This window comes from Phacochoerus africanus, chromosome 9, assembly GCF_016906955.1.
Source record: "Phacochoerus africanus isolate WHEZ1 chromosome 9, ROS_Pafr_v1, whole genome shotgun sequence".
In the NCBI taxonomy this organism is placed as follows: Eukaryota; Metazoa; Chordata; class Mammalia; order Artiodactyla; family Suidae; genus Phacochoerus; species Phacochoerus africanus.
Window position 1 is genome coordinate 100,578,779 of NC_062552.1, and position 114,051 is coordinate 100,692,829.

General features: G+C 41.2%; 2 protein-coding genes across 3 annotated transcripts; one reads left to right on the top strand and one right to left on the bottom strand.

Annotated features, from left to right (window-relative positions):
* Nucleotides 1-218: 218 nt before the first annotated feature.
* Nucleotides 219-66,495, top strand: YLPM1 (YLP motif containing 1). The gene is given in 22 exon segments (XM_047794539.1): nt 219-1,253; nt 11,269-11,505; nt 14,617-14,796; nt 17,047-18,041; nt 30,861-32,975; nt 35,573-35,693; nt 41,603-41,911; nt 41,913-42,027; nt 42,137-42,229; nt 42,462-42,657; nt 43,136-43,254; nt 44,151-44,305; nt 47,633-47,695; nt 47,981-48,100; nt 48,318-48,494; nt 48,576-48,659; nt 48,942-49,025; nt 50,512-50,592; nt 53,739-53,790; nt 59,160-59,290; nt 65,608-65,790; nt 66,105-66,495. Coding segments are annotated over 21 exon segments (6,450 nt in total). The 5' UTR covers nt 219-377; the 3' UTR covers nt 65,755-65,790; nt 66,105-66,495.
* Nucleotides 66,496-89,444: 22,949 nt separating this feature from the next.
* On the bottom strand, nt 89,445-98,953 carry PROX2 (prospero homeobox 2). 2 transcript variants are annotated; one of them, XM_047797116.1, is made up of 5 exons: nt 97,661-98,953; nt 96,055-96,063; nt 93,172-93,270; nt 91,144-91,338; nt 89,445-89,662 (listed from the first exon to the last, which is right to left on the bottom strand). In XM_047797116.1, exons 1-5 carry the CDS (start codon nt 98,951-98,953, stop codon nt 89,477-89,479), a joined length of 1,782 nt encoding a protein of 593 aa, XP_047653072.1. In that variant the 3' UTR covers nt 89,445-89,476. The 2 variants fall into 2 exon arrangements, with proteins under 2 accessions (XP_047653072.1, XP_047653073.1); XM_047797117.1 differs by lacking the exons at nt 93,172-93,270; nt 96,055-96,063 and having other exon boundaries at nt 91,144-91,340; nt 98,224-98,953.
* Nucleotides 98,954-114,051: the final 15,098 nt, after the last annotated feature.

Here is a 114,051-nt window from a genome sequence, read left to right on the forward strand (position 1 = left end):
AGCGATAGGATCTCTACCACCCTTCTCAGTTATGAGACTCTATGGTTCCCCGCTTCTATAAGAACAGTCCACTTGCACCTACATTATCTCAACCGGAAGGAAGATGGCAACCGAGAGTCACCAGGCAAAGGGCCGCTCTATCTCGCCTTTGTTCTCCTCTCTGTGGTTACTGCGCAGGCGTAGTCGTCCCAGCACCTCCCCGCCTTCCCGGTCGCGGGCCCAGCTCGGTAGCGCCGGCGCACTGGCGCGCTCCGTTTACACGCTCCGGGGCCTGTAGGCGCCGCGAGTTCCGGCTGTCGCCGTCGCTGCCGCAGCTCCTGGAGGTCGGTTGCGACGAGTAACGGCGCCGGGACGAGCCCAGCGCCTTCTTCTCCGATATGTACCCGAATTGGGGCCGGTATGGCGGGAGCAGCCACTATCCGCCGCCGCCGCCGGTCCCGCCGCCGCCGCCGGTGGCGCTTCCTGAGGCCTCGCCGGGGCCCGGGTACTCGAGCTCGACGACTCCCGCGGCCCCTTCCTCCTCGGGCTTCATGAGCTTCCGCGAGCAGCACCTGGCGCAGCTCCAGCAGCTGCAGCAGATGCACCAGAAGCAAATGCAGTGCGTGCTCCAGCCCCATCACCTTCCTCCGCCCCCCCTGCCGCCCCCGCCGGTGATGCCGGGGGGCGGCTACGGGGACTGGCAGCCACCGCCGCCGCCGATGCCCCCGCCACCTGGGCCGGCTCTCAGCTATCAGAAGCAGCAGCAGTACAAACACCAGATGCTCCACCATCAACGAGACGGGCCTCCTGGTTTGGTTCCCATGGAGCTGGATTCCCCCCCTGAATCTCCCCCAGTACCGCCGGGGTCCTATATGCCCCCCTCTCAATCTTACATGCCCCCACCTCAGCCGCCACCCTCGTACTATCCCCCAGCCTCGTCTCAGCCCTATTTGCCTCCTGCTCAGCCGTCCCCTTCTCAGTCCCCAACTTCCCAATCCTACCTGGCGCCCACCCCATCCTATTCTTCCTCTTCCTCCTCCTCGCAGTCCTATTTGAGCCATTCCCAGTCCTACATGCCCCCTTCTCAGGCATCTCCTTCCCGCCCCTCCCAAGGCCATTCTAAATCCCAGCTACTAGCTCCACCACCACCGTCCGCCCCTTCTGGGAATAAGACAACTGTTCAGCAAGAGCCTTTGGAGAGTGGGGCCAAGAACAAGAGTGCTGAACAGCAGCAAACTGCTCCTGAGCCAGATCCCTCTACGATGACTCCACAGGTAAGAAAGCTGCCCAAGCTGCTGTCTCTCACCTAGACGGCCCTAAGTGAGCGGGCCTGGGGGCTTTAGCTCCGTGCTTAGCCTGATTCCAACACATAATACTAGCTACTTTACACTCCAGAGGATTCCATAAAAGTCAGAGGCTGACATCTCAGCTTTTTAATGAGCTAAATGTGGATTATTAAAAGAACTGTTTTTGAAGATATTTCTAGACACCAGAGCAAAGGGATGGCTCAAGAGTTACTTCTCAGAATATATTCCTTGGTTTCCTTTGACCAGCCTTCTAGATTTTGTTGCTGTTGCAAAGGGCTTTTTTTTTCTTTTTTTAAATTGTAACTTAAACTAAAATTCTATTTGAGAGGCAACCTCAGTAAGAAGTTTCTCAAAGGACTGACACTTGAAATGCATATAAATCTTAGGATCAGTTAGCTTCTTTAAAAAATATTTAAGGGTCACTGATAGCTGTCAGCTTCCTGAATTAACAGGTCTCAGCAAATGAAGGATGGAAAATTTGTTCTAATCAGGAACACACCTAGGGAAGTCTACATATTTGATGTTTTGGGGAGTCTATTGGTTGTTTAAGTAGTTTACCTATACTTCTTTTTTTCTCATATCACCTAAACGTAGTTTTAAGACGGCCAGTTTGCTACATTGCATTGTTGTCACCATGTACTCCAGAGTAACAGCCTTGGGATTTGGCCAAGTTTTTTTAAAAAAAAACTTCTTGATACATCTTCATTCATGAGCTATTCTTCTCAACTTCTGTTTGAAGTGATGCTTTCCTGTCAAAGATTGGTAAGGGAGCGGTAATGTATTCCTCCCTTAAGAAAGAAGATAGAATTAAAGTGTAAGAAATCATGTTATGATTTCTTAAAATGGACACTTACTAATTTACCGAGGTTCTCTAATGAAAAAAGAGAATCTTTTAATCAGCAAGTTCAGATTTACATATAAAAGATTTCCAAAAGATAGGGATGCAGCATTTCAATTTTACAGTGGCTTGGCATTAGAAATTAGGAAAAGAAACAGGTTGTAAATAAGCAAGCTGTGCTTGGCATTTCATCAGGAGAGAACACTTGAGATGCTAGGGTAAAACAGTAGAATAAGATTCTGTTAGCTTACACCACAATAGCACCATTCCACCATGTTCTTTCCCCAGACTCCTCTCATAATAGAGACAGAATTTCTCCCCCCTTTACCACTCCACTCTGAAATTTCCAGTGCTTTTACTGTCAAACACTCAGAGTTAGTGCAGGCCAAAATATGACATTTATATCCTTATCTCTGGTAGTCTTTTTCTGGCCTTTTAGACAAATGAATTATTTTTTGGTTGTGGGAGGAATCAGACCAGTCCTTCATCTAAATACTTACCATGAACACTGCATTTGTTTTTCTGCCTTTGTGCCCTTGTCTATAGTCAACTTCTTTTAGTACCTTGACTATTCAGTGCCTCATATTCTTTGATGAGAGCTGGAAAGAAAGTGGTGGAAGATGAGGTTTGAGAGGTGTGAATAGGCCAGATCAAGAAAGGCCTTGTTAAACTTCTTTAGGTTTTCTTGTTTATGTCTAGAATTCATCCCAACCTCCTCAGCCTTCTTTTGCCTTACAGCTGTATTGCTTTTAAGGCACATCTCAAATATCAGGGTCTCTATGAAGCCAGGCCTGAACTTAACCATGTGGTTTGTCACCTGCAGGCAGAAACTGTCTCACTTACCTTTTTATCCCTTGTAGCACCTAGGACAGTGCTTTACAAATTGTAGGCTCTCCACAAAGATTTGTTGAATAAGATGCAGGAGTTAACATGCTCTAAACTTGGTATACTTTGGTTTAAACATTTTCTTTATTCTAGTAACATTTTCTTCATGCTAGTGCCAATCTCTGACAACCCTTCTGCATATTTAATATTCTTTGATTCATTTTTTTATTTTTGGAATATGTCACTAAAACTCTTATGGAGAAAGATCTTAAACATGCACAAAAGTAGAGAAAATGGTTTGATTCCCCTCCATATACCCATTGCTCATATTCAACAGCTGTCAAGATTTTTGCCATGTTTACTTCACCTAGGCCTTTATTTATTTGCTGAAAATTTTTTTTTCTCTTTTTGACCACACCTGTGGCATATGGAAGTTCCTGGGTGAGGGGTCAAATTGGAGCTGCAGCTGCCAGCCTACACCACAGCCACAGTAACGCCAGATCAGAGCTGTATCTGCAACCTACGCTACAACTCATGGCAGTGCCAGATCCTTAATCCACTGAGCGAGGCCAGGGATCAAACCCACATCTTCACAGAGACTATGTCGGATTCCTTACCCGATGAGCCACAATGGGAATTCCATACCTACAGAATTAATGAGAGTTTCTTTCTGTCATCTAATACCTGATCCATTCAAATCTCCCCTATTATTGCATCATAATAAAAATAACCCCTTGGTATTATCCATGTTAAATTTCCCAGTGGACTTAATAATGTTTTGTTGGTTTGCTCAAATCAGGATCCAATGTAGACATTTTGGGGCAGAATACTTTTGTTGTGGGACTGTCCTCTGCACTGTAGGATGTTTAGCAGCATCTCTGGCATCTACCTCCCAGATGCCAGTAGCAGCCTCCAGTTATGATAACCAAAGATGTTTCTAGACATTGCCAACTAGTTGCTGGCAGACAGAATCACTCTCATTTGCGAATCTCAGATTTAGGCGAGTCTCTCCTATTCTCTTTTTCTACACCTGGCCATTGAGCTTGATGAAGAACCTGTGTTAGTTGTCCTATAGAATGTCCCAAGTTCTGGATTTGTCTGCTCTTTCATGGTGTCATTTGTCTTGTTCCTCTCTCTCCCACGTTTTTTGTAAACTTGATGTTAAGTCTGAAACTTTCCTAGATTTAAGTTTGCCCTTCTTTTGGACTAAAAATCCAAGTCATGCTGTGTACTTCCCTTGCATCCCATCAGGAGGCACTCAGTGCCTGCTTGTCCCATGGTCAGTTGTGCCAGTAGTGATCAGAGGGTGACAGTCTGGTTCCTCCACTGTAAAGCTTCCAATCAATTTTGTATCTAAAGTTTCATCTAGTGGCTCATTCATTGATGGTCTTTGCCTGTAAATTATTTTATCATTAGAGGTTATAATGTGATTATTTCTGCCATTTCTTCTATTTACTATATGGAATTCTGTAAAGAAAGACTTTCACTTCTGATAGGACTGTTTGATTGGAAATACAGTTAGTATAGAAAAGACAGGATAAATGCTTGCTAGTCTTCCATTATATTTCTAGTTTTCAGAGTAAAATGATTGTGATTTAATAAAATATGTCTTTTTTGAAGAATTAACTTTGTGTTTAAAGATCTGGCTAGGTAAAATACATACTGGTCTTTTTTGTGACTTGTGATTCATTCTTTTATTCTCAAAACTTATTTAAGTAGAGCTGTTGACTTTCAGTTTTTAGTCATTATTTAATATTCAAATATTTATTGAAGGAGTTCCTGTCATGGCTCAGCAGGTTAAGAACCCAACTAGTATCCATGAGGATGCAGGTTCGATCCCTGACCTCGATCAGTGGGCTAAAGATTCGGCATTGCTGCAAGCTGCAACGTAGGTCACAGATGCAGCTCGGATCCAGCGTTGCTGTGGCTGTGGTGTAGGCTGGCAGCTGCAGTTCTGATTCGACCCCTAGCCTGGGAACTTCCATATGCCACAGGTGTGGCCATAAAAAATTTATTGAGTAACACCTGTGTGTCAAGAACTGTGCTTAGTACTGGAGATGAAATGGTGAACAAAATAGACAAGGTACCTGCCCTCATTGACTTGGTCCAATGGGGGAAAAGGATATTTAATAAGTATTTAAGAGAAGTACAGGGTGCTATGGGATTATAAAATAGAAAATATCACTAGACTGTTCCTTAAGGAATAGGAAAAGGTGAGTTTTTTTAAACTCACCATTGTATTCACAGTGCCTTGCTCAGAGTCTAATACGTAGTAGGTGAAAAACGTATTTTCACAGGATTGAATGAAGCTGGGAGCTCTAAGCTAGTTGAAGAGACCTCCCTTTGCAAGTAAAATTTAAATGAAACCTGAAGAATGGGTAGAAATGAACCAGATAGAGGTCAAAGAATTAAGTAAGGCTTACTGAAAGCTCAGGGCGAAAATGGCAGGTACACACCAGGCTAGGGAGGCCTTAGAGGACTTTATTCCTAAGGACAGTAGGAAGCCATTTAAGGATTTTTATATAGGCAAATGTGACAGATTGGCTTTCTTGAATGTTCACTCTGCTTTGCAGTGTGGAGAGAGGAATCTAAAGGAGTAAGAGTGATTTAGAAAGAATAGGTGATGGTGTGATCCAGGCAAGAGTTAATAGAGGCTTGGGCTTGAATGGTGACGGAGAATCATGGAGAGAAGTGGAAAGGCTGGAGAAATATTTAGGTACTGGAATCCAGTTGGAGATGGAGTCGTAGTGGAGAGGGAGGCATCAAGGATGATTCCTGGCTTTCTGGGATAGGCTGCTGAGTAGATGGTGGTGTCATATACTAATAAAATAGGAAAACTTTCAGGAGGAGGAACAGGTCTGGGGAGATGAGGGGAAAATGATGAGTTAAATTTTAGACCTACTGAGTTTAAGATCCTGAGACATATGATTTCTAATGGAGATGTCTGGTTGGAAGTTAGATATAGGTCTGGAGTCTAGAAGTGAGATCTGGGAGACATGATGGACTTTTGAGTCATCAGCCTAAAAATGGTATTCGAAGGCACAGGGGAGGTATTTGAAGTCTCCCAAGGAGTATGTGTAGAGTAAGAATAGCGTTTAAAGGACATTGAGCCTCGTCCTGCAGAATCACAGTATCTAATGGAACCAATGGGAAGTAAGGACAAATAGGTAAATGGAAGATCAGGACAGTGTGGTGCCACAGACTTGAAGGGAAGGCTCTTTCTAGCAGGAGGGAGTGGTCACCTGTGTCACTGCTGAGAGGTCAAGCAAGATGAAGACTGAGTTATGTGTTGCATTTACTGACATGTAGATTATTGTTGACCTTGGCAGGAGCAGTTTCATAGTGACTGAAGCCATATTGCATTGATTTGAGGAGTGATGGAAGGTGAGGAAATGGGGATGGTGAGTATAGACAACTCTTTCAAGAAGTTTAACTGAAGGAGAGAGAGAGAATGTGGGCAGGAGCTGGAGGAAGATGCAAAGTGAAGGAGTTTTTTAAAGATGGGACTAAGATTATCTAGTTACCTTAATTCCTGGAATAGAATGTGAACATCAAAAATACTGAAAACAAATATGTCTTAAATAAATTTTGAAAATGGAAATCCATTTCATTATTTTACCAAGTCCCCCCACCCCCACCCCATTCTGCTTGCTTTAGGATATAAGACATTGAACATTTAGTGTTACAGGCATTTATCGTAAGCAACTTGGATAGGAAAATTAATCTTTAAAACATCACACATATATACACATGTATTCGTTCATTCATTTGTTCTCTCTCTCTCCCTCACCCTCTCCCTCCTTCTTTATATTTCCCTACTTGGAGAATCATTTAGTACCTAGTTCATTACTGTACTTGTAGAAAGTAGTCAGCTAGTACTTGCTGAATTAATTAGCTTCTTTTTTGGTAGTGATACTCGTGACAGATAATTCCATTCAATGTCTTTTGGAATGTGACATATACTATGATTTTTCCTCAGCCCATGAACTAACATCCCATATGAGATGGAGTTGTCTGATATAATGGGACATTCAGAACTGCCTACTAGTTCAGCTTTATTACCAAGTCCAGGCAGGTTTTATTCCTTTCTAAAATAGAGATAAATCAACCTTCTCTGGGATCACTGAGACATTTCAGAATGATTTCATCATTATTCATTTGTAGAGCTTTTAAAAATGTGCCAAAACCTTGTCCTAGGACTAAATTAGATCTGGTTTCCTCACATTGGGTTCATGTTAAGTAGAAATTGACCCGCAGTGCATACTGTCAGTAAATCAACAAGTACTTGAGCTCCTAACAAGGTTCTTAACCTTAGACTAAGTCCAAGACAAAGATTGAAAGCATGAGAATAAGGTGGGTACAAATTGAGAAAGAATCTAGACCTGGGAGTTCCCTTGTGGCACAGTGGATTAAGGATCTGGCATTGTCACTTGGGATCACTGCTGTGGTGTAGGTTTAATCCCCGGCCAGGGAACTTCCACATGCCGTGGGTGTCACCCCACCCCAAATACAAAGAATCTAGAGCCAAATAATCTTCCTATTTGTAGCCACTGGCTTCATAGTTTATGAAAGATGGTTTGTGTTTTTGTATCTTTTGGTGATGCTTTCAAAGCAACTTAAAAAAAGGAAACCTTTAACTTCTGCTTGGGTTTATTTTTTAAAGTTGAAAGAGAAGACTGTTGCCTTTTTTCAGTATTTTCATACAATGATGGAAGAAAGCTGAAAATGTTTTACTACTACATTTTTTTTTTCCTTTTAGTACTACTTTATTGTTGACTGTCATGGTCCATGTGCTGTTTTTTTTTTCATGTTGACTAGTAAAAATTATTATATCCCAGGAGCTGATGATTATGCATGTGATAATTTAAAAAACCCAGTCATGACCCAGACTTCAAGATGGAGTTAGTGAGGTGTGGAATTTATTCTTCCCAATGGATTGCAGCATGTTTCAGGTCATAGAAATTAGTAGCCAAAAGGGGACTCTTTAGCTGATCAACAACCATTTATTAACATTCTACTGTGTGCTTTAGCACTATGCTTAAGCACCAGATAGGATACAAGAACAGCGTGAGAGCTAGCTCTCCCAAGAAAATTACATTCTGTGAGTGAAAAAACAGGTAACAAAAAGGTATGTTTAATGAGAAAAGAGTATATGTTTCATATATTTGTGTTTGGAAAATTGAAGAGGATATGTAATAAAATAGTAACAATATAGGAAATCCTGGTTATCCAAAGATGATGAATCTCAGTTGAATGCATGTAAAATGAATCTATTTAACACAAGGACCAAAAGTTTACCGTAAAAAGTAAAAAATTTGATTTGGGACACGATCTTTTTTTTTTTTGTCTTTTTAGGGCCGCACCTGCGGCATATGGAAATTCCCAGGCTAAGGGTCAAATCTAAGCTGTAGCTGCTGGCCCTATGCCACAGCCACAACAACATGAGATCTGAGCCGCATCCGACCTACACCACAGCTCACAGCAACGTTGGATCCTTAACCCACCGAGCAAGGCCAGGGATCGAACCTATGTCCTCATGGATGCTAGTCAGATTCGTTTCCACTGTGCCACAATGGGAACTCCTCGTCTTTTATTTCATTTCACATTGAAAAACTATTTTAGGGATTAATAAATTTTTTCACGGGCTGTTTTTTTTCAACCTTTGATATTCATGTCATTCTCTTTCTTTTTGGTTGTTAACTGGTGGTACTTCTGCTAGGTCCTCAGCTATCAGTAATGAGTTCAAAGTTCACCAACATCACCTTTTTTTTTTTTTTTGTCTTTCTGCCATTTCTTGGGCCGCTCCCGTGGCATATGGAGGTTCCCAGGCTAGGGGTCGAATTGGAGCTATAGCCACAGGCCTACGCCAGAGCCACAGCAGTGCAGGATCCGAGCCACGTCTGCAACCTACACCACAGCTCACAGCAACGCTGGATCGTTAACCCACTGAGCAGGGCCATGGATCAAACCCGCAACCTCATGGTTCCTAGTCGGATTCGTTAACCACTGCGCCACGACGGGAACTCCCAACATCACTTTTATAAAAACCTGCATCTTGGAGTTCCCATTGTGGCTCAGCAGGTTACAAACCCTGTTAGTATCCATGAGGATGCAGGTTCGATCCCTGGCACCGCTCAGAGGGTTAAGGATCCGGTGTTGCTATGAGCTGTGATGTAAGTTACAGATGCGGCTCCGAGCTGGCATTGCTGTGGCAGTGACGTAGGCTGGTGGCTACAGCTCTGATTAGACTTTCGATATGCTGTGGGTGCAGCCCTTAAAAATAAAAATTTAAATAAAATCCTCCATCTTTATAATCGTAGTAGAAATATATGCTATTGTTAATTATAGACATATATAGGGCAATTCATTAGTGAATATTTTAGTGTTATGACAACATTTTTTCCTTGTGCAACCTTGTAACCATGGGGAATTGTATAATGAACACTGAGATAGCGAAGGTCCTGTAGTTATTTTTGAGTGGTGAGATTTTCTAAAAATTGATTTTAATTAGTTATCACCTGTTTGTACAGTCGAGTCTCTTTATTTCAGGTATTTATACTCCATAAAGTTTTCAGAAACACTGACTTAGAGAATACTGAACCATTGCTCCTGGGGGAAGTATAGGGTTAGGTTCCTGTGGGCCTTTGGCCACATTTTCATCAACTAACCAATACATGACTTTGTTTTATAAGTTTCTGGTGAAAGAACCTTGTTTAAGGTATACTGTTGATCATTAATGTTGTACTCACCTCCAACAGCACTGTGACACGTGCCTGAGGAAAGCTTATCCAACAAAAGTATTTTTTCCTTAAGGCACATCACAGCCTTCCTGCACTTAGGAACACTAGACAGCACTTTAGCAGTATGCTTATGGGCCGTTTTAAACAGCAAAGGCTTCAACAGAATGCACGGAAATGTGAAAAATGTGGCCCTGAATAGACTTCGAAAAGAACATCTATTTACAGTATAAGAGCTAAACAGAAAGGCAGAGTATGGCCATGGTTAGGCCAAGAAGATGCAAGTCAAGTAACTTAGATTTTTTGCCGCTCTATACATGTCCACAAATGGCTGCCAAAGCTCCCCGAGTATCAACTTTGGAATTAGAAATAAATTTTAGCCAGTAGGGCAGATTCACAAATATAAAATCCATGAATAATGAGAACAGGCTGTGTCATCTAGTCTTTTTCCACATTAAACGCATTATTGTAATTTTTAAAAAGCAGAAGCACAAATTTCCAGAAGGTCAAATTATAGTATAATTTGGAAGACAAAGTACAACTTTTAAAATAAATAGAACAGGAATTCCCATCATGGCTCAGTGGAAATGAATCTGACTAGTATCCATGAGGATGCAAGTTTGTTTGATCCCTGGCCTTGCTCAGGGGGTTAAGCATCTGGCGTTGCCATGAGCTGTGGTGTAGGTTGCAGACGCAGCTTGGATTCCCCACTGCTGCGTCTGTGGCGTAGGCTGGCGGCTGCAGCTCCCATTAGACGCCTAGCCTGGGAACCTCTATATGAACCTCTATAGTCTATGAATATATGTATACGTTCTAAGAATATACATATGTATGAAAATATACATATGTATAAAAATATACATATGTATATTCTCACATATGCATATATACCTGGTATAGCAAGATTAATGATACAACAGGTATTTAAAAGAGGGAAGAACACTGCAGAAGAGAAGACAGAGAAATGAGGACTGTTTGGTTGTATTCACTGTATATATTATATCAATAAGACCCCTGTGGATAAATCTGACCAGCTAAAGGCAAGTTGAAAACGAGTAGCTGTGAACAGTGAAAGGATTTATTACTCTGCTCATTTATCAGAAAGACTGCACTTACCTCCAAAAGTGTGTTTTTAATGAGAGAAATATGTTGAATAAATATAACATACGGTTTAGGAGTTGCCGCTGTGGAGCAGTGGGATTGGCAGCGTCACTGCGGCTGCAGGACAAAGGTTCAGTGCCCGGCCTGGCACAGTGGGTTAAAGGATCTGGCGTTGCCATAGCCGCTGTGGTAGACCCCTGGCTGGGGAACTCCATATACCAAAAAAAAAAAAAAGTATGTGTGTGTGTATATATATATATATATATATGTATATGTATGTATGTATGTATGTATGGTTTAACTTAAATGTATAAATTTGGGGGAGGAATTGAATAATCTTGTGTATTTATTTGCTTTTCTCAGTCCAGCTTTGCCTTTTCCTACATACAGATACATGAACATAGATACAAATATAGATGACAACAAGTTGCAGATACATAGGGTTGTCAATTAAAATTCTTAAAAATGGTTTCTGTTGCAGGAACAACAGCAATATTGGTATCGACAGCACCTGCTTAGTTTGCAGCAGAGGACAAAAGTGCATTTACCTGGGCACAAAAAGGGTCCTGTTGTATCAAAGGATGCACCTGAGCCAGTAAAAGAAGAAGGTACTGTACCTGCCACCAGTCAAGTACCAGAACCCCCTCCGTCCGAGGAACCCCCACTACCACCCCCTAATGAGGATGTACCACCTCCTCTCCCACCTGAAGAACCCCAGGTAACCATAAAATTAATTACTTTGTATTTATGAAATTGTTCAGCTTTTTTTCTGGTTCATATATCTTTGTTAAAAATGAATATTTATTTTCATGTGTTTATATTAAAGTACATGTAAAATTTCATTTGTGAAATATTCAGATGTATGCCATATCAGGTTTAGAAAAGGCATTTTTCTGTAAACAAAACAAAAAGATAACCTACGGAATGGGAGAAAATATTTGCAAATGATGCCACTGACAAGAGGTTAATCTCCAAAATATACAAACAGCTCATACAGCTCAGTGTCAAAATAAAACCAGCTCAGTCAAGAAATGTGCAGAAGATCTAAAAAGACAGTTCTCCAAAGATGACATAAAGATGGCCAAAAGGCACATGAAAAGATGCTCAACATCACTAATAGAGAGATGCAAATCAAAACTACAGTGAAGTATCACCTCACACTGGTCAGAATGGCCATCATCAGAAAGACTACAAATAATAAATGCTGGAGAGGGGGCAGAGAAAGGAACCCTCCTACACTGTTGGTGGAAATGTAAATTGGCACAACCACAATGGAAAATAGTGTGGAGGTTCCTTAAAAAACTAAAAATGGCACTACCATATGATCCAGCAAATCCCAATCCTGAGCATATATCTGGAGAAAAATACAATTTGAAAAGATACATGCATCCCACTATCCATAGCAGCATTATAGCCAAGACATGGAAGCAACCTAAGTGTCTACTGACAGATGAATGGATAAAAATGTGGTACATACACAATGGAATATTACTCAGCCATAAAAAGAATGAAATAATGCTATTTGCAGCAACATGGATAGACCTAGAGATTATTATACTAAGTGAAGTAAACGAGACAGACAAAGACAAATATCATATGATATTGCTAATATGTGGAATCTAAAAAAAAGGATACGCATGAGCTTATTTATGAAACAAATAGACTCACATACATAGAAAGCAAATTTCTGATTACCAAAGGGGAGGAGAAGAGGGTGATATATTAGGAGATTGGGATTAAAATATACACACCCTATTATATATAAAATAGATAACTCACAAGGACCTACTGTATAGGACAGGGAATTATACTCAGTATCTTGTAATAACCTATAATTAAAGAGAATGTTAGAATATATATTAATATATATGTATAACTGAATCACTTTACTGTATACCTATAATTAACACAACATTGTGAATCAACTGTACTTCAATAAAAATTTTTTTAAAAAGAAAAGGCATTTTTTCGTGGTTTAAGTGAGAGTGAAGAATTAAACACTCTGCTTTTTTCGTCTTTTCTCCTTTTCTGGGGCCACTTCCTGCGGCATATGGAGGTTCCCAGGCTAGGGGTCTAACCAGAGCTGTAGCCGCCGGCCTACAGCATAGCCACAGCAATGTGGGATCCGAGCCACATCTGCAACCTATACCACAGCTCATGGCAGTGCCGGATCCTTAACCCACTGAGCAAGGCCAGGAATCTAACCCGCAACTTCATGGTTCCTAGTTGGATTCGTTAACCACTGCGCCACGACAACGGGAACTACAAGATACTTCTGAATTAAGTGTCTCTAAACACTGAACAGATGCCATGTGGCTGTTTTCATATTGGCAGTATAGGGCAGTAATTAAGACATGCAGCTTTATTTATTTATTTTTGCTTTTTAGGGCCGCACCCACAGCATGTGGAGGTTCCCAGCTTAGGGATTGAATCGGGAGCTGTAGCTGCCAGCCTACACCACAGCCACAGCAACGTCAGATCCAAACTGCATCTGTGACCTACACCACACACAGCTTACGGCAACGGCAGATCTTTAACCACTGAGGGATGCCAGGGATCAAACAAACCCGCAACCTCATGGGTCCTAGTCGGATTCATTTCCACTGAGCCACGATGGGAACTCCCAGATTCAGCTATTATTGTCAAACTGCCTGGACTGTAATCCAGGCACTGCCACTTGCTGGTGGTGACGCTGAAGAAGTTAGTTAACCATTCTGTGCTTCACTTTCCTTATCTGTAAAATGGGTATATCCAAATAGTAGCTTTCTTATAGAACTGTTGAAGCACTAAATATAATAATCCTTGTTGCTTTGCATACTGACTGGCACATGGAAAGTTCTCACCTTGGTCCAAAGGTCATTGTCCTCCCTTATGTGGAAACATTAATGAAACATAATGATTATACTGTTATCACCTGCAAAAGGTGGCTAAGGTGAAAAAGATTTCTCATGGAGTGAAAAGGACAGTAACTATGGATTATTTTTCTAATGGAGAAATGGTTATCCTGTTTAGGAACAGAGATTGTTATTTTAGCAAAGACTGTGGAATTTGGAGTTCCCGTCATGGCGCAGTGGTTAACGAATCCAACTAGGAACCATGAGGTCGCTGGTTCAGTCCCTGCCCTTGCTTAGTGGGTTAAGGATCCGGCGTTGCCGTGAGCTGTGGTGTAGGTCACAGACGCAGCTTGGATCCCATGTTGCTGTGGCTCTGGCGTAGGTGGGTGGCTACAGCTCCGATTCGACCCCTAGCCTGGGAATCTCCATATGCCGCGGGAGCAGCCCAAGAAATAGCAAAAAGACCAACAACAACAAAAAAAAAGTGGAATTTATAAATTCCTTTGTGTTAGGATCCATGATCACAGTGTAGATAGAACTGCATATTTTACCTAAAGATAGAGTAGCTTGGAGTTCCCATTGTGACTCAGTGGTTAACGAACCCCACTAGCATCCATGAGGACATAGGTTCAATCCCTTGCCTCATTGAGTGGGTTAAGGATCCGGCGTTGTTGTGAGCTGTGGTGAAGGTCACAGATGCGGCTTGGATCTGGCGTTGCTATGGCTGTGGTGTAGGTGGGCAGCTACAGCTCTGATTCAACCCCTAGCCTAGAAACCTCCGTATGCCTGCTAAAAGTGTGGCCCTAAAAAGAAGAAAAATTTAAAGAACAGATTTTCTCAGCCAGAGTTGTAGGCATCCTGGCCTTTATAACACAATACTATACAATAAAATATAAATTGTATAAGATATTCACATTTCTTTTAATCTGGTTGCTCTTTATGACTTGCAAAAAAAAAAATCCCCCAAAATAAAATGTATCCTCTCTTATCTTTAGTCTGAGGACCCAGAAGAAGATGCCAGGTTAAAACAGTTGCAGGCTGCAGCAGCGCACTGGCAGCAGCACCAACAACATCGAGTTGGCTTCCAGTATCAGGGAATAATGCAGAAGCACACTCAGTTACAGCAGATCCTACAGCAGTACCAACAGATTATACAGCATCCACCCCATATACAGGTGAGTGCTTTCCTCAGTTGACACGTGGGAGATTGACCCAGGACATTTAAAGGGTTTGTTTCTCATGAAACAGATTTAAATGTGAAGAAGGACAACTATCACGTTTTCCTGGAGTGCCCAAGTAGTTATATGTCACATGACCTGGGAGCTTGGGAAGTGTGGTATTATGAAAATGCTCTTGGGGAGGGGCAGGTATAGCAGAGACTTCATCATGTCAACCTCAGCAGATGTTAAGTACTGTTGAGGGATGTAAGAACCAGGGTTTCTTACAGAAACCATAGAAAACTTATGGTTACCAAAGAGGAAAGCGGGGGGGGGGGAGTAAATTAGGAATTTGGGATTAACAGATACACACTATTATATATAAAATAGATAAACCATAAGGACTTACTATATAGCACAGGAAACTATAGTCAATATCTTATGATAACCTATAATGAAAAAAAATTATATATATATAATTTTATATATATATATAAAACTGGGTAACCGTGCTGTACACCAGAAATGACACAATATTGTAAATCAGTTATACTTCAGTTTAAAAAAAGGAGTTCCTGCTGTGGCACAATGGGATTGGCAGCATCTTGGGAGCCCTGGGACATGGATTCAATCCCCAACCCAGCATGGGTTAAGGATCTGGTATTGCTGCAGCTGTGGCTTGGACCTGGTCGCTGCACCAGGAGCTCCATATGCCATGGGGCGGCCGAAAAAACAGACATTTCCATTGTGGCTCAGCAGGTTACAAACCCCCAAAATCAGTATCCATGAAGATGTGAGTTCGATCCCTGACCTTGCTCAGTGGGTTAAGGATCTGGTGTTGTGAGCTGTGGCTTAGGCTAGCAGCTTCAGCTCTGATTCCACCCCTAGCCTGGGAACATCCATATGCCACAGGTGCAGCCCTGAAAAACAAAAACAAACAGAAAAACAAAAAACCTGGAAAACAACAAAAATAAACCCAAACAGAAAAACAAAAACCTGAGTTTCTTATGTAGCTTCAAGTTAACCTGTATCTTGCCTAAAAAGCACTATAGTAACAGACAAAAATCTACCACCACAAAAAAAACCTAAGCAAATACACCACAAAAGATCAACTGACATAGATACCTGTTTGTCTTGTATCTTTGAGGTATAAATGTATGTTTATATATTTATAACATCATTTTCTTTTTCTTTTTTTTTATGTCTTTTTAGGGCGGCACCTGTGGCATATGGAGGTTCCCAGGCTAGGGGTCCAGTTGGAACTGTAGCCACTGGCGTGTGCCACAGCAACAGGGGATCTGAGCCACATCTGTGACCTACACCACAGCTCACTCTGACGCTGGAACCTTAATCCACTGAGCAAGGCCAGGGATCAAACCCGAATCCTCATGGATGCTAGTTGGGTTTGTTAACCACTGAGCCATGACAGTAACTCCAAAATATTTTTTGTTTGTTTTTTGTTTTTTTAGGGCCGCACCTGCCGCATATGGAGGTTCCCAGGCTAGGGGTCAAATTGGAGCCACAGCTGCCAGCCACAGCCACAAGCCATGTGGGATCTGAGCCATGTCTGCCACCTGCACCACAGTTCACAGCAATGCTGGATCCTTAACCCACTGAGCGAGGCCAGGGATCAAACCCACAGCCTCATGGATCCTAGTTGAATTCATTAACCTCTGAGCTCTAACCTCCCACCCCCCCCCCCCCTTTTCTTTTGTCTTTTTAGGGCCGCACCCGAGGCATATGGAGGTTCCTAGGCTGGGGGTCAAATTGGAGCTGTGGCTGCTGGCCTGTGCCACAGCCACAGCAGTGAAGGATACAAGCCGCGTCTGCAACCTACCCCACAGCTCATGGCAGTGCCGGATCCTTAACCCACTGAGCAAAGCCAGGGATCGAACCTGTGTGCTCATGGATGCTAGTCGGATTCATTTCCACTGAGCCACAATGGGAACTCCTAAAACATCATTTTCAATAGTAGTTAAAATGATCCATAGTAATATTAAAAATTTGAAAAATACTTACTGCTGAGATAGGTATTTGCTTTAGTGTCTGGTTCATTTTTCCCCCCAATGCTGTGATAACTTATATAAGTAAGTCAAAGGAAGAAATGTGAATGATCATCATTGAAAGGGTTTAACAAGCTTATCCTTAGCCTCCCAAAATCTTGTGTTCTAATTTCCTGAGGCTTCAGATTCCCTTGATTCATTAATATTTTAACTTATGATTGATTCTATGACTGTCTTGACATAATTTTTATGTCTTTATTTGTAGACCATGTCCGTAGATATGCAGATGCGACATTATGAGATGCAGCAGCAGCAATTTCAACATCTCTACCAAGAATGGGAGCGAGAGTTTCAGCTGTGGGAGGAGCAGCTTCATTCCTATCCTCATAAAGACCAGCTTCAGGAGTATGAGAAGCAGTGGAAGACATGGCAGGGCCATATGAAAGCCACTCAGACCTATCTCCAGGAAAAAGTCAATTCATTTCAGAACATGAAGAACCAGTATATGGGGAACATGTCAATGCCACCACCTTTTGTCCCATATTCTCAGATGCCTCCACCTCTGCCAACAATGCCCCCTCCTGTATTGCCTCCGTCGTTGCCACCCCCAGTGATGCCCCCTGCCCTGCCTGCTTCGGTGCCACCACCTGGCATGCCTCCACCTGTGATGCCCCCTTCTCTACCAACCTCTGTGCCCCCACCTGTGATGCCTCCATCTCTCTCTTCAACAGGGCCACCTCCAGTTCTACCCCCTCCCTCCCTCTCTTCTGCAGGACCACCACCTGTTCTTCCCCCACCGTCTCTCTCTTCAACAGCACCTCCCCCTGTCCTGCCCCTCCCACCGTTATCTTCAGCTACACCTCCTCCAGGAATACCTCCCCCTGGAGTTCCACAAGGGATACCTCCTCAGTTAACAACAGCCCCAGTTCCACCAGCATCCAGTTCTCAGAACTCTCAAGTTCCAGAGAAACCTAGACCAGCACTGCTTCCCACTCCTGTGTCTTTTGGTTCAGGGCCACCCTCAGCTTACCATCCTCCATTGCAATCAGCCATTGGCCCATCTGAACAAGTGAATTCTAAAGCTCTGAGCAAATCTACTCTGCCATACAGTTCATTCTCATCTGAGCAAGGACTTGGGGAGTCATCAGCTGCTCCATCTCAGCCTATCACTGCAATCAAGGACATGCCAGGAAGGTCAGGTGGTGGACTGCTTCCAGATCCTCCTAGAAGCAGCTACTTGGAAGGTCCAAGAGGGCCAAGGTAGGTTTGCCTTTTTTTTTTTTTTGAGGGAGGGTCGTTTTGGCTTTTTTATTGTTATAGGCTGAGTAGACCTTTATATTCTCTTTGTACTTTCATATACATTCCTGGTTTATAATGAATACTGTTAGTATTATTTATTAGACATGACATAATGAAATCTAGAAATGGTATACTGTCCCCTTTTCATTGATGTCATTGCTTTTATCCTGTATGTGAGAGATTGTAGTCCAGGATGAATATAGTGATTTAGAGTAATGCTTGTCAATTTCTTAGTGACTTTTCAGCTTCAAAGGCAGTATTTATTAAGTTCATTGATCTTTTTTTGCTTTTTGTTTTTTTGACAACTGAATTGGCAATTTCTTTTTGTGAGATGATGTACAGTTGTTGGAGACTAAAATGAATAAGCATCTAGTGAAATAAGGCAATGGAATTTAGTGTAAGGGACTTCAATCCATTTGATCAGCAAATGTTTATTAAGTTTCTGCTCTGTGCTTCCAGTAGTGAATATTACATGACAGACAAAATCCCTGCCCCCATGAAACTTGCATCCTTTATATTTCCTCAATTTCGGAGATATTTTTCTTTTGTCTGAACCACATTTTTATGTAGAAAGCACAAAAAACTTTTACTAGTAGCTTCTAAATTTTTTCTTGTACCTTTTAAAATGTTCAATTTATTTTAACAAGTTTGTAAAAATATTTTTTTCCCAAGTTGACCTAAATGATAATTTTCTTACAGAAAAAGTCTTTTTTTTTTTTTTTTCCTTTTCATGGCTGATTGTGTGGCATATGGAAGTTCCCAGGCTAGGGGTCGAATCAGAGCTGCAGCTGCCAGCCTCTGCCACAGCCACAGCAGTGCAGGATCCAAGCTGTATCTGCAACCTACACAACAGCTCACAGCAACTCCAGATCCTCGACCCACTGAGCAAGGCCAGGGATTGAACCCACATCCTCATGGATACTAGTTGGGTTCTTAACCTGCTGAGCCACAGTGGGAACTCCTAGAAAAACACTTTCAATCAGATATTTTTTCCTACTGGAAATTGTATTGGAAATACATATTCCTTATACAAAATTTACAGTGCAGGAAAGAATTTAAAAAGTAAAAAAAAAAAATGTAAAAGTCACCTAACTCCACTATCTGGAGGTAATAATATTTAAATCATATGTCATAAAAATTGAATCATACTAAATATATTTTAACTTGGTTTTTCCCCGTAACAGTATTGGTTAGTTTTCCATCTCAGTGTCAGTGGATCTACACCATCATTTTAAATTTAAGCCTAATTTCAACATTTGAAAACAAAATATACCTTTTATTTGTTCTCTAAGTTTATATTCAGAAAACAAAACTCCATCCAAAATCAACGGTATTTAGAGGTAATTAACATTGAATTCCTCTGGGTGCAGAGGCTTTACCTACCATTATCCCATGGAGTATTCTCAACAACCTCTGAACTTGGCAGATTCATACCCTACATTAACCTTGTACAGACTGGGGCTGAGAGGATTGGGTAACTTGATTGGGATCATGGAGGTGGGAGAGTAAAGCCTGAGACCCGCATGGTGGGAGCTGAGTATAGAGGGTCCCCAGAGCGAGAGCACTAGTTAAGCACTGTGTTTAATGCTGTGATTCAGTGACTTTCATCCTGTCAGTGATTACAAGTGTATTTGTAGTCTTGATTTTCTTGATGTGTGTATCATCTTGATTTGAATTCCTACTTCTCTCCTGGATTGTGCATTGCCTTTTATCTAGATCTGGTAACTGGTTTGCTCTATGAGAAGTACGTTCTTAACACCTCATGGAACATAGATTTCCTGCTCCTTTTTTTTCTGTCTTTTGCCTACCAAATCTTGACTTCGTAAATTTAGGACCTATTTTAAGTTTTTTCTTGCCTCAAGGTAGTTAATAATTTCAGCACTAGGAGGACCTTAGCAGTTACGTAGTGCAGCATTCCCTCTACAGCACCTCAGCAGTTACGTAGTGCAGCATTCCCTCTACAGCACCTCACTTTAGTGTTGCGTTTAGTTTGTCATCCTAGATCTTGCACAGACTACCTTATTTATTCCTCTCAGTGATCTCATGAGGTAAATAGATAAAGGGAGCTGAGATTTGGAGGGATTATAAATGCATTGTCCCAGATGGCATAGCTAGTAAATGGTTGAGATGAGGTTAGAATCCAAAGCCATCCGGCCACTCTGAAGTCAGCTGTGCTTTCCTGTCCCAAGCAGTCAATGCACTCCGCTCGAACATTGGCACTGCGGCAGGAACACTGCTCTGTAATGTGTTGACGTTGTCCAGAAAGCTTACTTCTTACATAAACCTAAATGTGTTGCCTTAACTTCTACCTGTTGATTCTGAATCTGCCTCTGTGGTGCAACACATAATGAACTACCCTAACCCTCTTCTACAGTATGTTCCTACCATTTTTAAAGACCACCCTCTGTCTCCCATCACCCACCTTATCCAGCTTCGCTCTGCCGTTGTATAAACTGAAATTCTTCTTTTCTTTCCACACATTTGTCCTAGCCTTCTCCTGCTATAGCGTTTACTGTCCTTTGAAGGGCCTTTGGTTTGTCAGTCTCCTTCAGAATGAACACTTACTTCACGTGCAGAGGACTGTAGACCTATTACTGACTTCGTTAATTAAAAAATATACTTACATAGCAGAACAAATTGCTTCTTCTTGGTCAGCACTCTCACAGTGTTGACTCGTGTTGAGCTTAACATCAGTTTGGCTTCCCAGGTCTTTTTCACCTATTAAGCCAGTTCTCGCTCATCCTGAACTTGTACGGTTATTTTTTGTTATTGTTGTTTTGTTTTTTTCCCTAAGACTTTATCTTTACATTTCACCTAGTTAGTTTTGGACCAACATTCTGGTCTCCTGAAATCCTGTTGAATGGAGATTACATTTTTTTTTTTTTTTTGAAATATGAAATATCCCCTTCCAAGTTTTTCGACCTGCAAATTTGATGACTTTTTTTGTTCTTGAATTGGATCCTGCTCACGTTTTCTACCTTGTTTTATTAACTTTTCCTTGATCTAGCTATGTCATTGCCACTTCTAATACCCTTCTGCTTCTTTTGTTCACTTAGCCCATATAAAGTATAGTTTGTGACTATTGTCCAGGTATAGTCCTCTCATTAACTAATGAAACAAAAAAAGAAAAAAAGTAGTGGGAAGCTGGTTATTGAGTGAAAGAGACTGAGTTAAGAATGATTCACACTATCAAGGGAACTTGTGAATTTCCTTTATTAGTTGAATTCAGAGTTTGCTATAAACATATAATTTATATGGTAAGCTAATCTGGTTTTATGTGTGTTTGGTTTTTAAAACAAATCTGGGTAGAAAAACAAAAACTGAGGGCACTGTTAACTGATTTACCAATAACACATTGTTAAGTACTGTAAATTACTTTGAGTTTTTTGCAAAAATCCAGACTCAGGCTGCTTCTTAATAACTGAAGGTTTACAAAAAGTCAAGTGACGTAACTGCATCATATATAAATAGCATACTACATTGTTGAGCATGTGGGGCAGCTTTTTGGATCTGTTTGTGTGTATGTGTATCATTGGATTCATCAAGTCTTATGGAAGACTACCTCTGCTCCAATGAACTGTCCAGTTAGTGGATGTTGGTTTCCAACAACCTTTTATTTTCAATAATAAAAGTTATTTATTGAAAGGTAACATACAGAGATGTGCACAATCATAAGTGTACAGCTTAGTGAATTATCACAAAGTAGATACACCCATGTTAACAATACTCAAACCAAGAAATAGAAATTAATAGTGTCTAAGAAGTCCCCCTCATGTCCCTTGCCATTTTCCCTCATCCCAAAGATAACTAATATACCGGCTTTTTACGTGATAGATACATTTTGCCTGTTTTTGAACTTTATATTGACTCGTGTTGTATGTACTCTTTTGAGTCTGGCATCTTTCCTTTGACATTATATTATTGTGAGATTCATCCTTATTGTGTGTAGTTGTAGTTTGTTCATTCTCATTCCTGTACAGTATTTTATTGCATGAATATACTAGTCTGTTTATCCATTCTAATATTGACGGATATTTAAAATTTTTGCTTATTATGAAAAACACTACTTTGTGTCTTTTGTGCTGTATGTCCCTTTAGATGTGCATATGTATGCGTGTTTGTATTTAATTTTATTTAGCTATATACCATAGATTGGAATTCTTTTGTCCTAAGAGTATGTACATTTTCTTTTTCTTTTTTCTTTGTCTTTCTTTTTTTTTTGTCTTTTTTTGACCAGCAAGTGGAAGTTCCCAAGCTAAGGGTCAAATCAATGCTGCAGCTGCTGGCCTACACCACAGCCACAGCAACACGGGATCCAAGCCACGCCCAAGACCTACGCCGCAGCTCGTGGCAAAGCTGGATACTTAACCGACTGAAAGAGGCCGGGGATTGAACCCACATCCTCATGGACACTAGTTGAGTTCTTAACTCGCTGATCTACAACAGTAGATCTGTATTTTCTACTTTGTCAAACAGTTTTCCAAAGTGGTTGTGTCAGTTTACACTTTTCACCAGCAGCGTTTCTGTGTTTCAGTTTTTTGTTTTTTTGTTTTTTTGTATCCTTATCAATACTTGGTATTATTAAATAGCTTTTTTTTCTTTTTTTTTGGATACCCCATAGCATATGGAACCCTGGGGCCCAAGGATAAGGGGTACTTGATAAGTAATGATGGGTAATAGTGAATTCTAGGATAAGAATATCACAAAATGTTTTCAAGATGTAGAAAAAAGGTCACTTAAGATCCCAAAATGTGTCTTAAGTTATAAAATAATTCAGTGGCCCTATATGATAATTTCAAGATAATGTAATCTTTGTCCTATTCTTCAAAAAGTAAATTTTCTTTTTCTTAGGAAGGCTTAGAAGAAAAGTTGTGGAATAATAAATCCTTACAAATAGAACTCTTTTAAAAAAACTCAGGAGTTCCCGTTGTGGCGCAGTGGTTAACGAATCCGACTAGAAACCATGAGGTTTCAGGTTCGATCCCTGCACTTGCTCAGTGGGTTAAGGATCTGGCGTTGCTGTGAGCTGTGGTGTAGGTCACAGATGTGGCTCGGATCCCGTGTTGCTGTGGCTCTGGCATAGGCTGGCAGCTACAGCTCCGATTGGACCCCTAGCCTGGGAACCTCCGTATGCCGCGGGAGCGGCCAAAGAAATGGCAAAAAGACAAATAAATAAATTTAAAAAAAAAATTATAGGATCTAGTTAACCCAAATGAACCTCAGGGGTTAAGAGTACCTTTGATTAATAGAAGTCCTTAGGAGTTCCCGTCATGGCACAGTGGTTAACGAATCTGACTAGGAACCATGAGGTTGCGGGTTCGGTCCCTGCCCTTGCTCAGTGGGTTAAGGATCCAGCGTTGCCGTGAGCTGTGGTGTAGGTCGCAGACGCGGCTCGGATCCCGCGTTGCTGTGGCTCTGGCGTAGGCTGGTGGCTACAGCTCCGATTTGACCCCTAGTCTGGGGACCTCCATATGCCGCAGGAGCAGCCCAAGAGATAGCAAAAGACAAAAAAAAATAAATAAAATAGAAGTCCTTAATTTTAATTTAGTAGTCTAATTTATTACTAATTTATGGTTAGCACTTTTTCATGTCCTGTTTAGGAAATCTTTGCTTACTTCAAGGCCATAAATACATTATTGTATTTTATTTTCTTTAATTGTATAGTTTTTATTTTTATCACCAATCCTGAGTTCTCTTGTGGCTCAGTGGGTTGGGGGTTTGGCATTGTCACTGATGTGGCTCAGGTTCAGTCCCCAGCCTGGAAACTTCCACATGCTGCAGACGCAGCCAAAAATGGATAGGTAGGTGGGTAGAAAGATAACCAATCGATATAGAATTGATTTTTTTGTTAATGTATGATATGAGGTAGGGTAAGTTTCATGGTTTTCCATATGGCTATCAAGTTGACCCCAGTACCACTGATTGAAAAAGTCATCCCTTTCTTACTACTTTATAATGTCTCCATCATAAGTCAGGTGACTATATGTGTGGATTTATCTGTGGACTCTATTTCTTTGAGTTATCTATCTTTGCACCAGTGTCATATGGTTTTAATTGCTGTAGCTTCATAATAAATCTTGATATCTCTTAGTGTAGGTTTTCCAAATGGATGTTTCTCAATCGGAGGTTGGCAGACTTCTTCTGAAAGTGCCAGTGAACATTTTTAGGCTTTGCAGGCCATATTTGGTCTCTATCAAGTATTTTTCTTTCTTCCTTTTCTTTTTCTTTTTCTAAACCTATAATGGTATTAAAAAAAAAAAACAGTCCTACCTGGATTTGGCCATGGAGCGTAGTTTGCTGACCTCTGATGTTGATTGTGTTGACTACTATTGGTCCTTTCTGTTTCCCATTATCATGTTTAGAAGCAGCTTGTCAGTTTTCAAAAACTCCCTGGAATTTTGCGAACATTGACCATGTTGAGGAACTGACATTGTTACAATGTCAAGGCTTCTGATCAGTTATACCTACTTTTGACTGGTTTTAGGATTGGAATTATGACCTCCTCCATTCTGAAGCTGTCTTACTAGGAATGGCAAGGAATGAGCACCATAGTTTTCTTGATGCTTCCATTTGTCATGGCTGTTCTTGTTTATAGTGATTATTTCTCTCTGAAATTTTGATTTTAGGATCTTGGTTACGCATATTAGAAAATAGGCATTATTTCACATGAAAACTAAAAGAACGGGCATTTGATTCCAGAATTTAACATCTTGTAATTACTGTAGTCTACTGATCTGTGTTTTTATAAATATTGTAATAATCAAACATTACCTTGTTTAAGGGTATTTATATTTCTGTATACTTTTTAAGTTTTTCTACCCAATTTGGAATTTTATATCAAATTAAAAATTTTTATTCCTAGTGCTAATGGTTTCATACTTAGTTTTAGATGTTTTTATTTTTTAGAGGTTTATGAAGTACTTAACTGTACAAGCAAAACGTTTTAAAATTTTGGAGTTCCCACTATGGTGCAGTGGCTTAAGGATCTGGCATTGTCACTGCAGTGGCTTGGATTGCTGTTGTGGTGCAGGTTTGATCCCCGGCCTGGGAATTTCCACATGCCATGGGTGCAGCCAAAAAAATTCAGAATATTTAAATATGAAATATTTGTCTGTTTTTCCTTTTATCTAACCAATGTACAACGCATGCATTTTGTGTGATTATATTTAGTGAATTTATATTATGTTTGTACTTTATTTCAAATACTTTTTTATATGTTAAAAAGGTCATAGTATTGGAGTTCCCTTTGTGGCTCAGTGACTAATGAACCCGACTAGGATCCTTGAAGATGTGGGTTCAGTCCCTGGCCTTGCTCAGTGGGTTGATGATCCAGCATTGCCATGATCTGTGGTGTAGGTCTTAGATGTGGCTCAGAGCCTGCATTGCTGTGGCTGTGGCTCTAATTTGACCCCTGACCTGGGAACTTTCATATGCCGCCGGTGCAGCCCTAAAAAGCAAAAAAAAGAAAAAAAATCATACTATTGTGTTGATGTAAAGATGGCTTATTTTTGTACATATATCTAATATGAGTATCTCTTTTTTATTGAAGAATAGTTGATTTACAATGTTGTGTTAATTTCTGCTGTAAGCAGAGTAATTCAGTCATATGTATAGATACACTCCTTTTTTTAAATATTTGGTATCTCAATATTTATGCCAAGGACCTGAAAGCTCTTTACTTTTATAAACCAAAAAGGTTTTGATAGGAGTTCCTGGTAGCTCAGTGGATTAAAGATCCAGTGTTATCACTGCTCTGGCTTTGGTCACTGCTGTGATGGGGGTTGGATCCCTGGCCCCGGAACTTAGGCATGCCACAATGCAATCCAAAAAAAAAGAAAAGAAAGAAAGAAAAGAAAGTTTTGATAGTCTCATATTTTGTAACATCTTTGAACTTTGAAAAATTTGAAGTTCGGTATTGATAACTAATTGCCATTTATATATAGTATTGAAAGTAAATGTAGTATTGAAAGTATGTTTCAGTTGGTGTAACATTTTTGACCCCCCCCCAAATAAAAATAAAATGATGAGCCTTGGCTGCTGATCAGCAATTTGAAATCTGAAAGTAAAGTACCCAACCCTTTAATGGACACTGTATATTGTATATGCAGGCATGAGACTTGCAGAATTGCGTTCATTCCCTTTTACTCCTTTTCTGCCATGTTCACTTCTCTCTTATCTGTACACCTTTCAGTGCCTCCTGCTGCTTTTATCCTTTCCTCGGGCCTTTGCACTTGCTTTTCTCTTTCTCTAGAATCCCTTTTCTGGCATTTTTTGTTTGTTTGTTTATCAATTCCTATTTTTCCTGCCCTGGGGATGGCAATTCCGTATTATGTGTTGAGAGCCTCTATAGAGTTGGACTTTGGAGATAACTCATTGAGCAAGACCAACATATCCCATATTTATCAAATTCTATTCTAATTGTTAATTTACATGTCTCATTCTTCTCCTTGAAGTTAGGTATCCATTTATTTCCAGCACAGTTCCTGACAGTAGGTGTTGTGTAACTGTTGCTTATGCCAGAATGTCTATGGGTAACGTTCTTAAGGAATCACAGTGGAAGCAGTTCATTCATATTCAGAATTTGATTATAATACTACCTAACATGTTGAAAATTGTTCTTACTGACTTGGGTATTATGTATAGTCTTCTCTTATCACTTGTATAAACTAGTAATTGCTAATTGAATATAAAACAGATGATTGTACACAACTTCAGTGACCTAGGATATTACTCCAGGCACTTTGAATTAATAAATGTAACTTCAAGAAAAGGATCCAAATCATTACAAACGTTAAAATGGCATCCTTTTTTGCTTTATAAATATGTGGTCTCTGTCCTTAGCAATGTGACATATCTTTGACAAGCTTTGGGTCAGCTCCTTTCCCCTTTGTCCAACAATAGCTGTCAAGCCATCACTATTTTGCATAGACCATCTATGCTAGTGCTGCTTTCTCTGTCTCAGCACACTTTTTTTTTTTTTTTGCTTTTTAGGGCCACAAGTATGGCATATCGAAGTTCCCAGGCTAGGGGTCAAATTGGAGCTACAGCTGCCGAACTATGCCACAGCCACGCGGGATCCAGGCTGTGTCTGCACGCTACATCACAGCTCGTGGCAGCGCCATATCCTTAGCCCACTGTGTGGGGCCAGGGATCACCTAGATGGTACCCTCTTTCTTTTGGTAATACTTTCATGTCACTAAATAATATGCTGCTACATTCTTGACTTAGACATTATAGGTATTACATACTTACTTCCTATTCTAATAGATAAAGGTTTAGTTCTTATACTGCTCTCTAAACTCATCTGGCCAATATATCATTATTTTTAGATAAATCGGTGGACAATGTTGTTCATAGTGGTTGGCAATATATACTATGATTACATTTTCTTTAGTGTAATAACTTTTTAAAAGAATTTCCAAGTGTCTTTCTTCTTGCAACATCTTTAAAATAGTCCTCCAACCCAGTCCCAAAAGCAATATCTCTTTTTCTCTTGAGATCTTTCTCCTGAATTCATGCATTCTCTTGCTTTTGCCTGGGCTGGTTGGCTGTTCTCAAGATCTGTCATTTGGCTGGACTCCAGCATTTCCTTTGACTATGCTTCTGGATTGGATTCACTATTTATTGAATCTTAATGGCTTCCCGTGTGTGGTTTAGTGCCTCCTTTTCCTGGAGTGCATGCTTAAGTAACTAAGAAATTATGGGTTGGAGGTAAATTTTCTGATGAGTCTTTGGATGTCTAAAAATATTTTTATTCTAACTTCACATTTGATTAATAATTGGGATATAGGAATTCCCTTGTGGTGCAGTGGGTTAAGGATACAACGTTGTCCAGCAGCATGGGTCACTCCTGTGGTGCAGGTGTGATCCCAGGCCTGAGAACTTCTATAGGCCATGGGCATGGCCAAAAAATAATAATTTGGATATAGAATTTGAAGTTGAATATATAATTTTATTTAAACTAAAAAACGAAACAAAAAGTTTACCCATCCCCTCCCCCCACACCCCTGTATCTATGACCTTGGTTTTTTTTTAATTAATTAAAAATTTTTTTAGATTTTACGTATAAGATCCATATTTTATGTCTTTTTAAATTTCAGTTAGCATAATGCCCTGGAGGTCCATTTGTATTTTCACAAATGTTAAGATTTCATTCTTTTTTTATGTCTGAATAATATTCCGTTGAATACGTACACCACACTTTCTTTGTCCATTCATCTATCAGTGGATACATAAGTTGTTTCCATATCTTGGCTGTTGTAAATAATGCTGCAGTAAACATGGGGGATGCAAATATCTTTTTGAGTTCGTTTTTTTCCTGATAAATACCCAGAAATGGAATTGCTAAGTCATAGGATAGTACCAATTTACATTCCTAGCAACAATGCAAAGGGTTCCCTTTTCTCTGTACCCTCACCAATACTTATTTCATGTCTTTTTGACAATAGCCTTTCCATCAAGTGTGAAGTAATATCTCCTTGTGGTTTTGACTTGCTTTTCCCTGATGATTAGGGATGTAAAGCATCTTTCTTTGTACCTTTTGGCTCTCTGTACATTCTTCCTTGGAAAAGCGGCTATTCAGGTCTTCTGCTCATTTTATTTATTTACTTTTTTGTCTTTTTGCCTTTTCTAGGGCAGCACCTGTGGCATATGGAGGGTCCCAGGCTAGGGGTCTAATCTGAGCTGTGGGTCGCCGGCCTACGCCAGAGCCACAGCAACGCAGGATCCGAGCTGCATCTGCAACCTACACCATAGCTCACAGCAACGCCAGATCCTTAATCCACTGAGCAAGGTCAGAGATTGAACCTGAAACCTCGTGGTTCCTAGTCGAATTCGTTAACCACTGCGCCACGACGGGAACTCCTCTGCTCATTTTAAAATCAGATTGTTTCCCTTTTTTGCTATTGAGCTGTATGAGTTTTTAATGTAGTTTGTAATTAACCCCTGATCATTCACATGATTTGCAAATGTTTTTCTCCCATTCAGTAGGCTGCCTTTTCTTTTCTTTTTCTTTTTTTTTTCCTCAGTCTTTTTAGGGCCACACCCACAGCATATCAAGGCTAGGGGTCATATCAGAGCTATACCCACCAGCCTACACCACAGCCACAGCAACATCAGATCTGAGCTACATCTGTGACCTACACCACGGGGCAATGCTGGATCCTTAACCCTCTGAGCGAAGCCAGGGATCGAACCTGCGTCCTCATGGATACCAGTCAGATTCATGTCCATTGAACCATGATGGGAACTCCTGCCTTTTCATTTTATTGACTGTTTACTTCACTGTGCAGAAGCTTTTTAGTTTGGTGTAGTCCCATTGCTTTTTTTTTTTTGTCTCTTGTCTTTTTAGGGCCGCTCCTGTGGCACATGGAGGTTCCCAGGCTAGGGGTCTAATTGCAGCTATGGCTGCCAGCCTATGCCAGAGCCACAGCAACGCCAGATCCGAGCCACATCTGCAACCTACACCACAGCTCACGGCAATGCTGGATCCTTAACCCACTGAGCAAGGCCAGGGATTGAACTCTCAACCTCATGGTTCCTAGTGGGATTCGTTTCTGCTGCTCCACCACGAGAACTCCAGTCCCATTTTCTTTTGATGTCAGATTCAAAAAAATCATTGCCAAGGAGTACCTTGATGGCTCAGGGGTTTAAGGCATTGCCACTGCTGTGGCACGGGTTCAATCCCTGGCCCTTGGAACTTCTGCGTGCCCTGGGCACAGTTGTTGTCCCGCCGCCCCAGCAAAAAAAAAAAAAATCATTGCCAAGACCTCTGTTAAGGTACCCGGGTACCTGCTGCACCTTTGTTTCTTCCTGGAGTCTCATGGTTTCAGGTCTTACACTCAAGTCTTTTATCTATTTTGAGTTAATTTTTACATATGCTATAAGCTGGGATCCTGTTACATTCTTTTTCATGTGGTGGTCCAATTTTCCCAACACCATTTATTAAAGATTCTGTCCTTTCCCCATTGTATATTCTTGGCTCTTTGGTTATGAATTAGTTGGTCATATAAGCATGGGTTTATTTCTGGGCTCTCTCTTCTGTTCCATTGATCTATGTGTCTGTTTTTGTGCCAGTACCATACTGTTTAGTACTGTTTATATACTGTTTACTGAAGTTGAACATAGATTCTTTCTCCTTGATTGTAAACCCTCTGAGTCTGAGGACAAAGAAGACATTTTATTCATATATACCCTGGATGTAGCATAGTACCTGACAAATAGAGGATGTGCACTAAATATTTACCATATGAGCAAGTGGGCCCATTGCAAAAAAACATCTCTGTCCAGATTTTAAAATGTCAGGACATGCTGTTAAGTTGTAGCTGGCTGCTGTTTTTTTTTTTTTAAGCTTTTGTCAGTTAAGATGATAATGCTAATTTCAGCAATATATATAGTCATCCTATTATCTTGTAATTGTTTTATATTTAATTTTTAGTTATAATTTAATTCTAAAAGTACTTTCAGAATTAGCTATGGGACTTTTTTTTTTTTTTCCTGTTTGAAATGAGTGGACTTTCCTGTCTACTAAGGCACAATATTTATAATTGCTTTTTAACAATTCAGTATATCAATGACTTGCTGCAGATTTGTCCTAAGACCTTCTGAGCGCTGCCATTTTAGCATACTGGTTCTAAGATATAGGTATCTCAGGATTTGTTTAATGACTGAAGAGTCATTTTTGTAAAGAGATTCTAAGGCAAGAGTGCCTTAAATATTCTTACATGGAGAATTTTTTTTCTGCTTTATTGTCTTGAGTAATATCTTTTGTTTTACTTGTAGATTTGATGGTCCTCGAAGATTTGAGGATTTAGGGTCAAGGTGTGAAGGACCGAGACCCAAAGGGCCTCGTTTTGAAGGAAATCGCCCCGATGGGCCAAGACCCAGATATGAAGGTCACTCAACAGAGGGCACTAAAAGCAAATGGGGAATGATTCCCCGGGGGCCGGCATCTCAGTTCTATATTACCCCCAATACATCCCTCAGTCCTCGACAGAGTGGACCACAGTGGAAAGGCCCCAAACCAGCTTTTGGACAGCAACATCAGCAGCAACCTAAGTCACAAGCAGAACCAGGAAACAAAGAACCATTAGCAGACACCAGTAGTAACCAGCAGAAGAATTTTAAAATGCAATCAGCTGCATTTTCCATTGCTGCAGATGTAAAGGATGCCAAGGCGGCTCAGTCAAATGAGAATCTAAGCGACTCTCAACAAGAGCCACCTAAAAGCGAAGTCTCGGAAGGGCCCATAGAGCCTTCTGATTGGGACCAGAATTCTCAAAGTATGGAAACTCAAATGGACAAAGCCCAAGGTGTTACTCAGCCTGTACCCCTTGCAAATAAACCTGTACCTTCTCAATCTGCTTTTCCCTCAAAAACAGGGGGGATGGAGGGAGGAGCAGCAGTAGCAACGTCATCATCACTAAATGCAGATAATGATTTTAAACCTTTGGGTATTGGTCTGTCCCATTTAGAAAACAACCAAGATAAAGGGCTGCCTCGGCCAGATAACAGAGATAATAGGTTAGAAGGCAGTCGAGGCAGCAGCTCATCTTACAGAGGTCCTGGGCAAAGCAGAATGGAAGACACACGGGATAAAGGACTAGTAAACAGAGGTCGAGGTCAGGCAATCAGCCGTGGCCCAGGGTTGGTCAAGCAAGAAGACTTTCGTGATAAAATGATGGGTAGAAGAGAAGACAGTCGAGAGAAGATGAGCAGAGGAGAAGGCAGCCGGGAAAGAGGGTTGGTGAGGCCAGGAAGCAGTCGGGAGAAAGTGCCAGGTGGTCTGCAAAGCAACCAGGACAGGGGTAGAGCTGGCAGCCGAGAAAGGGGACCACCTCGGAGGGCTGGCAGTCAGGAGAGAGGACCCCCTCGAAGGCCTGGGAGTAGGGAAAGAGTGCCCCCCCGAAGAGCTGGAAGCAGAGAGAGGGGATCACCTCGAGGGCCTGGCAGTCGGGAACGGGGAATGGGAAGACCAGATTTTGGTCGTGACAGAGGTCCATTTAGACCAGAACCAGGAGATGGTGGGGAGAAAATCTATCCATATCACCGAGATGAGCCTCCTAGGGCTCCATGGAACCATGGAGAAGAGAGAGGGCATGAAGAGTTCCCATTAGATGGTAGAAATGCTCCAATGGAACGAGAAAGACTTGATGATTGGGATAGAGAAAGATACTGGAGAGAATGTGAACGTGATTATCAAGACGATACACTAGATCCGTATAACAGAGAGGACAGGTTCTCAGCACCACCATCTCGATCTCATGATGAAGATAGACGAGGCCCTTGGTGGGATGATTGGGAGAGAGAGCAGGATATGGACGAGGACTACAACAGGGAAATGGACAGGGACTTGGACAGGGATGTGGATCGGATTGGAAGACCCATGGATATGTATGATAGAAACTTGGATAATGAGTGGGACAGAGATTATGGGAGACCACTGGATGAACAAGAATCACAGTTTCGTGAACGAGATATTCCATCTCTTCCACCTTTACCACCCCTCCCACCTCTTCCACCTTTGGATAGATATCGGGATGATAGATGGAGAGAAGAAAGAAATCGAGACCATGGGTATGATCGAGATTTCCGTGATAGGGGTGAGTTGAGGATCCGAGAGTATCCAGAAAGAGGAGATACGTGGCGGGAAAAGCGAGATTATATTCCTGACAGAATGGACTGGGAAAGAGAACGGTTGTCAGACAGATGGTACCCATCTGATGTGGATAGACATTCCCCCATGGCGGAACATGTGCCCTCCTCACATCATTCTTCTGAAATGATGGGGTCGGATGCAAACTTAGACTCTGACCAAGGCCTTGGAGGGGTAATGGTTCTCAGTCAGAGGCAGCATGAAATCATTTTGAAAGCTGCACAAGAACTGAAAATGCTTCGGTAAGTTGACATTTCTTTTAGTCAAAACCACATTCCGACTGCTCTTTTAAAAATGCTGTGATATATTTGAATGGAATCAGTTTACTTCAGGTTCTTACCACATAATTTTAATTTCTGGTCACTGAGTGCTGTTTTAGGGTAGGAAGGGTATTTAGGAACTGTGTTGTAATTATAATTGTAAATGTGTGTTCTAAAATCTGGAAATTTGCTAGCCATGCTTGGCTTTTATAGATGTATTGCTGATGTGCTGTGCCTGTGCATGTTTCAAATTCAGACTTCAACTCTCTTGTGCTCTGGATTTCACAAATCTCATATGTAAAATCCCTTTTTTTTTTTCCAGGAGGCAGTTTGTTCTTTGGTGTTAGATCTGGTAGACTTCATATTCACTAATCTTTGGTGTAACTTTGGGAAGTGCTGGAAGGATTTATGTTTTTCTCTGTTGAAACTAAGAATGGTTTACCTGGAAGCAGCCTCAGATTTGTCTAACCATTGATTCTTTCTTTTGGGAATGTTTTATCTTTCATTATTACTTGAAGCAGATATCTCTACTTGAGGATGATTCTTGTTTCTACATAATCAAGTATTTGTGCAATGAATAGAATTCGAATTTCTTTATTTATGATCACTTAACTATGTATAGATATCTACGTGATGCTCCCCATTAGTAGCAATAATAATAAAAGCTAAAATTTACTGCATGTTGACTATGTACCAGGAACTGTATGTACTAAGTGCTTTGTATGTATTAATTTATATAACCTTTATACCAACTATATCCTGAGATGAGAATTTAGGAGTCAATGACTGATTGCAAGCTTTTTGAGTAATTTCTTAGGAATTAACATGATCTGTAAAAATAAATTAATGGTTGGTTTTTTATATATTCCAATATATTGTGTTTCTTTCATTTTTCAATTCTGGTCTACATTTGTGAATCATGCCAATTGAAATTATAACTAAAGCTTTATGACTGGAAAGTATGATGAGGAAAAATACCTGCAAGTAAAAATGAAAGACTAGGTGCCTCAGGGAGCAAAAGAGGTTTCTGTGGTCTATAGAAGATATGCTCTAAGAGTTTTGACTTTACCAGATTATTCATGAAGAAGACATAGAAAGTATGCCATGGAATATTAGTTATGACACTGTTCACTTTAACTATGGACACCTGTAATTTAACACCTACTGTACGCTGGGACTGTGCTGATAATTTAGCATGTATTATCTCAATCCTCCCATCTCAAATCCTTATTGCAAAGGCCTACAAACAGAAGTAGTATTGTCTCCACTTCACAAATGACTAAGGCTCAGAGAGTACCACTTGGCTACCAAGTGGTAACCTAGAATTTGAGCCCAGTCTGTCCAACTCTGAAGTCTGCTTTGTTATGGAGACCCCCAGGCTGATTGGTGTTACTAAACTGCGAAGGTTTCTTTCCTTTCCTTTTTGAAATTTCCTTTTCATCCATTATTGCTTTGTATAGAAATGCTGGACAAAAGGTGCTTTATCACCCTTTTTGAAAGCTCTTTCTAGGGCATATAAACATAGTTAAAATAAGTGAAGTTATGAATAAGAGTGGTCATAGTTGAATACAAGTCAGCTGTGTTGTGTTGGGGTAGTCATAATATGATTTACATATGGCAGAAAATAATCTTTTTATATATTTGACCCTTACTTTGTGTCCATTTGGGTCACTACACTTTACACAGTGGTAGGGAGAAAGTTATAAGAGGTCTGAAGAGATTGTAGTAGATATTATATGTGTTTAAAATGGGCTTTGTTAAAGAAAAGTAAAAGGACTTTCATAAGTGGTTTAAAGAAAAATTTGAAGATTACATAATTACTCTTTAGGAATATGAAGTGGTGGTTTTTAAAGGTATAGACTGATGATTGTTTTCTCAAACTACAGCAGGGGCCATAAACTAAAATAAAATATTCATAGGAGCCAGACAAGTAACTAAAATGAGTGAAAGTGGGCTAGTATAACTCTACTGAGTGTGATGAGAATTGAGGCAAACTGCTCCATCTATAGTGGGAAGCTAGTACTCCACTGAGCTGATTGTCAACATGTGTGAATGTAGGCCCAGTATTTCCACATCTTTTTAAAGTTTGAATTTATACATCTTTTTAAAATTTGAATTTATTTTGCTTTGTAAATATGGCAACTAGCTCAGATTTTAAAATCTGATGTGAAAGCCAAATTCTGAAAAAGCTTTTTATATATGCATATATATATTTATATTTGGCCCATGGACCACCATTTTGCAACCTCTTTAGTACTGAACAACAACAAAAAATACCAAGAGACATTTTGGTTGGATGAATGAAAAACATGACAAATAGTTAAGATACTCAAATAGACTCAAGAGGCAGGTTCTAGAATTGGTCCTTGAAGATCTTCAATAATTTATCCTTATGTGTAAGTCTTGATCAGTTGGCTCATAAAGGCAAGAGAGTATTACCCCGGAGGTACTCTATGGGCATTGTAGAGGATTTAAAACAAGGTTTTTTGTTTCCTTCTTTGTTTTTCGATATTGATTGTACTTATTTAGGAATGGAGAACACATGCCTTATGTATAATGGCAATTTTATTTGTTTACAGGGAACAGAAAGAACAGCTTCAAAAGATGAAAGACTATGGGTCTGAGCCACAGATGCCTGACCATCTACCACCCCAGGATTCAAGACTGCATAATACATCTTCAAGACCTGGACTGTATCCGGTACGGGAAAATGTGTGCTCAGAAAATGAAACGGTTCCTACTTGGTATTTTATAATGTCATTCACTTTTTTTGTATTACCATAAGCATAAGTTTCCACTATAAAAAAAAGTAAGTTTTAGAAAAGTAAAAAACTAATGGTAATGGACCTTTGAAAATCTTATGAGTATAGCTGAAAGTGTGACAGACATGCTTTCCTCCCCAAGAGTTTAATAAGTACACCAAGCACATCTGAACTATATATGTGGCTTTTTGTTCACAATATTGTAGAATTTTCCTGGTAATCCTTTTTCTTCAAATGGTCCTATTACATTTAACAGTAGTACAAGGGCTCCCTGTGAGCCCTGCTCATGTGAGCTTCAGAGTCTCCCCAACCTCTTAGCTAGGAAAGGAGTCGAACATCGTACCCCCCCTCAGGCAGTAAAGTTATGTTAAAGACTTGTGTGATTAAGTTCTCCCCTTGTTTTGCTTTTGTGTTGTTGTTGTTTTTATCTTTAAGCCAGTTACTCAGCGGGCTTTACAAATGTTATCATGCAAATAACTATATAACACAGTGAGAGAGGAACAAACGCTGTTGAATCATTTCAAATTAACTCTTTCCATTTTTCAACATTCCCTTCCATCCTAATCTAACATAAAACACTCATATGTAATTGTTGACGTCAGCAAGCACCTTGATATTAACTCCCCAAATCATCTCCTGACCTATGTATGCATCCATCTGCCTACAGGGTATCTCTCTGATGTGTCTCCTGTCAAACTCAACATATTAAAACTCATTATCATCCTCCATTAAACTTATTCTTTGTCCTCTTATCACCTGGTCACCCCACCTTGAAACCTGTAGTCAACATTAACTCTCCTTTGTCGTGCCCTACTAGAATTCAGTCGTTATGTTGACTAATTTTACTGCCTTTTAAATTTTGCTCAGCTATTCTGTCCTCCACTTCCCCACAACCTCAGTTCTAGCCTTTGGCAATTCTTACCTAGGTTATTTCAGAAACATCCTAATTCATCTCTTTCCATCTCATTCCCCTCTCATCCATTCTTCATTCTGCTTTCAGAGTGATCTTTTAAAAACATTTTTTGAATGAAATTTTGGAGTATAGTTTACAAATATTTTAAGCCAACAGTTGGGTTCACAGTTGGGTTTGTTTTTTTTTTTTTCCCTTCAGGGCCGCACCTGAGGCATATGGAAGTTCCCAGGCTAGGGGTCCAGTCAGAGCTACAGCTGCTGGCTATAGCCACAGCAACATGGGATCTGAACCACATCTGTGATCTACAGTGCAGCTCAAGGCAAAGCCAGATCCTTAACCCACTGAGCAGGGCCAAGGATCAAAACTGCATCCTCATAGATATTAGTGGGGTTTGTTACCACTGAGCCGAAATGGGAACTCCCATGGTTTGGGTTTTGAAAAATGTATACCAAAAGGTAAAAAAAAAAAATCTTCCATGACCCTAAAAAGTTCTCTCATGCCACTTTGTAGTCAGGACTACCCTTACACTCTACTTTAGGCAGCACCCATGTGACCGTTGGCCAAAATGGACATTTTATTTATTTATTTATTTTAAATTTTGTGCTTTTTAGGGCCGCATCCCTGGCATATGGAAGTTCCCAGGCTAGGAGTGGAATCGGAGCTACAGCTGTCGGTCTGCCCAGCAGCCTGCAGCAACGCCAGATCCGAGTCGTGTCTGCAACCTACACCATAACTCATGGCAACACCCCATCCTTAACCCACTGGATGAGGCCAGGGATGGAACCCGCATCCTCATGAATCCTAGTCAGGTTAGTTAACTGCTGAGCCACGATGGGAACTCCAAAATGAACATTTTAAAACAGAAACCTCATCATGTTGTGCAAATCGTGTTCACTATTCCCCTCTTGCTTTCAGGATAAAATATATTTGCATGGCCTTTTATATTCTTCCTGCGCTGACCCGAGCTGTGCTCACCATTACTTGCTACTCGCTCTCTTTCTTTCCCTCCACATGGAGCTTCTCACTTCTGGGAGTATGACTGGCTCTTAACTTCTCCGTGCCTTTGAATGTGCATATTGTTCTCTAAATCTAGAGTTTCTTGGAGTTCCTGTTGTGGCGCAGTGGTTAATGAATCTGACTAGGAACCATGAGGTTGCAGGTTCGATCCCTGGCCTTGCTCAATGGGTTAATGATCCGGCGTTGCCGTGAGCTGTGGTGTAGGTCGCAGACGCGGCTTGGATCACATGTTGCTGTGACTCTGGCAAAGGCTGGCGGCTATAGCTCCAATTAGATCCCTAGCCTGGGAACCTCCATATGCCACGGGAGCGGCCCTAGAAAAGGCAGAAAGCCAATAAATAAATAAATAAACCTAGAGTTTCTTTTTTTCCCCCCTCTCTTCCTTTGCCCTACTCTAGCTAGTTAATTCTCCTTCATATTCTAGAACTCAGCCCTGTATCTTCCCTTACACCTGTGTAAGATGATTCCCTCGCATGTATGCTCATCCTGTATGGGCCTCTCTCAGAGCCTTGATCTGTTTTCTTGTCTGTCTTAACCTTCTGTCTTATCTTGCCTATCTTTCATAAGGACAGGAACTAGGTCTTCTATCTTTGTATCTCTTAGCAGATAGTAGAAGCTCTAGATTATAGATTCACATTTCTGCTTTATTCACTTAATAAATCATAAGCATTGTAACATGTTGCTACATGCTTTGTATTTTTGACGCATAATAATTACAACTATCCCATTTCTGTTAGACCTAATCTTTTATTGTTTTTATTAATACAACTTTAGTGAATGTCTTTGTAGCAAATTCTTCTTTTAGATAACTTCTTAAAAGTACTTTTAAATTCCCAAAGTGGGGCACTTCAGGTAAAGTTCAAGGACATTTTTAACACTTCCTATAATTTGGCTGTTCTATAGCCTTGCAAGCATTAGTTATTTAATATTTTTGGTAGACTTAATAGTTTTAAAAAAATGTTTTAATATACATTTTTTATAATTAGTGAACATAAATATTTCCCATATGTGTTGATTATACTTCTTATAAAGATCCTATTTTGGAAAAAAAAAAAATCTATTTTAGGGAGTTCCCTTGTGGCACAATGGGTTAAGGACCTGGTGTTGTCACTGAAGCAGCTCAGTTCACTGCTGTGGTACTGGTTCAATCCCTGGCCCATGTGCTGTGGGCATGGCCCCCCCAAAAAATCCTATTTTTGTAATCTATTTGACCCTTGAGGTTTTTCTTTTTACCTTAGTATAACATAGCTATTAATCCTTCCTCATATAAATACTGTAGAGGTGTTTGTTTTATTTTTCACAAATGTATATGTTGCTTTCACTATGTAGTATGAAGAAAACAATTTTTATTTATAGATGTAGTCCAAAGGGTTCTTAAGATGTTTAAAACATGTTTGGGGAGTTCCTGTTGTGGCTCAGCAGTAGCGAACATGACTAGCATCCATGAGGACTCAAGTTTGATCCCTGGCCTCGCTCAGTGGGTCTAGGAGGCATTGCCATGAGCTGGGGTGTAGATCGCAGATGAGGCTCAGATCGTACATTGCTGCGGCTGTGGTGCAGGCTGGCAGCTGCAGCTCTGATTTGCGACCCCTATCCTGGGAACTTCCATGTGCTGCAGGTGCAGCCCTAAAAAGACAAAAATAAATTAAAAATAAAACATGTCTGATAACTCTGCCCCAGACACAATAGCTTTGTTGTATATAGGCATTTTCTTATCAAAGTTTAAAGTGCCATAACCTAAAATTTACCTTTAGGTAATAGTCATTTGTCTTTAACTCCAGTCCGTAGTGGCCTCTTATTAAATAATGTTCCTTACATATTAGCCAGAATGTAATTTTGTCACTCCAAAAGTTCGTTTTTGAAGTACAGCCTATGTATGAGTAAATATATATATATATATTTACTCATACATAGTATATATATATATATATGTATATATATATGTATGAGTAAATAAATATATATATATATATATAGTCGACTCTCTAAGGTCTAAATAGCTCTCAGTTTGTCAGTAGAACAAACAAACCAGAAATACAGAAACTACAAGTGTTTGAATACAAGTGTTCAAATCAAAGATTAAAATAATCTATGGTTGCAAAGATTAAAATAAGTTAAGTTTCAGTATTTAGTGGTTAGGACCTGTTTGCCAAGGGATTCTGCCATCTTCTTAATATATATTAATATACATTTTGTTGACATTTGGTGCTTCTTGGAGAGATTACTCCACATCTCATTTGGTTTCTTTGTTTTGTTGTTTCCCAGTGCTGATGTTATGTGTTGATACCAGCCTTGGTACCAACTACTGTTGTCAACCAAATAACGAATAAATTGAGGGGACTACCTAGAGTTTGTTTTTCTCACTGGGCATTCACTATTTTTGTGGAGAAGATAGGTCGCCAGAGTGGGAAGATAGTTTATCACAGAGGTTCTTAACCAAGTAGTGAACATCAGAATTATGCATGAAGGTTTTGTTTTGCTCGCTTTAAACTAATGCCAGGACCTCACTCACATAAATTCAGTAGGTTTGAGGCGAACCTGGGATATTTGTATCAAATTGGCCAGTAGCCTGATTTTTCTAGGAGAGGAAAAAGTGGGTGGTTCATTGCAGGGGAGGGAGGGGGTGATAGTGTTGAGGGTAGGTTTTTTTTTTTTCTTTTCTTAACCTAATTGAGATATAATTTACATACCATCTAGTTTGCCCATTTTAAGTGCGTAATTCAGGGATTTTTAGTAAATTACGGAAGTTGTACAACCATCGCCATATTCCAGTGTAGAACATTTTCATCACCCCAGTAAGATCCCTTGTGTCAAACTGCAGTTAATCCTCATTCCTATCCCAACTCACAGGCAACAACTAAACCGCTTTCTCTCTTTCCGAGCATTTCATTTAAGTGGGATCATACAAAATCTGGTCTTCTGTGTCTGGCTACTTGCTTTTCGCATATTGCTTTCAGGGTTTATCCATGGTTGTAGCATGAATCAGTAATTTGTTATTGCCCAGTAACAATGTGTTGTGTGGCTATACCATGTTTTATTTATCCTTTTACCAGTTGATGGACATTTGGATTATTGAATCTTGGTGCTGTGAATATTTGTGTGCAAGTCTTTGGGTAGACACTTTTTTCTTAGATAGATATCTAGGAATGGAACTGCTGAGTTATATGGTAAATTTTTAGAAATTCTTAGACCATTTTACTTAAATTCTTAGACCATTTTACATTCTTACTAGCAGTCTAAGTCTTTGTGTTTCTCTCCATCCTTACCAGCATTTGTTACTGTTTGTTTTATCAATTATAGCCATTCTGCGAGGTATGAAATGGTATCTCATTGTGGTTTTAATTTGCATTGCCCAAATGACTAATGATGTTGAGCATCTTTTCATGGGCTTATTGGCCATTTGTATATCTTCTTTGGAAGAGTATATTCAAATCTTTTGTTCATTTTTTGGATTATTTGTCTTATAAGAGATTTTTATATTTTTAATATAGGTCCATCATTAGAATATGTGATTTGCACATATTTTTCTCCCTAATTGTGTATTGTAAAGTAGAGAAGTTTTTTTGTTTTTTGTTTTTGTTTTTTTTTCTTCTTCTTCTTAGGGCTTGCGCTTGCAGCATATGGAAGTTCCCAGGCTAGGGCTAGAATCAGAGCTACAGCTGCTGGCCTACACCACAGCCACAACAACGCCGGGTCCCCAACCCACTTAGCAAGACCAGTATCTTCATGGACACTAGTCGATTTGTTTCCACTGAGCCACGATGGGAACTTCTTAAAGTACGAAAAGTTTTGAATTTTGAATGAGTCTAATTTATCAAATTTTTCTTCTATGGATTGAGAACCAGATTTTAATTTCTACTGATACGTGGAAACATGACGGTATATGTATTCATTAAGCCATTTACTCTGTTCTTCAGCCTCCAGGGTCCTATAGACCACCCCCTCCTATGGGTAAACCACCAGGTTCAATTGTAAGACCTTCCGTTCCACCAGCAAGAGCATCTGTTCCTGTGACCAGGCCACCTATCCCAATACCACCACCCCCACCCCCTCCTCCTCCTCCTCCACCTCCCCCTCCAGTGATAAAACCACAAACTTCAGCTGTGGAACAAGAACGCTGGGATGAAGATTCTTTCTATGGCCTCTGGGATACAAATGATGAACAAGGATTGAATTCAGAATTCAAATCAGAAACTGCAGCAATTCCATCTGCTCCGGTGTTACCACCCCCCACCTGTTCACCCTTCCATCCCTCCTCCTCCTGGCCCAATGCCTATGGGTATGCCACCAATGTCCAAACCACCACCAGTGCAGCAGACTGTTGATTATGGCCATGGCCGAGGTGAGTCAAGGCGGCAGATTTCTATTTGGGATTCTAAAGGAACTGTTAGCTTAAGCTTTGGCTTCCTTAAGCGTTACTGTTAACAGTGTTTTATCCCTGATTTTATCAGACATATCCACTAATAAAGTTGAACAGATACCCTATGGAGAAAGAATAACTCTGCGTCCAGAGCCACTACCTGAAAGATCAACTTTTGAAACAGGTTAGAGTCCCAAAGAGATCAGTATTTCTAAACCTTTTAGGGCCTAATTGTCATATGACTTTTCCTTTTGGTAGTATTATCTTTGCCTCCCTTTAGTATAGCTGCAAGATTCATAAATTGGATTTAGGGCAGCAGTTTATACTAGTTCTAAATTTAGATTTGTACTTTTCTGCTTTCATTTCAGAAAAAAAAAAGCTATATAGTTCTTATTTTATACTAATCGTTTTTATAGAGCATGCGGGCCAACGTGATCGATATGATAGAGACAGAGATCGTGAGCCTTATTTTGATCGTCAAAGTAATGTCATGACAGATCATCGGGATTTCAAAAGGGATCGGGAGACACATAGAGATCGAGACCGGGATCGTGGTGTTATTGACTATGACCGGGATCGATTTGACAGAGAACGCCGACCGCGAGATGATAGGTATGCTATGAAAAATACCTTTGCTGGGTGTGCAAATTACCATGTACTACAGCTCAGCAAAAGTCAGTGTATCTGCAGGGAATGTAGTAAATGATAGATTCTTTTTATACGTGTGTGTATAATTTGGAGAGGGAAGAGTAGTTCTATACTAATTTTCAGGAAACTAGAAAACTTGAGTTTTGTGAGCTTGAAATCCAGAGAATTAAGTGGGAGATGGAGATAGCCAGAAAGGAAAGGAAAGAGTATTGTCAACAAAAAGTTGTAGTCATTGCTTAATTAGTGGACAATTTATTTTTGCAGTTGTGTGAGCTTTTTGGATTTGTATATGAAAGGCAGATCTAAACGGGAAAGAAAAATAAAAATGTAAATATTGACTATGTATAGTAACTACATGTAGAGAAAACTGGACAGGTTTTGCATTATAAGAGATATCCGTGTATTTTTTATTTACCAAAGCACTTCCTGTTAAACCTTCTAGGACTCAGTCGTATCGAGACAAAAAAGAACATTCCTCATCCAGAAGAGGGGGATTTGATAGGCCATCCTATGATCGGAAGTCTGACCGACCAGCCTATGAAGGACCGTCCATGTTTGGAGGTAGATTGGTGCCTTGTTAACTATAAGGATGCTGAAAACTGTGAACAACAGGAGATACTTTCCATTTTGCCTGTGGATTTAAACTTTCAGAGTAAAATGCACTTAAAGATTTCTCAGAGTTGGCAACATTATCACCAAAAATAGCCATGTAATTGATGAAATAAAACATAAACTGCTTTTTTAAATATTATTAAAGACCTTTTGGAAGATAGAAACAAAATCACTTATAAACCTACTACATAGCTACCATACCACAATTATTATAATTTTGTATATTTCCTGTCATTCTCTCTTCACATACATATTAGTGAAGTTATAACCAAAGTATAGTTTCTTTATCATCCCTGTTCCCTATTGATATTGTACTACTACTTTTCTCCATATGGAAACCTATTATATTAATGACTATGATAGTCCATCAAGTGGATAAGATAAAAGACTTTTTTTTGTTGAGGTCGCTTTTAGTTTTTTCATTGCTATAAATTACACTTAAACTATAAATTTATACCTGTCTATATGAACAAGCTTTCCTAAGCTGGTGACTCATTCTCAAAACTGTAAAGCAGAAGTTACATACAGGTGGACTCTGAATCATACTTGGGACTATTTAAGAGGATATATCATTATTCTATATTCTATTGTTTAACTTTTTTTCTTAACTTTTAATACAAATGAGGATGAATTCAATACTTCTCAGAATATTGTTTTTGTGTGAAATCATACCTAAATCTTTTCATTTTCTTGATTTCAGTAGATTTATGTTATCTTAAACTATCTTTAATTAAGGATAAAAGTAGCCCTCAAATCATCATAAATTATATTAGGAGGAGTGGAATGGGTTAAAATTTTAAATTGTTACTACATAAATAGTAATTGTTCAACTGCTGGAATCCCAGGAGAACGAAGAACTTACCCAGAGGAGCGAATGCCCCTGCCAGCTCCTTCACTAAGCCACCAGCCACCTCCAGCTCCACGGGTTGAGAAGAAACCTGAATCTAAGAATGTAGATGATATTTTGAAACCACCTGGCCGAGAGAGCAGACCTGAGAGAGTGAGTCCTATGTAGTTGACTAGTTTACTTGCAAATCAGAAGCTGATAAGGAGTCATTTTAATATCCTAAACAGAATTTCTATACTTTTCTGTGACGTAATATTAATATCAGATTCAAGGCATTTTACCATCTCCAAGTCATCATAAAATCTCACATACTGCCTTCCCTATAGAATCTAATAAATTAGAGCTTACTTGCTTGACAAAAAAAAGAATGTTGAAAACTTCAGAAAATAATTCATTAGCAACTCGATTAATTAAACTTTGAAAAGGGGAAAAGAGGATTTGGTTTTATGGTATGTGAAAGTGAAAGAGTCAGAACTAGGGGATCTGATAAGTTTAGACTTATTTTTCCTAGTGATCTCCAAATGTATATTTTAAATTTAGCTTATATTGCAAATAACTAGATTCCATTTAAATGAACTAGTACTGGAGATTTCTATCAGATGTTTTGACTGTATGTATATAATGTCACTGTTAGATTAGTAGCTCCTCTAGCTTTCTGTGATGGCTCATGTATCTTTTTCTGTCCTTTTACTTTCTTTTCTTTTTTTTTTGTCTTTTTGCCTTTTCTTGGGCCACTCCTGTGGCATATGGAGGTTCCCAGGCTAGGGATCTAATCAGAGCTGTAGCCACTAGCCTGTGCCATAGCCACAGCAATACCAGATCCAAGCTGTGTCTGAGACCTAAACCACAGCTCATGGCAACACCGGATCCTTAACCCACTGAACAAGGCCAGGGATCGAACCTGCAACCTCATGGTTCCTAGTTGGATTCGTTAACCACTGAGCCACGACGGGAACTCCTGTCCTTTTACTTTCAATCTATTTGCGTCTTTAAATCAAAAGTATGTTTTCTGGAGTTCCTTGATGGCTCAGCGGGCATTGTCACTGCTGTGGCTCAGGTTGCCGCTGTGGTGTGGGTTTGGTCCTTGGCGGGGGAACTTCTCTATGCCATGGGCACAGCCAAAAAAAGATTTTTTAAAATAATAATAAAGTATGTCTCCTATAGACAGCATATGGTAGGATCATATTTTTAATACAGTCTGATAATTTCTACTTTTGAATTGGATTGTTTCATCCATTCTCATCTTATCATTGATATAGATGGCTTAAGTCCATTCTTGAATTGTTCAGTTGTATAGAAATACAGTTTTGATCTTATAAGTATTGATCTTATATCCTTCAGCACTGCCAAACTCATTTTTGGTTCTAATAGATTATTAGTGGATTCCTTAGGATTTTTTCTATATATAAGAACATGTAACCTGCTGATCAAGATGACTTTACTTCTTTCTTTCCAATCTGGATGCCTTTTTTCTTTTTCTTGCCTGGTTTCTCTGGCTAGCCCTTACAGTGTCAAATAGATGTGGTGAGAGTGGACATTCTTATTTTATTCCTCATCTTAGAAAGAAAATTGTCAGTTTTTCACCTTTAAGTATTATGTGAACTTTCCTTAGTTGTCCTTTATCAGGTTGAGAAGGTTCCCTTCTATTCCTAGTTTGTTGAATATTTTTATCATGAAAGGATGTTGAATTTTGTTAAATGCTTTTCCTGCATTTAATTGAAAATTTTTTTGTTTTTTACTGTATTGTGTGTGATTTTATTCTGTATTAACTGATTTTCAGATGTTAGTTTGCATCGCTGGGATAAATCCTACTTGGTCATGTTGCGTAATCCTTTTTATATATTGCTGGATTCAGTTTGGTAGTATTTTGGAGTTCCTGCTGTGCCACAGTGAATTAAGAATCCTGCTGCAGCAACTCAGGTCACTGCAGAGGCGTGGGTTCAATCCTTGGACTGGCACAATGGGTTAAAGGATTCAGTGTTGCTGCGGCTATGGTGCAGGTCACAGCTGTGGCTCGGATTCAATCCCTGGCCTGGGAACTTCCATATGTTGCAGTGTAGCCATGAAATTAAAAAAAAAAAAAAAAAAAAGTAGTATTTCACTGAGACTTTTTCCATCCATATTCATAAGAAATATCTATAATTTTTGTGTGATGTCTTTGATTTTGGTATCAGATTATCTGCTTGATTTAAAATGTTAGTCTCATAAAATAATTTGGGAGTTATTCCTTCATCTGATTTTTTTTGGAAGAGTTTGTGAAGAGTTGGTATTCTTTAAGTGTTGTAATTCAGTGATGAAGCCTTCTGGGTTTCAGCTTTTCTTTGTTGGCAGTTTCTTGACTACTAATTAAATTTCTTCACTTATAGTTCTATTCTTTTTTTTTTTTTTTGTCTTTTTGCCATTTCTTGGGCTGCTCCAGCGGCATATGGAGGTTCCCAGGCTAGGGGTCGAATCTGAGCCATAGCCGCCAGCCTATGCCAGAGCCACAGCAACGCGGGATCCGAGCCACGTCTGCAACCTACACCACAGCTCACGGCAACGCCGGATCGTTAACCCACTGAGCAAGGGCAGGGACCGAACCCGCAACCTCATGGTTCCTAGTCGGATTCGTTAACCACTGCGCCACGACGGGAACTCCTCTCTCTTTCTTCTTAAGTCAATTTCAGTAGCCTGTGTCTTTCTAGAATTTGTCCATTTTGTCTAAGTTATCTAATTTGTTGGTATACAGTTGTTCATAGTATTCCTTTATAAACTGCAGTTGAATTCTTAAGCCACTATGCCACAGGAACAACTCCCTATAACAACCCTTTTAAATTTTTCTAAGGTTGGCAGTCATGACCCCTCTTTCTGATTCTAGTAATTTGAATCTTTTTTTCTTTTTTTTAAGTCTAGCTAAGGTTTTTCAATTTTGTTGCTCTTTGCAAAGAACTAGCTTTTGGTCCCATTGATTTTTCTTTATTTTTCTGTTCTTTGTTTTATTAACCTCTGCTCTATTATTTATTATTTCCTTCCTTCTGCTTGTTTTAGGTTTAATTTGTTCTTCTTCCAGTGTCTTATCATGGAAAGTTGGGTTATTGATTTGAGACCTTTCTTCTTTCTTAATGTAGGCATTTATAGTTATACATTTCCTTGTAAGTAGCACTTTAGCTGCATCCTTATAAGTTTTGATATGTTGTATCCTCATTTTTATGTCAAAGTATTTTCTGATTTTTCTTTTGACTTCTTTGATCCATTGGTTATTTAGGAGTATGGTACTTAATTTCCACATACTTGTGCATTTCCCAAATGTTTAATTTCATTCCATTATGGTCAGAGACATGCTTTGTATTATTCCTGTCCTCTCAGATTTATTAAGGTTTGTGTCGTGGCCTATCACATGGTCCGTCTTGGAGAATGTTAGGTCATTGTTAATGATAAGATCTCATTGTTTAAAAAAAAAAAAAACTTCTCTGATTGATTTTTTTTCCCATTGTGTTTCAGATTGTTGTTATAATGAGAGGATTGCCTGGCAGTGGAAAGACACATGTGGCGAAACTTATTCGAGTGAGTATGAGAAGCAAATGGATCAGCTGCTTTTGTTAGCTTCTTGCCTTCTTAGCAAGCAACGTGATACTGACACAGATATTTCCCATTTGATCCATTCTACTTGGCCCATCTGATAGATGCTGTCTCATAAATTTCGATCTGCTTAGACAAATACTTTTTCCTCTGCTTGATTTGAAATCATAAGATTGCATGGTATTTGGTCACAGGAAAAACTTTGATGTGCACATTTGTTAATTTATTCCATAAATTCTCTTTTAACTTTCTTGACTATATGATTCTTAGGATAAAGAGGTAGAATTTGGAGGACCTGCACCCAGAGTTCTAAGCCTGGATGATTACTTTATCACTGAAGTGGAAAAAGAAGAGAAGGATCCAGATTCTGGAAAAAAAGTGAAAAAAAAGGTATGGTATCTTCCTCTCAGGTTATATCTTGATTCATGAGTAGTACTGAAAGGAGAATATGTTCAGATAGAAATGTGGCTTTTTTGAACACAAACTTTAGTACTCAGGTGTGAAGGAAAAACAACAAAGTTGTCTCTATCTAGGTGCTAATAACCGGGAAGAAGTTGAAGATGATTCTTTGCTATTGCTAACTCCATATCTCTTTGGGGGATCTTAGGTAATGGAATATGAATATGAAGCTGAGATGGAGGAAACCTACCGTACCAGCATGTTCAAAACCTTCAAAAAGACTCTAGATGATGGCTTTTTCCCCTTCATCATCCTGGATGCCATCAATGACAGAGTTCGACATTTTGACCAATTTTGGAGTGCAGCAAAAACCAAGGGATTTGAGGTATAGATTTAAAAGAACTTTAGAGTACTTTGTGTCTTCATGCTGCATTTGTTTGCCTAATCATTATTCATTCTTTCTTAGGTATATTTAGCTGAAATGAGTGCAGACAACCAGACTTGTGGCAAGAGGAATATTCATGGGAGGAAGCTCAAAGAAATAAATAAGGTGATTTTTTTGAAACCTAGGTGTTGTTTTCTAAACTTCCTTTTGCCTCTCATCACTGTTGTCTGGAAGTTCTTGTTTATTCCCTTTACTTTCAGAATATCTTTTCTACCTGTTTAGTAAAAGTTTCTTACTCTTTGTATCTAAGGGAAAGAGGTGGCCTAGCTCTTCCTGGAACTAGCCTGTTAGCCTTCACAGTATTAGTTAAAATGGTCTTGGATGCTCACTTTGTCTTTCTTTGAGTAGTTTCCAGCTATAACTTGACCTCCTGAATCTCTCAATTAGATGGCCGATCACTGGGAAGCTGCACCTCGTCATATGATGCGTCTGGACATTCGTTCTTTGCTTCAAGATGCTGCTATTGAAGAGGTAAGTGTCCTTTGGCTCAAAAGCCATGCAAAAGAGACCTTTATTCCATCTATTGTTACTACTACTACTATTCCTACTACTATGGAACCATTTGAGAGTTAAAATGCAGACTTCATAAACCCTTTACCCCTAAAAATTTCGGTAGGTATTTTCCAAGAACAGGGGAAACTTAGAAAACTAAAAATCTCAGTTATCAAATTCAAGAAATTTAACATTGATAAAAAATACAGTATTAAGTAATATAAATTTCCTGAAATAAATTTCCTGAATTTGGAGTTCCCTGGTGGCTTAGTGGGTTAAGATTCAGTGTTGTCAGTGCTGTGGCTTGGGTCACTGCTAGTGGTGCAGATTTGATCCCTGACCTATGGACCTTTGCATGCTGTAGGCATGGCCAAAAAAAAAAAAAAGGAAAATTTCCTAAATTGTTTAATATACAGTCCTTATTCATATTTCACCAGTTGTTACAATAATGTGCTTTATAGAAACCGTTTTTAAAAATCTAGGATTGGAGTTCCCACTGTGGTGCAACAGGATTGGGAGCACTGGGACACAAGTACCATCCCTGGCCTGGCACAGTGGGTTAAGGATCTGGCGTTGCTGCAACTGTGGCTAGGATCTCATTCCTGACCTGGGAACTCCATATGCCACAGAGCAGCCAAAAAAGAAAAAAAAATCTGGGATCCAGTCCTTTACTATAAAAAATGGTTTCTTAGCCATGTCATTGTCATGAAAGACAAAGACTTTTTGAGTTTTGTAGGCCGGTTAGTTGTTTTATAGAATGGCCCTCAGTTTGGGTTTGTCGTGATTAGCTTTCCATAATTCTACCATTATTTTCCAAATTCTCTACCGAAAATTATGTATTAACTTAGTAGCCCTCAAACTCAACTATTCAACATGTAATTCATCCAAACATGTTCCTTCTCTAATACTCGCTATTTTAATTAGGCCCACCAGTCACTTGGTTGCTGAAACCCTGACTGTTTATTGTTGACTCTTTTCTCTTCCTTTATACCAGTGTTTGACCCTATCCCTCCACCATGTAGTGAGTCAGTTTTGCTTTACAGATACTTCTCTAACCTCTCTACTCTCTGTTTGTAGCGCTCCCATTCTGGGCCAAGCTCGTATCACCTGATTTCTCACTATACCCTTTCTGTTTTGAAATTTTGAATTATACATGTTTTACTTGATTGAAAATGTACTTGCTAAAGATTTTAAAAAGAAATCCTAGTAATTCATAGTCATTCAAAACAGATAACCATCAACTTAGAACAGATCATTATACTCAGCTTCAGAAAAGATTTATAAAGATGGATATTCCAGAAAAATGAAAGGCAAGAATACCATCCTGTCTTTCATCAGTTCTGTTTCAAAGTTTAGGGTGTTGGAAATTACTTAGTGTGTAACAGTGGGTCTGTGCTGCCTTACTCTGGGCAGCTGTCCTAAATGTTACCTCAGTTTTTTTTGTGTGATTATTGGGATGTTGTAGGTAGAGATGGAAGATTTTGATGCAAATATTGAAGAACAGAAGGATGAAAAGAAAGATGCAGAAGAAGAGGAAAGCGAACTGGTAGGAGACAGAACAACCACTTTGAACAAAGTGTCTCTTTATTAAAATTCTTAAGGGTTTAAATTCAGATCTGTGATCAAATTACTATTGTTGACATGCACCTTAATGGTTAAAAGTTTCCGTAATCATCTTCAAGGAGACTTTTGGATACTTTTTATTCACCCCCCGCCCTCCACCAACCAAAAGAAAAGAACCCTCTACTGTGTCGTTACAAGAAAATTTTAAGAATACTAAGAAACCTAGCCTCGTACTCACTCAGCTGTTTGTGGGTGGCTTTAGGGGAATATACTTTTTAAGAAAACATCAGTTACATATGAAGGGGCATTCTTACATTCCAGCAGATAAGTGATACAGCCTACCCAAGGTATGCATAATTGTCTCTTTGCTACAAGAGCTCAAAATTGAGTTTCTGTCAACTGGGGCAGAAGAACTCAGTGAATGAGGAGGCAGAGGGGTTGCCACTGATGGCTAGATCTGTTCTGCATTTTATCTTATTAAGTGATGGGGGAAATGATTTTACTGTGTAGGCAATGCATTTTGCTTAGGCTGATTAAAGGCTTACATAGTATGAATTCAAAGTTCCCGTGTACCTACTGTAAATGCTTTTGATCACACCTCTGTAGTGATGTTTGCCTTACCCTGTCATTCAAGAATACGCGACCTATAGACTTTTGTTATTTTCACTGTTTGCTAATGGGGTACAGAGATTAGCAATGCTTTGGAATAGTGTTGCTTTTTAAATTCAGAATATTATTTGGTTTATTTAATACTTCGGCCCTTGCTAAAGCTGCTTTTCATATTCTTCTGAAAATGTACAAAGTGAGAACCTTGATTCCTACCCCCTAGAGAATACATCCTAAGGAGTGGTCCCCTCAACCATGCGTGTTACAGAGGACTCTGGATAGAAACTGTGTGTTTACATAGAGATGGTGTCAACCTCTACATTCCTAGATTTCTCTGTGTATTAAAAAACAAGCTTTAAAAGTTAATGGCATTTGAGTCTCAGTATGTTTTTTCCTTTAAACAAAGTATTTTTATTAATTAGGTTGTACTTTGACATAATATGATCTCAGACGTAGGCAGGAAGTTCACTTAAAGGTCCACACTCTCCTGGAATATAGCTAATGACCTCTTTATCTGCTCGCAGCGTGTATACTGGAGAGTGATCATGTGAGAAGTCGATAATGTTAGCTTTCTGAAGCTCCGTCTTCCTTTTGTGGAGATTTCAGTTCAGGATATGGTTCATAACATCTGACTTGGCTAGGTGTAGATCAAAACTGGAACTTTTAATTGAATGTACTATTATTTTTAAAAGTGAAACACACTGTAATACTCTATTTTTTCATCAGAAAACGTGGCAGCGAAGCCTTAGAACTCTGCCCTGCTGAACTATCTTTTATTTCCAAGTAGACAAATACTTCAAACAGCATTGAGTTTTAAGGAAGAACAAGGTGGTTCCAGCAGGGGGAATTAATGTACTTGTTTTGCTTATCTTTACGTGATAAAACTTCTCTTAACCTTTTTTCAAAATCCAGATCTTCTACTATTGGGTTCTAGGCCAAGAGTAAAAGATTTTTGGAGAATTTTAATCAAAGGGTTAAGAGCAAGTCTCATGTCACTCAGACCGTTTAATGGAATTTTCACTACTTTTTCTACTCTGTACTGATTACTGCAGCTGGGTGAAATCCAGACTTTTCTTGGTTAAGAGACTCCTTTGGGGGAGGGGGCATTATTGGTATGATATTTTGTTTTCTCTACTGCTTCAATGAACCTAGTAGATATGACACAGAATTTATATTATTCTAGTGATGCTTAGTGTTCTCAGGTGACTTTTGAGATACAACTGTACAAATTCCATCAGTACTCAACTTTCAGCACCATCACTTCAGCCTAGCTTTGTCTTGGTTTGTTCTAAAAATGTATTTGGAAAGGAGGGTATAATTTATAACCTGAAATACTACCTAATAAGTAGAAATTGAATTATTAGTCTGGCTTTAAAGACTAGAAATGTATAAAACCTGTAGATTTCCTGGAAGAATGATGATGCTGTGTAGTAAACTCTTACACAAAAGCTGTTGTCATGAAATGTTGAACATGCTTTCCAACTTTACTTGTGTGTCAGTCTGTTTTGTGAACTGCAACATTCCCAATAGTAGAGCGATAAATTGATTCTTAAAAGAAGCTGCTGACACTTTCGATGAATCTGTCCTGTATACTAAGTTCTTACATTAAAGTTCTCTATGTTAGGATCTAATAGAGACAGAGTCCAAATGAAGGCAAAGGAGAGTCATAGCGAATTTTGTGGGAAAAGTATGCACTTGCTAGATGAATAAACTAAAAAGCTTACTAGTAAACATAGTTAACTAGGTACATTGGGAAATTTGAAAATCTTATATAGGACTTTGTTTGAAATAAACCACCCAGTATTTTATTAAATAAAAAATAAGTTGCCTGTGGAGATTTCTGGTTTTCCATAAATAGGAAAATATAATTTTAAAAGACATCAGAAATAATAATCTAGTTTGCGCTGATGAAAAAGTAATGCTCTGAACTTGATTCAGTAAAATTAGCCTTTGTAAAAATCTAACTGGTAAATGGATTGAGTCATTTTAAAATGAAATTGAACTTTGTAATTGTGTTCAGTGCTACCAAGTTTTCTCCTTTCTTTTGAGCATCTAAAATTACACTGGAAAATGTAATTGTCTTGGAGAACACTCTTGAGACTTCATGGCTCCTATCACTTGAGAATAGCAGTTGTATTTAGAAAATATCCTAGCTAGTATTATAAGTCCTCTGCCACTCTGAATGGTATTAATTTAGCACAGTAACTACCATACATTCTTACCGTATTTGCTATACAGCTGTTGTTCATACTACAGTTGTGTGTCCTGAACTGTAGCTGCCCCAAAGCGCCTTCATGATACTGTTCTGAAGTGACTGCTCTGAAATCTGGGCAGTGAAGTTTGGTGAATTTGGTAATTCAGTTTCTTCAAATATAATGACATTGTGTTTTCCTTAAGGATATATTTATAACTAGTGAGTGGAAAGTGAATCCATTCCCAGTTTTAATGCTTTCCAGTTCAAAAGTGATATGCATGTATGTGTCTCTTTCTAACCCTTCGAGCTTCTCTCTGTGTACAATTTAGGGTTACATTCCGAAAAGCAAATGGGAGATGGACACATCTGAGGCAAAGCTAGGTGGGTATTTCCTTTTTCCTGTTTTTATATGTGATACCTGATGGTAATGGTCATAGATCTTTCTGCTGTAAGAAGAACAAATTTCCCCAAATTTTTGCTTAAATCAAGATTTTTGGCCTACTTTTTACATCATCAGTCGATTTTGCAGGCTTTCATTTATATCTTTGGCAGAGTGGGAGAAGAGTATTTTAAAAGAACAACCTTCAGTGCCACTTAAGTTTTTTAGAGTAAATGGAAATGTGTGATAAGTTTAGTAATAAAATAATGTCACTTCTAAAATCCATTGATTTATATTAATCAGAAATGTTGGTGCAGGTGAGATTTCTACTTTTTTAAAAGAATCAACTGCAGTCCAAAGTTGCACCTGATTATGAATATTTTGGGTAATAATAGTAATCATAATAAATATTGAAGTTTAAAAATTCATTAAAAGCAGTTATTTTCCTTGTATAATAAATTAAGAGTTTTGGGCGAGGAAGGTAGATACATAATTCAGGTTTTTGAGGCGCCTGCTTTGAAAGATTCCGTTCAAATTTTCCTTCAACTTGTCTTTAGGGCCAGATAACAAGGTAAACTGGTTAAAATGATTTTCTAAAGCAAAAATTGGACTTGCTTAGTGTGGGATTCTCTGTCAAGCAGAAAATCATACATGGGTTTTCCCCTCCAATATTTCAAGGTAATATTGCAGGACATCTTTTTTACCCTCATGTAAAGAGAACCATTTAACATGTTGACTAAGATGTATTAATAAATAAGATAATGGAATAAGATTTTTTGCAAAGATTGACCTTAGTAATGTATGAAGTATGACTGCTGCGCTCTGCATTTCTTTTCCTGAAATTGTGCTGTTACTCCAGAGCTGAAGTAACTGTAGAAATAAGTCTTAAATTCGTAGAACAAATTTGAGTCATTAGCTGCTTCTTTGTGTGGGATGTATTATCTGTGTTTCTGACATCAGAGGGATGTGTTTTATACACATTTGCATAGGGTCTGCCTTTTCTTTTGCCCAAATGATCATGTGAGCCACTGATGTTGACCAGGCCTCATATTAAAAGATAATTTCATTAACTGTAGTATTGCCGTATTGTTGGGATAGGTGCTTTGTCGCAAAGTCTAGAATTTTTTTCTAGTGTATGGTGTGTGAAGATTATATGTGATTACTGACACATGTACTTCCACTTATCCTCCCTCTGTGGCAAATCTTAATAATAACCAACTGACTCCTTCCCTAAACTTTTAAAGCATTCATTAAGTGTTTAAATGCAATTAAATATGTAGGAAAATAGTGGTCACAATTACTTTTTAAACAGTAATGCTTTAGATCTGTTTATTTTGACACTAGATTAAATCTGAAGTTCTGTACTTACAGAGTAACCTGTAAGACTGTAAGTTCTGTACTTAAGTTCTGTACTTATAGAATAATCTGTAAGACCAAGTTCATTTCTCTCTTCTGTGGTTCTCTAAATAGGATTATCTCTTGGGGCAAAAAGAAATGGTAATTAAGAGACAAAGGAGGGAGTTCCTGTCATGGCTCAGCGGTAACGAACCTGACTAGTATCCATGAGGATGCGGGTTCGATCCCTGGCCTTGCTCAGTGGGTTAAGGATCCGGTGTTGCTGTGAGCTGTGGTATAGGTCACAGACACTGCTCGGATCCCGCATTGCTGTGGCAGTGGTGTAGGCGGGCAGCTACAGCTCCAGTTCGACCCCTAGCCTGGGAACTTCCGTATGCCATGGGTGCGGCCATAAAAAGATCTAAAAAAAAAAAAAAAGGGAGAGAGACAAGGGGAATTATAAAAGTGATAAATATTTTATCTAAGCATATGTTCTTTAGAGGCCTTATGTAATATTACCTAGGATAATGCTTTTTTTAACTTGAGCCAATCTATTTTCTATTTTCCTTTCTAATTTCTAAAGAGAAAGGAAAATAGAATTTACTTATGATTATTCAAGAAAATATGACATTAATCTTGGTATTGATTACTGGAAAAATTCAGGCCTGTATGCCATTTGCTTCTCAGAAAATTTATTTTATATAAATTCAGTCCATTTTAAGGACAGAATGTTATATAGTAAATTCTGGAAACAGAATTGTTAGATAAACCATTTTAATCAAAGACACTGAAGATCTAGAAATGAATCTAGGCAATAAATTCTAATATGTTTGCTATTGGGTTTTTGTTTGTGACAGTGATGTTTCATATAATGACTTGTCTCTTGCACCACTGTGTTATCTTGAGAGCTAAACCATCTGTAGAGGAAGGCAAATTGCATATAAGCATTCTTGAAAGTGCTTGTTTGCTTTTTTTGACTTTGGTCCATGGAGCCAGTTGAGAAAATTCTTTTCTAAAACATGAGGCTCTTCATTTGTGAATTAGCTTATTTATGTTGCCTTCCTTATCATAACAAAATCAATAGATTTGATTACCAGATACAAATTATTTTTCTGAGTGCTTTACCAATATTCTTAAATTACTCCTGGTAAAATGATTGTGCTGGGTGAAAACATATGCAGCTTTGGTCATGTCATACATTGAGCCAGATAAGTTCAATCTGTAACTGAGGAATTTTGATTTACAAATGAGTCTGCCAATGAGAAGATGCTCACTTACCTATAATATTTCAAGCAGCTGTTAAATCTCATTGTAGATTCTTGATCTCTGTTCATTAAGTACAGTATACAGTTCAGCCTATGTGTGAGTGTTTAGTTGGAAGTGGTGTAATTTTAGAAAATAGAAATGTTCTGAGCTGCATCTGGCATGAGTTGAAGACTGCCTGTGGCCCACCTTCAGTAGCAGCTGACTGGCTCCTTTGCAGTGGGGACAGAGGTACCTAATGCAAGGGTGGGTATCACGTGCCACATGAAATGCTGTGATTCAACATGCAAGCTACTTAAATTCCACTGCTAAGATTTTGGTTTCTCAAACTGAGAAACCAAAAGAATATTTGAGACTCTTATCATTTGAATTTAGGTTTCTTCATATCGAGTACTTTGGCTTTTCTCCTCTCAGTGTCATTGGTTTCTACTTATGAGTTACTGTGTACTGGCCTTCTACACGTCAGGCGATTTCATCTCTTCACAGCTGGAATGCAGTTATTATTTGTAGAGGCATGTAGCCCTTGTATGTTCACCATGAACAAATTTTCAGGAATATAATTTATGTTCATAAAATATGTAGATGTATCTAAAAAAGTTCTCATTTGAGTTATAATATACTGTTTTGAAGATGTGGTAAAATTCTGTGACCTGCCAGGTTGGATATTTAAACTTTCATCTTCATCCTAAAACTTTACCTTTTGAAATTCAAACCTCTGAAAGTCTTTAGTATGAGTGTATTGGACCCCCCCAGTCGTCTTCTGTAACTAACACACAACCTGGGTTCCTCTTCCCTCACCTTATCCCATACATCTGTGTGTTTGGGTTTCCAGGATGCCATGTGGAAGAGGTGTGAACCTTTCTTCAGTCCCAAGAAGGAAACTTTAAACATGTGTACAATAAAGCTTCAAATTAAACATTACAAACAGGGGTGTTCAGACTAGAAATATATGCTCTTCTGAACTTCCATGTTGCAAATATGGGACTCCTGGTCTGTAACTCCTGTGTCTGAGAAACACTTCTTGCAGTTTTCACACTGCCCTTCTGTACTGCTGCCTAGCTATGTTCTACTCGTGGAATTGAAATATGGAATTTTCCTTTGAAGTATGTGAATGTCAGAGTTGATCTTATTAAGTTTGAAAAATCCATTGAGGTTTCTTTAATATAAGTGTGTTGGAGCTGCCTGCTCTTCTGGTACAGACACTATTGAACTGAGAACAGTTTTATTGTTCGTGGGACTTCATTGGTTTTCTAATACCATATTCTGTGTCCCTGTGCAATCAAGGTGTCACTTCTTTAAGATCTTGTATAGTACGGCCTATTATATACGTGTAGATTAGAGCCATTTGGGATAATATGTGATTTACAGAGATTAGATGATTATCTCTGTTGAACTCATCCATGTTAAAAATTTTCCACAGTGATAACGATAAAAATTTCTTGAGTTTTGTAAAGTGTTATAGTTTGCCTTACTGATTTTTCAATAATACTGCTTTATGGGGGAGGGGCTTAGGAAATAAACTCTTTGCCAAGTATGCAAAATCTTACTAATTTTTGAGGCCTGTATGGTATGGCACAGTTAGTTGTGTGTGAAACTTTTACATTTGAAATATAAACTCACCTTGCTTCCTGCCACTGCTTCCATTGTACTTTTCTTTTCATATTAAGTTCTCTCCAACTTGGTGCCTAAAAAGTTTCTGTTATATATATTCTGCACCCTTTATGGAGTTAGATGAATTGTGGTTATTATGTGATTCTGAAGTGTTCAAGTTTTCTTTTATTGACCTGCTTAATGATAGTGTGTTTATAACTACTGATGATTGAAAGTTTAGTGCTTCATTGTAGCATATATATGTGTGTGTGTGTATAGATATATGTGTGTGTGTATAGATACACACACATATGTATATAACTCATAATATTTTACATGTGGAATTCAAAATCAGAATTAACAACAAATAAAAAAGACCACACATTTTCATCATGTGTTCTTGAAGACACCTAATCTCCTATCTTATAATTTCTGAATGGGCAGTCACTATTCATTTAATTAATTACAGTTTGGGGCCTTCGGAAAGCCTAGCCATCTCAGATTGAGCCTTCAGAGAGAAAATTCAGATCCAGTCACTTTGGCTGACTAGCCATTTAGCCTCAGAATGGTCAATAGTATTTCATAGTATATAACCAAAGAAAGTGGTGATCGTATAATCAGCTTACTCCTAAATGTGAACTTGTGGCAAATCCTCCCACCATGGTCAAAATCCCAAGAAACTGTTAATCTAAAATTTTTCTGAACATTAGCTTGGCTCATTAAGTTCTTATACTACCTGCTTTTCATGTAACAGTTTATCACACATGAGTGCAAAGCAAATGGATGGTGTTAATATTGTGTTAAAGAAAAAAAAAAAAAAGAATGGAAGAAATTGCTCTTAGAAAAACCCAACGCTGCATTTTCCTTCAGAACATGAGAGCTAAGGCGTTGTGATTTTAGGTGGAGCAGGAAACAAGTGCCTTCTCTTGCTCCGCCCATATTTGTTACTTAAGCTAACATAGTAATGTAAAGGCTGCCAGTATGAACACCAGACAAACAATGGAAATTGCACAGAACTTGATATTATCTCAGCCAAGAAGAGAGTTTGGATCTACGAGTGATGCTGCTCTCAAAAATGCGGATGTGCCTTCTGACAGTGTTCCAGCCTTCTTTCCCCTTGTTTGTGTGTTGTGTGCAAACTCACACTCTCCCTTAATGCTGCGGCTCTGTGTTTGTCCTTCAGACAAGTTGGATGGCTTGAGAACTGGTACTAAAAGGAAACGTGACTGGGAGGCTATTGCCAGCAGAATGGAGGATTATCTTCAGCTCCCTGATGATTATGACACTCGTGCTTCTGAACCTGGGAAGAAGAGGGTAAGAGACTATCAGTAACTACCAACAGATGAAGAGCCCGTTTAGGTACTCGGTTTTAGAAAATTACAGGCAGATAATCATATGAATGCTATTTTTTTGTAGAGTGATTTGTTTTATACTGTATCATATTACGTGTTAAAAAAAAAAAAAAAGAATCAGACCTTACAGATTACCAGATCAAAATGTACAAATAACTTTAAAAATGGAGAGCAGAGCCTCACATGGCTAGCATGTTGCCAGCTTTAGAGGAATTTGGAGAGGCTGCTTATGCTATTTTGTCATGGGGCAGAAGAGCTAGGTACAAAGAGTATTGAGAACCTGTGGGGCTTTTTTTGTTTTTAATTTTTTTGAAGTATAATCAATTGGGACTTTTTAATGGATTAGTTATAGAGGGTCCAGGATGGATGGAAGTCAAAGGTGACTCTTCAGGATTGTGGCCGTAAACATTCCATGTATATGGTGCCACTTACTGAGTTAGTGAAAAGTAAGGGATTCATAAATTTGAGTGAAAAATCAGAAGTTCAGTGAGGTACCAGTTAAATTAGACGTGATGATAGGACTCAGGAGGTGTTGTTGTTGTTGTTGTTGTTATTTGCCAAGCCTGTGGCATGCGGAAGTTCCCAGGCCAGGGAGGAGTTGAAAGTTTAGAAGTTCAAATAGAGGTAAATGTTTTAAGAAGTAAAGAATAGTCCATTGTTAAATGATACAGAGAAGACAAGTAAATTGGGAAAAGAGAAATAGCCATTTGGATTTGGCAACATGGAGATTGTTGATGATTAATTAAAAAAAAAAAAAAGTCAAGCTTTCTTAGAGAAGTGAAGGATAGAAGCCAATTTGGAGCAGACTGAAGAAGGAATAGGAAACGGGGAAGTGCAGAACAGCAAACATAGACAATTCTTTGAAGAAGTTTTGCTGTAATAGGGAGCAGAGAAATGAAGCCAGGATGTTGGATAGGTCTTCCACGTAAATGTCAAATTCAATAAAAATGATATTTCTATGTATCCTTTAGAACAAAATAACAAAGTAAGAGGGATCATATTATATATGATCTGCATAAGCCTTTTTCAGCTATTCTCTCTTGATCTTTCTGTATAAATAAACACAGACCTACCATTCTTATTGAATGGCTGCCTAGTAGGCCATTGTTGAACAGTCAGGTATTTATCTAGCCCCTCATCAATGGATGCTTATGCTGTTTTCACTTTATTGCTAATATAAATACTGTGGTGAAAGTCATATGCCTATGTCTTGGCACCTTTTTGACACTCTAACTCTAGGGTGTATTTTTAGCCTTAAAGCTACAATACATTCATAGAATGGGATCTGTCATTCTGACAGATATTGTGAGGTTGTATTCTAAAAAGGTTGCATCTGTACATATATCCACATGTGAGTAAATGCCTGCTTGTCCACACTTGCACCAGCAGTGTTGTTATCGAACTTACTAACTTTTGACAATCTGATAGAAGAAAAAAAATGGTATGTTGTTTTGCATTTCTCAAAGAATGAGGTTGCTTATCATTCCTTTATCTTTACACATCATTTCTTTTCTATGAATTCCCTCAGTACTCTAATATTAAAAGGATGTTTATTGTAAGAGAATAAAAATGCCAGTAAAACTTCATCACAGTGGACAACATTACTAAGAACTCCAGTTTCAAAGCTCTTTGAAATATTGTCAACAGTCCCTAGGCCTGCCCTTGCCTGTGTGTCTTGAGGGGATGAGGAAGAGAGACCTGATTAGTGGCCTTCGGTATTGTGCCCAGCTCCACTCAGGGACTACGTGTCTTGATACCTCTTATTCTAGTTTGTTGTTTTGTTTTTTTTTTTCCTCTTTTAGAACTGCACCTGTGGCATGTGAAAGTTCCCAGGCTAGGGGTTGAATCACAGCTACAGCTGCCAGCCTACACCACAGCCACAGCAATGTAGAATCTGAGCTGTGTCTGCAACTTACACCACAGCTCATGGCAACACTGGATCCTTAACCCACTGAGCGAGGCCAGGGATCAGACCCGCCTCCTTGTGGATCCTAGTTGGGTTTGTTACCACTGAGCCATGATGGGAACTCCTTATTCCAGTTTTGAGGTTGGCTTGGGGCAACAAAAATAGAAATAGCTCTTCCTTGGGAATAATAATTTGGTGTAGTTTGGTAACAGTGAATAACCTCAAATGAGAAATATTTTTCTCTAGTTCATTTCTGGTCAGGTAACTATCACTCTCTTCAATAAGGAGTATGTGATCCCATGTAATTTACTTTGTAAGCTGGGTGGACAAAGAGGATGAGCTGTGCATATCCCAATTCTTTAAAGTGTCTCCTCTTTTAATTCTCCTCCCTGTCTTTCACCTTCATTTAAAGTAATACTGAACACTCAAACCACTCACCAAAATCAACCTCAGAGTACAAGGAAACCCTGTCAGTGGTAAGGCATTCAGGATTCATTACTCATTCCTTTCCTTTCCTTTCTGTTCATGGGGTCTCTTGATTTCTTTTTTTTTTTTTTTGTCTTTTTGCCTTTTCTAGGGCCACTCTTGCAGCATATGGAGGTTCCCAGGCTAGGGGTCGAATTGGAGCTATAGCCGCTGGCCTACATCACAGCCACAACAACGCGGGATCCAAGCCGTGTCTGCAACCCTCACCACAGTTCACGGTAACGCCAGATCCTTAACCCACTGAGCAAGGCCAGGGATCAAACCTGCAACCTCGTGGTTCCTAGTTGGACTTGTTAACCACTGAGCCACGAAGGGAACTCCTCTTGATTTCTTTAATTCAGCTTTTTATAAATACTGGGTACATTCCTAGGATTAATTTAATTACACTGTTAGCACAAAGGTAGTTCTGTAGAGTTGATCATATTAGAATTTTATCAAAATGGCTAGATTTTAACATAATTTATTTGTTTAATTTCATTTATAAGGTTGGGTATAAAATGGTAGCTCAAGTAGACTTTAATATGTGCTTCTTTGATGACTGTGGACAAATGAATATTTCCTTTGTTTTGTTTGCTGAACTCATACATTTTAGAAATTTTTTTGGTGACAATGAATAAAATATACCTACCTGAAACTTTTGAGATTTTTTTAAGTCAGGATTTCTCTTTAACATTTTTTCAATATTTAAGATAGGCAAAAACTTGAGATTGTAAATCTCAATAAAAGTACCTCTAGGAAGATTAGGAGGGACACTGACATTTAGGAAGCCGTTTCTAGCTGAAAGTCATTATTCTGCTACTTTTATTTTTAGTGGTTTTGGTAATCATTCATTCATTCTACAACATTGCATGTCTATGTGTTAGGTCTGTGCAGTGAGGCCTCTTATGGAGTGGACTTCCAGGAGGAATCCAACATGTAAATAAAGAATGTCAGGGAGTTCCCGTCGTGGCGCAGTGGTTAACGAATCCGTCTAGGAACTATGAGGTTTCGGGTTTGATCCCTGGCCTCGCTCAGTGGGTTAAGGATCCGGCGTTGCCATGAGCTGTGGTGTAGGTCGCAGATGCAGCTCAGATCCTGCATTACTCTGGCTGTGGCTTAGGCTGGCAAGTCAGCTCCGATTGGACCCCCTGGCCTGGGAACCTCCAAATGCCAGGAGTGCGGCCCTAGAAAAGACAAAAATAAAATAAATTAAAAATTTAAAAAAAAAGATGGAGTTCCCGTCATGGCACAGCAGAAACGAATCCAACTAGGAACCATGAGGTTGCGGATTTGATCCCTGGCCTCGCTTAGTGGGTTGAGGATCCGGCATCGCCATGAGGTGTGGTGGTCGCAGACTCGGCTCGGATCTGGCATTGCTGTGACTGTGGTGTAGGCCGGCAGTTGTGACTCCGATTAGACCCCTAGCCTGGGAACCTCCATGTGCTGCGGGTTGTGGCCCTGAAAAGACGGAAAGACAAAAAAAAAAAAAAGAATGTCAGTATAACATAAATGTTTATTAGAGATGTGAACAAAATAGTAGTAGTGTCCAAAATATTTTCATTTCAGCTTTAAAATTTTGAGCATTTCTACTAAAACATATTCCTTATTTAAAAATAATTAGGAGAGTTCCTGTTGTGGCACAGCAGAAATGAATCCAACTAGTATCTGTGAGGATGTGGGATCCCTGGCCTCCCTCAGTGAGTTGGGGATCCGGTGTTGCCACGAGCTGTGGTATAGGTCGCAGATGTGGCTCGGATCCTGCATTGCTGTGGCTGTGGCATAGGCTGGTGGCTGTGGCTCCAATTTGACCCCTAGCTTGGGAACTTCCATATGCCTCAGGTGCAGCCCTAAAAAGCAAAAATAAACAATAATAATTATGTAGTTTCTTTCTTTTTTTTTCCCACCTACCCACCACCCCCACCGATGCACCCACAGCATATGGAAATTTCTGGGTCTGGGATCAAAGCCAAGCCAGAGCTGTGACGTAACCACAGCTGTAGCCACACTGGATCCTTAAGCCATTGCACTGGGAAGGGAATCAAACCAGAGCTTCCAGAGACAAGCCCAATCATTAATCTACTGCACTACAGTGGGAGCTCCTCTAAGAGCTAATTTTTAAATCTGTAGTTTATTTATTTATTTCTGGCCGCATCCACTCCACAGTTTAAAGATTGACCAGTGCGTTTACCTCTGTGGTAAGGATGTACTGTGGACTGGTTACCATTTCTTTGTTCAGTGGCCACAATCCATCTGTCTGTCCATCCATCCATTCTTCATTCCCCTTAACAATAGTCATCTTTGCTAAAATATGTGCCCTTGATCCCAAGGAGAACTGAGACAGTGTGTGTGAATCTGTCAAAATAGATACGTCAGCATTCATGGGCAAAAGGCCCAGAGATTTTGGTATACCGTAGCCCACATTCTTTATTATGCTTTTTACTTAGGCCCATGAAGAAAATTAAGCCATAGGTTTTCTGCCCACAAAGAATCAACTTTAAAAAGAGTCAGGTGTAGTCAGTTTTTCCCCACAGCTGTTACTGTATACCTTATCTTTGGCCAAATGGTTGCTAAAGACAGTGCTGAGGGGTAGGCTGCAAAACAGAAACCTAGTCATTTGAGTACTATTCTTGTAAACTATAATAGGGAAGGGCAGTGTACCTCCAAGAGCAGTAGCACGTTTCCAGGTGCTTGCACCAGCGTGGGTGAGCATGCTATCTTCCCTTTCCTTGTTACAGATCACAATCACGATAAATCACAAGCCATGTTTAAAATGCAATCTCTGAAGGCTTTAGTACTGTGCACTGCAAATCAGTGTCATAGTCTCTATTTCATCTTTTACAGGATATGTCTGCTTATATTTTTTAATTATTAATATAATTTGTAAGAATCCCTATTTTTAAACTATCAGAATACCAATAGAAAATATCCCTGGTCTATATATTTGTAGTTATAATCTTGTCATAAATGACATCAGCCGAGTCTATCTCTTGGTTTCTATCTCATAAATGGAAGTAATAATATCAGCTCCCTGTTTTCTAAGATAAATTTCCAAGAATATTATTATGTGGCGATAAATAGAATTGTCTTTGATTTAGGGTGTTTATAGTCTGTTTAGGGAAGAGCGATCTAAAAATGGATAATTGCAATATAGTGTGGAAGTTCAAAACTAGACATGCCAAAATCCAGAAGTAACTTCAGGGAAGCAATGAGTCTTTGATTGGCAAAGGACAAGAGGGGTTAAGCAAGGATTGATGACTAGGCTCATGCCAGGTGGACCAGGTTAGAGCAAAGACATTTTCAGGAAGAGAGTCTAGTATATGCAAAGTTACAGAGATGGGAAACGACCCAGTGTGCTCTGAGAGCCAGAAATAATTTTGTATTGCTGTATAAAATGCCATAGGTACTGCCCAGAGATGCTGCAGAGTAGACAGGACCGGATCCAGAGAGACCTGTGTGCCTGGGTTTTACTCTGTAGGTAGGGCAAGGATTTAAAACAGGCGGGAGTCACAGCTGTGTGTTATTTTAGGACAGTTTCTCTGGTAGAGTGGATCGGAGGGAATGAGAATGAAGATAGGAAGATTAGGTAGAGGTTAGTGCTTTACTTTAGATAAAAAACGAGGCAGTGAGCCAAAAAGTAGCAACAAAGGAGGTGGAAGGGACAGGACTGAACTGAGGTTTGAACTGTTCAGGAGCAGGTATGGTTAGGACTTGGGGGTTGATTGGAAGGGTTTTCTTTCTGTTAACTTAGGATATATAGCTTTCTCCAGTTGTCTGTAGTTAATTTCTAATTTCTTAAACTTTTGGCTTCAAAGTAGTTATCCTGCCCCTTAGACTATTGAGAAAGGTAAGAGGCTCTTTGCATATTTATTTTTTTTCTAAAGCCCTACCTAATGCTGTGTTCTTTTTAGGTGAGATGGGCAGACCTGGAAGAAAAGAAGGATGCAGATAGGAAAAGGGCCATAGGTTTTGTGGTCGGACAGACTGATTGGGAGAAGATCACAGATGAAAGTGGTCACCTGGCTGAAAAAGCCCTCAATCGAACCAAATATATATGAGACTTAGTTTTTGAATGGAGTCATTATTCCTCTAAGGTAAGGGTTCACAATTGTATAAATAGCCTACTGTATGTTGTTTTAGACTTTGAGATAAAGAAGACAGCATGCTTTGCTAAAAATGCTTTTCTTATGTATTTTTCTGGTTCTAAGAGTAAGTATGTGCTAGTTGCCAGCATTTACGATGCAGGATATTGGGAAAGGGAGCAATTTTCTGCAACCTGGCTCACTAATAAAAATGTAAGACTTAAGAAAAACTTGGATTCTATAGATTTGGGAAGGAGTGGAGAGATGAAACACTATAATTCCTGTCTGTTTTTTCCTGCCATGACAGCCTTTTCTTTTCTTTCCAGGCGGTTCCCCGTGAGGTGATCTGAAGCCAAGGCCTCATGGAGCTTCGTTGTGTGTCACCTTGCCTCCACGTTTCAGTTTTTGTTTTGTTTCTACTGCTTTAGTTTATAAAGTTCTCCAGTGTCCCCAAGAGGTATTAGAATCTTGCTCTACCCAAGCAAGACATTAATTTTCTTTTTAACTACTTTTGGGGAGGGAGGGAGTGATAGCATAACTGCTGAAGCCAGGTGGAGGTCTGCTGGAGGACTCCAACAGACAGCGTTTCCTCCACTGTACAGTGTCACAGACTATCTCTATCATCATTGCTTCGTGGCTGTTTTGTTTTTTACTGTATGTAACTGGTAGTTGACTGTACTAGGATTAAAAAAAAATAAACTTTCTTGATAAAGCCAATGAGATTCATGGGCTGTACAGCATGAGCCCCTTTCTCTTGTTTTCTTAATTTTATTTTTATTGTTTTTTTTTTTAATATGGTGTGTTCTAATTACCTACTGGTTGAACATCCCCAAACCTCTTTCCCATTGTATATTTTGTAGTTCAGTGCTTCCATAGCACATGCTCGAAACACAAGGCTCAGTGACACTTACCTTTGTTTTATAGCCGATTTCCTTCTCTATTGTTGCGACTTGACTAGGGGAGACGATTTCAAATATCCATCTGTCCCCTGGAGCACATCTGTTCTGCATCAGGATGTTTTATTGTTTCATTTTTTTTGAACCTTTCTCTGCTCCACCCTTTATTTTTTACATCCTCTTTCCTTTCTCCCTTGGTGCTCGGTTATGTTTTGATTTTTCCCTGATCTGGCTTTGACTCCTGGTAGACAAACTGATATACGCCTTGGAATTCAGGAGCTTGTTGCTTTGCTGCTGATCTTGAATTGTTGATTTTTAAGGCGAGGTTGCAGGGCAGAAGTATGGTGATGCCGAGCGCTCTGGCAGGCAGCCTTCAGGTCTGTCAGGTTTTCAGGTACTTGCCAGATTGCTCATTATTGGGAAGCATAGCCTTCTCGTAGAATTTCCTCGCTTATAGATGGTGCCTAGAAATATACAGAGCTAGAACCCAAATATTTAAATTCCTATTTAAAAACAGAAAAGGAGCTCTTTTCCCTTTTTCATTCTGCAAAGGAAAAAAAAGTTATTTCCAGCAGGAGAGAAGACAGAGAAGAAACTTCTTCCTCAAACATCATTTCCACTTTGTAATCCAACTCAGCAAGCTGTAAATTTGTTTACAAAAGGCTTGAATATTTTGACATGTTTACTTTGGGGCTATAGATAAGAACCTTTTAGTTTTATGACCTCCGTTAAATACTGTGTGAATAGAGATAATATTTATTACCATTCAAATAGTATCACTCTGGGTTCAAGAACTTGAAATTATAACACTGAGGGCCAGTTTAATGGGAAGTTCTGACAGCTTTCTGTACTTTATCTTTCCTGTAATTCTGAATGTTTACACACGTAAGAGGCTTTAAGTTTATTAACAAGTCAATATTGAATGTGTGATTGCTACGTTGAGTAACTTCCTCTGATTGTAGTATTTAACAAGCTACTTTGGTTGCCTCTTAGCCAACAAAACATTTCTATGTAGTGATCTTTCTCAGCTGCCTTTCTTAGGTTGAGTGAAGGTATATCACAGGATAGCCAATAGAATTATCGTTTATACAGAGACCAATTTATTAATTACTGAATCTACCAAATGTCTGTTCCCATCAGAAACAAAATTTCCAGAATGTATTCTTTAGTTCGGGAGGTATATATGTTCTTATAGAGGATGTTTTACTTCAGTTTTCTTAAGCTTTTTGTGTTCTGACAGACAGTATTCAGAATGCTAATGAAATTAGAAGTGATAGTCACCCATGACTCACTTTAAATCTGTCCTGGTTTTGTCTTGCAGCCATGGCTCTGTGTTTGCTATCTTATGCCAAGAGAGGGTAGGGAAATGTGAACAGGGTCAGAAATTGCCTCTGCCAAGTTCCCTTCCTGGCTCAGCGGAAATGAATCTGACTAATGTATACATTAGGATGCAGGTTCGATCCCTGGCCTCGCTCTGGGTTAAGGATCCAGCATTGCCACAAGCTGTGGTGTAGGTCGCAGACATGGCTCAGATCCCGTGTTGCTGTGACTGTGGCGTAGGCTGGTAGCTACTGCTCCGATTCGACCCCCAGCCTGGGAACCTCCATATGCTATGATTGTGGCCCTAAAAAGACAGAAGAAAAGAAAAGAAATTGCTTCTGCTGATTTTTAGAAGATAGAGATTAACATGACCTTAGGTGATGAGCACAGAATGTTGCCTCCTTTAGAAAATTGGCACCAAAAAGAAATAGAGACTGTCAGTTGAAATTTGACTTTGCTAGTTTGATTTGGAACTGTTAAATTCTTAAATTTGCATTATCACTAGAATAGGAAACAAGTTCAGGGAACTCTTGGAAATATTAGTGCGTGTAGAAATTGCCTTGGTAACTCAAATGTTTTAATGTAGTCTGCTTGTTGATATTTATTTGATTCACATAATTTTCTAGAAGTTCAAATTTGATTCAGATGTCGGGTTAATTCAGAAGTTTTTTGGGTTTGGTTTTGTTTTGTTTTAAGGGCTACTACACCTTTGGCATTGGAAATTTGGAAATTCCCAGGCTAGGGGTTGAATTGGAGCTGCAACTGAGTCCTACACCACAGCCACAGCAATACCAGATCCACAGTTGCATCTGTGACCTATACCGAAGCTTGCAGCAATGCCAGATTCTTTTTTTTTTTTTTTGTCTTTTTGCTATTTCTTGCGCCGCTCCCGCGGCATATGGAGGTTCCCAGGCTAGGGGGTCTAATCGGAGCTGTAGCCACCAGCCTACGCCAGAGCCACAGCAACGCAGAATCTGAGCCGCATCTGCAACCTACACCACAGCTCATTGCAACGCCGGATCATTAACCCACTGAGCAAGGGCAGGGACCGAACCTGCAACCTCATGGTTCCTAGTCAGATTCGTTAACCACTGTGCCATGACAGGAACTCCAGCAATGCCAGATTCTTAACCCACTGAGTGAGGCCGGGGATCAAACCCACATCCTCATAGAGGCAACATCAGGTCCTTGACCTGCTTACCACAATGGAAACTCTGAAAGTTTTTATGATGAAGGTAAAATCTTAAATTTTCCAGTTGGATTCATTTCCCTTGTGAAAAAATTCTCATTGTTGATTGGACATATCAAAGTAAGTGCCATCGTATCTGGAGACCAAGTATTTAGTTCTAAATTGGATTGACTAAAAATTTCTTACTTTGAAGGTACCTCAGCTTTTTGTTAAGTATTTTATCTTCCTAACTGTGCAAGTTGTAGGTATTTTGGTAATGTTAGATGTCTAGAGCCAGCTGACTGCTGGGACTGTGAAAGCAGCAGGTTGTCAGCTACAAAGAGACCATACAGCTGTTTCAGATGGATTTCAGAGTTGAGGGTTACCAAAATGGAGATGAATTTTAATAGGCCGTAGAAGAATGAGCTCTCATTTCTAGTATTAACCAACCCTGGTACAGGTTCAGATTCCTTTCTTAGAAGCTATGTGACCTTAACCAAATTATTTACTGGATCTGAGCTCTGGTTTCCTCATCTATAAAGTGAAAATAAGAAAATTCCCCTATTAAAGGTTGCTGTGGGGAGTAAATTGAGATACTGCTTGTAAAGCTGTTTGGCACAGTACCAAGCTCAAAAATTGGTTCCTATCATTATCATTATTTTTTGACTTGTTCTCATATGTGCTTTTACAATTCAAAGTTTTCAATTGGCTTGAAGACAGTTGTCATTTTTTTTATAGTTCACTACTATAACTGAGCTATGCCATATGAAACGGTGCAGTATGTGTAGGTTGGGAGAGTCATAATTTATAAGAGCATTTTCAGGCAACCAGTGACCCTGACCTTCAGAACCAGTGTGGAGGCTGAAGAGAAGCACCTAGGTGCCAAGGCTAATTAGTAAGTTCCCAGGAGGGACTCAGTAGTGATGGAAAGCAGTTGCCAGACCACATGTGTGGACACAGGCGAAGGCCCTGCAGCGGTGATTTGCCTTGTCACATATTCAAAAAGAAAAGAGTAATTTTATGAGTGAGTAGTACATTCATATGGTGTAAAATTTAGACAGTTCAAGACTCTATATATATTGACATCATCCCAGTCCTCAACCTCCCACTATCCCATCTGTAGAGGCAGCCAGTTTTGACTGTTTCTTTTGTGTCCTTTCAGAAAAATTCTGTGGATAAGCATTAATATTTTTGTTTCAGTTTACCCTAATGGTAGAGCGCTAGCTAGACACACTATGCATGTTTATTTTAAAATTTTTTTTTATTTTTTATAGTATATCTTAGAGGTCACTCTGGCCACGTATAGAACATTCCCATTCTCATCCCTCCTCCTCCCCTCTCTCCCTTCTCCCCCCTACCCCTTATCCTCATCTTTAATTTTCCAGAGAATACCTTCTGATGTGTAAGGAACTTTACTGAAAAATGTCAGCAATTCATCTGTATTTCTGTCCTTTTCGTGGCGTGGAGTATATGTCATATGGGTATGTTTCTGTAGTATTATAACCTGTCAGTTTCTGTCCCACCTCCGTCTTTCCCCCCCCCCCCCCCCCCCCCGTCTATAAGCCTTGGCAACCACTAATCTGTTCTCCATTTCTGTGGTTTTATTATTTGAAGAATGTTTATAAATGAATTCATGCATTTTGTAAATGTAACCTTTGGGGGTTGTGTTTTTTGGCTTTTTTTTTCATCTGGTCTAATTCCCTTGACAGTCATTCAAGTTGTTATGTGTGTCAGTGGTTTGTTCCACTTTCTTCCTCAGTAGCATTCTATCTCATTCTTTTTTTTTTTTTTTTTATCTTTTTGCCTTTTCTAGGGCGGCTTCCGAGGCATATGGAGATTCCCAGGCTAGGGGTCCAATCGGAGCCGTAGCCTGCAGCCTATGCCACAGCTCACGGCAATGCCGGGTCCTTAACCCACTGAGCAAGGCCAGGGATCGAACCCACAACCTCATGGTTCCTAGTCAGATTTGTTAACCACTGTGCCACAACGGGAACTCCCATCCCATTCTTTTTTATAGCTATAGAATGTTTCATTTTGTTTTTACCATAATTTAACTTACCAGGTCTCTGTTGATGAGCATTTAAGCTGTCTCTTGCTCGTATAAATTGTACATCTTGTATATTATCATCATCTCCCTACTTCCTATTCTTGCCTAATTTCATCCTAATGGCATCCTTTCCATAGACATCCTCAGGGTGACAAGTGCTTAAGAGCCAGCACAGCACAGCACAGCAGTGAACTGTCAAGGGAGATAACAATAATGAAATAAAATGAAAAAGGCAAATCTTGTTTCCCAGGGACTTCTGCGTGATAGGATTCTGACATGCCTTGAGGGCTGGAGTGGCCAGAGGCGCTGATGGTTCATGGTCCACATGTGACTAAGAGTCAGGACTTAGTCCTCTGTCCTCTGTACCTGGATATTTATGTGTCTTCACCTCAGTGGCTGATCTGATCTCACTTCTCAGACTGCATTGCTTTCACAATAGAGTGTAGTCAGGGACCCTCTTCATGGCTGGAGCTGAGCTTCTACAGTTTCGGACAGTCCTCGACCTGCCAGCAGGAACTTGCATTTGTGATCCTATAAAGAGCTTGTAAATTTAATGGTTTATTATGTAGGGCAAGACTTGACTTTGAATCTTCTACCTAAGAATCTTAAACTTTCTACCAAATACTCACATTCTTGTTTCTGACAATACTGATCTAGATCATAGATCCCTTTCCTACCCAACTAGTATCCATGAGCATGTAGGTTCGATCCCTGGCCTTGCTCAGTGGGTTAAGGATCTGGCGTTGCTGTGGCTGTGGTGTAGGCTGGCAGCTGTAGTTCCAATTTGACCCCTGGCCTGGAAACTTTAATATGCTGCACCTGTGGCCCTATAAAAAGAGTAATAATAATAAATAAATAGAAAATAAATTTTAAAAAATAAAAAGTTTCTTCCACTGTGACTTGAAATCCCACTCTACAATCTGTTGTTTCAAATGACAGTTTCTCTTTCTTGACTAGACATGTCTAATGTTTTTTTCTTTATGGCAACTAGCTTGGTGCATGGCTCGTGTATCTGTAGAATGAACGAATAGAGAGGCTCTCTCCTATGTGTATGGCACTGGTCACTTATTCAGAGCTGGACAGGTAATGAGTGAGGAGGAGGGTAGCAAACTAGAGAAGAAGGTAGGTCCTGTTAAAGTGGAAGCAGCGCCTGCTCTGGCACAGCAGATTTGGGCTACCTGGGGATTTGGAGTCTTGTGTTACCAGATTTTCTGGGGTTTCAGAAGTGAGAAAACTAGATTTTTTATTTATTTATTTTTACTTTTTTTATCTTTTTGCCTTTTCTAGGGCCACTCCTGTGGCATATGGAGGTCTAATCTGAGCTGTAGCCTCTGGCCTATGCCAGAGCCACAGCAGTGAGGGATCTGAGCCGCGTCTGTGACCTACACCACAGCTCACAGCAACGCCGGATCCTTAACCCACTGAGCAAGGCCAGGGACTGAACCCGCAACCTCATGGTTCCTACTCGGATTCGTTAACCGCTGAGCCATGACAGGAACTCCAAGAAAACTGGATATGTGAGGTCATCAATATGTCGGCACCAAAAACTTTTTCATGTCTTGTTTGGGGTTTTTTTGTAACTGCTTTGGACCATATAGGCTGCCTGTCATTTCATACTCAAAAGTCATCGAGTTGAAACTCTGGATACTTAGATAAGAGCTTGAAGAGGCCTTAGAGCTCATTCCTATCAAGTTCTTTCATTTTACAAATGAAGTTTCTGAGGCTGAAAAGCGAAATGACTTGCTGAAAGTCTCAGTTATTTGGTGACAAAACAAGGCTAAAACTTGGTTTTCCTGGTCCATAACCTAGCACTTTGGTTTTCTGTAACTGCTATACCTCCTTTACGAGGGCCTTCATAAGTCCCAGGGTGGCAGACCCTCTGGTATTGCATGTGTTATGTGTGCATGTGCACATCTGCGTGTTTACTAAATTCTTTGGGCCGGGAAATCCATTCTGACGGAAATACATCTGTCAGGAACAATGTGACTCACTTGATTATCTCTGAAACCGTCTTCCTTGAACTCTCCGAAGCATAAAGTAGCTGTATACATAGGAGCTCACCTATTACTTGTAGATTGGTTGATACTTCTTTTTAATCTCGGAAGCTTAAAATTTTGACAAGAGTATTGAATTGATTATTGTTCAAGAGCAGTGGGATTTTCTCTAGAAAACCATTCATATATCGATGCTTTTAGAAGCAGCTAGCTTATAGAAGCTTATATGCCTTATATACGAGCTTGTGTTTAAGCCATAAGCTCAGATGGCTTATAGAGATAATTTTGTTTTCTGCAATATATAATTTTTTATGTAATGTAACTAGAGTATTTGCTTTGGCTCCACTGATGAGTATTATTCCTGCTTTACTTTGAGGGTCCCTATTACCCACCTTATTAGGGACAAACACAGCAACTTGGCAGTGAAGTCTGTTAATAACATGATCCCAGTTACTTCCTGTACTTCCACTTTTCTTACCACGTGTACAACTACACAGCAGGTTCACTGTATGACTTGCTGTTCCCCCCAATACTCCCTAAAATTTTCTGTTTACTGCCTCCTTTTTATCTCATTTGTTAGAAATTGTAACTGTCTTGGCGTTCCTGTTGTAGTGCAGCAGAAACGAATCCTACTAGTATCCATGAGGATGCAGGTTTGATCCCTGGCCTCGCTCAGTGGGTCAGGGATCTGGCATTGCTGTGAGCTGTGACATAGGTCGCAGACAAGGCTCGGATCCCGTATTGCTGTGGCTGTGGTGTAGGCCGGCAGTTGCAGCTCTGATTCGACCCCTAGCCTGGGAACTTCCATATGCCACAGGTGTGCCCCTAAAAAGCAAAAAGAAAAAAGAAAAAGAAAGAAAGAAGAGAAGAAAATGTAACTATCTTAAGGCCCAGCGTGCGTGCTACCTTCTCCCTGAAGCTTTCCTATCCTACTCCGTCTTGCAGCTTTCATAGGACTTTGCTTGTATTTTGTGACCTCAATTTGCCTTTCTAGGAGAGTAACTTATATACCTGTCTATTCTTTCTTCCCTATCCCTTTCAACTCCCAAAGGCAAGCTCCTAGAGGGTAAGAACTATGTTTTATTCATCTTCCATTCTTGTAACATTGAATATGCAATACCCATTATGTATAGTTGGTGCTCAACAAGCATGTTTAGAATTGATGGCATGGTGTATTTTAAATATGAAATTAATTCATATAGGTAAATATATGTGTAATTTACAAAACTCCAGTTTTTGTTCGCTTTATCACTGTCTGTGTATCTTTGGGCTGGTGGCATATCCGTAAGCGTTATATAAATCAGGCATCTGAAAATCAAATGTCTGCTATGGACAGGAAGATATCATAAGTGAGGGAATTGGCCATTGGTTTCATAATGGCATGCTGAGCTGTATTCTTTCATCAGAAACATATGTTTTTGCAATTGGACATGTAGAAATAGTCTCATAGAAAAATATCCTCTTTCTCATTTTTTTTCTTGAAACATCTGACGCTCTGCATCTTGTTGCTTTCCCACTCTTGGTAGGACTGTAAGTACAAATATTAATTATCTTCCTAACTCCTCTGTGAGAAAAACAGCAGTGGAAGCAGAATGATACTGGCAGCTGACTCTCAACCTTAGTATTAAGGAGGTAGCAGGGCATGGTGGGGACTGGGCTGTTGCATAGTGCTTGCTCTGTCTCAGTGCGACGTTCTTCTCCAGCCAGTGGTTGCCATGAAGCAAGGTAGACTCCGTGTTACCAGATGAAGATAAAGTGGAAATATCAACTTTTATGTGAAACAGTCTTTCAAAATACCATGAGGACAATCCAGTAGAGGTAAAACAGTCACATCTGGAAGCCACATATTTTGGCCATCATTTTGGGACTTCTGGTATATACAGTAAGGGATGGTGAATCCTGGAAGACAGTCATTGTGAAGAAGATATGTATAGTGAAGGAAACATCAGGTTATATCACTGACTGTATAAAAATATTGACCAGCCCCTTTTAATTGATATTAATTGTTAATTGATATTTGGAATGAGCAGTTCTGTTTTCATTGAGCCATATGGTAATACATACATAATGTACTGATGCTGGATTTGCAGTGGGTTAATTGTTGTCCATTGCTTGCTTTCACGTGGAAGCGTGTGTATTGCCCTCCTTCCTAACATCCTTCCAATGCCTCCATTTATCAAGGTGCAGGTAAGCACTGTGTGCGCACAATTAAATAGTGGGCACACACCTTTCCCAGAGAAAGAAGACAGCGAGAATTGAGCACCCATACCCGGATGTGAATTTGACCCGAATGTTCTCTTAACTCTCCTTTACTTTCTACTATTTCAACTGGGGAAAGAGGATGCTTGTCATTAAATCTTCTTTGTTGCCACCTATCAGTGTCAAGGTGGGTATACTTTTGATTTCTTAAAAGTATTTTGGGGGTATTATCTTTTTCAGATTCATTTCAGCCATAAAATGTGAACTCATTGTCAATATTTTTAAAAAGTTACAGATAATACTAAAGCCCCCATTGAGCAACAGACACCTTAAAATCTTAGAGGTGATTACTATTAACCTGTTGGAATGGGGCTTTCCAAACCTTTTTCTGTGCCTTTATATGCATATGTATGTATATGTAAGGATATATAGTTTAATTTTTTTCATGAGTGATATATATATATATATATTTTTTTTTTTTTTTTGCTTTTTAGGGCCTCACTTGCATTATATGGAAGTTCCCAGGCTAGGGGTCTAATTGGAGCTACAGTTGTCAGCCACAGCCACAGCAGTACACAGCAATATAGGATCCAAGCTGCATCCGCGACCTTATACCACAGCTCACAGCAATGCCAGATCCCTAACTCACTGAGTCCAGAGATCAAACCTGCATCCTCATGGATACTAGTTGGATTTGTTTCCACTGCACCACAGCAAGAACTCTCTACACATTTTCTTTCTCTCTCTCTCTCTTTTTTTTTTTGTCTTTTGTCTTTTTAGGGCTGCACCCATGGCATATGGAGGTTCCCAGGCTAGGGGTCTAATCGGAGCTGTTGCTGCCAGCCTACACCACAGCCATAGCAGTGCCAGATCCAAGCCGCACCTGCCACCTACACCACAGCTCACAGCAATGCTGGATCCTTAACCCACTGAGCGAGGCCAGGGATCAAACCTGCAACCTCATGGTTCCTCGTCAGATTCGTTTCTGCTGCGCCATGACAGGGACTCCCCTATACATTTTCTTTAATACTAGTTTGAACAATCCTGGAAGTTGTATGTTTTGATACTGTGTCATGTCCAGAAAAAAAAAGTTTAGTGAAATCTGGAATACCCACTTCTTAAGAGAATCTTGTTCATTTAGGTATTAAAACTTTGATTAAAAGAATATTCACTATACAGATTACCAATACTGGAAATGAAGGAGAGGACCTCACTACAGTTTCCCTGGACATTTAAAGGATAACAAAGGAATGCTGTGAACAACTCTTTGCCTGTGAATTTGATAACCTAGATGAAACAGACCAATAACTTGAAAGATAACAATCTGCCAAAATTCACACAAGAAGAAAGAGACAGTTTGAATAGATGATACCTAGTAAATAAATCAGTAATCATTAACCTACCAAAACTGAAAGCTCTAGGACCAGATGGGTTCACTGGGAATTCTATTAAACACTAAGAAATTATACCAACTTTTTTTTTTTTTTTAAGGGCACCACCCACAGCATATAGAAGTTCCCAGGCGAGGGGTCAAATTGGAGCTGTATCTGCTGGCCTACATCACAGCCACACCAATGTAGGATCCAAGCTACATCTGTGACCTGCACAACAGCTCATGGCAACACTAGGTACTTGACCCACTGAACAAGGCCAGGGATTGAACCTGCATCCTTCTTGATACAAATCAGTTTTGTTACTGTTGAGCCACAATGGGAACTCCCTATGACAATTCTTTATCATCTCTTCAGAAGATAGATAAGGAATACTTCCCAATTATACTGTGAGGCTGATATTATTCTAACATCAAAATCGAAGACATTACAAGAAAAGAAAACTGTAGACTGTAAATCTCTCTCATGAAATGCAAAAATCCTCAACAAAATAGCACATCAAATCCAATAATGTATTTTTGGAAATTATGTACCACAACAAAGTGGGAATTGTTCCAGGCATACAAGGATGGTTCAACATTCAAAAGCCTGGTAATATACTCCACCACATCAACAGGCCAAAGGGTTTGAAAAGGCACACGATCATATCAATAGTGATAGAAGAAATGGGTTTTTTTTGTTCTTTTTTTTTTTTTTAGGGCCACACCCATGGCATATGGAAGTTCCCAGGCTAGGGATCCAATTGGAGCTACAGCAGTCCCCCTATGCCACAGCCACAGCAACACCAGATCTGAACTGCGTCTGTGACCTACACCACACTTCATGGCAATGCTGGATCCTTAACCCACTGAGCAAGGCAAGGGATTGAACCTGCAACCTCATGGTTCCTAGTCGGATTCGTTTCTGCTGTGCCACAACAGGAACTCCTGTAAGAAATGTTTGACAAAATTGAACACCCATACATAATACCCTTAGTACACTAGGAATAGAAGGGAACTTCCTTAACTTGATTTAAAAAAAAGTCTATGGGAACCCTACAACTAATGTATTTCATCATACTTAATGGTGAGAAACTTGAAGTTTTCCCACTAAGACCAGGAATAAGGCAAGGATGTCCCCCTCACCACTGCTTTTCAACATTGTATGGGATGTCCTAGTTAATGCAATAAGAAGGAAAGTAAATGTGTATAGATTGGGAAGGAAGAATTAAAACTTTGCTCAAAGAAGATGTGGTTGTGTATGTAGAAAATCTAAAAGAATCAACAAACTCCTGAAACTAAGAGTCAACTATAGCAAGGTTGCAGGATATATAAGGTTAATATATAAAAGTCAGTTGCTTTCCTATGTAGTAGCAAACAAGTGGAATTTGAAACAATACTATTTACATCAGCACCCCCCCCCAATGAAATACTTTAGATGTAAATCGAATTAAATGCAGAGATAGTCCATGTTCATGGATGGGAAGACTCGATGTCAAGATGCTGATTTTTGCCAAATTGATCTATAAATTCACTGCAATTCCAATCAAAATCCAGCATTTTTTTTTGTGGATATCAACAAACTGATTCTAAAGTTTATATGGAGAGGTGAAAGACCTGAAATAGCCAACACAATGTTGAAGAACAAAATTGAAGGACTGGTACTACTTACTTGAAGTTGGACTTCAAGACTTACTATGCAACTACAGTAATCAAGACAGTATGGTATTGGTGAAAGAGCAAACAGAAATAAATGGAACAGAATGAAGAGCCCCAAATAGACCCACATGAATATAATCAACTGATTTTGACAAAGGAGCAAAGGTAGTATTTTCAACAAATGGTGCTGGAACAACTGGACATTAACATGCAAATAAGTGAATCTAGACGCAGATTTATACCCTTCACAAAAATTGAAGTGGATAACAGACCTAAATGTAAAACACAAAACTACAAAACTCCTAAAAGAGGACATAAGAGGAAATCTAGATAACTGTGGATTTGGTGATATTTTTTTAGATCACCAAAGGCATAACCCACAAAAGAAAGAATTTAAAAAAGAACTCTTAAGGAGTTCCCACAGTGGCACAATGGCCTTAGAATCTGACTGCAGTGGCTTGGGTTGCTCTGGAGGTACGGGTTCAGCACAGTGTGTTAAAAGATCCATTGTTGCCACAGCTGCAGCTCGAACTCAATCCCTGGCTTGCTGCAGATGTAGCCATAATTTTTTTTTTTTTTTTTTGCTGCTTTTTAGGGCTGCACCCATAGCATATGAAAATTCCAAGGCTAGAGGTCAAATCAGAGCTACAGCTGTTGACCCACACCACAGCCAACAGCAACGGCGGATCCAAGCCATGTCTGCAAACTGCACCAGAACTCAGGGCAACACCTGATCCTTAACCCACTGAGTGAGGCCAGGGATCAAACCCATATCCTCATGGGTTCTAGTCAGATTCTTAACCAGCTGAACCACAACAGAAATTTGCAAAAATTTTTTTAATTAAAAATTTTTTTAATGTTTACAAAGATCTCTTAAAACTCAACAATAAGAAAATAACTGGATCTTAAAATGGGTCAGAGACCTTAACACCTTACCAAAGATATACAGATGATAAGTATATAAAAGATGCTTCGCATCATGTCTTTAGGGAAATGGAAATTAATTAGCTACAACCACACACCTATTAGATTGGCCAAATCCAGAGCATTGACAGCATCAAATGCTGATGAGGATGTGGAGCAAGAGGAACTCTCATTCATTGCTGGTGGAAATGCAAAATCGTACCACCATTTTGGAAGATAATTTGGCAGGTTCTCACAAAAGTAAACATGTTCTTACCATATAATCCAGCAATCATACTCCTTGGTATGTACCCAAAGGAGTTGAAACTATGGGCACACGGTGACCCGCACATGGATGTTTATAGAAGCTCTATTCATAATTGCCAAAATTTGAAAGCAACCAAGATACCCTTCAGTAGATGAAGGGATAAAATAAATTTATGGTACATCCAGAAATGGAATATTATTCAGCACTAAAAAGAACTATCAATCTTGGGATGCTGAAGTCTCCTTAGATCTGATTCTAATATCCTCTCCATCAAAGAATTTATGATAATTGTAATTAATGCAACTACAATTAAATAATACAGTTATACAATTGCATTATTAATAACCATTTCTCTCCATGGTACAATGTAAGGTCTATAATGTCTTGTTTATCACATCACCTAGAATGGTGTAATACCTATATTGAAGAATCAATAAGATGTAACAAATTGTGAGGACATATTTATATAGTTACACTTTTTTAACCAATTTATGCATATTATATTTTTAAAAAATTTAAAAATTTAAAAAAAGAACTATCAAGCCATCAAAAGACATGGAGGAAACTTAAATGCATACTACTAAATGAAAGAAACCAGTCTAAAACATGCTACATATTGTATGAGTCCAACTATATGACATTCTGAGAAAGGCAAAAGTATGGAGACAGTAAAGATTAATGATTGCTAAGAGGTATTGGGAAAGGACGGATTTTAGGGCAATGAAACAGTACTGGTGGTACCTGTCATTATACCCTTGTCCAAATCCATAGGATGTGTGCCACCAAGAGTACTCTAAGAAGACCATGCTCTTGGGATGATGCCGATGTATTAGTATAGACTCATCATTTCTAACGAATGTACCGCTCTAATGGGCATGTTGATAATGGAGAAGCCTGTGCCTGTATGGAGGCAGGAAGTATGTATAGGAACTCTTTATACCTTCTGCCCCATTTTGCTGTGAACCCAAAATGGCTCTAAAAAAATAGTGTGTTTTAGAAATATAAAGAGAGAGCTGGAGGAGGGGGTGGACAGAAAGAGAAAAGAGAATTTCTTTTTTTTCATATGAGGCTTCTGCTTTCACTAGATAGGAATCTGAGTGTGTTGGTAGGGCCCCTACAAGGGCTGAAAATTATTCCCAAAGTTTATCGTCAGGGAAAGGTTTGATAGTGGAGGCCCTAACCCAAGAATTGGTGTGGTTCTAGTTGAATCATTGCTGACATTCCAGAAGCACTCAAACATATGATTACTCTTTTCTTTAATGTATGCATGTTTGGAAGAATGATGAGATATGAAAAGTATTCCATGTGAAGAGTTTGTGCTAAAGCAGTAGTTATCAAACTTTGCATGTAAGAATTGCCTGCGGCTCTATTAACTCTCCCAAAGTTCAGGCTACACCTCAGGCAATTAAATCAGAATCTAGAGGTAGGACTCGGGCATCCGCAGTTTTTAAAGCCCACCAGATAGTTCTATTGTGTAGCCAAGTTTGAGAACCAGTAAGCTAAAGGAGATTTTAAATTTTATTTATCTCCATCTGAAAATAGGTTCATTAATCACAATTTCCAGAGGCCCTGGTCTGTCAGTAATTTTGCAAGTGTGGAAGAATTCAGAGGTTTAGGAAGGCTGTTTGTTAATAACAACTCCGTAAGTGAAAAATAAAGTCTACCTACCCTGAAAGAATTAGTGTAGTTTCCACAGGTGCTTGATAGCCAAGGAACAGCTTAGGCACAGGAAGAATATGGTTTATTGGGAGCAAATGAAGCCAAGACTTAAAATGCCTTTTAATCTAAAACGCATATGTGCCCCTGGGCCTGAAAACAAGCCAAGACCTTCACAGTTGGGGTGAAGGTTCTTAATAATAGATACAAATTAATTGTTGTACAATGTTATTTAAAATTAAAAGTTTAGAGAGGAAATGTGATTTGTAGGGGAGGTTATAAGTAGGAGTATAGTGGGCACTCAGAACAGGTTATTTTCTGTGACTCCTTTCTGACTCCAGAGAGCAGAACTAGCTGATAGTTCTGATTATCTATTCTATTTTGTCTGTTCAGAACAAAACCAGACAAACCCTAACAAAATGAAATTGTGTCCTGGATTTCCCTAGTAACGCAGGGTTAAGGATCCAGCATTGTCACTACCGTGGCTCTGGTTGCTTCTGCGGCATGGGTTTGATCCCTGACCCAGGAACTTCCGCATGCCATGGGTGCAACAACAACAACAAAATGACATTGTGTCCTTACAGAAGCACTCTAATCCATGGTGGTATAGACTTTTATTTGCTTTTTCCTTAGGGCGCATCACTTCTTCAATAGGACCCTTTCTCTCAGAGGTTCTAATTTTGATTCTATGGGTTGCAGGCTTTTTCTTTAACTTTTTATTGTGAAATAATTATAGATTAAAAGAGATTGAAAAAATTTACAGGGAAGTCCTCATGCATCTTTCACCCAGCTTCCCCTATGGTAGCATCTTCTATAGAGTTTTGTATGTATCAGAACCAAGAAATTGTTTCAGATTTTGCCAGTTTTGCAGGCACTCTGTGTGTGTGTGTGTGTGTGTGTGTGTGTGTGTGTGTGTGTGTGTAATTCTATATAGTTTTGTCATGTGTAGCTTTGTGTAACTGCCCCATGGTACAGTACTTCACATGGATTCATGATACAGTACTTCATGTGGGATTTTGAAGAACTGTTGAGAGATATGGAATGATTCACTTTGCTTGTAGTCCCATCTTCAACTTGAGTTCAGGACTTTGTATTGCTGAGAGCTGCCACTTCAAGGGGGTAGGTAGCATAGCTTTTGTAACCTAAACCAGCTTTGGTCTTTTTTTCATAGGATCATCAATACAGATGTATTTCTCAATAACTATGCACTGAGGAGGTAGGTCATTTCATTTAAAGTGAACTGATACATACATATCCCAAAGCATAAAACTTTGCTATTTATCTTCATTTGGGGAAAAATTCACCAATTCTGGCAAAACAGCAATGGACTGAGTGCTAGGAAGTTCTTTTTCAGCCAAATTTTAGAGTATTTGAAATTTGCTCAATAAACAGTACATCTTTCCTAGTTCCTGAAACAGTGAGAAGACTGTCTGCCACCCAGAGAAATGCCCTGATATGTTTGAAGTGAATAGGCATGGTTCTATAATAAAGAAGTGAAAACCATTGCTTAATGGTATATTCTAAACATTGTCAACATATTAAACTCTGCCTCACATTAAGTAATTACTGTCTCTAGAACTTTAAGGATGCATAATCTTATTTACTATTCACGTGGTATGAGGATTTTTATTACCTTTGCATCTAGTTTTTGAAAACCAAGGTATGTAGGAATATAAGTCCAGTGTTAAGATTTCTATTCCAAGGATTTGCTGATAAATCTACAATCTAGCAAAAAGTATTCATATGTGTGTTCTGTTCTAGTACCTACACCCCATTCTCTTCTGTAAACATTCTTATTTCTGACACTTTTTTTGGCAAGAGAAGAGTTCTGGAGGGAGTTCCTGTTGTGGTGCAGAGGAAATGAATCCAACTAGTATCCATGAGGATGCTGGTTCAATCCCTGGCCTCGATCAGTGGGTTAAGGATCCGGCATTGCCATAAGCTGTGGTGTAGGTCGCTGACACAGCTGAGATCCTGCATGGCTGTGGCTGTGGCTGTGGCAGGCAGCTGTAGCTCTGATTTGACCCCTAGCCTGGGAACTTCCATATGCCACAAGTGCAACCCTAAAAGTCAAAAAAAAAAAGTTTCTGGAATTTGTTCTGGTTGGTCCAGAGTCAATAAGCTCAGCCCTGATGAAGTAATGGGATATATGATGAGAAATGAAGTGTCTAAACACCAAGATAGTCATCTTGAACAAAAGCAGCTTTGGGATATTTATAAAGAATACATTCCGCCAGATGTAATTGTGGGTTTTTTGTTAGGGATTTAATAGAGTGAGAATTCAGCAAAGCATCAAATTGATAATCCTATTGTGTCATAAATCTTGATTTGAAATAGCCAGTTTATTTAGAAACAGTAGCCAAAAAAACATTTAGAGTCTTAAATATTCTGAAAAATATTTGCCAGTCCATCATCATGAAATAGCAGAGGAAGAAAATAAACAACTTTAATGACTATCAAATGAAAAGAACCAAAAAAAAAAAAAAAGGTCAGATTATAAGAAATCAAGCTTATTTTTGTAGAAATGTAATCCCGAACATGGATTTTTAAACGTTGAGAGGAAAACCAGGGTGATGTCAATAAACGTTCCTCCAACCCACCCACCCAAGCAAGAAAGCAGTGAGCCAGCCTCTTTAACAAGTGGAACAACTAAAAGGATGTTTTGAATAATTGTACAGAAGTTATTCAGAAATCCTCAAGCCAAAAACAGTGAATATGGATAGAGCCCCCAAAAGCAGTTGCTCACAGATGGCAAGTTGAATGATTTTAGAAATACTAACATCAGTCAACGCTCCGGATTAAAAGGGTGTCGAAATGCAATGTATTGTACTGGCCTATTTAAAAAAATCAGGTTGATGTCTCAGCAACCAGCTAGCAAATGGCAGTAATAGTTGTGTCATGTGTCAGATAAGCAGCACATCAACCTAGGATTGTTAAAAGAGAGTAAACGAAGGGAGTTCCCATCATGGCGCAGCAGAAACAAATCCAACTAGTATCCATGAGGCTGTGGGTTTGATCCCTAAGCTCGCTCAGTGGGTTAAGGATCTGGCACTGCCGCGAGCTGTAGTGTAGGTTGCAGACATGGCTCTGATCCCACATTGCTGGGGCTGTGGTGTAGGCCGGCAGCTATATCTCTTATTTGACCCCTAGCCTGGGAACCTCCATATACCTTGGGTGCGGCCTTAAAAAAAAAAAAAAAGGAAAAGAAAAAGAGTAAATGAGGGATGCATATAGAATTTATAACACAAGTTAAAAAAAAAAAAAGCTTGGTTTTTCTTTACCTCTCACAAAATGTAAACACATCACTTTATGCTATCATCACAAATACCAGTCCATGTTAATGCATGGTTATAGTAAAAACAAAATTCAGAATATGTTCTGTATCAGTAATGTCACACATCAGTGCCATTCATGATTTGGGTAACAGTTTATGACTGCTGAGTAATAGTGTAGCTAACATTTACTGAGCACATACTGTGTGCTGGGAGTGTGCTGAGAATTTCAACAGTATGATTTTACCTAAAACGTAGTATTATGAGGTAGGTACTATTTTACTATCTCTGTTTTATAAATGGGAAATCTGAAGCCAAGGGAGTAAGTAACTTGCCCAGAGCCGTAGCTGACAGGTGCTTGGGCCAGGATAAAGAGTCGCTCCAGAACTCATGCGCCTAACCCCGGTCCTCTACCAGGAAATATTGGTTGAGGGAGAAGTGAAGGTAAAGGGGAGCAAATCAGCTAAGGATAAAATAGGGGAGTGGGAAGGGGAGAGACCGCATTCTCGCCTAAAGCTAACTTGGTTTTGTTTTGTTTTGTTTTGTTTTGTTGTTTTTAGGGCCGCACATGCAGCATATGGAAGTTCCCAGGCTAGGGATCGAATTGAAGCTGCAGCTGCCAGCCTACACCACAGCCACAGCAATGCTGTATCCAGGCCTAGTCTGTGACCTGCACCACAGCTCACACCAATGCCAGATCCTTAACCCACTAAGCAAGGCCAGGGATCAAACCTGTGTCCGCATGGATCCTAGTCGGGTTCGTTACCTCCAAGCCACTGCAGGAACTCCTAATTTCTTGCCTAAGGTACTCAGTGCTTGCTTACTTTCAAAACTTAAAGAGAAGCCGTTATCAAGGAGAGCCACAGAAATCAGTACATATGGGGAGAAAAAGGGTTTTCTGAGGAAGGACTAGGACCTGATGTTTGAAGGGTGCCTCTGGAGAATTCAGAAATGGCAAAACAAGTTTGTGCGTGTGAAGGGGTAAGATTGTGAGAAACAAAATTACCCCAAGAGGATCCTTGGTGTAAAGCAAGGCAGACTCCCCAGTGAGTGGATGGACAGGTAGAGCAGGTGGGGTTGCAGTGGATGGTTCTCTGCTGTTTCCATGGTCTCTGCCCACCCTCAGCCTTTCATCTGATGTTCCCTTCTTCCTCTGGAGCCTAGCATCTGATTTTTTAAAACAATGTGATTGGGCATTCAACTCCTGGCCCTTGGTTATACTGTTGAAGTGTATATAGTCTGAAAGAGTACTTTCTGGTCTATAGGGATTGTCTATTCCCCTGAAAAAATACTCTTTTCATGAATTAATCTTTTTTCATAGGTGAGCACCTAGCACGTATTTTTAAGTAAAGGTAACACGGTCTGCCCCAGGAGTACAGTATGCATTACGGCTCTCAGATAGCTAACCAGAGCTCATTTTCTACAGGTTGTGTTGTATATACTTAAATCAAGAATCCTTTTATACTTTCGTGAGAAGTATTGTATTTGTTGTCACAAGCTCATCCTCTCTGCCGGGGCATCAAGCCCTGAGGCGATTAAGAATTGTAGAGCTGGAGTTCCCATCGTGGCGCAGTGGTTAATGAATCTGACTAGGAGCCATGAGGTTGTGGGTTCGGTCCCTGGCCTTGCTCAATGGGTTAAGGATCCGGCGTTGCCATGAGCTGTGGTGTAGGTTGCAGATGAGGCTTGGATCCCACGTTGCTGTGGCTCTGGCGCAGGCCGATGGCTATGGCTCCGATTCGACCCCTAGCCTGGGAACCTCCATATGCCGTGGGAGTGACCCTAGAAAAGGCGGAAAGACAAAAAAAAAAAAAAAGAATTGTAGAGCACTTCTCAAATGCAAACATATGTCATTTAATCATCAGCCTGACACTCAATTTCATTTTCTTTCCTGGTTTTTCAGTCCTGAGAAATGATCTTATATTATGCGAAATACAAATACCTAATAGAGTTTGTGTAAAAACATCAACGAACTTTTGAAATCTCTCCTTCGTTTTGAATGCATGCCTTATCAAGCTATGTTTGATCTGCTTAACAGAACAAAGGCTCAAAACTATAAAGAGCTAGAATCAAAGGTTATGAACATTTACCCTTTGCTGTACACCAGAAACTAACACAACATTGTCGATCAGTTATTCTCCAATTAAAAAAAAAAGATTATAAACATTTAGAATGTGTAAAACTTCATCCAGGAAACTGGTTACTGGAACTTCAAGAAATCGTGTAAGGATTTTAAAAAGACATATTTTCTAAATTCACATGTAAAATTATGTTTTGAACTCTTTAAATTATTTTTTCTGAGGATTCTACATTTCATCATTGCAAACAAAGACAGGTTTTTGTTTTTTTTTTTTTTAAATCTGTCTTGGGTGCAGAACTTTATTAAAGGGTGCTGTGCTACCTCTGCCGCGTGTGCTCCTTCTCGATGGAAAGGAAATAGTTCAAGTATGCCTTATACATCCTGGAGATAATTTTGACCTCTTCACTGTATGCATCCAATTTGGAGCTGTGTATAGTAAATGCAACCGTGTTTGAAATAAAGGGTCCGAATGACCCTTTGACTGCATGGAATGCCAATTAACTGCCTGCTTTTAATTGATAACTGGACATTCACTCCTCTATCATAAACCACGGTCCAGGCCGTACTATCCATCGAAGAAGGATTAGACAATTATGCAGTGTTTGACGAGACACTGAACACGTCTGTTTGGGAGAAAAGAGTGCCCACATACACCTTGATGGAAAGAACAACCAGACCTTTGGCAATATCATAACCAGCACCATAACCAGCTCAGCTTACACTCCGAATGTGTTCCCATCACACTTGGTAGAAAGAGAAAAATATAATAAAATAGAATTCTGTTGTTGGCAGAGCGTATATATTTATACATTCTTCTGTGTTTAGCTCAGTGGTTAGAGAACGCTTCCTGGAAAGACCTTAGTACACAAATGTTTTCAATTTGAGCTTGTACATTTCATCTAATTGATCTCTGGGACAAGGTTCGCTGCCCTGGAGGTGGCTTGGCTCAGTGTTTAAAACACACACTAATGAATTTCAGGTTTGGGACAGAAAATAGCTGCTCCATTTGGACAATCATGTGAACTTGGAATTGTTTCACATGAATGTCTTAAATAACTATGTAATGTCACTCTGGACGGCGGGTTCCTCTCCTGTCTCCAAACACAGATAACTGATTGCCCTTGCTCAGGATACTCAGTGCTTGCTTACTTTTAAGACTCAGTCTTGGCAGAGCCCTTCATTTCTGTAAAGGGAACATTGTGGGAGAAAATAGGGCAAAGATCATCTGAGTGCAAGTGAATGTGCTGAGGACACTTAATAACTTTAAAACAACCTGAGAAGATTGGTTTGGGCTGAGTATGTTTGTTTTGTTTTTCCTCTTAGCTGTTTGGAATAAGAGAACATTCAAAAGAAAGTCGTCTTTCCTGCCTTTTCATTTGATACATTCAGCAGTAATTTAGGGATTTCACTTCACCTGATCCAGCTGATCTGAAAAGTCAAGGAAGTGGGGTAGTTGAACATGGACATTTGTTGTGTGTAGACGCGAATGGAGAAAGCTGATGAAGTCAGAAACACTCCTTAATCAGAACACGGAGCTTGAGCTCTCTGTGATGCCCACTCGGGCCTGAGCACCTTTGGCAGCACTTTCCAAGACTTGATTCTGACTAGTTGGAAGCTAGATGTCATTACTCAGCTTTGCAGATGTCTGGCTTATGTGCTCAGAGCAATTTGTGTTGGGCCAGTAGCGAAAAAATGTTGATCTCACGCATTCCTTTATCTCTAAAAGACTGACCCCGGCCTGTAATGGCCTTATGGAGCAGAGAATTTCCATTTCTGTGTATGAGGCTGTATTTGTCCTAAGTACACTGTTCTCCGTCTGTGAGGCTGTGCACAGGCTGTGCAAAGCCTCCTGTCTGGGTTTCAGTCTCCTCCTCCCTTGTTTAAGCGGGGTGGGCCAAGTAAGCCCCTAAGGCCCTTTCTAGCTGCCATGGTCTGAAGCTCAGTTTCCTCCGCACATAGGAGGTTGGGGCATTAATTGCATCAGTCAACTGGAGACCATCTGGGTTATCCAGCTGATAAACTCTTCCAGGAGGCAAATGAATGTGCAGCAACACTCAGTCCTGCAGAAAGTTTGTGTTGGCTTCGCTGGAATGGCCAGTGGACACCTGGGTGATGGAGCACTCCTAAGTGCTAGGAGGGGTTGTCAGGAGACAGTGCAGCATCAGTGCTGATTGCCAATCGGGGATGGCAGCCTGTGTGAGAGCATGGGTGGCTGCACGAGGTGGTCCGTGCACAGCCTGGCATCCAAAAAATCGTGGGCTTCTCCACACTCCTGACTGCCCCTGCCAACCCGAATGCCCTCGCCTCCCAGCCTTTGGCGGCTTGTCTCACAGTTCTAAAACTTCTGTATGGTTATTTTTAAAATGAAGATAATACCTACTTTTTAGGGTAAAAAGCTTAAAGGTAATGTATTTGAGTATCTTGCAAATAAATGGAGCTTAATGACTAGACAGCTAAAAACAGCAATGTGTGAAAACCCCAAATAAGATAACCTTATCTGAAAGCAGAAGGGGGAACAAATACCATTTGCTTGGTAACTTTCTCAGGGCTCTTTAGGACGTATCTTTTTCCTTACAACCTCGTCTTAGGGAGGCAGATATTCCTGCAAGTTCCCGGGGTCATGATACCTGGAAACAGTGGAACGGAGATTTATGTCTTCTGGTTCCAAACTGTTGTGTTCCTTTTACATTATTTTATAGATAATGTTAAATCTCTGATAATTCTGGAAAATATATGATCAAAAATGTGCTAGTACCTATTTGAAGAGTTTCTCCTTATGCCCTTTTTTATATGACTACAGCTGTACTGACTGCCATTGAAGACAACCTCTGGAAACTCAGTCCAGTCACTCCTCACTCTGTGGGATCTTAATTCCGAAACAGCTCCTGGGCATAGCTGGAAGATTTGAATATCTCTGGGATGTCACTGTCCAGTTTCGAAATAATTTTATAAATGGGTTTCTTCCAGGAAGGATCTGAGTCTTTGCCTGCAGAGACAGCCCTGAAGAACTCCTGTAACGTCAGGCTGGCAATTTCCAAGAAGCAATCTGGGACCTGCATTCCCAAAGAGACCCACAAGAAAGAAAAGACATGAACCTGTGAAGCACTGGCACCATGCCGACCTCATATCTGATGCTGCTTGTTCTGGAATGGTGGGCTGATGAGAGCATCTCTGCTCTACTGGCCCCTGACTTTTGCAGCCCCAGGAATCCCTTGCTCCCTCATCAAATACAAGCCTAAAACAATGATACCGATGAGACAGCCCCAGGACAAAGCGTATTAGGGACACTCTTTTGTAGGAGTAGCTGATTCCATTGATGGGTGACCTGTTTAGTAAGTGGGAAGCTCTGACTTTGATTGAAATTAAATCTGGGGTTCAAAAGAGGTTTTTAGTATTCTTTTCCTTAGTGCCTCATGTGGAAAGGACCGTCCCCAAGCTTACAACTGTTGCACCTCATTCCAGCATTATTTGGGACTGGATTCACAGGACTTGGAATCATTCCTGCTTCTAAAGCCAACCATGAGGTTGGGGGTGGAGCTCCAGGCTGTGCTCCAGGACCTCACCCGGACCAGCACCGTTAGCAATGGGACATCTTGCAGAAACTCCAGATCCAGCCTGGCCCAGGGCTAGCCACACTGCCCGCCAAAGGACCACCCCCGCATGGAGAGACATAGCAGCACTGCCCCCAGCCCATGCCTTGCCTCCCACGAGCCTCACAAAGGAGGCATGGTCCATTTTCCCCACAGGTGCTAGGCTTAGGTTTCCAAGCACATTCTGATGGAGCATCCGACCAGTAGATGCCAGCAGTTCTTCCCTTTCTTGGAAGCATCAATACACTGCTCTTTGTGATCACAGTCAAGTGAGAAAGGTCTGTAGGGGGTGACCAGACACGCCCGGCATCTGCAGAGCAAGATGCCAGCCTTACAGCGCTGTCAGCACCACACAAGGAAGATTACGCAGTCTCACCAATGGTACGCAGGCCTCTTGCCCACCCTTTACTGATGCTTTACCTCTAAGGTACCACCAGTGTGCCTTCACAGAGATCCCCAACGGACTGGGAAGCTTGAGTATTTTTTATTATTGGCAGAAAGGATTTGAGGTGATTTGCCATGGAAGGCCCACAGATAAAAACTGTTCAATGAAGAATAAAGATAAGAGCTAAATGATGGGAAGAACGGAAACTGTTGTAAAGAAAACCTAGGCCAGGCCTAGGGGCTGCGGCTGAGGGCCTCCCAGCGCCAAGGCAAGAAGGTCGGCAGGCTCTGAAACGCCATCATCATGGAGCGCTACCTAAAATGGCATGACACCTGACCTCCAGCTAAGTTTCTGAACGAAGACGGGCTAGAGGTTCTGTTTGCGGCATCCACCTGTTGCCTAAGAGACATGGAGAGTGTAACCTTTAAAGACGGTAGAGCCTGGCCCCAGGCTGCCCTGGCTGCCAGTGACATGGACAGGGACAGGAGCTTTTCTAAAACTCCAATCACAAAGGGAGGGCACTCGTCAGACTTCCTGGGACCCAAGTACCTGGTCTTACCTCAAAGTCATTTCCCTTGTTGTAGTGCATGTTGAGAGCTCGAAAAAGTTCGGAGTCGCGGAGAACCACCAGCATTTTGGGATTGGTGACACCCTCTGAAATTGCTTGCCGGGCAAATTTCTCCATTTGGATATAATAAAACTCACGGAAGTTGCTGAACCACTTGATCATCTGGGAAGTAATGCAGCGGTTGAACTGTACAAACAACAGGGTCCAGAAAGTCAGGTGTTTGCCAGGAGGTGCTCGGTGTCAGAACTGTCAGCTTCCAGTTCAGCACAGAGGTAAACAAAAGGTACTTCAACCAACACTAAAAAGGGCTTCCTTTAAAAAAGAAGGCACAGGGAGTTCCCGTCGTGGTGCAGTGGTTAAAGAATCCGACTAGGAACCATGAGGTTGCGGGTTCGATCCCTGGCCTTGCTCAGTGGGTTAACGATCCGGCGTTGCCGTGAGCTGTGGTGTAGGTTGCAGACACGGCTCGGATTCCATATTGCTGTGGCTGTTGTGTAGGCCAGTGGCTACAGCTCTGATTCGACCCCTAGCCTGGGAACCTCCATATGCCGCGGGAGCAGCCCAAGAAATAGCAAAAAGACAAAAAAAAAAAAAAGCACAGCTACTTTCTAAGTCTATTCAGTTATAGACAGAAACATCTCAATTAGCCATAATGCCCATTAGAAAATAAATGTTTCTCAGAGTTCCTGTCATGGTGAAGCAGAAATGAATCCAACTAGGAACCATGTGGTTGCGGGTTCGATCCCTGGCCTTACTCAGTGGGTTAAGGATCCAGCTGTGAGCTGTGGTGTAGATTGCAGACAAGGCTTGGATCCTGCGTTGCTGTGGCTGTGGCGTAGGCTGGTGGCTACAGCTCCAATTAGACCCCCAGCCTGGGAACCTCCGTATGCCGTGGGTACGGCCCTAAAAATATACAAAAACACACACACACAAAATCTTTCTTTCTTTCTTTCTGGCTTTTTAGGGCCGAACTCTCGACAGATGGAAGTTTCTAGGCTAGGGGTCTAATTGGAGCTACAGCTGCTGGCCTACACCACAGCCACAGCAATGCCAGATCTGAGCCTCATCTGTGACCTACACCACAGCTCACGGCAACACCAGATCCTTAACCCACTGAGCAAGGCCAGGGATCAAACCCACATCCTCATGGGTCCTAGTCAGGATGGTTAACCACTGAGCCATGAAGGGAACTTCCAGAAGATGAATGTTTCTTATAGCCTAGATTTATAAAGGTTTCTCACTCTCGTCTAAGTGTGACTTTGGGAGGGTCCAGGGATAAGGCTAGTGTGGCCCCAGCTTGTCCTACACCCAGGAAGACTGCATGGCAGCCCCAGAGCCCTCTGCCAGGTAAAGAGCCAGGGGAAGGGGGTAGAGGTGTAGATCAGAGAGCCATTTATCAGCAACTTGGAGTTGCAGCATGAATCAAAATGAGAGCTAGGTGCAGGGGTCAACCAAGCAGCAGGATGTAAGGGAAAGAGCTTAAAAATCACAAAGGAATAATATAGACACCAAGTATTAAGAGCCCCTACCCAACACCTAGGGTGAAAGAGGCCCTCCGAAACTGGAAACAGGCAAGTTCTGGTTCCAACCATCAGAGCTTGAGTTTTCTTATTGTCACCCTTGATCTGTATGCACCTTCCCTCACTTTTGAAGCACAACTGTCTGAATGTAAATTTGACAGTGACAGGGTGCAACTCGATACTCTTTCCTTTTCATAATGTTCCCAGCAAAGACAGACCACTAGGCCAAGTATGCCATTTACTAACGGTTCTCTCTACCCCACCCCAGTCCCTCCCTCCCTCCCCATGTTGATCTCTGGCTCAGAGCTTAAATTCAGGTACCCAACCTTCCCGCCCCTTATTCAGGCAGTTTCTCAGCCCAGACCAGAAGTGCCGCCGATTCCTCCACAGCATGAAGGGGAGCTCAAATGCCCCTGTGCTGACCTAGGCCTTGCCTCACATGAGAAAAACCCGCTGCCCGTGGGAGTTTCGCAGAAGCTGAAACTGCGCTGGACTTTACCTGAACATCAGGGAAATAAGCCTTCAGGAGGTTGGAGCTGGGATAGCGGGTGAAGAAAAACATGAGTTTGGCCTTCTTCAAGTGACCAGGATTGAGGCCCTCCTGGATTTATCCCGGTGTCAAGGAAAACGAATACCAGTTTAGCAAGTAATTTTGTCAAATTATCCAAATAGTAAATTGCCCTGTTCCTCATGGTTTCTATTTTGTTTTTATTTTTTTCTGGCTGAATGGTGTATTTGCTCCATTTTTCTGTCTCTGGCAAGTGTGATCGGATAAGCTTTTCCTTTCCAGATGATGAAGACCACATATGTACAGTAAAGTTGCAGAATTTAAAAGACATTTTGATGTGTAAACGTTCTATTGCATGTGTGATACGGAATGCTGTTTGTTGCACTCTCTGTGTGTGTCCTTTCACAACAGGATGGAAAGATGATACATACAACAAGTCTTATGGACCTCCAGGGCATTATGCTGAGTGAAATAAATCCAATCCCAAAAGGTCAAAAAAAAAATAATAATAAGATGGGAAGAGATGGCAACTCTCTCCCAGATAAACCACCTCAAAACCCCAAGTAGAGATGTACTTCCTCTCTCTGCCTCCTCGCTGTCCTCCTCTGTAAAACGAGAGGAGTCAACTAGATGGTCCCCATTCTGGCTCTCATCTTCGCCTTTGCAGTGGTAACACCAAGAAGCACCCTACCAGACTGAGCACTGGATCACAGCTTGCTTTGGTTCAAGAAGTTGAACTGCTGGGCTGCACCTGCCATCTGTTTGCCTGGCAGAGCTTCCTCATCCTTCCCGTCTCAGCTCTGATGCTCCCTCCTCTGTGAAACCTTTCCTTTGCCAGATCAGGCCTTCCTTACCCTGGGCTACCAATGCTCTTTGCATAAACCTCTTTTGTAACAATGACGTTACTGGAATTTTTATTGCATGTTTGTCTCCCCATTTAGACTGTGAGCTCCTTGAGTGCAAGGAATCTTCTCCTTTCATCTTTGTATTCCAAGTGCCTAGCCCAATGCTAGGAACATAGTAGGTGCTCAATAAATGTTTGTTGGATAAAGGAATGCGTGAGTGATTAAATGGTCAACCTTAATCCACAGAAAAATATGGAAATTCTGTTCCAACACATCCCTCCTTCTGGGAACAGATTCTTTCTCCTCTGACAAGAGCAGGGGGCTGTTGTATGAAAAACTAGCACAGGGTGGGAGGGAAATAAAGATTCTTACATAAGAACACTTAGCATATCCAGGAGCAATCCTAGTGAGAAGCATTATACAGAGTAGGAGCTCAGGCCTAAGAGGTGTAGCTTTAGGACAATTAAGACTTCGCAGTGGGATACATCCGTTGACCTGATTTATTACTGATTACTGTTATAGCTGGCCCGGGCACCCAGGCTGCTGCCCAAGAGGCCCCTGCCCTCTGCCCCCTTGCCCCTACTTCTTATCCTTTTTACAGATTCATAAATGCTGTGAAAAGAATCCTGGCTTGAGAGTCCAGAAATCCAGTTTCAGATCCTGATTCTGCCACCCATTCCCTGTGTGACTGTGGGCAAGCTGCTTACCTTCTCTGGGCTTCATTCCTAAACTATAGAATTGAAGCATGTGCTTGGCAATCAGATGCTGGGTTTGAGTTCTGGCTCTGCTTATGTCTGTTTGACTTTGGGCAAGTTAGTTTGCTTCTCTGTCCCTACCTCTCAGAATGGATGCCTGAGGATTGTGAGATAACATGGGCCCACAAGCCCTTATCTGAAACACTGGGCCAAATGGAGGCCAGATTTCAGAATCCCTGTTATTTGATGTGCATATGGCACGTGTAATATGTTACTTAACCCCTGCAGAAGGGTTGACGGCGGGACTCTCATCCAAGAGTTTAATATTTCCATAGCAAAATCAATGACTAGTTATGCGAAGTGAGATAGTCTATAAATAGCCTATCAGAGCAGGTCAGGTTTTGCAACCAAGAGAGTTCCCATCACATAGATGGGGAAAAAATCATAGAGATTTTCAGAGTGTTTTGAGGGTCAGAATTAGGGCAAAGTGCTGGTAAACACCTGAACTGGAGTTCCCATCGTGGCGCAGTGGTTAACGAGTCCGACTAGGAACCATGAGGTTGCGGGTTCGGTCCCTGCCCTTGCTCAGTGGGTTAACGATCCGGCGTTGCCGTGAGCTGTGGTGTAGGTTGCAGACGCGGCTCGGATCCCGCGTTGCTGTGGCTCTGGCATAGGCCGGTGGCTACAGCTCCGATTCGACCCCTAGCCTGGGAACCTCCATATGCCGCGAGAGTGGCCCAAAGAAATAGCAAAAAGACAAAAAGTAAATAAATAAATAAAAATTTTAAAAAAAACAAAAATAAAAAATAAATAAATAAAATAAACACCTGAACCGCTGGCCGCAGTGCCTGTCGCAGAGAAGGTGTGCAGTAAACGCTGCCCTCAACAGTGTCTCCTTGCCACACCTGCTCTTCACAGGGATGGCCTGTGAATGGTCTTTTACACTTCCAAGCATCTTGCTCTTGGAGTTGCTATCGTAGCTCAGTGATAACGAACCTGACTAGTATCCATGAGGATGTGGGTTCCATCCCTGGCCTCACTCAGTGGGTTAAGGATCTGGTGTTGCCGTGAGCTGTGGTGTAGGCTGGCAGCTGCAGCTCCAATTCAACCCCTAGCGTGGAACTTCCATATGCCTGGGAGTGGCCCTTAAAAAAAAAAAAAAAAGACAAAGCATTTTGCTTTTAGGTTGGCCTTTCATGGCTCAAAGCAAAAAGTTTCTAAGGCTGGAATGAGGAAGTAATTAGGCCAGGATGCTGCCTCAGGGCTCCAAATCATTCCAGAGGTAGCCAAGTACCTGAGCCGGCAGCCAGACCCAGGTAGCCTGGCCCTGCAACTTCCTGGAGCTCTCTGAGCCCAATCCTCCTATCATGAGGCAGGGCCAGGCCACAGGAGGTGGCTGAGGAATGGCAGCACGCCCCTCACAAAGGAAGCAGAGAATCTTTGGGGACTGAGTTCTTGAGGTTCTTCTACCACTGCCTGACATTGACAGGGAGTCTTAACCAGTGGCCTCTCAGAGGCCCATGCATACAGTCTTTCTCACACAGGACTGTCACCTGATAAGAAGATCTATCTATGTTGATATCTCTGTGCCTACTGCCTGGAGAAGAACTGGTGGCTGGTGAGGTGCTTTTAGTGTTGGTAGTGGTGTTGCTCACTGCCTGCCAAGGGAACAACCCAGGGGCGCCCAAGCTTTGGGAATGTTTTCAACACCTATGACCAGCAGGGGGCGCTCATAGCATTTAAGACACAAGAGCTGGCTGGCCCTGGTGTGGCAATGAGCTGTTCCACCCCATCCTGCTGCCCTCATTACAGCTTGCCTGGTAGAGAATGGCTGTTCACACCTAGTGGTGTGACTCCACAGACAAGGAGATTCGATTGAAGGTTGTCTGTGAGAAGCAGCAGCATGAGCTGAGCTCACTAAAAAAGCAACATCCAAATCTGTCCTCAGGAACTTTAGTCCTACAAGATGCTTGTTAGGGAAAAGGGTTCTTTGGTCATATGAATTTGTGGCTGCAGACATTCTCCTCTTAGAGCTTTGCATTGGACTTCAGCATGTTCAAGGCTCTGAGAAGTCCTGCAGTAATGGAACTAACCCAGTGTCTACCCAAGCTACTTTTTCTGCTAATTCAACAACTATTAACATCTTGAGGAAGCGTTACTCTGGGAAAAAACTGTTTAAGAACAGGGTCTGCCTAAGGGTTGCAAAGATGATACAATAAGATTCAGACCCCTGTAGACCAGCCTGAGCTCTGCAGCTTTCCCCATGGGGACCTCCTTTCTCTACTCATACGCGCAGCCCCAGGCTCTGTCCATCACGGCTGCATCTTAGAAGCTAATCCGTAAGCTGAAGTCTTCTCACCCCTTTCAGCTGCCTTGGGTCTAGTTCCTGAAGAAAACCTCCCCCTTTCCACCTGCCCTGGAAGTTTCTGGTCCCTCATATCTTCCCCATGAGTTAAAAAAAGCCAGTGCAGGCCTTTTGCCTATGGAGCCAAGAGCTTTCAAGAGCCAAGCCACAGAGGAGGCCATTCCTTTAATGCGCTCTGCCAAGGCATATGAGCAGCTGACCACCAAATGGTGGGGTTCTTCCTTCCATAGGGTACTTGTTTTGGGGGAGCTCCCTCGGGTTTAAAAACAAACACATCCTTTCAGACCCAAAAGACTAAGTCAGTAGTGGTAGAATCTGATGTGTCAGAGAGGAAGGGAAAGGAACTTTCCAGCATCCATAAATCCCAGAATGTGGACACTGCTTTCTCGGGAAGATAACATATATGAGCCTAGGGATTGAGCGGGCCCGAAAGACTCAGTAAGGAGACCACTGGGGAAGCGAGCTGTTCCCTACGCCAGGTAGCTCTTTGTTCCCACCTCCCCTCATTGTCCTGTCTCGGGCTCCTGTTTCTCTGGGCTGTGACAACGAGAACATCAGTGACTAGTAAAGGATACGTGGGCTGAAGAGAAAGGAAGGGCGTCCATGGCAGCCTGCGGGGCCCCCTGCTCCATTTTCACCGAGGGAATGATGGGAAGTCTTTCCAGACAGGAGGCCATGAAGGGCCAGGGGCACTGCTGCCGGCTCAGAGCCAGCGGTCGCAATGTGGCAGCTCCCCAAGGTCGCAGGGCCGCCTCCGACGAGGGGTGACTCTGGGGAGACGAGTCCTGGGGAAGACTGCTGCTCCAGTGGCCACCGGGTCCCTGGCCCAGGAGCTGGCTGACAGTCTGATCTTCCTGGACGTGGGCAGGCACAGTCAAGGGACAGTTTGCTGGGGGACCCGGATAGGGTTTGGGGAGCATTCTTGGAGAGACGGGGAACCTGGGAGAATCTAGAGCCTTGGCCAGAGGCAAGTTTCCCAGTGGCCCCCCCGCCTGTGGCTGGGCCCTCCTGGGCAAGGCAGCCGGAGAAAGTTGGTCTTTCCAGGCACCTGCCTCGGGAGATGACGGCTCATCTGGCACCAGCCCCTGGAAGCGTCTGCTCAGCTGAGTCAGGGGCCCTGGTGGATCCAGTAGCAGCTTTTGTAATACTGAGTCTACAGCCTGGGATATTGCCCCCATCAATTCTTTCTTCAGAATCACCAGCAAAGGCCGTGCTCCAGAAGGAAGGAACCTGGCTTCCTCAGACACGCTCTGTTTTTCCACCCTGGAGAGGGCCCCGCTGGAACCCTGGAGGTGGTCACTGTCCATAGCCCAGGGCTGAGACCCATAGCCATTCATCTGCTTTACCCTCAGAGGGCCCGTCCCCGTGTCACAGCCTCCTGGGCCCTCCTGGGCCCTCCTGGGCTCAGCAGCCTGAAGGAGGTGCTCTTGCAGGTGTCTTAGCTGTTGCTTCAGCAGGTGAAGCTGTTCTCTCACCCGAGGGCCCCCCTTCCTGCTGCCCCGGTCCCCGGCAGGGCCTGGCCTCAGGGGGCCTTGCTGCGCAGGAAGGCTCTGCTTCCTCTTCCGCTCCCGGGCCTTCTCTGGGCAGCAGGGGCTGTCCCTGGCTGGGGCACTGCCTGGCACCAGAGGGTTAGGGGAGAGGCACATGCCTCGGACAATGGTCTCTACTCTGGCCCTCTTTGCCTGGACGTGCTCATCCCAAAACCAGTCAGGGTCGGCCAGGCTGGAGCTGGGGGCCTGGGTCCAGGGAAAGGGAGAGTGTCTGCCCTGCTCCCCAGGGACCGGGCTCCTTCCATCTTCCATACATGGTTCGGCCCGGTGCGAGCAGGCCTGGGACGGATGAGCAAGCAAGCCGGAGTTTGGATCCATCCCTTGGCTCCACAGAGGCTGTTAGTCAGGGTCACGTGAGAGAATCCCTCCTCCTGAGGTTCTCTGCGGGAGGTGCACCTGGGAGCTGGGGGCTCCTCCTCTTCACTTGGAGGAAGGATTCAGACTCCAGAGTCCCAGGGCTTATTCACCTCCTGGGCAGACTCTGAAATTGGAGACGGGAGAAAACAGTACCTGTGACTTTGAACACACTTTTCAAACTTGTTTGTGCGGAAGGATCCCCTTTGAATCCTGTTAAAATGCAGATTCTGACTCAGCAGGTCTGGGGTGGGGCAGAGAATCTGCCTTCGTAATCAACTCGCAGGTGATGCTGTTGGTCCAGACCACACTTTGGGGAGGAGGTTCCTAAGAGCGATCCTCTAAGGAGAAGATTCTTCTGCCGGGGTAACAGGAAAATAATCCATAATAATAATAACAGAAATGGCAGCTAACGGCATAACTGCATTGTGCCAAGAACATTACATGCATCACCCAACTGAATTCTCCTAACAGCTCTGAAGGAATGTGGTCATTCCTATTTTACACATAAGGAAACAGGCTCAGAGGAGTTAAGTTACCTCCCTACGGTCATACAGTTAGTGTGAGGCTGGAATCAGAACAAGATGTTTCTGGATTCAGAGTGACAATCTGGAACAGAATCACCCTGCCCACTTGTTAAAAATAGCAAATTCAATGGGCCCACCAGTCCTGCTTAATCAGAATCCCTCAGCTCCCCGGGGCCAAGGCACCTGCCTTTGAAATAAGCAAACTAAAGTTTGAGAACCTGCTGTTTGACCACAACTGTGTCTCGCTCCTGGAAGAATCAGATTATGCAGTCATAGTTCAACATTTCACGGCACTCATTAAGCACCGACTATACACCAGGCCTTCTTCTGGGCTTTTGGAGAGTCGGTGATGAACAAGATAGCAGCCTTGCTCTTGCGGAGCTGGATTCTAGCAGGGGAAGAGAGAATCAGTAAGTATATTTTCAGGTTGTGATAAGTGTTGTGAAGAAGAAGCACAAGAGATAAAAGCTCTGAGATGAACGAGGGCCCATTGGAAGGTAATGAGCAATATGGCCTTATTTAGTTTTATCTTTTTTTTTTTGTCTTTTTCTAGGCCCACTCCTGCGGCATATGGAGGTTCCCAGGCTAGGGGTCTAATCAGAGCTGTAGCCACTGGCCTACGCCAGAGCCACAGCAACGCAGGGTCCAAGCCACGTCTGCCACCTATACCACAGCTCACGGCAACCCCAGATCCTTAACCCACTGAGTGAGGTCAGGAATTGAACCTGCAACCTCATGGTTCCTAGTCGGATTCGTTAACCACTGAGCCACAATGGGAACTCCTGGCCTTATTTAGTTTTAAAAAGATCATTCTTTACTAGGTGGGGAATAAACTAGGGGGAGGGGGGCAAGGATTGAAACAAAGGGTCTATTCAGGAGGCTCTTGTGATCATCTCAGTGATAGTAATCCAGGTGAGATGCTTTGGACCAGGGTGGCAGCAATGGGATGTGGCGTCAGATCTTGGATATATGTCAAAGTTGGAGCCAATGGGATTTCCTAGCAGATTGGACATGAGGCCCAAGAGAAAAAGAAGTATCACTGATAATCACTCCGAAGTGTTTGGCCTGGAAGGTGGGGAGCACCTGAACTGAGATGGGGAGGGCTGTGGAAGGAGCAGGCTTGGGGAGAAATATCAGGAGCCTGGTTTGGGATGTGATAAGTTTGAAAGAATTATTAGACATCTACATGGGGATGTTGAGAATGCAGTTGGATAACTAAGCCTGGGGTTTGGTGAAGGAGATCTAGGCTAGAAAGATAAAATTGAGGGTTGCCGGTGTGTAGATGGATAAACTCACCAAGGAGTGAATGTAGATAGAGAGGAACAGGCGGTGAGGTCTTCGTCCTGGGACAGAACCTGAAGAGGCAGGGGCAGGAGGGGACCCCAGCAGGAAACAGGAGCAATCAGTGAAGAAGAACTCTAGGGGTGTGTGAGGTCCAGGGAGCCAAGTGAAAAAAGTGTTTCTTGGAGGAGGAGAGGTCACATCACATGGGAGTGTGAATTGATGGTTCAAATTAGTAATTCAAGGTGTTGATCAGAGTCATTTGGGGTCTTGATCACAGCAGTTTTGGTGCAGAGGAAGGGGAGGAGCCTGGTTGGAGTGAATTTTATGGAGAGGACAAGAGGAGGAATTGGTGACATTGACTATGACAACTTTTTAAAGGTGTTTTATAAGGAGGAGAGACATAGAATGGTAGCTAGAAAGAGAGAGAGGATTTCACTGTTGGTGGGAATGTAAATGGGTGCAGCCGCTGTGGAGGACAGTATGGCGTTTCCTTAAAAAACTGAAAATAGAGCTACCACATGATCCAGCAAGCGCACTCGTGGGTGTATCTCCAGAGAAAACTGTTATTCAAAAAGATACATACATTCCAGTTTTCATAGCAGCACTATGTACAATGGCCAAAACATTGAAACAAACTAAATGTCCATCAACAGATGAATAAATGAATCCGGCTAGTATCCATGAGGATGCGGGTTTGATCCCTGGCCTCGCTCAGTCGGTTAAGGATCCGGTGTTGCTATGAGCTGTGGTGTAGGTCACAGACACAGCTTGGATCCTGCGTTCCTGTGTCTGTGGTGTAGGCCAGCAGCTGTAGCTCCAATATGACCCCTAGTCTGGGAACCTCCATATGCCGAAGGCGAAGCCCTAAAAAAAAAAGATGTGGGATACATACAGAATGGAGTATTACTGTAAAAAAGAATGAAATAATGCCATCCAATAAGGACCTAGAGATGGTCAAACTAAGTGAGGTAAGTCAGAGCAAGACAAATACCATATATCACATTATAGGTGGGATCTAAAAAAAAAAAAAAGGATGCAAATGAACTTATTTACAAAACAGAAATAGACTTAGAGAAAACAAACTTTGGTAAACCAAAAGGGACAGTGGCAGGGGGTGGGGAGGGATAAATTAGGAGTTTGGGATTCACATATACACACTATTATATATAAAGTAGATAAACAACAAGGACCTACTCTATAGCACAGGAACTATAGTCAATATCTTATACTAACCTATAATGGAAAAGAATATGAAAAAAGTAGATATATATGTGTAACTGAATCACTTTGCTGTACACCCAAAACTAATACAACATTGTCAACAACTATACTTCAATTTTTAAAAAAAAATTTAAAAAAAGAGGGTTGCACAAGATAGGAGAAACACCAATATATTGGAAGGCCGATGGCAGGGATGTCGTAGAGAGATACTATTCGTTGATACAGGAAAGAGGAGGGCAATTTCTGGACCCATGTCCTTGGGTAGGAGGGAGGGGGTGCAGTGTGGTGCACATGAGGAGGGCGGAATTTAGAGGGGAGAACCTTTGATGCCTTGGTGGTAGCAGGGGGAGGGGCTGTGTAGGCGGACAGGGGCTGGCAGGTGGGTAGATGTGGTGATGAGAGCTGTTAGAAGTCCCTTTTGATCATTTTGGTTTTCTCAGCAACATTGTCAATGGCATTACTTTTCTGAAGTGTAGGTCTGCTTCTGCCCCTCCATGGACTCAGAGCCTTTGCTAGCTTCCTATGGACCGTCAGGTTCAAGACGTCTCAGCTGCTCATGGTCTTACTCTAACTCCTCTGGAGCCACCACCCTCAATACGTGCTTGCGTTTACTGTCCCCTCCCCTGGAAGGCTCTTCTCCCAATTTTCCACCCGACAAACCCCTACTCCTCTCTCAAAATCCAATTAAAGTACCAGCCACTCCCTCAAATGATCAGTGTGCCTTCCTCGTGTCCCCAAGGAGCGCCTGACAGCCTATTGTCACTGGATTTTTGCTGACTCTTAAATAAATTGTTCTCTAAGCACTTCATATAGACTGACTTTTGTGTCCTCATTAGAGGTACGTTATTTCAGATACCTCTAGCACATAGCACAGAGCCTTGGGCATGAAACAATATCAGTACAAAAAGATGAAGACAGGAGCTCCAGTCATGGCTCAGTGGAAATCAATCTAATGAGTATCCATGAGGACACTGGTTCGATCTCTGGCCTCCATCAGTGGGTTAAGGATCCAGCGTTGCCATGTGCTGTGGTGTAGGTCACAGACACAGCTGGGTTCTGGTGTTGCTGTGGCTGTGACTAGGCTCTCGGCTACAACTTGGATTTGACCCTAGCCTGGGAACCTCCATATGTTGCTGCTGCAGCCCTAAAAAAGACAAAAAAAAAAAAATTAAGAGCCAGATTAAAAAAGAAGAAGACAGAAGAGCATAGAATCACTGACTACCAAATCTCTCTTGTGGGCTAGTTAAAGTGTTGTTTCTGGTGTTCCACATAGTTTGTGTACCCCGGAAGGCATAAGTACTAGAGTGAGAGACGAGGCTCAGCACTTGGGGTCTCCCCAGGCATCCAGCAGCATGATCACCCGCGACCTGGCCCGGGAAGCCTTGGGGAAGCAGCAGCCTGGCAGCTAGCCCTGCGAAACCAACACCAGACCCCCATCTGGAGTGGCCACCACCAGCCCCCAGGCTTCCTTCTGAGGTGCTAGGCTCTAGGAGCCCTGCCCACCCCTCCCTTTCCCTCACCACCCCCCACCTTGTGTCTAGGCAGACTATTAGCCAGCAGAAGCGTGTGGGATTTTTAATATCAAAACAGCAAAACAGCAAAAAAGAAGCTGAATCTCCCTGCTTACTATCCAAGCCACGGGAGAGCCCTCCTTACACCATATAACCATGTACCTTGCACCAAGTGCAAGTTTGGAAAAAATGACGAACACCAAAATGTTAGCTGTAATTTTTTTTTTTTTCTGGGAGGCAGTATTATAAGTGTCTTTCCTCTTTTCTTAATACATTTCTACATTTGGAAAGTAAAATGATCCTGTATTACTTTCATAATCTAAGAAAAGCAGTAAACCTGTTTTAAAAAGGTTGTGACAATGGCTACTTGTATCAGCGAATGTGACAACGCTGCTAGGTAATTTTCAAACAGAAAGCATTACTGCTTTACGCCACACCCAGATAAAGGGCTCTGAGCCACAGGCTGGCCCCCGCACATTTCCTGTTTCTCGGCTGCTGAGACGCAGAGTTTCCATGATTGTCCACAGAGGAGGGTGTAAACGTCTCTGGGCACCGCACCGCAGCACAGTCTGGCTGGATTTCCGGTTGCTGACCTCAAGACATTCTTGCTGGTTTTTGCTTCATTGAAAACACTGAGCTCGTCCACAGTAACTGGAGATCAGAGCCGCGTCTGCGACCTACACCACAGCTCACAGCGAGGCTGGATCCTTAACCCACTGAGTGAGGCCAGGGATCCAACTCACATCCTCACAGATCCCAGTCGGGTTTCTTAACTGCTGAGCCATGAAGGGAATGGCCAACATATGCCATGTTTTTAGAACAATTCCTGGCACACAGTAAATTGCTGATGTGTTAGCTATTGCTATTAGGAATGGGATGAACACTCCTATAGCCTTGGAAACTTATCCTATTATTTTCTGATGTTACATTTCTAGAAGTGGAAATTCTGGGTTAAATATTAGACACATCTTAAACTTTTTTTTTTTTTGTCTTTTTGCCTTTTCTAAGGCCGCTCCCTCGGCATATGGGGGTTCCCAGGCTAGGGGTCCAATCAGAGCTGTAGCCGCCCAGCCTATGCCAGAGCCACAGCAATGCCAGATCCGAGCTGCATCTGCAAACTATATCACAGCTCACGGCAACGCCGGACCCTTAACCCACTGAGCAAGGCCAGGGACCGAACCTGCAACCTCATGGTTCCTAGTCAGATTCGTTAACCACTGTGCCACGATGGGAACTCCAAAACTTTTATATTTGTTAACCAACTGCTCTCCAGAAATGTACCAACTGATTGGGAGTGGAGATGAGGGTCTGAAGGAGAATTTTCAATTTTGACTCTGTATATTTCTCTTGCAATTGAATTTTTAAAAGAATGTGTTCATGCATTACTTTTACATATATTTTAAATAGCCAATTTGCTATCTTACCAGCATTTCGTTAAAAGAACACATATCCCCTCATCCTCACCAACACTAAATATGGTAGTCTTTTGTCATTATCAGTCTCTTAAATCTTTGCCATCATGATGAGTGAAAGCGTTACCTCATCATTTTTATTTCTTACTCATTGTTCATGTATTTTGGGAGAGTTATGTGATTATATATTATGAAACAAACATGTTTATATTATTTGAGTCAATGACTCTGCATTTAAGAAATAAAATTAAGATGCTATTAAAAATAAAATACATTAAAAAATTTTTTTAAATTAAATAACGTGATACCCACCGATTTATATCAAAAATGATTATCTGAATGGATAAGCAATGTGGCCCTGCTGTATAGCAGAGGGAACTGTATATCCAATCACTTGTTATAGAACATGATGGAAGGCAACATGAGAAAAAGAATGTATATATATGTATGACTGGGTCATTTTGCTATACAGCAAAAATTGACAATATTGTAAATCAACTATACTTTAATAAAAAATTAAAAATGATTATCCTACTATGATTTATAAGAGTAGAGACTGGTTAAATAAATTATAAAGTATGATGTCATCCATGTAATGTTATATCATGCAGTCATTGAAAAAAATCATATTTAAGAAGAGTTTATAGAACATTATTTTATAATAAATAGTGGTAGAGAAAAATCACATATTAAAAATACAAAGAGGAGTTCCCGCCTTGGCTCAGTGGTTAATGTACCCGACTAGGAACCATGAGGTTGCGGGTTCGATCCCTGGCCTTGCTCAGTGGGTTAAGGATCCGGTGTTGCCGTGAACTATGGTGTAGGTTGCAGATATGGCTTGGATCCCGAGTTGCTGTGGCCACTGGCGTAGGCCGGCAGCTACAGCTTCTATTCGACACCTAGCATGGGAACCTCCATATGCCACAGGAGCGGCCCAAGAAATGGCAAAAAAGAAAAAAAAAAAGGATAAGAAAGAAATACATTAAAATGTTAGCAGTCTTTTTTTTATTTTTAAAATGATTTTTATTTTTTTCCATTATAGCTGGTTTACAGTGTTCTCTTTTCCACTGTTCAGCAAGGTGACCCAGTCGCACATCTATATAGACATTCTTTTTTCTCATATTATCATTCTCCACCATCAGTGACTAGATATATATAAGTGACCCAGTGCTCTACTGCAGGATCTGATTGCTTATCAACTCCAAAGGCAATAGTTTGCATCTATTAACCCCAGATTCCCAGTCCATCCTATTCCCTCCCCCTCTTCCTTGGCAACCACAAGTCTGTTCTCCATGTCTCTGATTTTCTTTTCTTTTCTTTTCTTTTTTTTTTTTGTCTTTTCTAGGGCCGCTCCCGTGGCATATGGGAGGTTCCCAGGCTAGGGGTCGAATCAGAGCTGTAGCCACTAGCCTACACCAGAGCCACAGCAACGCGGGATCCGAGCCGCGTCTGCAACCTACACCACAGCTCATGGCAACGCTGGATCGTTAACCCACTGAGCAAGGGCAGGGACCGAACCCGCAACCTCATGGTTCCTAGTCAGATTCGTTAACCACTGCGCCACAACAGGAACTCCTGATTTTCTTTTCTGTGGAGAGGTTCACTTGTGCCGTATATTAGATTCCAGATATAAGTGGTGTTTGTCTTTCTCTTTCTGACTTACTTCGCTTAGTATGAGAGTCTCTAATTCCATCCATGTTGCTGCAAATGGCATTATCTTGTTAGCTGTCATTCTTTATGGGTGATAGGAATATGGATAATTTTTTCTCCATTTCTTCTTTTTATTTTTCTGTATTTTCCATATTTTCAATGGGTATGTTTTCACATTAATAATTTTTTTAAAAGGCATCCTTTGCCTTGAATAATTAAAAACTTTCATTTATAGGGGAGGCTATGCATGCTTGGGGACAGAGGAGGCTACATGGGAAATCTCTGTACCTTCTGCCTATTTTTGCCATGAACCTAAAAGTGCTCTAAAAAATAAGTTCTAATAAACAAACAAATGAAGCTTGCATTTTCTGCCATTGATTCTCTCCCAGACATACATTCCTGGGCACCAGACAGGAGGAGCCCCACTGGAGAAGCAAATTCAGCTACAAACGCAAGCACAGAGCACAGGGCTTGTAAGATAATTCCAAAGTTAGGTGGAATTTTTATAGCTAGAAAGGGTAAAATAAGGGCGAGATTGAATTTCTAGTAAATAATAGACATAAGAAGGAAGTGGTATGTCGTCTCTTTGTAGCTGAAGTGTTCAGGTCCATGGGCATGCACTGAAAAGACAGTGTCTGGCACATTTTCAACTGCACAGATCACCTCCTGACATGACAGCCATTCTCCCTGCGAGTCTGGGCCCTTCCAGAGGATCTCCCTGGAGGTCTCCCCAGAGCTCTGCCCAAGAGGGCAAAGGGGAAGAGCTGCCCACAGGGCCGGCTGGGGTGACACCTGCCACTCACAGGCTATGTCTCTCCTTCTGTGGCGAGTCCACATTTAGGTAATGGCAAACACTCCAACACACTCCAGCAGGGCCACTGAGAACCAATCAATAACACCAAGTGATCTGTGGGGAGTCCTTAGGTAAGAGGCACTGCACTAACTCATCCCTGTGATGGACGCTCAGTCCAGACTTAGACAAGGTTTACTGGTATGCCCTTGATAGAGTTCCTGCCAGGTTTTCGTTGGGAAAACTTGGTGTTTTTCTTTGCAGGGTTTTGTTATTTCCTTTCCTAAACTCAGCTGGATTCTGATCAGACCATCCTAGTAGATCACCACTCCAATATGGCTGGAGAAATACAGAGGAAAATGCCTTATCCTGAAACAGCCTCTCCTCCACCGATGGCACGGGATCGATGGGCCCTCCACTGTCAATTCATAACAGTGATCACTTAATCTCACATTTCTGCCTCTCCCATGGTGTTTCTGAACAGCCTCCCATCCGAGTATTTCGCAGGCTCAGCGAATTTTAGCTGCCAATGTAAGGCTTGTTCAAGGTGGCACATCTCAAGGACATACAGCATTTCTAGGCTTTAGGAAGGTGTTTTCACCTATGATCCCACCTTTGCTTCATTTGCCGGGGTCCCCCTGCATCATCCTCATGTGCTCGTGGGGCCGGTGGGGGAAGGGTGCGCCTTCATCTCTGGCCTGAGCAGCTCCCCCCACCCCCGCCTGCCCCACCCCGCACTGGCTGATGATGGAAATGGGAAGAGGAGGTCACCCTGACGGCCCAGGCCGCACAGTCCCGACCACTGATGGACACAGATACAACCAAGTCAGAAGCCCTGGTGGTCTACATGACTGGTACCCATGAATTATGCAGTGGTCCACTGGTGCTGGACCTGGGTCAGACTCCCCGGCTCTTAGGCGATTCCCACACAAGTTGACTCTCCCTCTTCCCTCCCTTGATTTCTTTGTCTGTAAATTGGAGTTGAAATAGTGTCATCTCCTTGGGTGGTGGTAAGGATCTCAGATGTTAATACATGCCCAGTGCCTGGACTCTCTAGCAGTGATAATAGGTGCATCTTAAATGGCAGTTTCCTTTCCCCTCGGGCAGTTCGGGGAGGCCCCACAGCCCTGGAACTTTAGCACTGGCAGGGACTTAGGGATCACCCAGTACAGTGGGTGGTTTTCAGACTTCTGGATTTCAATCTTTTTTTTTTTTTTTCTGCTTTTGCTTTTTAGGCCCACACCCTTGCCATATGGAAGTTCCCAGGCTAGAGGTCGAATCAGAGCTGTAGTCGCCGGCCTACACCACAGCCACAGCAACACAGGATCCGAGCCATGTCTGTGACCTACACCACAGCTCCTGGCAGCCGGATTCTTAACCCACTGAGTGAGGTCAGGGATTGAACCCACATCCTCATGGATACTAGTCAGGCTCATTTCTGCTGAGCCACAATGGGAACGCCTAGATTTCAATCATTAATAAAATGAAAAAAAAATTGGATCAGCTTGAGAGTTGCTGACGTATTTGCAGATAAGGGCACAAAAATTAAGTATACAAGGATTGCAATCTACTATAATTTTTATTTCATACGAAAAGAATCTTAACCAGCCTGTTTGAAAAAAGAGGTAGGGTATAGTATCCAAATAAATTTAGCCTCATAAAAAACTCTTTACATCGTGTTTTCTGAAAACCAATGAGTATGTCACAGACCAATGTTGAGGATCCTCTGTCAAGCCATGCCCTCAATCTATGGATAAGGCAACTGAAGCCCAGAGAAATGGAGCGACATGTCCAAGGTCACACAATGGCTGCCATGTCTCATCACTACCTGGGACAACACCCCTGGACACGAGAGCAGGTGGCCGAGACAGGTGGTCTGGGCTAAGTGTTAGTAGGTCTGGGCTCTGTTCCCAGCCATTTGCCCTCAAGCCACACTTTCTGCCTTATCTGCTTTTCTAAAACAGAGATAATAATCACCCCCTCACTCAAGCTTGCGTAAGAGCCGAGTGAAAGAAGAGTTTCCAAAGGGCTCGGAGACATTGTAAATCAACTGTGCTTTAACAAAAATGTTAAAAAATTAAAAGTTAAAAAAACACAGCAACAATGTGTTCAAAGGTACACACCAGGGTATTAGAGAGTGAGGTACTCGGCGTGAAAAGTCTTGCTGTCTGACTTACTTGAAAGCTTTTCAGCCAACAGAAATAGATGAAGCAAATATGGCAACGCATGAACAATGGCAAATCTGGGTGAGGGTACAAAGATGGGTATTGCTATGCTAGGCTTTCTACTTTTCTGCGTAGCTGAAAATTTTCAAAATAAACATTCCGTCATCATAAAAAATTGCTCTGGCAAGGTCAATGGCAGAGACGGTGTTACTCACGGAGAAGACGCCCTCATTGAGGTCCGGTCCTGGGCTCTTCGGCCAGGTGGGGCTTGCCACTCAGAAGCTGGAGCAGCCCACCCTTCACCAGCCTTGGGCACACAGAGCCACGGTCAGGAAGTGATTTTGGTTTTCCTGCTTCCTCCCCCAGGCAGGCCTGGTGCCTGTGGCTGGGCGAGGGAAGCCTCCTACCTCTTCTCAGTGCAAGGCACCATCTGATGGACCCAGCCCTGCTGCAGCCACTGGCACTGGGGACAGTGGGGGCTGCCTAGCACAGCCAACCAGTATGGGGGGCTTATGAATATGCAGATAGAGGCCAGAGCTGGTTGGCTGCCCCTCTGCCATCTCCCACTCCCACCCCAACTCAGGTGCCCAGAAAAGCCAGTGCAGAAAGGACTTTGCTGAAGTGCCATCTCTTCTGTCCTTGCCTAAGGATCCACAGAGCCCCTTGAAATTTTGAGGACTGAATGATCCAGCTTCTCCTGTTACACTGACCTCCAGCAGGGAGCTCCTGACCTCTGCTTCCAAATTCCCCAGTGAGTCAGCTCCAAAGAGAATATCTTTCTCCCTGTCCCTCTCACCCTGAGGATATGGAAACCAGCCCAGCATCAAAGACATAGCATCTCAGCTCTGCAGGAAGGCGATGGGGCTTCTCTCTCCATCAGAGGGCTAACCACTGTTGGGGGGGCTCCTTGTTGGACCAAAAGCCCCCTTCTCTGGCAGAACTGGGGAGAACTCAGTGGCCAGATCACTTCCCCCGAACATCACTTGAATTTTAGCAACTTTTCCCTCAGTTTGGGAAGTGGATTGAATGTTACGAAATACAGCAATGAAAATCGACAAACTAATCTCAATTCAAGATGGATAAATCCTCAAAACATAATGTTGGCTAAAAGAAGAAAGTCATAGAATGCCGCAAGTGACTGTGATTCATTTACATTACATTTAAAAATAGGCCAAAAACATCTAGATTTTTGCTGAGTACTCATCTATCCATTATTCTATTTTATTTTATTTTTTCCTTTTTAGGACTGCACTTGTGGCATATGGAGGTTCTCAGGCTAAGCGTCCAAACGGAGCTGTAGCTGCTGGCCTACACCATAGCCACAGCAACATGGGATCCGAGCTGCGTCTGCAAACTTCACCACAGCTCACGGCAATGCCAGATCCTCAACCCACTGAGCGAGGCCAGGGATTGAACCTGCATCTTCGTGGATGCTGGTCGGGTTCAATAACCGCTGAGCCACCACGGGAACTCCTATTCATTATTTTATTTCATTTTAATTTTTATTTATTTTTTTAGGGCAGCACTTGCGGCATATGGAGGTTCCCAGGCCAGGGGTCTAATTGGAGCTACAGCTGCCGGCCTACACCACAGCTCACAGCAACACCAGATCCTTAACCCACTCACTGAGCGAAGCCAGGGATCAAACCCACAACATCATGGTTCCTAGTCGGATTTGTTTCCACTGCGCCGCGCCAGGAACTCCATCCTATCCATTATTTTAAATTACAACTGAATGAAGAGCTACACAGTGGAAACTAGGTATCATGAGTAATGCAAAGTGAATATGGGGTATATCTCTATTTTATGGACCTAAGGCTAGAGCCCCATCTACCATCTGGTCACTAATATTTGAAAACATATAAGTGTATATTTCAGATCACACTTATGAATATTGGGGGATCTCAGTTAAGAGAAAAGAATGCTGTGTATATTATTTAAGCTGAGCTGCCCTCTCTGGTGTTTTTCATTAATGGGACCATTTATGCTTTCTAGAAACATGTTTTTTTTCTTATATAATTTGAAAATAAGTACATATTTTCCTCAATTTAAAGAATAGGAATTCTTCTGTGGTACAGCAGTTAAGGATCTGGTATTGTCACTGCAGTGGCTGCTATGGGGCATATTCAATCCCTGGCCTGGGAACTTCTGCGTGCTGTGGGTGTGGCAAAAAAAAAAAAAAAAAAGCAGTTAGGCCTATGGAGTTCCCACTGTGGTTGAGTGGGTTGACAATCCAGTTTGTACCTGTGGTGTTGCCAGTTTAATCCCTAGCCTGGTACAGTGGGTTAAGGATCCATCATTGTTGCAGCTATGGGATGGGTCTCAGCTCTGGCTCGATTCCATCTCTAGCCTGGGAACTTCCATATGTTGTGTGGGTGCGGCTGGAAAAGGATTTAAAAAAAAAAAAAAGAATAGACAAAAACATGTGCAGTTTAGGACACATGCATATTGAGGCTACAATGAAAGCAAGAGGATGATTAATATATAATTCAGTATAGCAGTGGTTAGCCAGAAGAGCCACATAGGGCTTTGCCATTGCCCTTTTTGTTGTTATTGTTCTCTTTTTTGTTTTGTTCTATTTTTGGCCACAACATGGCCTGTGGAAGTTCCCAGGCTAGGGATCAAACCCTTGCCACAGCAGTAATCAGAGCCACAGCAGGTTCTTAACCTGCTGCACCACCAGGGAACTGCAGCCTTTACCATTTCTTAAGCTGTGTGGCGAGAGTGGCTATTCCTTTTATTACTTTTCTTTAGATCATACACATATATTTATATACCCTTTTGATTACATATTGTACAATAAAATTTCAAAAATTTTGTTTTGAACCCTGCCATAAACAGAAATTTATGAACTTGTATTCATAAACTCTTGTCCTGATAGAGAATGCTGTGTCCTGGGAGGCTCTAAGTACAGAAAAAAAATGTAAGCTTATCAGGCTGGACCTTGGGCTCCACAGAAGCTCCCATGTCCATCTCAAGGAAATTAGTTTCAACCTTTATCCTGTGAGAGAAACTTCAAATGCTACTCATGTGTGTGTGTGTGTGTGTGTGTGTGTGTGTGTGGTATCTATGTAACATCTAATTAACTTGGGTAATCACCAAGCATCTCAGGAGAAATGCTTTGCCACACTGTTCAGGCCTGAGCTTCTCAGTTCTCAATAAGAATCTCAAATGTTAATTATTTAAAACTGAAAAAATTAAGTAGCTATCTAAGATATATTAACAGCAACCCCTGCAAAGGATTGCCACAACTCCTGATGATTGTTTTTGGACCCGTTTGCTGTATCCAGCCGTGTTGTCAGCATGGCAGCATTTAGTCATTCCACTTGTATTTACTGAGCACCCACGGAGTACTGGCCACTGTGAGTGACCTGGGCAGGGGGGAATTCAGGACAATAGAGACGTCTCCTTCTGCTGCTCTGCCCAGTAGAGGAGACAGACAGGCAAAAATGACATTACAATGCAAAGGAGAGATACAGACACAATGCTTTGGAAAAACAAAAGGTATCTGTTAACTCTGCTAGAGGGGCTTAGGAAGGGATTCAAAAGCTTTAAAAAGGATGGTGAGGAATCCCTAGGCAAATAGGAGTTGGGAGCAGCCCTGGCCTAGAGGTGAAGGAGTGAAATAGCACTAAAGCTCTGTGAGAATGGGGGTGGGGAGGTAGGGAGAGGATCACCATAAAGCAGAGGGCAGATTATCAAGTGCCTGGTCAAGCTGAGGAGGTTAGGTTTTATCCTACTGATAGGGAGAAGCAATGGAAGCATTTTAAGCAGGGAAGTGACAGGATTAGATTTGCACTTCAAAAGCATCTTTGACACAGGTGTGGAGGATGAGTTAAAGAAAGTGAGTAGAAGCTCAGGTTAGTTGGGAAGCTTTCAAAATAATCCAGCTGAAGGTTGCTAAAGACTTGATCAGGGGCAGCTGCAAGGCAAGGATGTTTTCTCTATTTTAAGCTAGGGCTTCTAGCCCATCCCTCCAGAATTCCAGTGGAAGTGCTTTCAGAGTTTAGACAAGTGAAAGCACCATAAAATTCCCAAGGCCAGGCAAAATGACTCAGCTAACAAAACCACCATGAGTAGGCACCAAGTGGCTCATTCTTTCGTTCATTCTTAATTCAATCAGAAGCTTATAGAACACGCTTTCTATTAGGAAGGTGAACTATAAAAGTGAATACTCAGGAGTTCCTACTGTGGCTTAGTGGTAACAAACCCGACTAGCATCCATGAGGTTGCAGCTTTGATCCCTGGCCCCGCTCATGGGATTGAGGATCTGGCATTGCTGTGAGCTGCGGTGTAGGCTGGCAGCTACAGCTCTGATTCAACCCCTAGTCTGGGAACCTCCATATGCCAGAACCTCCATGTGCTGCAGGTGCAGCCCTAAAAAGACAAAAAAAAAAAAAAAGAGTAGAGGGGGGGGCTATGTGTTTTCTTGGTTGTTCAACACTGGGAGGTCCCAATTCAGCCCACAAATATTTATTGGACACCTAAACAATGTCAATCTC

Bases quoted from the DNA above. Each gene is read 5' to 3' on its own strand.
- PROX2 (XM_047797116.1), bottom strand. From the start codon at position 98,953: ATGGATCCAAACTCCGGCTTGCTTGCTCATCCGTCCCAGGCCTGCTCG. The intron at 91,339-93,171 runs GTAAAGTCCAGC...TTGTTTGTACAG, and splicing joins CTTATTTCCCTGATGTTCAG to TTCAACCGCTGCATTACTTC. The intron at 89,663-91,143 runs GTAAGACCAGGT...TTGGGAATGCAG, and splicing joins ACAAGGGAAATGACTTTGAG to GTCCCAGATTGCTTCTTGGA.